The 110,681-nt window shown below is 37.6% G+C and overlaps 5 protein-coding genes and 2 long non-coding RNA genes across 9 annotated transcripts; 2 read left to right on the top strand and 5 right to left on the bottom strand.

Annotated features, from left to right (window-relative positions):
* Positions 1 to 7,065: 7,065 nt before the first annotated feature.
* LOC308690572 lies at positions 7,066 to 9,843 on the bottom strand. 2 transcript variants are annotated; one of them, XR_014030163.1, is made up of 6 exons: positions 9,710 to 9,843; positions 9,464 to 9,528; positions 9,137 to 9,192; positions 8,704 to 8,744; positions 8,160 to 8,267; positions 7,066 to 7,612 (listed from the first exon to the last, which is right to left on the bottom strand). It is a non-coding gene; the product is annotated as an uncharacterized lncRNA (long non-coding RNA). The 2 variants fall into 2 exon arrangements; XR_014030164.1 differs by having other exon boundaries at positions 7,475 to 7,612; positions 8,704 to 8,784.
* A 4,466-nt stretch (positions 9,844 to 14,309) lies between these two features.
* On the bottom strand, positions 14,310 to 14,993 carry LOC308690267. The gene is made up of 2 exons (XR_014030137.1): positions 14,875 to 14,993; positions 14,310 to 14,628 (listed from the first exon to the last, which is right to left on the bottom strand). It is a non-coding gene; the product is annotated as an uncharacterized lncRNA (long non-coding RNA).
* Positions 14,994 to 37,336: 22,343 nt separating this feature from the next.
* LOC308690397 (uncharacterized protein) lies at positions 37,337 to 47,091 on the bottom strand (the record flags this gene model as incomplete). Its single annotated transcript, XM_081364798.1, has 7 exons — positions 37,337 to 37,507; positions 42,049 to 42,290; positions 42,403 to 42,541; positions 43,651 to 43,726; positions 43,812 to 43,879; positions 43,990 to 44,570; positions 46,374 to 47,091. The coding sequence occupies 7 exons, from the start codon at positions 47,089 to 47,091 to the stop codon at positions 37,337 to 37,339; spliced, it is 1,995 nt and encodes a 664-aa protein (XP_081220924.1).
* Positions 47,092 to 52,420: 5,329 nt separating this feature from the next.
* On the bottom strand, positions 52,421 to 71,938 carry hnrnpul1l (heterogeneous nuclear ribonucleoprotein U-like 1 like). 2 transcript variants are annotated; one of them, XM_081366728.1, is made up of 17 exons: positions 71,762 to 71,938; positions 71,078 to 71,335; positions 69,634 to 70,059; positions 68,528 to 68,708; positions 68,379 to 68,452; positions 67,309 to 67,448; positions 67,082 to 67,181; positions 66,800 to 66,912; positions 66,414 to 66,680; positions 64,726 to 64,848; positions 59,499 to 59,627; positions 58,024 to 58,192; positions 57,029 to 57,301; positions 55,173 to 55,202; positions 54,828 to 55,015; positions 54,560 to 54,742; positions 52,421 to 53,448 (listed from the first exon to the last, which is right to left on the bottom strand). In XM_081366728.1, the coding sequence occupies exons 2-17, from the start codon at positions 71,292 to 71,294 to the stop codon at positions 53,320 to 53,322; spliced, it is 2,742 nt and encodes a 913-aa protein (XP_081222854.1). In that variant the 5' UTR covers positions 71,295 to 71,335; positions 71,762 to 71,938; the 3' UTR covers positions 52,421 to 53,319. The 2 variants fall into 2 exon arrangements, with proteins under 2 accessions (XP_081222854.1, XP_081222855.1); XM_081366729.1 differs by lacking the exon at positions 55,173 to 55,202.
* Positions 71,939 to 72,478: 540 nt separating this feature from the next.
* On the top strand, positions 72,479 to 79,063 carry LOC308690954 (protein FAM98B). Its single transcript, XM_081365757.1, has 8 exons — positions 72,479 to 72,679; positions 72,771 to 72,877; positions 73,139 to 73,261; positions 73,353 to 73,618; positions 75,405 to 75,485; positions 75,570 to 75,686; positions 75,770 to 75,913; positions 77,715 to 79,063. Exons 1-8 carry the CDS (start codon positions 72,636 to 72,638, stop codon positions 77,871 to 77,873), a joined length of 1,041 nt encoding a protein of 346 aa, XP_081221883.1. The 5' UTR covers positions 72,479 to 72,635; the 3' UTR covers positions 77,874 to 79,063.
* A 1,747-nt stretch (positions 79,064 to 80,810) lies between these two features.
* Positions 80,811 to 89,239, top strand: gas2l2 (growth arrest specific 2 like 2; the record flags this gene model as incomplete). The annotated part of the gene is made up of 6 exons (XM_081364797.1): positions 80,811 to 81,162; positions 82,267 to 82,496; positions 83,520 to 83,627; positions 83,859 to 83,955; positions 84,845 to 85,103; positions 87,595 to 89,239. The coding sequence occupies 6 exons, from the start codon at positions 80,811 to 80,813 to the stop codon at positions 89,237 to 89,239; spliced, it is 2,691 nt and encodes an 896-aa protein (XP_081220923.1).
* Positions 89,240 to 92,976: 3,737 nt separating this feature from the next.
* rasl10b (RAS like family 10 member B) lies at positions 92,977 to 110,344 on the bottom strand. The gene is made up of 4 exons (XM_081365716.1): positions 110,159 to 110,344; positions 108,998 to 109,376; positions 103,455 to 103,579; positions 92,977 to 93,584 (listed from the first exon to the last, which is right to left on the bottom strand). Exons 2-4 carry the CDS (start codon positions 109,283 to 109,285, stop codon positions 93,314 to 93,316), a joined length of 684 nt encoding a protein of 227 aa, XP_081221842.1. The 5' UTR covers positions 109,286 to 109,376; positions 110,159 to 110,344; the 3' UTR covers positions 92,977 to 93,313.
* Positions 110,345 to 110,681: the final 337 nt, after the last annotated feature.

The raw sequence follows: 110,681 nt of genomic DNA, 5'->3' as shown, positions 1-110,681 counted from the left end.
ACAGTTTTACATGCATGCAACGACAAAAAACACTTTTGTTGTTGTATAATATGCATTTATTTTTACCTGATTTGCTCACCGACTCCCAAATGATTCGTTCAATGACTCATTTTTCCAAACCCCTCCTTTGAATGACGCTAATCTGCGGTGATTGGTTAGATGACCCAGGCAGTGGTGCAAAAAGTGGGTATGCGCTATATGCGGCGCATAGGGGCGCGCAGCACCAGGGGGGCGCCAAAGCGATGGTCTTTTTTTTTTTTTTTTTTTTTTTTTTTTATCTATACGTAGACTGTTGTGCGTTTCTAAATAATTTCTGCATTTCCTCAATATTATATAATTTTTTAGAGGACTAACAGGCTAGAGTAGGATATTCATAAGATTCCATCATATAATTTTGACATAGAGAGGGGGGGGGGGATAATATCGCGAGCAGGCGGGGGCGCCGTGAGCGCTGAGCGAGCACGTACGAGTCGAAAAAGATGCTGTAGGGGTAAAATCTCTGCGTGGCAGGGGGAGCTGCCACTAGACCTGTCACTCAACCCGTCACCGCTAGGGGCAGCTGCCACTCGACCCGTCACCATTAAATGCGCCTGCCACACGACCCGTCACGGATATTATGCGCCGGCCACTCGACCAGTCACGGATAAATGCGCCTGCCACTGCGTTATATGCGCCGGCCACTCGACCAGTCACGGATATATGCGCCGGCCACTCGAATTTACACAATATGTAAGGTTTAAAATCGCTCGTGGCTCTATTAGCACCGCGCTGGCCATACCAGCCACACGATCTCTCACTGTTTACATCTATCAGACACTCCTAATTATACACAAAAGCACACATACAGTGCAATACATATCTTATTTACCCATTTCTCATCTTATCATGTTTTTTATTTGCTCTTTATACCTGTATATGGGAGTGCGCGCTCGTGGCTCTATAGCATCGCGCCGGCCACTACCAGCCACACGATCTCTCACTGTTTACGGCCACTACCAGCCACACGATCTCTCACTGTTTACGGCCACTACCAGCCACACGATCTCTCACTGTTTACGGCCACTACCAGCCACACGATCTCTCACTGTTTATATCTTTCAGACACTCGTAATGTTACACGAGAGCACACAGACAGCAATACAGATATTATTTACCTATTCCTCATCTAAATCTTATTTTCATTCGCTCTTTTTACCCGTATGTGGGAGCGCGCGCTCGTGGCTCTCTTAGCATCGCTCCGGCCACTACCGGCCACACAATCTCTCACTGTTTACATCTTCCAGACACTCCTAATGATACACGAGAGCACACAGACAGTGCAATACAGATATTATTTACCTATTTCTCATCTTAACTTTTTTATTATTTGCTCTTTTTGCACGTATGGGAGTGCGCGCTCGTGGCTCTATTAGAAACGCGCCGCGGCCACTACCAGCCACACGATCTCTCACTGTTTACATCTTTCAGACACTCCTAATGATACACGAGAGCGCGCAGACAGTGCAATACAGATCTTATTTACCTATTTCTCATCTAAATCTGATTTTTATTCGCTCTTTTTTACCTGTAGCCTATATGGGAGTGCGCGCTCGTGGCTCTATAGCATCGCGCCGGCCACTACCAGCCACACGATCTGTTTACATCTTTCAAGTTTCAGACACTCCTAATCATACACGAGAGCACACCGACAGTGCAATACAGATCTTATTTACCTATTTCTCACCTTATCTTGTTTTTATTCGCTCTTTTGACCTGTGCCGCGCCAGCCACATGATCTCTGACTGTTGCTGCCTGATACTCAGATAGACATTTTGAAGAATGATTTTGACCACATTACGTTTTTTATAAAGTCTTTTTTTAAAGTCTGATTAATTTTGTGTAATTGTATATTCATTTTAATCAATGTTTGACCAAACATTTCCCTTGATTTAATAAATAAGAACCATATAGAAGGCATATAGCCTATAGCAATAACATCGTGGCATATACGATAATCAGTGACAAGTTTAAAAATATGGCGTCTATAAAATGTGTAAATAACGAATTTGCATGCAAAACATGTAGCTGTATCAAAAACAGGTGTACTTACGCAAAAACAGTGGATAGAAAATCACCGTGAGCCTTGAAATGCATCGTCATCGTTTGTTGCTGTCAACCATGCCACGATGTTATTGCTATAGGCTATATGTCTTCTATATGGTTCTTATTTATTAAATCAAGGGAATTGTTTGGTCAAACATTGATTAAAATGAATATACAATTAAACAAAATTAATCAGACTTTAAAAAAAGACTATAAAAAAACTTAATGTAGTGGTCAAAATCATTCTTCAGAATGTCTATCTGAGTATCAGGCAGCAACAGTCAGAGATCGTGTGGCTGGCGCGGCACAGGTCAAAAGAGCGAATAAAAAACAAGATAAGGTGAGTAATAGGTAAATAAGATCTGTATTGCACTGTCTGTGTGCTCTCGTGTATGATTAGGAGTGTCTGAAAGATGTAAACAGTGAGAGATCGTGTGGCTGGTAGTGGCCGTAAACAGTGAGAGATCGTGTGGCTGGTAGTGGCCGGCGCGATAGAGCCACGAGCGCATACTCCCATATACAGGTAAAGAGCAAATAAAAAAAACATGATAAGATGAGAAATGGGTAAATAAGATATGTATTGCACTGTATGTGTGCTTTTGTGTATGATTAGGAGTGTCTGAAAGATGTAAACAGTGAGAGATCGTGTGGCTGGTAGTGGCCGTAAACAGTGAGAGATCGTGTGGCTGGTAGTGGCCGGCGCGATGTTATAGAGCCACGAGCGCACACTCCCATATACAGGTATAAAGAGCAAATAATAAACAAGATAAGATGAGAAATGGGTAAATAAGATATGTATTGCACTGTATGTGTGCTTTTGTGTATCATTGGGAGTGTCTGATAGATGTAAACAGTGAGAGATTGTGTGGCTGGTATGGCCGGCGCGATAACGCTAATAGAGCCACGAGCGCGCGCTCCCATATACGGGTAAAAAGAGCGAATAAAAAAAACAGATTAATTTGAGAAATAGGTATCTGTATTGCACTGTCTGTGCTCTCGTGTATGATTAGGAGTGTCTGAAAGATGTAAACAGTGAGAGATCGTGGCTGGTATAGTGGCCGTAAACAGTGAGAGATCGTGTGGCTGGTGGCCGGCGCGATGTTATAGAGCCACGAGCGCGCACTCCCATATACAGGTATAAAGAGCAAATAAAAAAACAAGATAAGATGAGAAATGGGTAAATAAGATATGTATTGCACTGTATGCGTGCTTTTGTGTATCATTAGGAGTATCTGATAGATGTAAACAGTGAGAGATTGTGTGGCTGGTATGGCCGGCGCGATATAGAGCCACGAGCGCGCGCTCCCATATACGGGTAAAAAGAGTGAATAAAAAATAAGATTAAGTTGAGAAATAGGTAAATAAGATCTGTATTGCACTGTCTGTGTGCTCTCGTGTATGATTAGGAGTGTCTGAAAGATGTAAACAGTGAGAGATCGTGTGGCTGGTAGTGGCCGTAAACAGTGAGAGATTGTGTGGCTGGTATGGCCGGCGCGATGCTAATAGAGCCACGAACGCGCGCTCCCATATACGGGTAAAAAAAGCGAATAAAAAATCAGATTAAGTTGAGAAATAGGTAAATAAGATCTGTATTGCACTGTCTGTGCTCTCGTGTATGATTAGGAGTGTCTGAAAGATGTAAACAGTGAGAGATGGTGTGGCTGGTAGTGGCCGTAAACAGTGAGAGATCGTGTGGCTGGTAGTGGCCGGCGCGATGTTATAGAGCCACGCGAGCGCACACTCCCATATACAGGTATAAAGAGCAAATAATAAACAAGATAAGATGAGAAATGGGTAAATAAGATATGTATTGCACTGTATGTGTGCTTTTGTGTATCATTGGGAGTGTCTGATAGATGTAAACATTGAGAGATTGTGTGGCTGGTATGGCCGGCGCGATGCTAATAGAGCCACGAGCGCGCGCTCCATATACGGGTAAAAAGAGCGAATAAAAAATTAGATTAAGTTGAGAAATAGGTATCTGTATTGCACTGTCTGTGCTCTCGTGTATGATTAGGAGTGTCTGAAAGATGTAAACAGTGAGAGATCGTGGCTGGTAGTGGCCGTAAACAGTGAGAGATCGTGTGGCTGGTATAGTGGCCGGCGCGATGTTATAGAGCCACGAGCGCGCACTCCCATATACAGGTATAAAGAGCAAATAAAAAAAACAAGATAAGATGAGAAATGGGTAAATAAGATATGTATTGCACTGTATGCGTGCTTTTGTGTATCATTAGGAGTGTCTGATAGATGTAAACAGTGAGAGATTGTGTGGCCGGTAGTGGCCGGCGCGATATAGAGCCACGAGCGCGCGCTCCCATATACGGGTAAAAAGAGTGAATAAAAAAATAAGATTAAGTTGAGAAATAGGTAAATAAGATCTGTATTGCACTGTCTGTGTGCTCTCGTGTATGATTAGGAGTGTCTGAAAGATGTAAACAGTGAGAGATCGTGTGGCTGGTAGTGGCCGTAAACAGTGAGAGATCGTGTGGCTGGTAGTGGCCGTAAACAGTGAGAGATCGTGTGGCTGGTATGGCCGGCGCGATGCTAATAGAGCCACGAGCGATTTTAAACCTTACATATTGTGTAAGTTCGAGTGGCCGGCTCATATATCCGTGACTGGTCGAGTGGCCGGCGCATATAACGCAGAGGCAGGCGCATTTATCCGTGACTGGTCGAGTGGCCGGCGCATATATCCGTGACTGGTCGAGTGGCCGGCGCATATATCCGTGACTGGTCGAGTGGCCGGCGCATATATCCGTGACTGGTCGAGTGGCCGGCGCATTTATCCGTGACTGGTCGAGTGGCCGGCGCATATATCCGTGACTGGTCGAGTGGCCGGCGCATTTATCCGTGACTGGTCGAGTGGCCGGCGCATATATCCGTGACTGGTCGAGTGGCCGGCGCATTTATCCGTGACTGGTCGAGTGGCCGGCGCATATATCCGTGACTGGTCGAGTGGCCGGCGCATATAACGCAGTGGCAGGCGCATAATATCCGTGACGGGTCGTGTGGCAGGCGCATTTAATGGTGACGGGTCGAGTGGCAGCTGCCCCTAGCGGTGACGGGTTGAGTGACAGGTCTAGTGGCAGCTCCCCCTGCCACGCAAAGATTTTACCCCCTCTCAAAAGATGGATAAAGCAAAAAAGCTGTCGGGACTAAAAATAGAAAAAGATAGAGGGGAAAGGAGATGGCATGTCAATTGATGCGCCAGCAGCTAAATAAGTGGATGGTCAAAGGCAACCGGTAGTGTGACGTCCACGCATGTAGGCTAGGAGATTCCCGGTGGGCCGACGTGCTTTTTGGGCTGATACATCTAATAGGCTATTTTTTTTTTGTCTTAACGGCCCACAAAACTCGTACATCGACGGCCCATTCGTTTTATTTTGTTTTGCTTAATTGGCGGCGCTGGGTTAGTGCCGTTGTAATAAATTGGTAAAAAAATAATAATAATTATTACACACGTAGATCAGCACACGTAGATCCTTTTCTTGATTGACACTGGGCTGGCCCAATTACATCTTTAATTTGAAGTATAGAAATTAGTACAAAACTAATTATGAAAGTTTCCTTTAGTTTTCAGTGCATTTGTTTAACAATATATGGCTATTACTATCATGGGACTAATATTATTACTATGTAGTAGTGAAATGTAGACAGACACTGTTACTAAAAAAGGTTTGAATTTTTTCTTTGTTTAATTTGCTCACTGAATATGGGTTGGAGCTTTTAATTTTGAACTCTCAGAGTGCACCAGATTGATGAATTAAACATTAAAAAGCACAACATTTTCTTACGGGGGAGCATGCCCCCGAACCCCCCTAGAGAGACAGAGGTCCAGTCAGCAGTGTATTCAGCACTGCAGAAGTATACTTCAATTTTAAGAATAAATTACAATTTTATACTTATTTCATCTGTTAGCTATCACTCATTCCTCTATATGTACATGGCTACATGGCGCAGTTATTTATTTATTTGTTGTTGTTGTTTTTTTGGGTGGGGTGGGGGGGCGCCAAAATTGTTGCTGCATACACCTCTGACACTGGGTAGTTCCCAGCTAACAATTTAACGTTCTGGGAACGTTCTGGGAACGTTAGTTTTTGGTTCCCAGAACGTTCCCAGAACGTTCCCAAGAACGTTCCCTATTGGTTAGCCAGGAAAGTTTTCTTTACGTTAATAGAACGTTCCCTATAGGTTAGGGGAACGTTCCCGGAACGTTCCCGAAAGGTTCCCAGAACGTTCCCGAAAGGTTCCCGCAAGGTTCTCGTAACGTTCCCGGAAGGTTAGGGGAACGTTCCCGGAACGTTGCCGAAAGGTTCCCAGAACGTTCCCGGAACGTTCTCCTAACGTCTACACATCCTGATATGCCTGTACACAAATTGTAGGTCTACAAACAACATATTCTACATTGTTTATTGTTCAAACACTTAAGAATCCTATGAATATATTATTACAATAAATTGAATTTACAGAAACTATCACTAATAAGTAAATCAATCAGTTTGTATTAAATAAATAAATCAGCACACAATCCATGTTTTTGTTTATTCATTGTTTAATTATCAACCTAAAATAAGTCATTAAAAACAGCGTTAGCAAAATGTATTCAGGAACAGTAATTTACATTTAATATTTCAAACATGAAAATATTTCAAATAAAACTGCACAAACATTTTAATTAAAACGATCTTTTTGCAAACTGTAGCCTATAACTTTGGCTATAAAGTTGAAAAAGTATTCATTTATATACAATATACATGAATGTGCCAATCTTCACTCCGCTCAAAACATTTAAACTCCCAACACCATCTGCAAATTTAACAAGAAAATTAAAAGACAACGCGTTACATGGACACACAATCCCATGCCAAAATTCAAGCCCTGTAATGGCATTAATATTCATCTGGAGCAAATGAAAAGAGTGAGGTGGGATTGTGGATCACAATTGGGATCACAAGCTGTAGGAGATATGAGCACGAGCGCTGCTGGTATCATGTATTTATTCAGATATTTCAGCATCAATGTGTATAGAAAAATTTATATATTTCAAAACACTACATTGCATTTATTTATATTGCACTATTTATTATTTCAGACTACAAATCAAAAAAGGAATGTTTTATATAGGGGTAAGGATACCCATATTAAGCCTCTCTCTCTGAAGTCAAATAAAAAACAGAGAAAATAATATTTAAGTCTAGTGAACTCTGACCTGCGAATTCGCTCTACCTTTTATGTATAAGTCTCACCTCCAATGAAGAATTTGAAAACCTGTAACTGCTGTGTTGTTTATGAGAAAGAAAGTGAAAAAAAGTTTGAAACTGCTATCAATTTTTTTTTTTTAATCTCTGTGACTTTACACCTACAAATTCCACTGTCACAGGTGCTCAGTTTTGCTATAATGAAACCCTCACAGAACATGGTAATAATCAGCCATCCATGCAAAAGCAAAGGTCGGTGTAGTTTACAGGTGCATCTGTCCAGGCCAACATCTGATGCCTTGATGCCTTCCGCTGGGATCCCAGAAAACCTGAAATAAAAAAATAGTACAGTTCAAAATCTATCATACATACATCTCATCTGGTATCACAAATTATCATTCCAGGTTCACTTTAAGATATGCTCAATATTAGTGCTGCACAATATTGAAAAATTTAGAGTTTATTTAGAGATATCAGCCGTATGGTTTAGTGCATGCGCTAACGGCTCCAGGTTTGTATCTGGTAAATTACCCCACTAATAATGCCCAGAATGGTACCAAACTACTACAGTAGTACAAATAGGTTCTGTACTCATTAAACGAGGCATTGGAAAGTTTGTAAGTACATCAGGAGTTTATTTAAATAACACTTGCCTGACGGCGAATGCTACTGCTGATGTTGACGTCACTTTATGAGTACAGAACCTATTTGTACTACTCATTTTCCCCGACATAGAGCAGACCGGCACACAACAAAAACTGCTGTTCGGATGTTCCCTTTTCTGATATTTTAGCCTTCGTGACATTTTAATTAAAACAGAAGTAAGAATTTTAGTGTAATAAGCAAAAATTAACAGTAAACTCAGAGATCACCTACCGCTGCAGATGTGTACGGAAGTGAAAAGCGGAAATGCTTAGACCTCTTTCCGGTTCAACCGCTGGGCGCTCCGCATAACCTCTATTGGGGGGATTTTGTAGAGTGAACCTGCATAGAAAATTACAATAGATAACAAGCATAGATAAATACAATAGAAGAAAAACACAGTTGAAATAAGCAGTGCATTATGTTTTTCAGTTAAATCTAACTTATCAGGTACAGAAATTGATTTATCAAAATGTAAAATAAGTCTTCAGTGTAAAAATAAAATAACTATAAAATTAATGTATCTTTGCTAAAGCTACAAGTCATTCTCTCTTTTGATGTTTGATCACCATTGGCGACACAAGCAGCTGCGGGTACGTTAGGCTGCTGTCCCTTTAAGACGAATGCGCAGAACTAATATAAATGACACGCATCCGTTTTCTTTCTGTTTAAAACACAAGACAAGAGGAAACTCGCCATTTTGACTTCATTTTGCGTGCACGTGTCTGTTTAAGCTAAAAAAAAAAAGTGAAAGAGAACTGAATTCGGCTAAACTCACCTTCTTCATCTACTGACTGTGGATGGCATCAAGGTCTTGTCCTGAAGAATACAGGGCCAAACAATAGGGATTTTATCTCATCTGGTAACAAGAGCAAAGCCATAACTTTAAGAACTCTAATGATATATTTACCCCCTGATATTGCATTGGGGATATCAATTCAAACATTTTTAAAGGCTAAGAGTATGAGCCACAGCTGCCCAAGATATCTAGGGGTTGCAAATTAGTCATGGCTATAAACCTGTATGCATGGCATCTACTTTGTATTTTTTATAAAGCAATGTTCTATGCATTTGTCCCTGTCAAATAAACATTAAATAAATAAATCTGTGAAAAATAACTGCCTAAAGTTGTCGACCCCCTGAACCGCATTTAAAAGTACAAAGAATTTCAGTATTGATCAATAAAAAAAAATAAAAAAATACATAAATACCTTTGAGTTGGACAGTATGTTGTCAGTCTCATTGGCCAACATAATTCAAAACAGACCTAAAGAAATAAAATAAAATATAGTAATCATCAGGATATCATGTTATCATAATAGTTAAATGAATTATTATAACTATGACCATTATAATATTGTATTAGTCGCCTATTATTTAGCTGATTATTTAGCTTACAGGCTTCTCAAGGACAATCTCACTGAAAAAACTTGGGGTTAATGATTTTAAAATGTGAGACTTATTTCAAAAGCATAAATCTTACAGACCCCAAACCTTTGGACAGCAGTGCACTGCATGTTTGAGGTGGTTTTGCTTACTAGTCATATGGTTCATAGAGATTTTCTTGGACAGGGAGTGCAGCAGGCCATCACAGCATGATGATCTAGGAACATAACATGCTGTTTGTCACAGAGCCAAAAATATTACATGTGATAGGTTTATTACAAGGAACCAAGCTAGAACAGAGGTGAAATGCAGAAAAGATAAATATATACAAATCTTAAGATAATATATTGTGAAATAAATGCATATGGAATTATCATCATGATTAAACAATAACTCACCCCTTGTTGTAGAGTTTTATTTTTTCTCTCGCTATTCTGAAATCACATTTTAGCAATATTGGTAAGTAACGTCACTGATTAAGTTAACAATACAGTGCATTCTTTTTGGTTAGCCTAAATAAATTAGCTTACTTCCCATTGACAAATTACCAGCAAAACTATCAAAAACTGTTATCTACACTAAATATGTGTTTAAAAACCCAAACTTTCATAAATAAGACCTCAACTTAACGTAACTTAGGCCTAACGTTGTCTTTTGAAACCGGTTAGCTAGCGTAGATGCTAACGGACTTTTTCAAAGACATAAAACCATTTCTTTAAAATAAATATTTAACAGAAGCGTGTCAATTACACGTAAGAAATGTGTCAGGGGCGTTTGTGTGTATTATTTGTGAGATTTTGTTGTCTAAACTTACCTGAAAGCAGTGAAACCAACAGCGAGAGACGGGAGTTTTGTTGTTTGTCAGTTGTCGATGACGTTTCCATCTGCTCTCGAGCAGCGCACGTGCTCCAGTGTTTGATCACGCGCATGCGCATTAAAACACTTCAAAGTCATGCAGCATTTAAATAAACATATAGAATTAAAATATAACATAATTTAAAATATCATTAATAAAAAGTTATTGCGAATAGATCTGAACGTTGTTGGTTATCTTATAACCTTAGGGGACCGTACTGACGACGTTGTCAGTTGGTAATCTGCCTGTTAATAGTAGGCTAAGTGATATTAAAATAATAACCTGCAGAGAACGTTCCCAGAACGTTCTCTTTAGGTTATACAAATAAAACCTAAAACCTGCAAGGAAACGTTCTGGGAAGGTTCTCTTTAGGTTATAAAAATTAAACCTAAAAATAACCTGCAGGGAACGTTCTGGGAAGGTTCTCTTTAGGTTATTAAATAACAACCTGCAGGGAACGTTCCCAGAACGTTCTCTTTAGGTTATAAATTTAAACCTAAAAATAACCTACAGGGAACGTTCTGGGAACGTTCCCTTAAAGTTATAAAAATAGATCCTAAAAATAACCTACAGGGAATGTTCCCAGAACGTTCTCTTTAGGTTATAAATTTAAACCTAAAACTAACCTACAGGGAACGTTCTGGGAACGTTCCCTTAAAGTTATAAAAATATATCCAAAAAATAACCTAAAGGGAATGTTCCCAGAACGTTCTCTTTAGGTTATAAATTTAAACCTAAAAATAACCTACAGGGAACGTTCTGGGAACGTTCCCTTAATGTTATAAACAAAGATCCTAAAAATAACCTACAGGGAACGTTCCCAGAACGTTCTTGTTTGGTTCCCAAAAAAATAACCAAATGGGAACCAAACGGGAACGTTAGGGGAACGTTCTGTGTTTGCTGGGTTGCGCCCCTGGACCCAGTCAGTTGTGAATACTCTGTGCAGAAAAAGTTTGCTTTTGTGTCGCATAGGGCTGTCACTTTACGTTCGAAAATCGATTGCACAATCGATTGGACCAACCAACGCAAGTTTCGAAAACGAAAATAGGGAATCGATTTTAACGGTCTTTTCTCGGAGAGCGTTCAGCTCGTCACGATACGACCGCAGCGAACGCGCGTCATACAGCAACTGCAGGCTCTGACAAACACGCATAACAGCAAATTATCTTTCTGCATAACGCGTCTTTTTTTACTACAAAACTGTGAATTCTGCCGGTATGCAGACAGTCTCATGCATTCAAATACAAATTCGGGCTACTCGTCAAAATTTGTTTGACATTTCTAATCGTAAACACAGCCATGCTGAAGACTGCAGTAATGTTTTTCATTTATGCTATGGCAGTCCACTCTGCTTATTGTTTTTCGAGAATATTGCACTCCTGTTTGTCACTGTGTACGAAACTTCACGCCAATAAATCATCAGAAATATTGCAGACTTGTGCGCGTCTCAAGCGCCCTCTTTACGTTCGTCCTAATGCCTGTTCGTTGTCCGTGGATTTGCCCATATTTTGCGTTTAAAATGGAAACGTCTTTAGACATGGAAAATCGATTTTACAATCGATTCAATGAACACTTATGTCTCAAAAATCGAACAGGATTTTTTCACAAAAGTGACAGCCCTAGTGTCGCACTTCAGAACTCGGCTTCATGCAGCTTGCGTGTTTATTCGAACACCTTTAGTTCCTCTAAAGCTCACAAATCCGTTTTTTTTTAACAGTAAACACTCTTTTCATGTAGTTGCGATGTTATATTGTGTCATGTTTATCAAATTAAAACTGATTAAAAAACGTAGACTCCACTTCATTGATAGTAGCTAATATGTTGAACTTTATTCTTGTTCAAACAGAAGCTGTATGAAGCAGTACATAAAGTATTGAATGAAAATGTCTCTGAAAACATCTGTGTATTATTAGGCAAATATTGCATTTATTTCACTTCAGCTGTGGTAAAGTATGCAAACACCACCTGAGCGGTCACTACGGGAACCAGAAAGTGTCCGACTTCACGTCTCCGTTTGCAGCTCCTCCCCGCCTGCACGCGGCTTCTCTCGCCGATCGGTTACATCCATAGACAGTATATAAACGGTTACATCCAGCCGCAGCCGATGTCGAACACACCTAGCGTCTCGTCGCCATGATGTTTTCAAGTTTTCCCTGGCCTTGGTAGTCTCGCGTAGCCAGACCTCTATGGCGTTCCGATCGGCTCTTTATTATGACTTTGCTACATGCACTCGTCTCAATGAACGTGACGTCTGCGTCTGCCGAACGTGACGTCTGCGTCTGCCGAACGTCTCGTCTGCGTCTGCCACATCCCTCGTTCGTGTGCCGAACGTGACGTCTGCGTCTGCCGAACGTGACGTCTGCGTCTGCCGAACGTCTCGTCTGCGTCTGCCACATCACTCGTTCGTGTGCCATACGTGACGTCTGCGTCTGCCATAGTCTGCTGCAAGGGCGGTTTCCAGCACATTCCACACACTCATTCTTTATTATTTTTTCCCACTGATCTTCAGTTGTATTTTATTAGCAATTAAGTGATTTTACCTTGCTTATGTATAGCTTTTATTCCAAATAGTAAATATGAATTTACACAAATGTTCATGTTAAAATATTTGTTTGCCATTGTTTCTTGTCAACATATCCACAGATAGCCTACTTATCAAGAAATCATAAAAAGCATGTATGTAGCCTACTATTCACCACTAGGAGTCTCTTGACCAACACAAAATAACGTAGTTGTAAACATTTTGGCTGATTTAACTAACATAAATAATATTTGTAATTTGTAATATTTGTAATGTTTAATTTTAGAGTTGTAATATTTAGTTTTAGAGTTTCACCAAAGTTTGGTTGACAGGCGGTCTGAGAGTTATCATCAGAATTATACTTAAAAATAGTTAGGCCTGCCTCAAGAGGAAGGTGAGCAGTTTATTATTATTATGCTATTATTATTATTATTTAGCCTAAATGTCTTTGCTTGTGCATAAAAACATTTAGATTTGTATCAACAGGTACAGAAATATTTTGGCACAATATAGTCATACAAGCTGGAAGAGAATTAACAGGCACGGGCGCGAACACTTTCCTATCAACAGTGGAAACAACTTAAAATAGCCTGTAATAGCTGTAAACTCACAATAACAAGAAAAAATTGTGCTTTTGTAAAATAAAAGAAAACAATCAGCCGCATGATCTCCGTGAACTGGAGCGCGTCTCAAAAATGAACTGAAACAGTGTATAGGCCCAACTGCCTCAAAGTCAGACTTGAGGAATATACATAGCTTGAAATGGCTACTTTTAAATGAACAAGTTCAAATCGAAAGTGTCTGATTATGTAATCCGTAAAGGTTAATTTCTCTCTAAGGCTCATCTGTAGCGGAGATGGAGATATGTTTGCAGACACGGATTTAAAAAAAAAAACAAAAAAACAAAAAAATTAAAATGCCTCTATATTTTTTCAGACACATTTATTATAATTAGCCTAAGATTTATGCGTGAGCTTGAGCTAGCCTACCATGCATGCACCCAGTATTTAATTAATATAAACGTGCGATTAGTCGACTAATTGCTTAAATAAATTACTACTAGTTGACTAAAAATCTTTAGTCTATGGCAACTCTAATACATTTATTTGACATTTTTTACTTATTATTTATTGGATAGTAATTATCCAGTTATTTTAAATTACATTAGTTGAGTTAACATATACAGCCTAATTAGTAAATGAACGAAAAAAAAAAAAGATTAAATTAATATGCTACCCATGTATTTCTGCATTGCTTGTTCCTACACGAAAAGGACTGTTTTAAAGGTGACAATCCTTTATACACTGTAAAAAGTTTAACTATTATTTACTCAATTTTATTGGTGAAACATTTTTACACTCAAAAAAATTGAGTAAATTTTAAAGCTGTGAAATCAATGAAATATACTGTATGAATTGAGTAAATGCAAGTAAAAAAATTAAGTAAATCTGAGTAACTGCATCTGGTACATTAACAAATAAAATTGAGTAGAAATAATTTAACATTTAAACATTAAAAAAACAATATTTATGAGTAATATTAACTGTTTTTATTAATGAGTAATATTAACTTTTTTATTTTCTCTAAACCTTTGTAAAAATAGTACTCCAGACAACCACCATTATACATTACATTGGCCTTTATTTTCAATGAGTACAGCAATACAGCACATTTTAGACTGTTTTTTCATGTATACAATATTGCCTGCATTTAAACTTATTTAACAAGTAAAAATGAAATATTTAAACATTCAGGTAGCCAAATTCAAGTGTAATCAACCACTCTGTTATCCAATATCCACCGAATCTGCGCTGGTCCTCGTGCCGGAGACAGACTCGCGCTCTGCGGGTGAACTTTGAACTTCATACCGCCGTCTTGCATTTCACTCACAGTCACTGTCTGAGGCACAGCCGAAATATACTGCGAGCGACTGACATAACCTGCCAATAAACAAAAAGTGATAGTTCTGAGGACATTTTATCATCCAAATGATAATAATTATATTCATTATCATTATGAAAGTCAGTCATGTGTTTATGCAAAGCGTTTCAATCACGCAAAAAGACAAACGCGGCTCTCGTCTCGTTTAGGTGTCGAATTACGCCTCTGTAGGCTATGTTGTTTTGCATTAAATATGATTTAAAGCACAGTAATGATTTTATAGATAAAATAAAACATACACCAACCTGAATTTCACAGTGAAAATGCACCAAATCTGCGACGCTGAGAAGAGAGCTGTTGTTCTTGACTGGAGAGTTCAAACAGCCACGCTCACTCCAACCGTCGAGTTTTCGTCACGTCAGAGGGTGGGGGAGGGGGGGCATTGTTTTAATTGAGTAAACTTACTCAATTTTAAGAGCGTGTTAAATATATTAATAATATTGATTTGAATTAAGTAATTTTTTTGTTTCTTGAAACAGATCAGTTTAATTAAACATTCTCAAATATTTTGATAGAAATTTCACATATATATTAAGTATATTATAAAGAAATAATTGGTTAGTCAAATACTAAATTATTTTATTGAAAAAAACTTAAATATATCTGTAAATTTTAGATAAAATTAACTGTTGGATTTTTACTCAATTATTTTGGTATGTTTAACTCAAACAATCAAGTAAACGATATACAGAGATTTTATTAAGTTAATAAAGTTAAAAATTTCTGTAATATTTACTAAGCCACAGAATAATTTTTTACAGTGTACGTGAAGATTAGGCCTATACTGTTTCTTGAAGATTGTTGTATTGTATCTTCTGTTATAAAGATGAAGATTGACATTTCGTTAATTAAAAATAATAAGCACATAATGTTGTAAAAAAAATAATACTTTTTGTATTTTGTATACCCTAATTTTATCTCTAGGTAATGAAGATATATATATATATATATATATATATATATATATATATATATATATATATATATATATATATATATATATATATATATATATATATATATATATATATAACTTTTTTAAAGGGCCTCATTTTTCCTGGACCCGCTACAAATGAGAATCAATTTAAGCATGCACGCTAAGACAATTTGAAGTATTCCACTTAATACACAATATAGCCTCCAATTTATACCCACCCCACCACATACACCACAATTCTCTATACACAACTTTAATAGTTGGGATTGCATTGCTGTACTGTTTACTACTTCTCACAATCCATAGTATATTGTTTATACAATTGTTATTTATTTCCCTGTCGACTGGTGATATAACAGATTGCACTTTATGGACTTTTTATTGCACTTATATTGTAAGATTCTCTGATGTTATTTCGTTGTTATTTATAACAATGACAAAAATCAATAAATAAATAAAAAATAAAGAACAAACAATATTAAGAAGACGCTTTTATCGAAAAAAGGAACAAAGCAATTCGCTATGTCAGTCATAATACAGGTTAGACAATAATAATACAGGGTTTTATTTGATTATCACAAATAAACACAAGATTTTGACACATATCCAATGGTTTGTGCGGAGTGGAACGCGCTCTGGCACGGAGGTGCGGGCGCGAACACTTGTATTTTCCTATCAACAGTGGAAACAACTTAACCCTCGTGTTATGTTGGAATTCTGTGCACTCCCCTTATGGTCCGGGTCAAATTGACCCGCATTGGATTCAATACAATTCCTCAAAAATCACACTATGAAAAACAACAAAGATCCAGGTTCAAACTGTAAACTTTTAATATCAACATTTGTCAAATATTCCAAAAAAATATATATCTTAAGATATGATTTAATGAAAATGTTTCTTAACCATTTTTTTTAACTATTTAAAATCTGAATATGAACGTTATATTTATATATATTTGCATATAGGCTACATGTTTTTTTTTTTTGTTTTTTTGTTTTTTGTTTTTTGCTTAGAGCATCATAACTGAACAATTAATCAATTAATCTGAGCTAATTTTTCCTGCTGTCGATGTCGAAGTCTCAATATATTTCAGATATCTTGAATATATAAATGAGAGCTTATTTTACTATCTGTGTCTGTCAAAATTTTCATTTGTAATTTGCAATTAATTCTGAACACGATTTAGCTTTTTCAAGTGTGTTTGGTTTGGGTTAGAGCAATTTTAGATACACTTACACTTTAGAACTGGAGTTGATGCCCTGACATACATAAAATAAATGTTTTTATTTTGTGTCTGTACAGTTGCTTTTGAATAGCTGCCTATGATGGTCAAATTCACCTGCGAACATCACAAACGTAATCGTAATTTTGTTTGTATATGTAAAAAAAAAAAAAAAAAAAACACCAGCATGTTGAAACTTTGCATGCATGTTCATGATGATAAATGTGAAAAAGTCACAAAATATCAAGAAAAAAAAAAAAGGTTTAATATTATTTCAGGTAGCTTGAAAAAATAAATGATAGATAATTTTTACCATTTGTGGCTGGCAAAATATTTTTCTGTATTGAAATAAGTGTGGAAAACCAATTTTTTAGCTTCATAAGGTAGTAAAAAAATAAAATAACAAAATATAACCAAGAAATGTTATTATTTTGGGTCCGTACAGTTGCCTTAGAGCGTTAAAATATGCGGGTCAAATTGACCCGCGAACATCACGAAAGGAACAGTAATTTTGTTTGTATATGTCAAAAAACACCAGCATGTTGAAACTTTGCATGCATGTTCATGATGATAAATGAGAAAAAGTCACAAAATATCAAGAAAAAAAAAAGGTTAACCAGTATTTCCAACAACTAGAAAATCTAAACGGGTCAAATTGACCCGCAACATAACACAAGGGTTAAAATGCTCATAATTTATGGTCATATAGAAAATAATAATACATAATTCGCAACTAGACTACTTTTATTTGAGTAAACTCACAATAACAAGAAAACGTTTTGATTTCGTTATAGAAAACAATCAGGCGCGCTTTCATGATCTCCGTGAACTGGAGCGCGTCTCAAAAATGAACTGAAACAAAATAAAGCTTGAAATGTCCAATTTTAAACGAACAAATTCGAATGGAAAGCAAATACTGTCTGATAATCCGCATGAACGGTGCATCTAAAGGCGCATCCGCTTTACAGCGGAGATGGAGATATGTTTGCATCCGACACTGATTTAGAAAATACTAGTTTATTAATAAAAACAATTAAAATGCCTCGTTATTTTTTCAGACACATTTATTATCATTAGCCTATAAACCACCTATAAATCAGCTCTCTGTATGGTTCCAGAGATGGCTCTTCTCATTCAGCACTGCGGGAAAATAATTTGGCCTTAGAAAACCAGTAAAATCAAAAAAAAAAAAAAAACATATTAATTTGTGAATATTTTAAATGTTTAATAAAGGGGCAAAACGTCATAAACAAAAAGTCAAATAATAGTTTACAAACTATTTAAAAAAACAAGTTTACAGTCGTTTTTTTTTCACCACAGGTGACTTGTATATAAAAAAAATAGTAGCCTATTTTTCAATTATTCTTCTATTTAAAGGATCTACAGAAACAGTAGTTGCGCGTTTTCTAGTTTACCAAAGTGCTGTAGCCTAGGCCTTTTAAAACTATAAAAAAATTAAAAACACAATAACAACTCCAACAATAAGCTATAAAAATGCACACACATAATATCATATATAAATCACAGACGCAGACGTCACGTTATAAGACAGACGCAAGTGTCACGTTCATTGAGACAAGTGCATGTTGCACAGTCATATTAAAGAACCGATCGCAACCGCTGGCACACTGCACTGAGCCAAGTTGAGTAGAGTGTTAAATACGTGTTAGAGAAAAAAATAATTAATAACTTCACTGCCACATGTGAATGACGCGTGACGTCTGACTCGACACTTCACAGTATGGAAGGCCAAAAGGGCCAAAACGTGTGAAACTGTCGTGTAAACACGTAATTACGTGTTAACACGCAAATTACGCGTAAACACGCAATTTACGTGTTAACGCGTAAATAACGTGTTAACACGTAAATTGCGTGTTAACACGTAAATTATTAGACAGCACCACCTACTGGTTTGGTGCTCTTGCTCAAACACACAGAACCTAATTAGATTAAGGTTGTAAAAAGCCGTTTTTAATGTGAAAATACATGTTGAACAATGTATTTTCAGAATATAGGATACAACTACATATAATAATTATTTTAAATGGGCCTATTTAGACAGTTAAGTTAACTATAACTAATCAAGCCCTGAAAGGCATGACCATTTTCACAATCACAATAGAAATTGTGTAAGGATAATTACACATTTCTCCAAACAGTATTTTCATGTACACTTATACCATATTTCTAAAGCATCTTTTTATAATTTAACCTCTATGCATTTGTTAGAGAGCCCCTTCTGATAACACCATTAAGCCTTATGAATCTGAGATAGTGCATTGTTTTGCTGTGTTTTTCGAAGTTAATATATATATATATATATATATATATTTATATATATATATATATATATATATTGTATATACATACATATATATTGTATATACATACGTATATATATAACAAATAACAAAGTTATTTATATTACAACACACACACTACACTTTACGCATTGTATTACATTACACACACAAACACATATATTACAAAGTTATTTATATTACAACACGCACACTACACTTTACAAATTATACTACATTACACACACCACACACGTGATTTGCGTGCTGGCACATTGGAAACCATGGAACTTTACTGGCTGGTATGGCTATCTTGCACAAGCACAAATAACAAACAAATCCTGTAAATTTGCGCAACTGCATAATCAAGGTCAGTGAGAGAGATTGTTTCTGCTTCTGTATCAAGTCTTCATGTCAGGTCCAGCCGGAGGACTTTGTCCACATCACAGACAATAGGCCTAATCTCTGCAGGCAAAGGGAAAATCCAGATCCAGCCTTGACAACATTCTCCACACCTCCGAGAGAGAGAGAGAGAGAGAGAGAGAGAGAGAGAGAGAGAGAGAGAGAGAGAGAGAGAGAGAGCCCGCCCGGCGCGCGCACTCTCACCCTCACCGCACTGTCGACCACCACAGAAGACCAATTTATTATTATTTTTCTATAGTAAAACTGTTAGCCTATATTCGTAAGGGTCTGTCTGTCATCTATCTATCTTTACTTATTTATTATTCAGTTTATAATGACGTTTATAATAACTGCATCCAATTTCTAAATTTTGTCATTTGATTAGTTGTGCCAGTTGTGCTCATATTTTTATTTTAAGGACTTAAATTATTTTTTTACATAATTGATATCGATTATTTAATTATATGCTACCAAATGTCATCTCTGAGGAAAAAAAAGAGAGAAATGGGTTAGGCTACGGACATTCACTTAGCCAACTCTTAATAGACATGGGGGGATAATTCGAAGTCGAAGATAAATAATTCATAACTCTGAAACAACATCAAATCGTATTGATTCCAAATGCAACGGTATTTTGATTGCATAATGGCAGACTGTCGCGCTAATCGCGAAGCAACTCATGACAAACTTAAATAAAGTAAAAAAATAACTATTTTCAACGTATACAACCCACCGTAATATGTTTAACAGTGTTTATTAAAACCGAAAGTAGCTATGTTTTGTGCTGTTTGTTTTCACGTCTCTGTATTTACTATACGATGCGCATCACGGGCGTGCACCAAACTGAAGATGCCAGGTGACGTAGGCTCAACGTATCCATTAGGTAAGAGCTCGTTCACAATCTCATGAATAAATACAATACAACGAAGGTGTGCATCATCACATTAATAGTCATGAGAATGATTACAAACAGTTACGACAGGCAGTGTCAACGTGACACAACACCTTTATTTTATTTGAATTATTCATGATAGAGTGACGCAAGCACAACGCTGAGCATACCTCATCAGCCATCATAAGCCAACGACACTGACGGAAGGGTATAACTTGCAGGAAACTGAATAGATAGATCACGAGTGTAATCTCCAAATCTATCCAAACATTGGCGAGAATATAGCATAATCTCTTGTTCTGTGTAGTAATATTACAGTTTATTTTAATAATTGTTGGTCTTATATTCACAGATTTCACATTTGAATGCATTGTAAAATGTCATTTTATGGCAGGAATTCTGTCTCATTTCAATTATTAATAATTCAAGCCACTCTCGTCTTAGATTATTATTATGACATACGCATGTGTGTATAATATAAATAATATAAATAAGGGGGGGGGGGGGTGTGATGTAGTATAATTTGTAAAGTGTAGTGTGCGTGTTGTAATATAAATAACTTTGTAAAATATATGTGTTTGTGTGTGTAATGTAATATAATGTGCAAAGTGTAGTGTGTGTGTTGTAATATAAATAACTTTGTTATATATATATATATATATATATATATATATATATATATATATATATATATATATATATATATATATATATATATATATATTAACTTCGAAAAACACAGCAAAACAATGCACTATCTCAGATTCATAAGGCTTAATGGTGTTATCAGAAGGGGCTCTCTAACAAATGCATAGAGGTTAAATTATAAAAAGATGCTTTAGAAATATGGTATAAGTGTACATGAAAATACTGTTTGGAGAAATGTGTAATTATCCTTACACAATTTCTATTGTGATTGTGAAAATGGTCATGCCTTTCAGGGCTTGATTAGTTATAGTTAACTTAACTGTCTAAATAGGCCCATTTAAAATAATTATGTATCCTATATTCTGAAAATGCATTGTTCAACATGTATTTTCACATTAAAAACGGCTTTTTACAACCTTAATCTAATTAGGTTCTGTGTGTTTGAGCAAGAGCACCAAACCAGTAGGTTGTGCTAATGTCTAATAATTTACGTGTTAACACGCAAATTACGCGTAAACACGTCATTTACGTGTTAACACGTTATTTACGCGTTAACACGTAAATTGCGTGTTTACGCGTAATTTGCGTGTTAACACGTAATTACGTGTTTACACGACAGTTTCACACGTTTTGGCCCTTTTGGCCTTCCATATCACTGCCACGCGTGATTTACGTGACGTCTGCGTGACGTCTGCGTCACGTCTGCATCTTAAAATGAATGGAATAAATAGCAGAAAGAAAAAAAAAATAAGACGTTGAGTGAGACGTTCATTGAGACGAGTGCATGTAGCAAGTATGAGGTGTGATTTGTGCACTTTTTGGCGATCGCGAAGCAAACTGACAGGTGAACTAACGTGTATAAGCTCGCCAGTCGTCTGGCCAAAATCCCATAGTAATCAGGCGTCAGACGTAAGATATGAGACGTTAGACGTCACGGCCACGTGTTGGAGCTGCGCTCAAAGTGCGCGGTGACGTGGCGGCGACGTAGCTGTGTAAGGATTTTTTTTACTTTGCGTGTGGATAACGTACGTGTGGATAAACGCCTGGATAACGTACGTGTGGATAAACGCCTGCAACGTACGTGTGGATAAACGTCTGGATAAAACTGGCTAAATTCTATTTTCTTTAATATTGTACCTTTTTAATTTGGGATATGATCATTCATAACACACTGTTTTCATGTTTTTATGAGTTGTACAAAAGTGTAGGCCTACACACTATTAGTAATATATCTCATGTATATTATATATTTATTTATGTGTATGTTTAAAGGTAATATTGTAAATAAAAAACAGAAGTAAGGTTAAAAAAATAAAGGTAGCCTATTAATTTATTTTTTAACTGGTCATTGACTGATTTTAATTTACCTGTTAAACGTAATGTTTTATGGGTTTCTCTGTCTGTTCTGTATGCATGTCTCCTCAATCAGAATCATCTGATTCAGATCAGCTCATTAATAGGGACTTTATACAAAAAGAACATGTTTTTCTCGTAATAACGAGATGTTATGTCATTAAAACGACATATTTTCTTGACCTTATAAGGACATATGTAGTCATGTACAAAATATGCCTTTATCCACATAAGATTGAAAGCCTATCACGCCTTTATCACACTTCTACATTCAAAAAGCTTAAGCAAATAATAGCAGCCCCCAATCAGAGGCGAACAATTAATCAAATTAAACAAATTAATCAATGAGGCCCTTTTAAAAAAAATATATTTTATATAGCCTAGGCCTATAAGTTTTTTTATATAATATATAATATATAATATGTATTTTTGTTAATAGGCTATACCTTTATTACCTAGAGATATAATTAAACAAAAAGTAGTCATCTAACATAACATAGCCTAAGTTGTTTATTTTTTACAACATTATGTTCTTATTTCGTTTAATTAACGAAATGTCAATATTCGTCTTTATAACAGAAAATACAATACAAAAATCTTCAAGATACAGCCTACAGTCTTCACATGCCGGATTGTCACCTTCTAAACAGTCCTTTGTGTGGTGGAATAAGCAATGCTATAGAAATATATTGTTAGTTTCTTAATTTAAACTTTATTTTATTAGTTCATTAACTAATTATGCTAACTCAACTAATTTAATGTAAATAGCTGGATACTAATTACCTACTAATTAAATAATGTCAAATAGTAGGCTATTGATTAGAGTTGCCATAGACTTGTCTAGACTAGTCATTCATTTAAGCAATTAGGACTAATCGCACGTTTATATTCAATCCTGGCTGCATAGGCTATAGCCTTCCGCGCTCAAGCCCATGCATAAAACTTGCCGCAAAGCACCGGCAAAAGTAGGCTAATGATAATAAATGTGTCTGAAAAAAATAACGAAGCATTTTAACTGTTTATTAATAAACTAGTCTTTTCTAAATCGATGTAGGCTGCCAGCAAACATATCTCCATACATCTCCGCTGTAGCCTAGATGCGCCTTTCATACGGACAGGATTACATAATCAGATGGTACCGTATTTTTTTCGTTGGTGGACATTTTTTATAAGCTTTATATAGATAGCTATATTTCTCATGTCTGTGAGGCTTGTCTATACACTGTTTTTCAGTTTATTTTTGAGACGCGCTCCAATTCACGGAGATCATGAAAGCGCGCCCTGTTTGTTTTATTTTATTTTACAAAAGCACAACGTTTTCTTCTTGTTGTGAGTTTACACAAATAAAAGTAGTGGCGACTGATGTATTATTCTTTTCTGTATGACCAGAAATGATGGAGTATTTTAAGTTGTTTCCACTGTTGATAGGAAAATGCGAGTGATGGCACCGGCGCCTATGTCATGCAGCGCGCGCTCCACACTCCGCACAAACACTGGATATGCGCTTTATAATAGCGAACATTTATCTAGGTTAACGTTAGAGCGAGCGGCCATGCCAGACGGATAATCCTCTTCATGTTTAACAAATCAAATTATGTTGCATTTTCTTGCGCCAGTTTGAAAAGGGCGGCTGAATCACTTAGCCTATACACAGGGCCGGCCCTGACCAATTTGCTGCCCTAGGCAAGATTTTACCTGGTGCCCCATGCATCACAGCCCACTTCACCCCGTCATTGTGTTCATGATTATTTAGCATATATATATATATATATATATATATATATATATATATATATATATATATATATATATATATATATATACACACACACACACACACACACACACACACATTACACCCTAAACACTAATAGCAAGAGCATTACATCTAGCAAGTAAGTCAAGTCTCCTTTATAGCGCTTTTTATAATACAGATTATTTCAAGGCAGCTTTACAGTGATAACAGGAAAATAACGCAAAAAAGTTTGCTTCTCCTGTACAGCAGATCTAGAAGAAAATAGTGTCATAGTCCAGCTTAAGTAAGTTCAGTGATGGTTTAATTTTGTTGTAAATAAGTTATTAATTTAGTTCATTTATATCACTCTGGATAAAACAGTGATGTCATCGTCCAAATGACATTCATGTACAAACTATTCATGGAGCACCAGCAAAAGTGTTTGTTTTCCAGTTGATTGTAGCAATCTTCCACTAAACTATGGCACGTTTCATGTTTTCACCATGAATGAAACTGAGAAATGTCTTCTTTAATGTGAATTTTGCATAAAACATTGCTATTTTAATAAACCTGAAAATAAATATCATTACTAATTTTGGCAAAAAAAAAAAAAACAACAACAACAAAAAAGCCATATATCCCCCCAAAACTGCACAAGATTAAAACATTAATTAAAAAAGTGATAGTAGGCCTAAATGCGTCTAAAAAACATGATTTGATTGTTACAAAATCACACTGTCTGCGGCCTCTGGAGAACCCAGAACAACTGCTAGCATAAAGTTTAAGGTAAAAATAACTGCCATTAAATTATAGTATCTTAATACTATGCAATTAGATAAACTGTTCATTCATTCCATCACTTTACCTCTGTCTTTATCCCCTTTTATCCTCTTCTCTTCTTTTTGACACTGTATCTATTGCAGACTATAATGCTCATTTATAATGTGTCATGTAAATTCGGCCATCCGTCACAATCAGGAAACTTTCACCGTGTCTAGAGCTGGCAGGCCCGTTTTTACAGGGGTGCTCGAGTGTGTTAAGCCCCCTTAAACAAAAGCAATGCTGTCTACATTGGATGCGGCGAGAGGCGACGCTACACAACAAATTACCAACAACTGATCGTGCGCGCTCTGTTTCTGACGCACTTCAAGCGCTCGCGGGGTGGGGGGAGATTGATGCGCCAGAGCGGAGTCGGAGGACTTAGTTAAGTTTTTGAGTTTTTTTGCTTTATTTGGTAGTATTTCGAATTAATGGTTTTAAAATAGTATTAGTAAAAAAAAAAAAAAAAAAAAAAAATCACTCGTTCACGCATTTTGGCGCCCCTATGGATGAGTGGCGCCCCTAGCATTTGCCTATTCCGCCTATGCCTAGGGCCGGCCCTGCCTATACAGATAAACGCCAAACGCTGGTGTTTTTCTTTAAACAAATTCGTTTAGGCTTTAAAATAAATATTGTTTGAGGGCTAATAAATGCCACAATAATTTGTTTATTTTATTGCCTACTTATGTTTTTCATTTTTCTTTCACATTGAATACAATTTAAAGGATTTGCTGTGCACCGGCTTCGAAAGACACGTTAAGAGACACCTTTATTTTCTTTATAATAAAGGGTTTCTATGGAAGGGAAACGCTTAACGTGTAATTAAATGCGTTGCGTTCATATTCGGGCTCATCTGCTTTTCTGGATAGTATGGTTTATTAATAAGGTGTGTGCAGAATTTGATATTTTAACATTGTCCATTGGGGGCTGCTATTGCTTCAGATTTTTGAACGTTGAAGTGATAAAAAATGATTGGCTATAAATTGTATGTGGATAAAGGCATATTTTGTACATGACTACACATGTCCTTATAAGGCCAAGAAAATATGTCGTACATAAGATCTCGTTATTACGAGAAGAGATAAAACGACATAAGATCTCGTTATTACGACATAATTGAGTGGAAAAAAATAATATTTGTTGCAGCAATGCGTCACCGTACTAACAAGCCCAATTAAAGACTGCTACCTGTTCTTTTGCCTTGTTACATTGTGGGCGTTCATCCTGTGTTTGTTTGTTCCTGGAGGTGTTCAACACACTGTCAGCTTATGAGAGTTTGTATGTAATTACATTTACTTGACTTCAGCGTGTTTCTTTTTGTGTCTTCATTGCTTGGTTTGTAAATTAAAACAATTGCAACCAATACATTTAAAAAAAAAAAAAAAAAAAAAAAAAGGTTTACTACTTCTAACTGAATGTAAATATTGTCAGTGCACTGAACTTGAAAAGTATTTGCACGACTATAATAACAACAACAACAACATATGGTTAATGCAAAATTTTAGCCAAATAATCCAACGATTTATATTTGTGTTAAATTTATTGGTCAAAACTATACTAACACAATAACATATCAATAGTTCAATATTAACACATCACTGGGTTAGTTTCTGGGTAATTTTTAACATTTTTTTTTAACCTAGGCATTTTATTTAGACATGTTTACTAAATGTTTAGTTTTATAAAATTGCTGTAGGCAATAAAATCTGTCAAATACCAACTGCAAGATTTAATTAATTGATTTACCTTTTTCTAACTGGCAGCCTTAAGTAATATAGCTAACACTTGTTGCAGTCCTACTATATTAAATCTTGGGTAAATATAATTATACTAATTATTATTATACTGATTACTAATAGTGTCTACACTGTTGCCCAACCCACAAAAACATGAAAAAGTGTGTGTTTGATCATATCCTAAATTAAAAAGGTACAATAGTAAAGATAATAGAATATAGCCTAAGTATTAATCCAGACGTTTATCCACACGTACGTTATCCAGGCGTTCATCCACACGTTTATCCACACGTACGTTATCCAGACGTTCATCCACACGCACGATATCATACGTCATTGTTCACGGCAAGGTACGCGACGATTGACACGGTGATTGCTTAGTTTGCAAAGTAAATGCACAAATCACACCTCATACAAAGTCATAAAAAAGAGCTGATCGGAACGCCATAGACCTCCAGACTGACGGCTGAAGCCAACGTTCCGTGGGCGTGACGTCTGAGTATGAAGGTAAAACAGTAGCAAAACTCGAGAGCATGTAAATGTGAATTTGAGAACTTGTACAATAAATATTCGTACTTGTACATGAACATTTACACTCACAGCTCCAATGTGAAAACCTGTAAAATAAAAATCTGAAGTTGAATGTTGAAATTTGCACTCGCAAACAATAGTCACAAACAGTGGCGGCTGGTGCTAAATTTTTTTGGGGGGGCACAACAAACTGAATTTTTAATTCAGGACTGAATGTAGGCTTATTGTTAAATAACAATTTAACAGTGATAATAATGTAGCTATCATAAGCCTAAAGTTTAGCTAAAACTTCAGCCGGTAGGGTTGGGAAATAGCCAATTGCCAAATAAATCTGAATTTTTGGGCTAAATGGCATAAATGGTATAATCTGAGTATTTAATTATTATTTTTCTATTTGAATAAAAAAAACCCTGTATTTAATTTTTTTTTAATATTTAATATCCTGATCGATATTGTCCTACAAACAATGTTTATATTGAAGGTTATAAAAACAAACATAGTGCAACCTTGCTGTCTATCTGCAGTCTATCCAAAAAAGGGGTCAAATGAATCACATTACATTCTAACATTGCAACATTACAATCTAAAAACAAAATAAATGTTTTTTAAAGAAGTAGTTAAATTTTCTAAACCAAAAAAAAAAAAAAAAAAAGCTAATATCATAAAAATACACAGGTAGGTTTGAAATTATCTAGCACATTTATGTTCACCAACAACAACAAATATTCAACAACAAATGTTTTAGATAAATATATTTATAATTTAGTGCTAATGTATATTAGTCAGAATAATTGCGCTCAGACTATTCTATTGCGCTCCGTCTGTTCGGCGCGCATGCACGCGGGGGCGCTCGTTCACGGAAGTATAGCTTGCAGAAAGCTCGCCCACTCATGACAGCAAACTGGACTTTCTAACATTTACAGATGGAGAATATGTCCGTGAAATGTAAGTTATGCACTGAGGAAATTATTGGATGTCACTTCAGCTTATGGCTAAATACTAATAGAGGTACACTTGTTTCCACCAATCGCTGCACAAGTTAAGGTTACGTATGATGACGAAATCACGTTAGTGCGAGCCCTCCCGGAACCCATAGAGAATGCATTGCAGTGCCTGCAGTTCGAAAAAAAAAATGAATGAATGTAAGTCTATGGGAAGACTCTGGGCGATTCTCAGGCAGAGTGAAATCGCCCAAAAAGAGGCGGTACTCCACAGAACGTGACTCGGCGCTGATTGGACTATATCCAGAGGCAGAACAACAATGAGTGACTGCTAACCATATTAGACATTCTCTGCTGCTAGCGTAACTCTGTGGTTGAATGAGATAGTGATAGAAAGTCCCTTTCACACTTTGGTGGTGCGTCGCCCGATCGCCCTAATGAAGAAACCGCCGCTGGTCACAAACCTGTATTCTGAATCTAGTCAGGTCCGGATCTTCAAGATTGTGTAACCCTGTAGGCATTTTTGAGGAAAAGTTGTTATACCACATTTTTAGAAAGTTCTATGTCTCCTGAATAAGGATCCACCGTATAACATTTGAAATAAGGGTCCCATTTTCTTGTAATTGTTATTGAAAGAATAGGTGCATTATTCACAGCCGAAACACTAGAGGTGGATAGGGTACATTTTTGAAGTTATAGATATTACCATAAAACCTTTCCAGTTTTTCACTTACATAGAGACAGACATTTTTTGTATTACAAGTTTTCTGAAATGTCATGTTTACATATGCAAATGAGGCATACCAGTATATATATATATATATATATATATATATATATATATATATATATATATATACAGGGCCGGTTCTAGACATTTGGAGGCCCTAGGCAAAATTCATGTTGGAGGCCCCCCACCCCCAATAAAAAACACTTGAAACAAATATGATTCCTAACCTTTTTATTTATACAACATTTAATTTTAAATTTAGTATATTTTTACTTACACAGTACATAAGTTTGGACAAATTACTATTTTTAATGTTTTTGAAAGAAGTCTCTTATGCTCATCAAGCCTGGATTTATTTGATCAAAAATACAGAAAAATAATATAGTGAAATATTATTACAATTTAAAATAATGGTTTTCTATTTTACTATACTTTAAAATATATTTCTGCGATTCAAAGCTGAATTTAGTGTCACGTGATCCTTTAGAAAACTTTATAATATTCTGATTTATTATCAAATGTTAGAAATGGTGCTTAATTTTTATTTTATAACATGTGATACTTTTTTCAGGATTTTTTGATTATTAAAAAGTTGTTTTAAAAAAGTTTTCACTATCACTTTTATATATTTAACACATCCTCGCTGAATATTCCTGTTTTTTTCTGTATTTTGATCAAATAAATGCAGGCTTGTAGAGCATAATAAGAAACTTCTTTCAAAAACATTAAAGATAGTAATGGGTCCAGACTTTTTACTGGTAGCTACTACATCAAAATTTATCTAAGGTAATCTCTTTTTTGTTTAATGAAGATGTTATTGTTCTTGTTGTTATTTTTAGCTGTTTTATTCAGTTTATTCACAGTTCCAGAATCCCACTTCAGTAGATGAACATGAACCTGCTTTTATAATTGTTTTCATAGCTGCGTTATGGGCAGGATTTTTCCCTCCCATTTAATCAATATCTGCAGATATTGTCATATTATTAATATCAGTAATATGATATTATGTATTGCATTGCTACCTTAAATATGCTATACACAAATCAAGTGGAAGAGAAAGATACGATCGCTACTGAGCAGGAAAAAAATTCTAATCTAATATTCGTATAGGCTATGATGTCAGGGTATTATCTAATCATCAGCATCAGAATATAGAAGATAGACCCATAGATATGAGATCCTTTATTTGAAACATTTAAAAATGTTGCAGTGTGTTGGTTTTTTTAACTTTGAATACAAACGTCTTGTCTTTTACTTTTGTAGCTTTTTACTAGTCAGCTCCCAACGCGATGTTATTCGTTGTACGCGCAAATTCAAAGCGTCGCGTCTGGGCACGTTAGACGCTCGCGCTCTTTTAAACTCGTAGACTAGACAAACAAAGCGGTGAATGATTTTTCCAGAAATACGCTGATCTACAGTAGCCCACACGTTTATATTTAAAATACATTGCAATCACTCCAAAATCGATGACCTGCATTTCGAGCTGTGCTTCTTTGCGTGCCTATTTAGGCTTTTGCTTCGCACTCGTAGCACCTGATGGATGCGTTCGTTGACCGCCTCTGATCGCCGCTGACGTCCCCTCGGACTAAACTGGCTGGCGCCTCTACAGTCATGGGCTGGCGTTAATGTGACGTAATGTAACAGTCTATGGTTAAGATAAACATCGTCACTATTTTTAGTTAATTAATACATTTTGAAATAAATTGTAGATAGGACATTTGTACATTTTTTTTGTTTTTTTTTGTCCCTCTGTCTGGGCCCCATCCCGCCAATCGGGCCCTAGGCACGTGCCTAGTTTGCCTTTGCGTTAATCCGGCTCTGTATATATATATATATATATAAATAATTCGAGGGGCAGGCATACCAGTACGCGGTTCTCCCTTTCGGGCTAGCCCTGTCTCCTCGCGTCTTCACGAAGGTTGTCGAGGCAGCCCTTGTTCCTCTCGACGCTTCAGCTTTGGCTACGCGATTGAGTCCCGAGGTGGGCAAGGCAACACGGCATGCTCCGAGTCCCAGTGACTTCGACCTGCCGTCAGACCTTCACCCCGTGGACGAACCTCAGTCTTCTATGGGCTGGAGTGCCTATAGAACGAGTTTCCTGGCATGTTGTTGTATCAACAGATGCCTTCACAATGAGCTGGGGCGCCATGTGCAATGGACACGATGCCGCGGGCTCCTGGACAAGCGCCTTTGGCATGTCAATTGCCTCGAGTTGCAGGCTGTACGTCTCGCCCTGCACCGCTTCTGTGCGTTGCTCAGGGGTCAGCACGTATTAGTCCGATCAGACAATACCGCCACAGTAGCGTACATCAACCGACAAGGTGGTCTGCACTCCCGCCGTATGTCGAAACTCGCCCGCCACCTCCTCATATGGAGTCAGAAGCATCTGAGGTCGCTTCGAGCCATTTATATCCCGGGAGACCTGAACCGTGCAGCTGATCTGTCTCGGTTTCGGCCTCTCGCTGGAGAATGGAGACTCCATCCCCAGTCGGTTCAGCTGATTTGGGATCAGTTCGGGGACGCACAGGTAGATCTGTTTGCCTCCCACGACTCGTCCCACTGCGACCTGTTTTATTCTCTGACCGAGGGCACGCTCGATCTTTGAAACCTCCATGTGTGGTTCCTGGACAGGACGAGGCAGGTTTGACTACCCTACCACCAGCGGTGGTGGCTACCATCACTTCCGCTAGAGCATCGTCCACGAGACATGCCTATGCGTTGAAGTGGAACCTCTTCGTCAACTGGTGTTCTTCTAAACTTCAAGAACCCACGAAAGGCCCGATCAGTGTCGTGCTTTCCTTCCTGCAAGAAGGGTTGGAGAGAAGGTTGTCTCCCTCCACCCTGAAAGTGTATGGTGCCTCCATTGCCACACATCATGATGCAGTTGATGGTAAGTCCATTGGAAAGCACGACCTGATCATCAGTTTCCTGAGAGGAGCGGGGAGACTGAATCCTCCTCGCCCTCCTCTCGTTCCCTCTTGGGACCTCTCAGTGGTTTAAACTGCCCTGCAGAGTGCTCCCTTTGAGCCTCTGCAATCAGTGGAGCTTAAGTTCCTGTCAATGAAGACAGTGCTCCTGGTTGCATTGGCCTCCATCAAGAGGGTAGGGGACATGCAGGCATTTTCGGTTGACGAAGCGTGCCTGGAATTTGGACCGGCTAACTCTTACGTCATCCTGAGACCCCGGCCTGGATATGTGCCCAAGGTTCCCACCACACCCTTTCGAGACCAGGTGGTGAACCTGCAAGCGCTGCCCTTGGAGGAGGCAGACCCAGCCTTGGCACTGCTCTGTCCAGTACGCACCCTCCATGCTTACGTAGACAGAACGCATTGTATCAGGACTTCAGACCAGCTCTTTGTCTGTCATGGTGGGAAGCTGAAGGGAAAGGCTCTCTCCAAGCAAAGGTTGTCTCACTGGATAGTGGACGCCATTGCTTTGGCTTACCAGCAGCAAGGTCGACCATGCTCCCTTGGTGTGACGGCCCACTCCACCCGGAGTGTGGCATCCTCTTGGGCTCTAGCGCATGGCGCCTCGCTAACAGACATCTGCAGAGCTGCAGGCTGGGCGACACCTAACACGGCCTCTGGGCGACCCCCACGTGTGTAGTCCACTGTAAGCCTCTCTGAGCATGTGTCTTTCCCTCGGCAAGCCACCTTGCCACCCCTGGGTTTGAAATATTCCACCTGCGGCTGGACACCCCAGTGATTCTCAATATGCAGCCCCCTGGGGTCATGTGTATTCCAAGTCCCCCCCCTTCGGGCTGGGCATAATTGCATATTTCCACTGATATATGCTTCCCAGTGTACCTTGGTACCTTGGCATAATTCCAGCAGCTATTAAAAACTGTCCCTTTCATGTTAATGTTGTTTTTTCATTGTTTACATGTTTAAATATTCTGAGAATGCATAGTTTAGTTCTAATGTTTAATGTTTAAAAAGCAATAAATGCATTAAAACGTTTTTTTTTTTTGGCAGCCATTTTGTTTTTATTGTTTATGCCAAAACAGTGATGTTTACAACTTGTTATACGGCAGAAATGGATTCAGCACCTAAAAATCATATAGAAACAACACTTGAAGTACTTTTCCTCAAAAATGCCTACTGCATCTTATCCAGGGCTATTTTTGCGTTTAATCTTACGTTCACATTCGCGGTACTTCCTCAATTAAGCACTTGCAGCTTCTCAAATCTGTCACTGCAATTTCAAATTTCGCGCCTTGACTTTTGCTACTCTTTTCGCGACATATCAGGTGCAAAACTAACTTGTGCACTTGAAACTCAGAGGCGGTGAGAGGGAAAGGGGGGCGGGAGAAGGGGGGGTCAAAGGAGCCGTTTTATTGGTTGGCACCTAGCCAATGAAATGGGAGTTCGATGATGTCACGAAACCCGCGTGCACTGAAACACTAACATGGCTTAATGCATTAGACTGATATTAAAATAAATAAACGAAATTATCAAACTCAGTAGGCACAATGCTAATGCATACTACAGAAAAGCAGATGAGCACAGAATATGACGTAAAACATATGACGTATGCCATATATATATATGCCCTATATATGGTATATATACCATATAGACTGTAAAAGAGTTTTGTGTGTCCAACAGTTAGGCTAGGGTGAATATTTAAAACATTTACATTTTTCCAAAGCGACTTACATTGCATATTAAGGTATACATTTTACATTCTTATCAGATAATTTAGGTGCATTTTCATATTGCAATGGAATTGGCACACACACACACACACACACACACACACACACACACACACACACATATATATATATATATATGTATATATATATATATATAGGCTATATATATATATATATATATATATATATATATATATATATATATATATATATATATATATATATGAAGAGTTCAGATGCAAAAGCCTCTAAATGCCATTTGAAATTTTCTTATAGAATGATCATTTTTATCAAGCTTGTATATTTAAGTTCAGTAATTTCACTTAAATGATAATTAATAGGTAATCTTCACTGCCATTTAAGTGAAATTATTGAATTTAAATATATGAGCATCTGAACTCTTCATTATATATATATATATATATATATATATATATATATATATATATATATATATATATATATATATATATATATATATATATATATATAAGCAAATGTGTGTTCAGTGCAAATAAACTTGCTGCCTAGTGTTTTATTAATAAAGTAACAAATTATGTGTTTTTTTATTGTTTTTAATTTTTATTTTATAACTGTTAGTCCATTAAGCCTCATTAAGCGTTTTCTTGGGTTTCGAGGAAAACGTACAATTAAACGCGTTGCGTTCATATTCTGTGCTCAATTTTTTTCTGTATAGGCTATGCTTTATGGTGTTTCCTGTTTGGTCTTTTAATACCACTGTCTCAATTAAACGCGTTGCGTTCATATTCTGTTCATTGGTGAGGCATCGACCAATAAAATGACTTCATTCCGACCCCAGCCCCGCCCCCGACTCTGCTCTCGCAAGTCTGCATTTACAAGTGCACGAGTGAGTTTTGCTACAGGCATATCGCAAAAAGAGTAGCAAAAGTCAAAGCGCTAGGATTTGAAGTTGTACTGCCAGATATGAGAGGTTGTGAGTGCCGACTTGTGGTTGTACAACGAAACTGAACTAAAGCACAAAGATAAATGTGTAGTACACAATTGTGCCTGTCATTTTGTTTATGTAAATGACACTTTTACACATTTGTAACTATTAATCTGCAACTTCGAATTCAAAACACAGGTGTTCTGAGTATTGTCTGTGTGTGCAAATCGATAGATGCAGCTTTTCACATCAGAGCTGCAAGTATAAATTTCAACTTACAAATACAAATATTAATTTTACAAGTTCTCACATTCAAATTAGCAAGCTCTCGAGTTTTGCTACTGTTTTACCTTCATATCTGAGGCTGAGACTATGGCCTTGGAGCGCAATAAGTGGGCGTTTCGTATTCACTTGACAAGTTGACGTCATCTAGTCAGAGAAAAAGCTTCGGTCTTCTAACGATTCATAAAAACGACTCGGAGTCGACTCTTACTTTTGAAAGACAATAACTTTATATACGGTGCACTTTCATATTTCAAACGTTGCAGGATGTTTTTGTTCACTTAGATCTATGTTACACACTACATGAAAGGTAAATTTCAAAATTCCATAATAGGTGCCCTTTAATATTTATTAGAAATTATTTAATGAATAAACCAGATTTCACAATGTCCCACAAAATAACAGGTATCAGTTGTGTTTGTTTCCATTACAAATATTAATGTAAAATATCTTAACCAAATTGCTAATAAAAACATTCTCAGCGGTTTACACAATTGTTACTTCTAACTTTATATAGCCTACATATGAATTATCAACATTTATAATTTAAAAAAATCACCAGGAATCTCTTTATATTGAAGCAAAATAGGATTTCTAAATTCACTTATACTTACAATTAATCACTCATAATAACTTACAATTATTACAGGTAACAGGTTATTGTACTGGACAAACCAATCATCACAATCTACATTACACAATAAAGGGATAGTTCACCCAAAAATTATCATCATTTACTCACCCTTAATTTGTTCCAAACCTGTATAAATTTCTTTTTTTTCTGCTGAACACAAAGGAAGATATTTCGAAGAATGTTGACAAGCAAATAGTTGCGGGGCACTACTGACTTCCTTTTTTTTTTCTTTCTCCATACTATGGAAGTCAATGTTGCCCCGCAACTGTTTAGTTACAAACATTCTCAGGTTTAGAACAACATGAGGGTGAGTAAATGATGACAGAATTTTCATTTTTGGGTGAACTATCCCTTTAAAGCAGTAGCATTACACCCCAAAATATCAGGTTCACTGATCAGTGACAATATAACAATTCTTTGACAAATGTTACAGCAGGAGTTTGAACATAAATTACTACATTTACATTCTGTTGTTCATCTCACATGCATGTGTTGCCTTAGTTGTTTTCTGGTCTCTCTTTTATGTCTTCTATAAGAATCTTTTCGTATTTGTAAAGCAATTTGTAAAATATCAGTTGTGACGAAAAACCTTGTTTTTTCATGATCTCAAAGATGCTCCTCATTTTACTTTGAGATGTTGGCATTGCCCTGATTCCACTTAACAGTTCGCTTCCAATGATGTCATCAAGGTCATCTAAAATAACATCAACATTTGACACCCTTTGGATGAGGGCACTTCTATTGCTGTTCAGAAAGGAAACACCTGTAGAATAGTCAACAATCATTAATAATGTAGTATATTAAAATGATTGTGAGATAGAATAAAGTTAATATTTTGTTTCCGCTGCGATTCAAAAACAGCTTACACTGCTTACACTCTTCGGATGACAGGTTCAGTCCGCTGTTTTCTGCTGCAAGATAAAAAGTTGGTAACGTCTTAATTTTCAAGTCTTTAGAGATTAACTGTAAATATAAAACCCTTGATTTAAATAATCAGTAAAATCATTAAACAATTCATGCAGATTTTACATTGTGCAATGCTCATATTGTCTAGCATGTATATTAAACATATAAAGAGTTTCCAATGTCTTTGATGGAAATTACTGTCAGTTATTTACTTCCTAAACATTTCTACAATTTATCATGCAAAGATTGCCAAATAAATGTACCCTAATCTACAAAGGTCAATTAAGACATCAGATTATTTAGGCAAGAATACTAGAAATTATGCAAGATTCCCTCTACTTTTACAGTACAGAAGTACACAGCAACTGGGATTATACAATATAGTTTTACACAATTCTTGAAGTATAATTGACTTCAGTATTAGCACTCTATTTAAAAAATTGACTGAAACCAATAGCAATGCCATGTCTTTAGTAATATTAGAGCATTTTAATGAGGTAATAGCATTACATTAGACAGTACACTTACAGTACTTTATTCAGCTCTAAAGGCAAAAAGAGACGTTTTTCTTGCATTTCTTGCTGGTTAAAATGTCTAAATTAAAAGTAAATCCATATTTTGTCATAACATGTCACAGTGGGCTTTTGTTTTGAAACTTGCGCTTGTGTGAAAATGAAACATGTTCAAAAACCGAATGAAAACAATATTAGGTTTCAAATGAATGACTCGCAAAAATAAAAATGTAAAAATGGCAAATGTAAATGAAACATTTGTGTTAAATGTATGTTCTTACGCTCATCGGCTGATGTCAGTCCGCTGTTTTCTGCTGTATAGTCTGTAAAATAAAAAGTTGGTAATGTCTTCATTTCAACTCTTTAGAGATAAATATAAATATAAAACCCTGGATTTAAATGTAAAATCATTAAACAATTTATGCAAATTTTACATTGTTGCAGTCTAGCATGTATATTGAACATATAAAGAGTATCCAATGGCTTTTGATGGAAATTACTACTAGTTATTTATTTCCTAAACCTTTCTAAAATTCCAGTAACACACAAACAGTAAAGGGTCTTATTTACCTGCCAGTGGTACGTCAAGACTCCATTCAACTTTAACCTCTCCATTCCAGTACTTTTTCTTTTTGAGGCATAATCGCACATTCATCACACCATTTGGTAACTTTATATCAAATGTTGGATAGAAAGGTTTCCACTGCTTAGTGCAAAGAAGTTTCTTAAGAATCTTGCAAAGGAAAGAGAGGTAAAATGAGTTTAAAGATTAAAGGCACTACTGTAACAAGACTCAATGCTAGAAAAACGGTTTGTTACTGCTAATTTTAAAAATAAAATAAAAAACAGTCCTTGTTACATTATGTTACATGTACTTACCTTAGTAATAACAGTAGAATATGCATTACATGCAACTAACCCTCAACCAAATCCTAACCCTATAGTAAGCACAAGTAGTTGATTAATATTACTCAATACTTAAATATATAATTACACTGTAATGACACCTTAAAATAAAGTGTGACCAAAAAAACATTTGTCAGATTGAGGTTTTAAAGGAGCAGGTGGTAATTTCTCAGTGACACCTTTTGATACAAAGAACCCCTTAAGTGTCACCGGCCCACCGGTGGGCCCAAAATCATTACATATTTAAAACAGTAATATCCTATAATAAACATAAACTAATCTTGACAAACTATATATCATTTGAAAGCTTTCAAACTCTAGTTTTCATATTTGGTGAATGATTTTGGTGAATGCAACAAGAATATTTTCATATTCCTAAGTAGGCATGTGCCGGTATTCGGTAATGCGATAAATCGCGGTAATGAATATGCACGATATTGTTATCGTGGGCACTTCAAAATACCGTGAAAAATAATAGATCAGAATTTATATTTATAGAACGCGTATTAGCTTATTTTCCATCAACCGCTTAAACAAACACTGCGTATGCTGCGCGAAACACGTGCGCACTCTGATGTAAACAATCCTCACATGTATAGCACTGTGTGCATGCGGCGCAGTGCGCGCTCTAGTCTAATGTAAACAACCCTCACATGGAGAAGAAGCATGACGGAAGGAGGAACGCTGCCGACGATTTATCCTTCTAAAAGCAGGGCTGTCAATACGCATTCAGCGTGAGACTCACGCAATTTACACTTTTCAAACGCTCTCGCGCCACATGCAGTTTCTCACGCAGAGAAAAATCGCGGAGCAAAGAGGACACGGAGACCGACAGACTAGACAGAGCAGGTTATTATGGTATGTAAACAATTCTCAGCTCTCATGTTCTGTCCATTTTATTACGAAATTCAGACAATAAATACTGTTTTGGTGCTTGTAATGTGACTTGACAGATCACTGTAGCGCCTCAGTTCAAGTAAACCGATCATCTGTTACTTTTTATTTAAAGATACAGTATTAGGCTACAACTTACCGAAAGGTATATATGCCTCATACATAATATCGATCATTCAGTGTTTTTCGACCACGGAAAGAGGTCAATAAAACTGCAGGTGAACAATTATGTCACAGAACGTTACATTTACCTCAGGAAAGCCATTTAATGACCAACACGTTAGTTGACTAGAAAAAAAATAGCTATAGAGAGGAGTATTTTGCTAAATATGTGCACTATATTACATTAGTATTATATTTTTACTTGTGTCATAATTGTTATTATAATGAAAACCAAATTATATTTAATTTAATTAGTTAATTTTTAACCTTTAATAATACCAGCTGACAGGGCTCTCTGTATGTTTACAGCATTATGTGAGATATATTTTTTCTTGAGAAAAATTAACGTCTATCTACTGTAGCCTACCTAATAATTATCCAAAAAGTCAATACTGAATCAAGATTGAAATCAAATCCCAAGAATTGAAAGCGTGAAAATTGTGTAAAATTCTATTTAGTTACCAAATGTTTTGACAATCACTATTGTAAAGCAAGTAGTTTTTTTTCTACATCCCCCCCACCAATCCATCCATTTCTCTTGAGCAATTAAAATATCGTGATAATACCGTATACCGTGGTAAAAGCTCAATCAATTAATCGCAGCATGAAAAGTTGATACCGGCACATGCCTATTCCTAAGGCGTGTTCAGACCTTTATTTTGAAATAGCAATGAACATGAAAAATCATGAAAGAATGGTTGAAACCTCAGTTTGTTTTCATGCCAAGAGTTCAAAAGATATCATCCATTCAATTATTTTAGAAAAAAAGATATTAAAATGTTTTTAATAACGCATATGGAAATGGAGGCGCCCTTATATGGGCAGTAATGGAGTCTGGTTGTCACCTAGTAAAAAATGTTTGGTACTGCGCCCAAACAAAATCTCACTGAAAGCTCATTTTTTTGAGATATCAACTTAAAATTTGAAACACAATTTATTCAGATTTTTGGCTTTGATTTTCTAGCAGTTTTAGAGTCGGCCAGGTTTTAAAAATATATATTTTATATAAAATATGAATAATTAAATTTTTTATATTGTACATTTTCATAAACTCAAACTTCTATAACTTTTTTTTGTTTCACTTTCTTAATTTATTTCACTTCAACAAAAATCTGCCAAATGTCTTCTTTAAAACAAGACCAATTTTACGTCTATACTCCAAAGCATTCTTTAATTACAACCATTTAAAGTCGAAATGTGCATTTTTATGTATATTTAAAAAAAAGGGGGTGACACTTAAGGCTTCAAATTAGTTTTAGACCAATATAAACTGTGTAGATATCAATTTCTACACTAAACTTGGTGGACTGGACTGGATAGGCAAGGAAAAGTGAAGGAGTGTGCAGAACTGAGATAATTATTATATGAAACACATAGTAGGCCTAACAATAAAGAATCAGTAAGTGTGGTATATATATATATATATATATATATATATATATATATATATATATATATATATATATATATATATATATATATATATATATATATAAAATAGGGTCCATCATTAACAGCAGTGCTTCTCAAACCTGTCCTGTCCTCATTTAATTTACAATATATCCCAGGAATAATTCCCATGAATAATGCACTAAGAATCTCTAATTTTTCTCCCCAAATCCTCACGTCTCTTTCCAGGTTTGTTTTCTCACGGATGCTTTAAAATGTAATTGTGTCCTCTTTTCACTTCTAATACCTATTGACTGAGATTACTGTAATGTTTCTAAAGTAGGTATACAATAAATACTATAAACCAATATTGTAAAAATATTGTACAAAAATACTGTACAAAATATAATACAAAAAAATCAAAATAATGATATAGGTCTGTTGTAGTTGTAATAATAACTATAAAGCCACATATACAGATTGAATTTAGGGTTTTATTCATATATAGACATTGATCAGCAGACATAAACAGAAGCTCAACCGAACCTGCTTGACCTCTTGCAGAAGCTCAAACGTGCTGTGCAACACGAGAATGAACCTCACTGGTTTTCGCACATCAAACGAAAATGCTTGAGCTTCTGTTGGTTTACCACAACTGATGTGTGCGTTGATGAATGTTTATATGTGAATAACAATCTGTCCATCATATAAAGTGATTGTGTCTCTTCAGAAAATTTTGGACTAAACCGCTCAATTTTTTACAACCTCTTTATAAACTTTTTGAAGCGTCAAAGTGGTAGTTGTGTAGCTGTCAATGGAGAGACAGAAATCTCTCAGATTTCATCAAAAAGATCTTCATTTGTGTTCCAAAGATGAACAAAAAAAGTCTTACGAGTCTTTCTGGAACGACATGCGGGTGAGTAATTAATGACAGAATTTTCATTTTTGGGTGAAATATCCCTTTAAGTGACACCAGTTTTCCTAAGTATTCCCAAGCACATGTGGCTGTATTTAACACAGTATGTGTGTGCATGATTGTTTCTCATGTAATGCCGTCTTGAGGGCTTGAAGGTCACACACATTCAACAGAGGTTCCCGCCTTGCCCTACATATACTGAGATTTCTCTGGATTCCCTGAAACTTTTGACAATATCAAAGACCTAAATTCTTTGTTAACTTGCATTTAGAAACTTGATTTTTGAATGTTTGACAATTCTCTCATGAAATTTGTCACAAAAGTGGTGAGCTATGACCCATCTTTGCTTGCAAAGACTGAGATTTCCTTTTATTCTCAATCATGATACCTTCACTGGATTGTTTCAAAACAGTTTAACTTGGATATTCTAATCTCTTCACTTTTATTTAGCCTCTGTCCTATCCTTTTTGGAATGTGTTGTAGCCAAAAATGTGTTTATATTTACAAAATACAATAAAGTTGGTCACTGAAAACACTGGAAATATTTTCTTTGAACAAGGTTCAAGAGAATTGACAAGTCACAGATTCTTGATTTTACTGAATTTTATAAAATCTCCCCAATTTTCGGTCAATGGTGTTGAATATAAACTATTTGATACATGATTCTCCCATGATTCATTAGAAAATGTAAAAGAGAAAAAAAAAGCTTTGAGAAATTTCACATCAGGTCATTGTCATCATTGTCATGTTCACCATGCCTTATTCTTATTCTAAATCATACTGACCGACGGTTTTATCGTTGACACTGGCCTCTCTGAAAGTTCATGTTCCTCAACAGGATCACAGGACATGCTGTATTCACAGTTATATGTGAGCATGCATTCACAAGCTGACTGGATTAGTGTATAATCTTTATTACATTTTCTCACCTGAAAAAAAAACAGAGAAAATTTCATTTGTTTATAAAGTCAGCCAAAATAAGGTGAAAAATGAACACAAAAACATACTTCTCTGGGGTCCACATTGCGTGGTTGTAGAAACACGTGCAGCCTATGTATTTTCTTTATGTAGAACAGCATCACTTGGCCACATATCTTAGACATAAACCAGTTTTGTATTTTCAAAAGTAAAAACTTTGATGTTCCTGGGATGCTCACTGTAACATGTGTGCTTGTGATATTCTGGGGTTTCAGAATGTCAATAATCTGATCAGAGTAATGTACAGCGGACGTGAAGTGGTAGGCATCCTCTGAAATAATTAAAGAAAGCATTTCACATTTTTTGCATATTTTTTTGGACTTTGCATTATTCACAGATTACATTCAGTATCTCTCATAATGTTCATAAGATTGCAAACTCACCAATGGAGGGCTCACATTGAGGTAGACTGAGTTGAGACAGCTCACCCTGAACACATTTGATATCATACAGGGGTCCTGCTTGGTAATGGTTGGCAGGGACTGGACAGTCGCTGTCCTGAAGAACAGTGTTGTACAGTAGGGGTGCACGATATATCGAATCAATATCGTTATCGCGATATCACGTTGCTCGATATCATATCGAAAGTCTCGCGATATTTATGCGATATTTTGTTTATGATGCGTCCCGCCCGACATGCACCGTTGCATTCCCCCCGACTGATTTCCTGGTTCTACTTCTCCATAAACATGAAATCAAGGAGAGGGTTAACTTTTCATGCTACAGATTTCCAACAGTGGTCAGAAAGAACAGGGGAGACACTTTGTTTCACTTCTCCCCTACCACACAGTCCCCACAACACACACACTTGCCGGCTCGACGCACACACCAGCGCGCAAGTATAAACATCAGGCCACCTGGCCACTTCATGCGTTATCACAGATCGGATAGCTATCTAATTTATCAAAACGATTCCTTTTACACCTGTTCACATAAATGTGTTTTTTGCAAAATGGATATAAATCCGATCTTCAGTTGCCGCGCTATATACAGATTTAATGGAGTTCACGTCACCGAACACAGTTATGAGCTGCATTTTATAGATCATCAGCTAAAATGTAAAAATCAAATACCGCACTAATAGAGAACGGCAACAGCCCTGGTAAGATAATTTCACTTCTTTACTTTGAATGAAGATACTTGTGTTTAAAGCGTCTGCAACTTACTTTCACTTTGATTTGCGATAGTTTGCGCGTTGGCTTGACCGGTAGATGCTCAGCTGCTCATGCGGTGATGCGTGTTGCAGACGTAGCGTCGTCATATCTGGCCATAACATGACATGTAGCCTATAACACATTCTCACACGTTTATTTTTTTTAGTGTTTTTGGGAGGAGTACATTTTACATATGTGGTTTCAACAACCAGATGGATTAACACTTCGTCCAGTTTCGTCTGGAATGCAGCCCAGATCTCCTCCTGATGTGGTTTCAGCGATCAGATTCAAATCCGTCTCGAATGCGCTCAATAAACCTTATGTTGTAAGAAAACTTGTTTTATTTGTTATGAATCTATTTTGATGCCTTTTCCCATATGTCTAAAAATTTCGAAATTAATATCGATATCGCAATATTCATTATCGATATCGCAATATCACTTTTTGTCAATATCGTGCACCCCTATTGTACAGCACCTCCCCTTCACCATTCATGTTAAAACCAAGCTTTGTAAACTCACAATGGAACCAGCCTGCATGCCTGCTCTGTAACCTATTTCAAATACATATCAAATATTATTGCAAACGGACATACTAAATGAGCTTACTTCACCTGTTTGCAGATAGAGTACAGATACCTGTATTTACTTTGCCCCTCCTGACAGATGACCTCGGGAGTGAACATATAATCTTTTACATCTAGCTTCTGTGAAAAATAAAAAGTGCTTAAGTGCATTGTAATTGTATTGTAAATTAGAAATAAGTAATTATAAAACATCACAATATCATCTTAAAAGAAATGAATCAGTGACTTACCCTCAAACTGTCTGAAGGGGACTGAGAATCTCCATCTGAAATTTTTGGTAATACCAGATGCATTGAATTATTTCTCCTGATCATCCTCTGTATCCTCTCTGAAAGCTCTCTCCTTTCTGTAATTTCTGGTTCAGAGCCACAGATGTAGGTTTTGTGTCCACATTTTTCATGAAGCCACTCCAATACGCTTCTTTGAGATCCAGTATATTCGTTTATACTACAGTCTCCCTCTATAAATACTACAAAGACGTGATTCCAAAATTTCTCTCCAAGAAACTCTAAATTTTCAAGAATCTCTTTGGTCTGGTCTGTGAATTGGCCAGCATGCAGAACAAATGTAAGCAGAATGGCATGAGGTCCAGGAGTCAGATTTTCCCATCTAAGAATCCTCTTGGCATTGCAAATATCAATATCAGCCAAGTGCACAGTCTTCCTGTTCATTGAACCTTTGAAACTCTTAAGCCTACCACTGCCAACTTCATCGTAACTTCCTCCATCAAAAATCCGGTTTAGAATGGATTTTTCTGTTTCACTGAAACTCATGAGCCAAATCCTCATCTCTGTAAAAAGACAGCTGTCACCTAAGAAAAACAACATTTGTAAAAATGACACATGACTGAGGCTTATTTAAAATGCTTTTTTATAGGAAAATGAATCTCTTAATTCCACATAGGAAATATGAACAGTGACAAATAACTACAGATGGCATCATAAAACATGACTATAATGTAAATGCCTAAATTACATTAAATTTGCATACACTGCATGCTTTCCTAAAACAGTGATAATGTTTTATTACTTTGAAAACACTTCTTTTGATTTTTTGCTTTAATGACTCCTAACATGTAATCTTCATCAGTCTTAGGTCAGTCTTATTAAACAATATATTTTACAGTCCCATCATGTTTAAAGATCTTGAAAAAAATGGATTTAGCAATAATAAATAGGCCTACTGAAAAAATGATTCAGGACAATGGCTTCTTTAAAAGAGAGTATTTTTTTTTAGGTTTGACCTGGACCAAATTTAATGGAGAAATGAGAAAACAGTTGAATTATTTTGTAAATATACGCTGTTTTTTGTCTGAAGAAATTACAACAACTAAACTTTATTAATCAAGGAACCAATAAATTCCACATTGTAAATTCCACAAAAAACGGTGTAGTCTATGAAATAATCTTTGGTCAAAAATGGATGTAACAGAAGAGTTTCTATATTGTTGAATTGCATTGTTGAATATAGTTGTCCTGTCCTGTCATTAATAGTAAAATGTTTTAATGTTCCAGGACATTCAAGAATATTTATTTAAACCGTTTATTTTTTTCAATATATATAACACTACACACTTTGAGCTTGCTATCTGATGATCTCAGTTTAGAAGCCATTCATTCAGAAAGTGTCATGATTCTGCCCTCTTGTCATTATCTTTCTCTAGTCTGAGGCAGGATCATGACAGACCCATGTTTTGTGTACAAGCACATGGCCATTTGTTTGGGCTGTGTGCATGTGTTATCTCGTTCCTTAGCCCTGCCCCCTTGTTCTCCACGTTTGTCATTATTGTTTTAGCAGTTACACCTGTTGTCCTTGTCATTTGCTTCCCTATTTTATCCCCTTGTGTTTGCTGTCCTGTGTTGGTTCATTGTTTCTGTAGCAGACCTGTGAGTACCCTGTCGAGTGTTTAGTCAAGAGAAATTTAGTCGTGTATCTATTGTTTGCTTATTGTCACGTTCTCAGTCTAGTTATTGTTTAGTTGTGTTAGTCTATTTCCCTTACTTGTGCTGTTTTGCCCCCTCGTGGGTTTTGTTTTCTATGTTTTTTCTGTCTGTAAATAAACTGTGCGTCAAGCATCCTGTCTGCGCTTGGGTTCATCCTCAAATTCATAACAGAAAGCCATCAACTAATCAAACACTTCACAGCAGGAAAAATGTGATCATGGTTGCCAAAATTTGGAAAACTCCAACACATTTCTTTAAGAAATGTAAAAATGTTTGGTTTAAAACATTCATTCAACACGGCAACATTCTTAATCAATAGTTAATGGATCATAAGAATTTTAACATAAATATTCAAGATGTCTAATATAATTTTTACTAAATCCATTAATTCATTATTAAATAGTTGAACTCCAAGATTATCTGAAATATTGACAACTAAATATTTAAAGTCAGCCTATGCCTTGCTTTTGTGTAAAGATATATATATAAGGAAGAATTTGTCAATGAGATGACGTGGTGTCTGCTGCTTATATAATACGCTCGTAATGATGATTGAGAGGACTGAATGTTTAGGCTTCTCCCAAACCTATGTTTTACGTGAAGACCACTGTATTTCAAATAATCCAACCTCTTAATAAATAAAACAGCATACAAACGTATAAAATATTTACCGAAATCAAGCCCACTTGTTAGGGCTCTCTCATAAAACTCTTCAGCCTTGAGTTTTTCATTCTTCACTTCATGAAGGAATCCTTGTATAGCACACACCTCGCTGTCATTCGGGTTTTTCACCCTTTTAATACGATGTTCAATCACCTTCTTCAGCTTCTCCTCACAAAACCTGCTTCGCTCTGAATTCGGCTGCAGCCTCAGACCTTGCATGAAATGATAGATGGCCAGTTGTTCAGATCTTTTGGTGTAGAGCTGATATTGGCCATAAAAACAATGAACTGCCTGTAGGTGTTGCTTTTCACTATTAGCCATTTTAAATGCTTCTTCAAAAAGTCTCTCAGCTTTTAAGATGCCAAGTTGTCCGTAATGCAGTGCTAAATCTGCCATGGCAATAATGAAAGAGGGCTTTAGGGAAATCGCCCTCTCCAAATGATGGATGCACAGTTTCATTTCATTTGACTCTTTAACATCAAACTGTGTTTTACCAAGTGCCCTATTCTTTTCCAGGAGATTTCTTTTATATTTGAAACACATAGCTAACTGATGGTGTATAAAGGCTGAGTTTGGGGTAGCCTGCAGGGCTTCTTTCAGTAGATAAATGGCAGCGTCCAAGTTTCCTAATTGGCGGCAGAATTTTGCTACATATCTTGTGACATGTGGGTTTTCAGGGGACATCACCAGCGCCACAATCACCTTCTTCAAAGCAGTTTCGAGCATCTTCCTATCATCTCTGTAATGCAGCATTCTCAGTGCTGGACTCTGGTGGAGTGTTATCAAATACTTTGTCTCCAGCGGTAGGGAGGAGTTGAGAACGGGGCTTGGCAACCTTAAAGGTACACTTTACCCACACAGAACGCGTTTTTCAGGTTTGAAAACGCGAGGCGCACAGCACTACCTTTTTTTGTTGACTTATCCTACAATATAACTTTGTTACAATTTGTCAATACATCATCCAAAATTATTTTTTGTTTTACCGTGATCCACTATGGCAAGCCTATCATAAGTGCTTAGAGTTTAGACCATAGACAGTATATAAACTGGACACAGCGACCCCATAGGTTTCAACAGAGAAAAGTGAAGCAAATTAGAAGCACTCACTTCCTGATGGCTGAGCGTACTGCGCAGACTCAAACTGAGCTTGACGACGTACATATGACCTACCTGTCTGACAGTTATAAGTCTTCTAGTAGCTGTGCCAAGAGAAATCTGAATCATTCCCTTCCGAATCTCGCAGAGACGGAGAGCGTGAGTAGGAGTTGTCCATGAGCTAGGAGCAGGAGCAACTTTATGACTCTCTATGGGCTTCTCCCTTGACTTTATGCCTCCACGTCCCCCCGATTGACTGCCAGCTTCCTCCTGTCTATACGGTAATTTCCAGAGAGTCGAGTGGTTATGACGCAATCGTTAGCCTATTTTTACAAAAACTGCTTCTACGGGGCCATAATGTAAGACACAAGGTAATGGAGCCTTTTATACATTGTCGTGTTTCTTTAGAAATAATGGACACATGGAGTCTTTAAACGCCTCAGATGTAAAGTGATTCGCTGTCAAAGTGACGCCAAAATGAATGGGAGTCAATGGATTGCTAACAGCAGGTGATGGCTTGTTAGCCAATGGCGGCTCCCGGGGGTGGTACGCTATTCGAGAGCTCGATTGTTTTCACGGGAAATTGCGTACATACGTCACTCTTCGTAACGTCGTATCCGTATAGAGAAAAGTTGCCCTGACGAGTATGATGTGTTATATATATATATATATAGGCATAATGTTCGTTCAAAAAGAGATGAAAACAAGTTCATGATGATGATGGGGGATAATGCCCCGTGACAAGTTATTTTCTGTACTCACACATACAAGCTAACAGCTAACGGACTTAAAGGGGTGGTTGATTATGATTTCGCTTTTCTAACTTTAGTTAGTGTGTAATGTTGCTGTTTGAGCATAAACAACATCTGCAAAGTTACAATGCTCAAAGCTCAAAGCAAAGGAAGTTATTTTCTTTTAAAGCGCCCCTTTTATGCTATTTTAAAGTTTCCTAATGTTGTTTTGGAGTCTCCTTCAACAGGTTTACATGCATCAAAGGTCAACAAACTGTTTCATTTTCTCATAATATACATTTGCACATCACCACATTAACATTTTCAATGATTCTCAATTGAATCAATCTCTCTAAATCCCTGCTTTCCGCGAGCTATCTGCTCTGATTGGCAAGGTGGGTACACATGGGTATTTTTGTTTTCGACACGCACGCTGTATGTGGTAGACCAATCACAACAGACTTCCCAGCGGGCACCTTGATATCAATTTGATGTCAACAGTTAGTCAAGACTTGATCAAGATACTGCATATCATTTTACGGTCAGTTTGAAAGGCAATGTCTTCCAGTGGTAATTAGGTGAAAAGAGAAAGTTAATACCCACACTGAAATTGGTATATGCAGGTCAATATGTTTGACACTCAGTTTACACCAAATCAGTGTCATGGATTGGTTTTGACGTCAATTTGATTTGCATATTTGACCATTTTTTTACGTTGATTTTGACATCAATTTGATGTCTGTTCAACATCAATTGCCCACTACAATATCAGCTGTCCTGAGGCTTCTTACACCATAAACTAAACACAGTAACAAAAAATTACATTGATTTTACCATATGAGCGCGAGTCCAATGATGAAACATTGGAAGAACTAGTTATTCAAACCCGAACCTCCAGCGCAAGGAAGACTCGAGCAGGACGTTTCTCAGTGATACACTACTCAGTTTGAGGTACATTATGAGATGTTGCAACTGTAATTCCTCACCATCAGCATTAACAAGTGCATGTCCATCAACAAACCAATTATTTTAGTTGTACTTGTACAGTATTTATTTACCGACTATGTTTTCTAATTTATTGTGGTGAACATGTGGAAACGGTATTAATAAAAGTGCATTAACCAAGCTCTAGAGTGAATGACTGTAACACAAACGTCAGTAAAACAAATCTTGCTTCATGCTTAATCTTTCCTCAAAGTAGTGAGAACGACAAACAATCTGCATTAATACCAACAGTTATAGGTAATAGTGTAGTAGGCAATAGTGGCCCACAACTGATTAGCAGAAGTGTTTCACTGAGACAGTAATAATGTAAGTTAACCAGTTAGTAGGAGACCTACACAATATAAAACTCCATCTTTTGAACACCATCTTTCAAGAGCAAGCTGTTTGCGAATCCTGCATTTAACTCCGAGATTTGAGAAGCAGTCGTCAGTGAAATAAAGGGAACACAGCAAAACTTTAGGATTATACTGCGGTGATATCGTGGTAAAGATTAATTTTAACCACTGACTCTTCACATGCTCGTCATTTAGCAGTGAGAGAAAAAAAAAACTGGCTTTACCTCCACATTATAGAGCACAGCGTCTTCTCGACATGGTGCTATCCAGTATCCACAGGAATCAGAGGCAGTGTTTTAGGTTCAAGGTTTCCCTTCCCTGGTGTCTGTGCGCGTAATAAGAGGGCAGACAATATGCTAATGTTTCGTCTTGACATCACAACGAAACGGCTTATGACTCGTTTGAAAAACGATTCATTTCATTGACTCAGAGAGTCGACTCTTACTTTTGAAAGACATTAACTTTTTATACGGTGCACTTTCAGATTTAAAACTTTGCAGGATGTTTTTATTCACTTAGAGCTATGTTACACACTACATAAAAGGTAATTTTCAAAAATCCATAATAGGGGCACTTTAAAGAAATTGTATTTTAAGTACTACAACAAACGGCTGGTAGGGACTACATGACATTCCTCCCTGGTTAAAAACACTAACATTTACATAAATCCTGTCCTCGGAACACGATTTATAAATTATCAAGACAGAATATGCTAATCAATGACTAGAAGATGATGATAAGCTACATAAAATGATCACCTGTCCTGCCGGCACCCCAACACTGCACGTTTTCTTTGTCTCCCTAATCAAACACACCTGATTCAACTCATCAGCTCATTATCACATGGGTTAATGAGCTGATGAGCTGAATCAGGTGTGTTTGATTAGGGAGACAAAGAAAATATGCAGTGTTGGGGTGCCGGCAGGATAGGTTTGGGAACCACTGAACTAACCATTCAGAAATGCATGTTGTCACTAGTGTTGCTTTCGTCAACGAAAATTATGACGAAATATTGTCGTCAACGAACCGTTATCACCTGACGAAAACGAGACGAGACTAGACGTAAATGCATGGTCATGTGACGATGACTAAAATACATGTATAATGCAATATCGTTGACGAATAAAAACGAGACTAAATGTGGTTTAAAAAAATAAAAACTATGCTAAAATGTCTCTTCATTTTCGTTGACCAAAACGAGACGAGACGAAATGTTATAACGTCACGACGAATGAGAGAGTTGTGCCGCTTGTGCGTGAACCCATAGCTTTAATTGTCGGCTTTAAATTCTGGATTGCGATCTGGTCACCCGATTATCAGCGAATTTAACAATATATTACTCCATTAGTTATTCTATTAAAATGTCTCATTGATGTATTTGACACATTCATAATCATTACTTTTGCCGGTTCTTTGTGACAGCTGCATGTTATTGGCAGCGTCTCTGGTTACATGAACACGTCACCGCATCAGCGCCAGAACATGGAGATTTTATTTTAGAGAATAATCGCACAACCTATTCGATATCCTATAATTAAATAAACTAATCGAATATCCAAAAATCGTGACTCATCCCTGCATGGAATCTCTTGTTTCTTTTCCCAAATCTTCACTCACGTCTCACCCATTTTCTAAAGGTATTATAAACGTTTCTTGGTTCGCTTTTAATTAGGCCTATTATATTCGTATACTTTACTGTGGTAAAGTAGAAAAACGCTGTAGGACAGATGGCCTACATTTGAACTTGCATGTCAAATTCTTTTTAACACAGTTTGTGCTTCTTATATTAGACATAGGGCGCGTCAAGTTTAGTTGTAAAGCGCGTTTCACACGCGCGGGTGATTTTTAGTTTCACTTTCTCTGTCAGCGCAATCTCAAACATAGCCTAAATATTTCGCCCTTGTGGAGGATAAAATTCGCTCTTCAAACCAATTTACATCAAGTAGAAAACACAAAGATATCATAAAGAGATCGATGGAGATCGATATCGTGTTTTCCTGCCTGTGTCCCACATCCCTCTCAAAGCGCAGAGTGTATATCACGCGTCTTTGTGTGAAAATATAAAACGAGGTTTTTTTTAAATAACCCCCCAACCACCGCCGGTAGTTGGTCCATTACCGCGGTGGTAAAAAAAAAACCTGCCACCGTCACAGCCCTAAATATAGGCCTACTAAATAGCCTATAATAAGATAGCCTTGTTTGAAATTCTATATTGACTGGGTTAAATAGAATCACATAACTAAAAAGAGACTAAAATACAATTTTCATTGACTAAAACTAGACTAAAATGTCATCAGTTTTCGTCGACTAAAACTAGACTAAAATGTCATCAGTTTTCGTCGACTAAAACTAGACTAGACTAAAAAGAGTATGAATGTGACTAAAACTAATAAAAACTAAAATGACAGCCTGACACAAAGACTAGACTAAAACTAAAATTAAAACAGGCTGCCAAAAACAACCCTAGTTGTCACTTCTTCTTGAGTCTCCCCAGCTTTCTGACTCCGGTTTGAACATAAAAGGAAGTTAATGACATTTTCAGTGCATGTCTGTGTGAGGTAAAAGGACACGTACCTGCAGCACATTTGCATTTAAAGGGACAGACACAAAAACAAAACGTTTTTGCTCACCCTCAAAAAGTGAAAACTTTAATATGCTATATAAAAATATCTGTGGGGTATTTTGAGCTAAAACTTCACATACACACTGGGGACATCAGAGATTTATTTTACATTTTGTGAAAAGGGCATTATACCACCCCTTTAATGATTTTTTTTTTTTTTTTTTTTTTTTACTATCATTCCACATTTAAAGCTGGGTTTAAGACAGATTGAGGGTTGTTTTAGCTTTCACATATTCTTGATTTATACAAAAACACAGAACACAGGATGGTTCTTCTGATTATATTCTCAAATACAAAATAATGCATTTTGATTTTACACAAAACCATATGTAGATACTGCTTTACAGACAAGACAAGGTAAAAACATATCCACACAAGGAACTATTTTGGATCATTACTAATTTGCAACATGGGAATAGATGTGCATCAGACCAATCAGTCATTTTAAAAATGCTATATAAAAAGGAAAATGATAACCTTCACAGGTTTGAGACATCAGAAAATTGTTATTCAAGATTTAGGTTATTAAAATTTCCAATATGATGCATCTAGACAAAAGTGTTACATGGTCTTACATCAATGTGTACATACAGGCATATGATCATACAGAACAATACCCATAACCATCTACTGCAAAATGTGGTTCTTTAATCATACAAGATAAAAAATAAAATAAAATCAGTGGTAAAACTATTGGAACACAGAAACACCCTGCCTCTCTCTCTCTCTCTCTCTCTCTCTCTCTATACATCAGATGTAACTCTAAGCGTGCAGAGCTTCCTCGATAAATTTCTCCTGCTCTATTCTGAAACATTCAAGCACATCATAGTGTGTGTGAGCTTTTTGGAGCGGACTAATCCACACATTACTAAATTCAAAAGTCAAATCTCTCATCTACAAGTACACAGAGAAAAAAAAAAAAAAAGATCAAGCATGTAAACAAATATTAAGTAGATAGAAGATCTAAAAAGGGATACTTGCTACCAAAACTCAGAGCAATGGAGAGCCACAGAAATGTGGCTACCTTTAAGGTTGGCATAAATAGGGAGAGAATAAACTTTTACAGAGAGCAGGGGAAAAAAAGGGGAAAGACTGGGAAGGATCAAAAAAAAGGCATGAGGAATGCTGCTTAGGGAATGGGCCGTCCGAAGCGGCTGCGATGCTACTACTGTGTTCCCTGAGCACCCTGGCTGCCTTGGGCGCCCTGCTGGTAGTTGCCGTAATTGCCGTATTGGTTGTAGTACTGGTTCCACTGGCTCTGGTTCTGGTAGTACTGCTGCCACTGCTGAGCGTACTGAGGGAAGTAATACAATGTATAAAAATGCATGCATCAACAACACAACACTAAACAGTGCCTTGCAGGACAGAAATTAACAGGGACGTCAAAAACTGCACCAAAATAAACAAAAATGCCCTAGCACAAATATACTAAATCTTTTTATGACTGTTGAGATTGAAGACAAATGTGAAAATGAATGAAAAGTGTCAACTGTGGTGTTACATTTAGATCTGCTCATGTTGCATCAGATTTCTTTTTACATGTTTTTGCAGCATTGAGCATTATAACCAATTACAAACCTTTCTGTTGAGCTATGAATGCAATTGTCAATCAGAGGCGTTTAGATTAGTCACCGCTGAAAAGGCCGCTTTGATCAGTGTGTGCACTCAACGACTGAACTCTTCAAGTAAGAGGTTCACTTTGTAGTGTAATAACTAATGTAATTACTGTAATAAGAGTTTAAACTTGCTCTAGAGTTAAGGCATGGACCACTTCAGTGATAGGGAATTTACTTTAATCACTTTCTGTATTTAATTTACTCCCTGTTTGAATAACTGTTTTGTGCTTCAAGCTAGTAAAACAACCAATATGAAGTCTTGATTTTCTAATTTCTACAAAACTAATTCATAAAAGGTTCTTAGATTTTGTCTGTAGCCTACAACAATATGACGTGCCGTTTACCCAAATGCAAAAACATCATCTATTCAATCAATCAACAATATCAATTAGAACTGACTATATTCATTTATGTAATACATTTTTTACTTTTTTATAATTTATATAGACTGTTTTATTTAGGCAATTGCAGTGTAAATACATGAACAGTATTAAACAGTCTGTGTAAATAAACATGCCATATCAGTTGCAGCTTCTGCTCCATCTTTGCTGTGTAAAGATGGCTTCTGTTGATGTTGATAAAATCTTGTTTTAGTATTCTGATTGAAGTAATTCATTAAATTACAGTATTTGACATAAGACAACACAGATGCATTTAATAAAGTAATCATAAAAATTGCTCATGCAGAGGTAAAAATGCCCTTGGAAATCAATTCCGATTGCCCCTCAATGTAAAAGTGAAGGTCTGACCCTGGTGCCTGTATGCAGTTTCTATCACTGACAGTCTCACCTGCTGGTACTGCTGATTGTAGCTCTGCTGCTGCTGGTTGTAGGTCTGTTGTGTGGGCGCTGGAGTTTGACTGTAGCTCTGAGTACTGTATCCTGGGTACTGACTGTAGTTGCCATAGTTGTACCCTTGGTTATAGTTGCTCTGGTTGTAGGGCTGGCTGTAGCTTTGATTATAAGACTGAGGCTACAGAAAAGAGAGAAAATAATAACTACAAGTCCTGCTGGATTCCTAAAATGAATCTTGGGTAATGCAAGCCCTGTCCTAGTACCTGTGATTGGCTGTAGCCTCCACTTGCTCCAGAGCTACTCTTGTTGTAGGAGCCCTGGCGGTTGTGGTTGTAACTGCTTCCAGACTGCTGGTTGCGGTTGTATCCACCGCCACCGCCACGGCCTCCTGAGCCTCCATCCCTGTAGTTCGATCCCCAGCGATTCTGGCTGTAGCCTCCACGGTTGTATCCTAATCAATAAGTTGAGTGATTATGAACATCTAGTTCTTGTAGGCAGCATCTAACCAGCAATGCAGATCAATAAGTAAGGAATAACTGTATAGTAGGCTGGTCATTAATTGCAAAATACACCCAGACCAGGATATGATCAGGATAACTTGTAATCACCTTGAAGGGGTTTCTTTGCGATAACATCATCTGAAAGCACATTATCCTGTTTGTTACACGGCTGGTCAATACGTGGGCAAGAACTATTGATTTGCATCCCTATCATTTGCATTACTATCCCTTACAATACCAGTACTATTAATACTAAAGTTCTCCATAATCATTTTAAATATAATCCACAACAGAGATCTAAAATAACCGCAGTTGCATTGTATGAAACAAGAAAGCGAGTTTATGGTGTGATTTGAGGGACATGAAAGTAGCACTGGTTTCAGTTAACCAGATGAGAGTACTGATATACACTGTTGCCACTGATGATGGCAAATAAATATTAGGAAATATCACACCTCTGGATGCCACGGCTGACCAATCAGAATCAAGTATTCCAGCGTAATAGCTGTAATAATTGAATGAACGACCACACTAAACTTTGGGGTCAGTAATATATAATGTTTTTGAAAGAGGATTCTTTTGTTCACAGTCTTTGTTTATTTGATAAAACATAAGATTAAAAGCACTAATATTTTATATTGTAATAATATTTCACAATAACAGTTTTCTAGTTTTAAGTGTAATTTATTCCTGTGATTTTCAGCATCATTACACCAGTCTTAAGTGTCACATGATCCATCAGAAATCATTCTAATATGCTGATTTTCTGCTCTAGAAACATTTCTTATCAATGTTGAAAACAGTTGTGCTGCTTAATATTTTTTTGGAAACAGTGATACATTTGTTCAGGATTCTATTGTTTCTAATAAAAGAACATTTGTTTTTCTATTTAAAAAGCATTTATTTGAAATAGATATTGTTTTAGGGGTGGGAATCTCTAGGCACCTTCGGAGGGCTGCGATGCGATGATAAAACGATTATCGATGCATCCTTTTTTGTAAACAGATTTTTTTTTTCTCACTGTCTATACTTGGTACTTTTAAAACAAAGTATTTGTAATGATCCATAATTAATTTACTTCCAATATATTTTATTAATTAAACAAATGGAAATGATTTGGCAATAAATGTTGCGATAGAGTTTGTAATTCGCTTTGCCTTTTCTGAGTTGGGTGAAAGCTTTTAAGGTTGTCCTGGTTTCCACATCAGCACTTTTTGATCTGACATGTGTGGTTTATAACAGAATTCTGCACCGAATTTAAATGCTTCCAATTAGATCTCGCTGCGATATTATTAATTCTACGGTGAATTCAAATGCTTTCACACTGGATCGCCCATCGCTGTGTAATAACTGTGTCGCGTGATTGAGATTAACCCACGAGTAAACCTGTTCGGAGCTCACGCTGCGCTAAACGGTCCGCGCGCCACAGCTCAAACGATTAGCAGTTTCATTTTGTTTGCCATTTGATGTTTCTCGTATGAAGTTGCAGCTCTTATCAGTTGGACAACGTGGTGATCACATCAGTGCGACCTTGTCGCACATTGGGTCGCAGTCTGAAGCCCTACTTGCATAAAGTGTGGCTCTTATCCAGGTCCTTTTTCCGTTCAACTTCATAAAGCCAAAGTTATGCTAGATTTTAACGCAGAGGGTGCCGGTCGAATTTCTCGCTCAACTATCACGCGTCTCTCAACCACAGACTGTCCAGCCGCCTTTTACGCTCTGTCAACATTACATTATCAATTAACATTTAGAAAATCGATTTTTGACATTTGTGATTCGATTCAGAATCGTCCACGTCCGCATCGCAATGCATCTAAGAATCGATTTTTTCCCCCCACCCCTATATTGTTTGCAACATTATAACTATTATTAATATGTGTTCTTGATGAATACAAGTATTGTTTTCTTTCATTTACTAACCCTAAACTTGAAACACAGAGAACTAACAAATTCGACACTCTTACCTCCTCGGAAGCCTCCACCTCCGGAGCCGCCTCGGTTCTGGTAGCCACCTCCTCCTCGACCACCCTGAGGTCCACTACGATTGTCATAGCGCTGGAAGTTGCTACGGCCGCGGAAACCACCCTGGCGGTTATCAAAGCGCTTCTCCGGGGGAGGGCCTGCTTTACGGCCTTCTTCGTTGTACTGCTTGATGAGGGTGTCGGCTTCTTCCCGCTGAAGCTCTATGAATCGCACCTCGTCCAGGAACTCGCCGGCGTCGGGCAGAACAAAGTTTGCTGCGGGAGCAGAGGCATGCAATGAGGGACAGAATAGCCGTGCAGGAAAAAGACAAAGAGAATCATAATCAGCACCATACAATGGTGACAGCAAAAATACAGGGGAGGGGACAGAACAAGGAGACAAAGAGAGTAAAAGAGAGAGAACTGGATCATGTGGTGATAAAGGTAACATGCTCTAGGACAAACGTTGCCTTAGCTGTGTAAGAAAACCCTTGTCCGAGAGTAGGAATATGAGGACAATGTAGGGGGCCATAGGGAATGAAATTAAACTAAAAACAGTTGCCAGAAAAAGAGTGTTATGATAAAAGGTGTCCAGGGAAAATAAGTAGGAACTAGCCAAGGGCATCTGTCCAATAATTGATTTAACATCTAATAGTACTGCCAATACAAACTGCTCAGTTGCTGAAGTGAATTGGAGAGCCTGAGCCAATTGCAGCAATTCTGTTCCTCAATCCTGATTATCTGAGCTGGTTTGCAGTGGTGACGAATGGCATGAGAGACAATGCAATAAAATGTGGTTAACAGGGCAGGAAGAGATGAAAAAAAAAGGTGAGAGGAGCTCTTTTATCTGGCAAAAAGGTTTAACAGAAGGAGGGACGGGTGGGTTCTTCCAAGTCTTAAAAAAAAAGAAACAAAAAAGAAACAAAAAAAACAAACAGCAAAAGCAGATCTGGTGTGTAGTTTTGAACATTTGTTTTGGTTATCCATGGCATTCCTACCTTTCATTTCTAACACAGCATGATCGGGAACATCCTTCCCTTCCTCATCAGTTCGCTTTAACGTTCGCTCTTTTAAATCCTCATCCGTGGGACAAATTACAATAGCCTTGCGTTGAAAACCTTCAAAAGGACGCATTTTTCGTCTCTGGGCTGATCCATATACATTTGTCTAGCAATGGTGACAAGAAAGAAGTAGAAGCTGTTCATTATTTGCTTTTGTTACGGCTTTGCGTTCCATAGGAGGGGAATTGGATTCCTGCAACGATGAAAGTGAGAGAGTTTTTTTTCATGTCTATAGTTACTGCTCTGGAATGACTAGCGGTTGTCTCTCACAACCCCAACTGACTTACCGTGAACTGAGCCGACACATGAGAGTTTATGAATGACTGACAATGTATAGGGGACCCTTTCTGCTTCCCTCACGCTAGCGCGTTTAACAGAAGCCGTTCTCTTATGAGAAGCTCGTTACAAACAACTGGTCTGTCAGTTTCTTACTGTACAATAAAAGATCCAAGTTACATGAAATGAAATTCTTATTTGACAGCTCAAGACTGCAGTCTACTGTTTTCTCTTAAACTAATAAAACACAGTCATGCATGCTCTTAATGTAATTACATCAATGATTTCTAAACATCAACGGCAGAGATTTTGACATCATCTGCTGGTACATATTGTCCTGTCTACAAGGAAATCCTCTTAAATTTCTGAGGAATGTAAATAACCCTCACTTCTGTATTTCAAACACATGCACTGCCTGGGTCCCCTCACTTACCTTTACTCATCCGTTGAAAAGACCAGAATGCCCGACACGGACAAACATTTAGTACCAACCTGTGCATACTCACAGACTCCTAAAGGACCCATTAGCATGTCCTTTGACCGTACCTACCTTACAACCTCTGGAACTGTCTACCTGTAAACTTCAAGCCGGTTAGTTTTTCCACTTACCTGCCATTCATTTTTAAAAACAACATTCAAGTAAAGTTCCAAGTTTATCTAATGAAAAGTTCTCATTTTCTTTACAGTTACCATAGCAACAGAAGGTGTTTTCTTACTCACCAGGCAGTGATTACTTGTTTTTCAACATCTTACTAATGTCATGGACTACTTGTACAGTGTGGCAAAATTTCTTTACAACAAGGCAATACATAAAGTCAAAAATAATCATTGTGACAACATACTATACTGCATTCTTTCACTGCTCGTTTTTAACGTGTAAAGCGAAACAAAACAAATCATAATTCAGCAACATGTTCAGGACAAAGAAATAAGGACTGGATAAAACAAGTCTTCAGGAGCACAATAGGCTAACCAATGCTTTGGACTAAGCTACAGAGAGATCAAAAGTGCATTAATGAACATGTGCATCAGTGAGCAGCAGTGGATGTGGGGTTGTTTTTGGGGAGGAGGGTTGAGAAGGAAGGGAAGAGCTTTAGCTGTGAGAACAACACAGAGGCAGGCAAGTATGGCAGTACCTGGTCCAGGATGTAGTTGCGCTTCTTGCGGGCAGCAATCTGGATGAGCCTGTTGAGACACTGCGTGGCCTGCTGAATAAGTACGTCCCAGCGTCCGGCATAGTTGCGCTGCCGACGGAGTCCCATGACCTGATGTAAACGACACAATAGACTTCAGGAATTGGAGGAACTACATATTTTGGTGGATGGCTTGAACAAGTTATTGTTCTTAACCAAGGTTGGGCAACTCTAGCCCTCATGGTCCTGCAGAGTTCAGCTCCAACCTTGATAAAACCATCTAGTTAAGGCATTGTGGATTACTAGAAATTTACAAGCAGGTGTGTTTGATTACATTGAAGCTAAACACTGAAGGACAACGTGTTAACTTCATGTGCGAGTGAATGTATTATCGCGAGAGTCTACAAGAATGTATTATCGCGTGAGTCGGCGAGACTTGTTGGTTCTTCGGGGGGTATTTGCGGGAGAATAGAGTGTGTGGAGTAATAAAAAAACTTTCTGTGGAACTTCGTTGTATTTTTGGCTATTTTCAATGGTAGCAGAGGATGGTTTCCAACTACAGAGTACCGCCTAAGCTTGATGAAGCTCGACCATACGAGTGCTGGAAAAATGAAGTTAGCATGTGGAGACTTGTTACGGACTTAGAAAAGAAGAAGCAGGCACTCGCGGTGGTGCTGGGGCTCGAGGGGCGAGCCAGAGAGACCGCTTTGGAAATACCCGCGAACGATCTAAACAAAGATGACGGTATGGAAACCTTGCTAGCTAAGCTGGACGCGATATTCTTGAGAGAAGAAAAAGACCGCGCTTATGAAGCATACTCTCATTTCGACTCGATTTCCAAAGACAGTGCGGTGTCCATGACGGACTACATTATAGACTTTGAGCAAAGATACAACCGGATGAAGAAATACAACATGACCCTGCCTGACGCTGTGTTAGCGTTTAAACTCCTGGACACGGCTTGTCTCGAGGAGAAGAGTAGGCAGCTAGCACTTACAGCGTGCACGGATCTGACATTCGCATCCATGAAGTCAGCGCTGAAGCGGATTTTCGGAGGAAAAACCAGTGGAGCAAGCGGCGGCAGCGAGACTCAAGATGCGGCGTTTTTCACGGAGCAAAGGCCATCGGGCAAATTCAGATGGAACAGCGGCCCGTCACAGAGCAGACAGCGGCAGCCACAGCAAGGTACAAACCCACTCGACAAATATGGTAAGAGAACAAAATGCGTCATTTGTCAGAGCACGTACCATTGGGCCAAAGACTGTCCTCATCGGAGAAATGAAGTAAAGCTAACAGAAGATGTGGAAGAGTGTAACATTACACTATTTACAAAAGTCATGACGGACTCTGAGATATTTCTAACTGAATCACTGGGATCAGCTATCATTGACACTGCATGCACACGTACAGTTTGTGGTGAGAAGTGGCTGGATAGTTACATGAAAGACCTGAGCCAAAGCCAAATAAACAAACTGCTGCAAACAGAATCTTCAAGCAGCAGACCTTTCAGATTTGGTGACGGTCAGATGGTACAATCCAACAGAAAGGTGAAGCTTCCTGCTAAGATCGGACAAACAAAATGTCACATTGAAACGGAAGTTGTTCCTGTTGATATTCCTTTACTGCTGAGCAAAATGTCTCTAAAGAGAGCAGGAACTGTTTTAGACATGGAGAATGACAGAGTTGTCATGTTCAAGCAACCAGTGCCTCTTGAGCTCACTAGCTCGGGACACTATTGTGTTGACATTAGAGATGATAATACTGAAGCGAACACCAATGAAAGTGAAATCCTTGTCGTTACAGCAGAGATGTCTGCAAAAGAGAAGCGTAAAGTTCTCCTGAAGCTCCACAAGCAGTTTGGCCACGCCTCCGCAGACCGGCTGCAGAGGCTCATCCTCAGCTCTGGAAATACTGACAAAGACTGTCCAGTTATTCTGCAAGAGATCATCCGTGACTGTGAGGTATGTCAAAGATATAGCAGGACCAAGCCCAGGCCTGCTGTTGGTTTGCCTTTAGCCTCAGAGTACAATGAGACGGTGGCAATGGATCTACATGAGCTGGAACCTGGCGTATGGTACCTCCACATCATCGACCACTTCACACGCTTCAGTGCTGGAAACATTGTGAGAACAAAGAAAGCCTCGGAGATCGTCAACTCCTTCATTCACTCGTGGATAAGTGTTCATGGTGCCCCCAAACGAATATACACAGACAACGGTGGCGAGTTCAACAACGAGGAGTTGAGAGAGATGGCAGAAAAATTCAACACTGAGATGAAGACTACAGCGGGATACAGTCCTTGGAGCAACGGGCTGCTGGAGAGACACAACATGACACTGACTGAGATCCTCCTGAAGGTGAAAAGGGAAAACGGGTGTGGCTGGCAGACTGCTCTAGACTGGGCTCTAATGGCCAAAAACAGTATGATCAATGTGCATGGTTATAGTCCACACCAGCTTGTGTTTGGTCACAGTCCTAATCTTCCCTCAGTTTTGGTTGATAAACTGCCTGCTCTAGAGAGCACTTCTATGAGTACTAGAGTAGGACAGCACCTAGCAGCATTGCATGCATCCAGAAGAGCATTCACGGAGGTGGAATGCTCAGAAAGAATAAGAAGAGCTTTACGAAAGCAGGTCAGGCCTACAGATGAAAAGTATGAGACAGGAGACAGAGTGTACTACAAACGAGCAGACAGTACAGAGTGGAAAGGCCCTGCTGTAGTTATCGGTCAGGATGGCTCTGTAGTGTTTATCAGACATGGTGGGATTCTTGTCAGAGTACACCAGTCCAGGCTGAATAAAGTCAATGCACAGGATGAGGATAAACCTGGACTACCTGATATTCCTGAAAATAGTAAAGAAAAGGAAAATGTAATACACACGGATGTGTCAGAGAATTCAGATGATGAAATGAGTGTTAATGGAAACGTGCAAATCCCTGAAAACACAGAAACAGATGAAAGAGAAGACATGAGACAAAGTAATGAGACAGAGAGTGATGCTACTAATACAGTGAGTTTCACTGGTGTCAAGCTGAGAATAGGTCAGACAGTGACGTTTACAAACAGAGATGATGGTACTAAGCACACTGCCAGAGTTTTAAGCAGAGCAGGAAAAGCAAAAGGGCAATATAAAAACTGGTACAATGTGCAGTATCTTGAACCAAATGGCAGCGAGGGCCAAAAGGAAGCTTTAGACATGTCACAAGTTGATGATCTTCTCACTGAATGTGATAACACTGATGCTGATGTACTCATTACCAAAGACATCTCTTTTGATGCTGCTAAACAGCAAGAGTTTGAAAACTGGCAAAATAATAATGTTTACGAAGAGGTCACAGACAGGGGTCAGAAATGTATTTCTACTAGATGGGTCTGTACGTTGAAGGAGACTTCTAATGGTATTGTTCCCAAAGCTCGCCTTGTGGCAAGAGGATTTGAAGAAGTCAATAATCATGAATTACAAAAAGATTCTCCCACATGTGCATCAGAGTCACTCAGGCTGCTGTTAGCTGTTATTTGTCAAAACAAGTGGAAAGTAAATTCTATGGATATTAAGTCTGCCTTTTTGCAGGGAATGGAACTCTCAAGAGACATTTACATTCGTCCTCCACCAGAAGCAGGCGTGAACAATGCATTGTGGAAACTAAAGAAATGTGTGTATGGACTTGCAGACGCTTCCCTCTACTGGTACAACAAGGTCAAAGAACTCATGCTGAACAGTGGTGGTAAAATGTCACGGGTTGATCCTGCAGTGTTTTATTGGCAGAATGAGCAGTCTGAGGTGACAGGAGTACTGGCATGCCATGTGGATGATTTTTTTTGGGCAGGTTCAGAGCACTTTGTAACTAACGTCATCCCTGTACTTAAATCTGCATTTCACGTGGGTCGTGAAGAGCATGGCAGTTTTTCATACGTGGGGATGGACATTGCAACTGTGGGTGGTGTAGTGCAGGTGCATCAGCACAGTTACATTGAAAACCTACAACCAGTTCACTTACAAGCAGCACGTGCTGTACAGAGAGAGGCTCCACTAAACGAGAAAGAAAGAGAACAACTCAGGTCCAAAATAGGACAAATTCTGTGGGTTGCTAAACAGACAAGACCAGATGTAATGTTTGACACATGTAGCTTAGCAGCCAACATTAAGAATGCTACTGTTCAGTCCATACATGAAGTGAACAAAGTGATCCGTAAACTTAAGTCAGAGAAGGTCACACTTAAGTTTCAACACTTGGGCAACAGTGATGATTTGGGTTTGGTGGTCTTCAGTGATGCTTCACTGGGCAATCTTCCAGATGGAGGTACACAGGGAGGGGCTTTAATTGCTCTCATGGCAAAAACAGGAAAATTCTCTCCCCTGTTTTGGCAGTCTAAGAAAATCAGACGTGTGGTTAGAAGTACGCTGGCAGCAGAAACCCTTGCCATGTCAGATGGTATTGACAATGCTATGTTCTTGACTATGCTCTACTCTGAGCTTACCACTGGTAAAGCTGATCTTAATGCTCTCCCCCTTATTTGTGTTACTGATAACCATTCCCTGTTTGACGCACTTAAGTCTACAAAACAGGTCACAGAGAAGAGACTAAGATTAGAAATAAGCGGTGTCAAAGAGCTCCTACATGCTAACAAAATCAAAGAAGTGCGCTGGTCAGAAGGCAAGTCACAACTTGCTGACTGTTTGACGAAGAAAGGTGCTTCCTCACTTATGCTTCTTAAAGCGCTGTATGAGGGTGTATGGAAACTGTAATATCTGGACTATTGAGCATTTATCTTGGTACAGTTTTTTTTTGTTTAAATACTCAAGCTCACTTAAATGTTACTGTGTTCTGAAAATCGTTTTGTATTTGGAGACGATGTTTAATATGTCAAAATCACCTGTTCATTTTTTTTATTTAAAGAAGAGAGGGAGATTGTTAACTTCATGTGCGAGTGAATGTATTATCGCGAGAGTCTACAAGAATGTATTATCGCGTGAGTCGGCGAGACTTGTTGGTTCTTCGGGGGGTATTTGCGGGAGAATAGAGTGTGTGGAGTAATAAAAAACTTTCTGTGGAACTTCGTTGTATTTTTGGCTATTTTCACAACGGACCTCGAGTTAATGCCCATCCTTGGTTTTTAAAACACAAGATCAACAGGCAAAGATTTCTGTCTGAACGTGTATGGCAGTAGCAGCATGGCTTTACAATGCACAGTTGCTATATTAACAGAGATTAAATCCAACAGCCATACCTTCATCTTATCCATGATAGCATTTGTGCCCAGGATGTTGTACTTCTTGTCTGGGTTTTCTCCTGCATATTTTATGGCCCAGGTGGTTTTTCCACTACCAGGCAGACCAACCATCATCAGGATCTAAGAAGAAAATGTTGAGGCAACATTTTACAAACCAGGTATCACCAACATCTTCTGTCCACTGATCACATAATAGTAGTTGTGGACAAAAGTTTTGGCAGTGGCAAATTTTGTTTTGCAAAGTTTGCTGCTTCAGTTGTTGATTCACTTTGTTTGTAGATTATTGTGCAGAGTGATCAGATGCATTTTAAATATTGCAAAAAGCTTAATTGGCCAAGAACTATAACAAAAACCCAAATTTAACAGTTTTTTGGCCCTGCCTCAAAATCCCCAGCAAACATAATTTCACTATTTATATCAACTAGGGAGTGCGCAAGTACCCGGACGTGACAGCGATGATGTGATGCAATGATGCCTGGAATCACTCTGATTATGAAAATAGTCAAGAACAAGATGTGCAGGACCAATCTGAGATATACATAACATTATAGTGAGATCGCTATTGTAGATTGTAATAATTCTTCATGCTTTGTAACAGTCTGGTGTTCATTCTTTTCAGTCTCGGCTCAAACGGCAATGCCTAACATTATTGACTATGATTGGATAATTTGAGACATATCCCTTTTATAGGTTTATTTTTTTCAAAAAACATTAATAATTCAGCAGTGTTATTTTTTTCGTTCAAAAGTAGGCCTATGTTTTAATTAAATTAATTTCTCGTTATGGCTCAGAAAAAGCGGAGGGATGTCTGGAATCACTTGATAAAGTAGATGAAAATACAGTTAAGTGAAAGATGGATAAGCAGCACCAATCCGCCATACATAACATTATAATGAGAAAACACTGAAGAATGTTGTTCTTTGTGCTTTAGTTGCCCGTGTTTCAGCGCATTGTTACGGGAAGAGCGCATCAACAGCGGGAGTGACACTTTCTGGCTAGCACGTAACTTTGTGCAGATACAAGTTATAATTTTACGTTTATGTTGTGTATCTAGGATCTCTGATTAATCTCAAATAGGTCACGTCATACAGAACGGGTTTCAGTTTATTGGTGTTCATTCACTCTTCGGCTTCACCTCATGCAGCTATTCCTTTATATTCGTTATATTCTTCTTGTCATTTTAATATTTTGAGGTTATGAAGGGTCAACACTGCAAATAATAACTCTTTGAATATATTGAATGTTTTTAGCAATAAAGGCCTTTAGAAACGTGACAAAACTTATCTACAAACACTGAAGCAGCAAACTTTGCGAAACAATGTCACTACCAATACTTCTGACCATGACTATACATGTCTTTGTACGTCTTGCAAACATAAACATTTGTTTTTCTGTTATGTATTAAGCAATGTATAAAAATGCTATCATTATATAGCTGGTGATATACTGTAGATTAGGTCTTGACCCAAGAATTAACTGTGCAGTCTTTCGACAATACAATATGTAGACATTTTGAAACATATCAGATAAATGGCATAATTTTCCAGCAAAAGTTTATGAATTTATAGTTGTATAAATTTTAGCCACAGCTGCAAATAATAATAAAAAAATGTCATTATAAAATCTTTGATAAGACTGCTATAGGTAATGAATATTTATCTCAAATATTAACTGTCAATTCAAACCTCGCATTCAGTTTTATTGGCAGGTCCCAGTGTCCCCCTGACTCGATCGTCCAGGTCAAGGTCCTGAATGAAGGTGAAGCCTTCTGGTTTGGGGAAAAAGGGCTCCTCTCTCTGTCCAAAGTTGAATTCTATGGCACAGTTCTTCACCAATACATGTGGGAAAAGAGCACGTCCGGCCAGTTGCTCTCGAGTGACACTGAAACACGGGCCCAGCGACTTGCCATTCTTGGAGAATGCCATCTCTACTTCCTCACCGCTTTCAAAGTCCTATGAAAGGCAATCCGAGTGGGAAAAAGAAAAGAAATAAGGTTAATAATACAATGTCTGAGACCTTATTAAGATGCGCTGTTTAATGTAATATAAAAAAATAAGAGAAAAACAATTACAATATAGCAGCCAATGATATCATTTTCACTGAACTTTTCCCCATAGTCTTCAAATTTACAGTTGGAGGATTTCTTGCCAGTTCCTCCATAGCCAAAAGAGAAGGGTTCTTCACCTATAATATAAATAAATAAGTTATAATTAATAAATTAGTTCAACTACAATGGTAATACAACACAAAACATAAACCTCACTCTTTCCAGGAAAATCTAGCACTGTTTGATCCATTACACTAAAGAAAAAGGCATTAGGTGTCAGAAATGCCTTGAAGTATGGTCATTTACCGAGTTGAGTGTTGCATGAGTCCAGGGACCATCCGATTCTCACCACATGAGGGTCAGGCTCAGAGCTAGGAAGGTGCTTTACTGAAATTTCTTCATTTATCTAAACAAAGGAAAGGACAGGACAGGAAAGATCAGTATCTCTACAGATATCTAAGGCAATCAAACATGGCACTGGTTTACAACACTCTATTAAATTACAACACTAAATTAAATAGCATCTCTATTACCTTCATTTCAAAGCACACACGTCCTTTGGTGACACCGTAAGTGGCTCGAGCACCTGACCACAGGAAGGCAAAACCCTCAATGGTCAGAGGGTAACCACTGTATCTGTCACGAGCCACTTTGAAATGCAGGTCACAGTTATCTGGAGACAAACAAACCAGAAGTCATTCTGTAATGTACTATACTGTGATGTTAACGAAAGGCTGGATATGAAACTATCAACCACATTTAAAATAAATCTTGTGTCCAGGAATGGAAATTAGGGATGTTCCGATACCACTTGTTTTCCAGAACGAGAATGATACCGATACTTTCATTTTTGGCCGTTGATGATACTGGTACAGCTATTTTTATTCCATTTGTAATTTTTAATAAATGTTGGGTAGAGAAACCAAAAGAATTTGAATCCTATTAGTTGGGGAAAAAAAAACATGAACCAAACCCTAATTGTAATCTTAACCCATTAGTTAGTACATATCATTCAACATTGCTCAGCTCTTAAATGTATAATTACACTGGAACAAGGACATCTTAAAATAAAGTGTAAACAATATTTCCTATAGTAATTTTCATGCTTAATTATGCCTGTTAAAATGTATCTTAGAAGCCTCTGTTACATTCAGTTTCTTTTATCATTCTATCGTATTTCATCTTTCATTAAATATCAGAGCACACATTTAGAGCTGCAGCAGTAAAGCAATCACATGACATGTTACTATAATAAATAGAGAACCTATGCTTATAGATAAATCATGTAACCGTTAATGTTTCCACTTATATACTATTATGTTCTAGTTTAAATGACACGGCTATACAGACGTAAATACTGAATTTATGTTTAATATTGCTTTAATTAGATACATTTATGTCATAGAGACAGATTTAATCTCGAATATCTCCATTCTGCTGTCTGTGTTTCTTTGTAAGGACACAAACACTGTGCACACGCTGCGAGGAGAATTTTAATGAGAATGAATAAAAGAGCTCAGTATTGGGTATCCCTAATGAAAATACAGCACTGCAAATACGAACAGCTCCGTCACAAATAAATTCTCTCCTTAATTATACTCACAGGTGTCAATAACCACAAGTTTATCATCAATGTCTTCCTCCTCTTCTTCAGCTGGGGGCTGTGGTGATCGTCCCCTACAACAACCAATGAGAACTCTTGAGAATGAGCAATACAAAATAACGAAATACATCCAAGGAGGCATAACTTACCTCCTTTCCTCACGATGCTCATAGTAACCGTATCCTCGACTGTCATCGTATGACCTCTTGCGACTGTATGACGAGTATCTATCATCCTCTGATTTAGCCTGTGCATCCCAGTCACCAGCCTGCTCAGCCTGCTGTGGTGCGTCCCCGTCGGCCTTCTCCTCGGGCTTCACCTCGTGACTCTCTAAAGATTGGAATACATTAATATATCATAAGCTACATCAAATAAAAATGCTAAGACCACATTTAATGTCAACTTCTGACTTTTAAGAATTATGTGAATTGTACAATGAACCTAATTTGCAAAGTGGCACGAATGGCAAAGACTTCATTTAAATACATTAAACTAGCACATATGACCATGATCAAGTGGGACTGTGTGTGGAAAGTTAAAGCAGTGGTTCCCAAACATTTTACTGGAGGCCTCCGAACACTGCACATTTTGCATGTCTCCTTTGTCACCCATTTCAGATCTTTGAGTCATTACTAATGAGCTGATGAACTAAAAAACAGGTGTGTTTGATTGAGGAGACAAGCAAAATGTGCAGTGTTGAGGGTCCTTCAGGAATGTGGTTGGGAACCACTGAGTTAAAGGAATAGTTCACCCCCCCCCCCCCCCAAAAAAAAAATTATTATTATTATTTACTCACCTCAAGGCCATACAACATTTGTATGACTTTCTTTCTTCAGCAGAGGAGAAATTAAGGCTTTTGAGCAAAATATTTCAGGAATTTTCTCCATCCACACAACTCCAGCCTACATCAAACGTGACCTTCCTGACGTACCAACATAACTGAATTAAATCTGCCTAAAAATGAATTTTGGACTGTTAAAAATGGACTATGGTGATCTCCATTCACTTGCATTAGATGGAGATATTTGTGGAATGCTTTCCTCAAAAACCTTAATTTCTTTACAGCTGAAGAAAGGAGTCATATACATCTTGGATGGCCTGGGGATGAGTAAATAATCAGGACATTTTCATTTTTGGGCAAACTATTTCTTTCATAATGTGCTAAAAATAAAAATCAAGGAACATTATTTTTGTAATAAAACAACTATTATTAGAGAATTCACCCCATGTGGTTTCTAAACTTGACAAGACTAACCTGACTCTTCCTGCTGGCTGCGTTGACTGGAGTCTCCCTCTGGGGTCTGCAGTGATGCTGGCTTGTCACTCTTCTGCTCCCCCTCTGGCTCTGCAGGTGAAGGAGTCTCCTCATACTCCTGCTTCATCTCCTCCTGCTGCTTAAACTGCTTCTCGGCTGCTTCTTCACGGCACGGCTTCTTGGCCTCAGGCTCCTGGTATTCATCCTGCTCAAAGGAGTACTGCTCTGTCATTTGTTCCGGCATCGCATCCGATGAATAATCACTCGTTCCCAAAGCAAGTATGGGGGCCTCGGGGCTGTCCTCGTTGCCTTCATTACTCTCATTTCCCTGATCGTCAAATCCACCCTGGTAGAGGTCTGTGCTGTTGCCATCATCAAACTGTGCCTTGGATTCTTCTCCAAAATCTTTCTCACTGGCTGCAATTTCTGTGCAGAAATTAAGCAGAATTTAAAAAAATTCTCGCATTAATGTCTTTAAACTAATTTAAGCCAATTTTAACAATATTTATAAAAAAAAAAAAAAAAATTTAGTAAAAAAAAAACAAAACCTAGTTAATTACATATTATTATAACATTCAGAAATAATGTAAAATACTGGTAAATAAATTGAAATGTTTACAAACATTCTAAACACTATAAACACATAGCTTATAGGTGATTGAATGGTATTCAGAACATGGCAAGAATGAAAAATAAAAGCAGCTACATAAACGCAGAGCCAAAACAAATTCATTTAAAGCGAAACTGAAACCGAGATGGTGTGGGTCTCACAGCCTACCTCTCCCTTTGGCACGAATCCAAATGTTTCCACATTATTTGTAAAACGAAACCCCTGTTTTTTAATGGGTCGTCTTTTTTTACTGAAAGATTTTTCCAGGCTAGGAAATAACTTTTTTTTTGTTGCATTAATGTCTTCGACAACAAGTTACCATCACTTTTGTATTCATTCAGAATTACTCAAGGAATTTAAGTATTATGAAATTATTTTAAGAGAATGTACTGACAAAAAGGAAGGTTTAAGGTGTCCTAATTACAGTGTAATTATAGTGTTAATGCTTATATATATATATATATATATATATATATATATATATATATATATATATATAACAGAGAGAGAGAGAAATTCTCATTACATTTTCAAGATTTTTTTTAAGTTCTTACTAAAAGAATTTAATCATTATTTACTACAAGATTTTTCCAGACCTGGCTGTAAAAATTCCCTGTCATTTTTCCACAAATGGAAACACTTCCCCTAACGTTAAAAAATATCAACCAGTGCTTGCTTTATTTCAGTCCTACGTCAAAAGCTTAACCCCCTATGGTGGTTATACACGCTGCCAGGCGGTCCCTTATAAATAATAATCTCTCCTAATCTCTGTGAAGCACATCTCCATTTACTGCCACAGAACATAGCCAGGTCAAAACATAAACCCAAGTTTACCTTCCTCCTGATCATCATTCTCCTCTCCAGGCTCCCTGCCAGCCTCGAAGTCCTGCTCCTGCTCGCCCGATGGAGCATCGCCCGCCGCCTCGGCCTCCAGTGCCGCCTGCAATCGGTCCGCCAGATCCGCCTTCAGCCCGCGAGTGTCCAGGCCTCGTCGCTGGAGCTCTTCTTTCAGCTCATTGACTTTGAGCTTTTTAACATTAAGCCCGCTCATTGTTCATGCACCCCTACAGCAGTTTATTCCAAACTGTGCGCCTGTAGATCAGAGTAAACAAACCCGAGTCATTGATTGGTTACTGTACGCGCTCAGCGGATCATCTTCACAATCGCTAAAATATTAGCCCGCAAGCTAACTGGCTAACAGAGGCAAAGGTCTTTGCAGCCAAAATAGAATTTCACTGAATTGTATTAAGCGTTTAGGCAATAGTACATTAAATACAACAACATGCACATATCAAATCCATTTGTTTAAGTGTCAAAACAATGTAGTAACGTGGTTTACCGCAGCCATTGACTTAACGCACACTTAGCATTAGTGGTAACTAGCGAACTATGGAGTCAAATAATTTGCGCGCAAAAACCACCAGCCTCACATGCATACTCTAAAATCACCACATTACAGTTTAAGCCACAAACAGAACATAAATACTTCCTCGTGTTTGCAGAAAAACAAATATTTACCTTTATCTGTCAGTTTCCCTCTCAAGCAAATTGTCGTTACGGTTGTATCAAAAATGGAGGGTGACCGTGTAGCCCACTTCCTCCGCCTCGCGAGAGTCTGAGTGCTCTCCGTCCCTGAAGCTGATTGGCTAAAGCTGCTGTCTGTCTGAGGCCCGTTTAGCAAATCATATTCGTCATACGCAACCATCTCCGTAAACTTCCGTTTTATGTCGACATTAATGTTCATGTCTTTCTTTCTTTCTTTGTTACAGTCTATGGTTCACACATTCATATAAAACAATGTAAACCTGTCAAATACAACAAATTCCCTTCTTATTCTGGGACTAAATCTTAGCCTTTTTATTCTGGGACTTCACTATATTTTTAAAGTAATTTTTATAATTCACAGCGAACAAAGGAATGGGAGAAATGTAACTTATGTAGATCAAATTTTGCTCATATAAAATAAAAACTTTGAGTTAAATACATTATGTTTTGTCCCAGTTACAATAACTATAAACTGGCATAAGTGCCAAAATAAATAGCACTTTAAATGTTTATAATATTTAATAAATATAATTTTAATTTATTACGAAAAGAGACGTCCCTACTTGTATTTGTTTTTATAGGTTATATTTTACGTTTTTATTTATTTATTTGCGAGCAAATAAATACAGTCAAGACGATAGATCCGCGTGTGTCTAATAAGCAAGACCAATCTTTGCTGTTTCTTATCTTGTTGATAAGTTTAGAACCAAAGGAATCTGTTCTGATTAGAACGATTGAATCAATTTCGATCCATTATTTTTGTCTAGCAATAGGTTATCTGCAGAGAGCGACTTCTACTGCCTTGTTTTACAATAACAGTCGTCAATGCTGAATAAGGAAGTACACTATGGAGAGAGATGCTGGTGCAATCGCTTTAATTAAAGCTCTTGGGTGAGTTACGCAAAAAAAATACGGCGACATAAAAAAAAACAATGTATTATTCATGTCAAGATAATAATAATTTTGCTTTTATATTGCACAGGTATAAGAGCAGAGAGTGCTTGAAGAAATGCAAATGTGACGAATTGCCTTGCCCTTTGCTCACCTGGTTGGTCTCAGAGCTAAGAGAAAGTTTTCCCGATGCTCCAGGTAACCAAACCCAGACAAGTCCTATACAAGCTTTCCATCCATTTGCGTTTTTTAGTCGTTTGTTTTGCACGCATTATATTTAAATGATTAGACCTGCACTTTTAAATCTAATAATGATGGAAATTTAGCTTTAAATCTAGGCCTGTGATTAAAAATGAAAACGTTTTCCTGCCTATAAGACAACATTTTGCGCAACTTTGTTTAACCATCCTTCTTTTTTTTTTTTGCTGATATTATGCATAAAATGTAACTGTGCTTCAGCACGGAGAGTTGGTGGTGCAGTTCTGGTCGGGGAGTTGAGGGAGATGCTGAAGGAGATGTCCTGTCCTCAAAATGCTCTTATATCAGAGAACCTTTGCCCACTTCTGTTGTTCAGAGTGACTGGTAAGGTAGGGAGGTGATGGATGTTCTCAAATTGTGCATTTTTAAGATTTTCTGTGAAGAGCTACTGTGCATTTTCTCTATCAATTCGCAGAGTATTTGGTGTCAGAGTTGATGGCAGCCCGTATGCTGACGTACAGAGAGAGTCATCCAGAAGATGCAGATCAGAATCGTGAGACAAATGGCAAAGAGCAAAGAAAACTGGAGAGTCTTACTATGGGCAATGAAGATGAGCATCAGGAAACCAGTCAAGTGGAAGAGGATAAAACTAATTGGCAAGAAGTAAATAAGGGTCTGGCAGAGCTGTTCCAGACTCTTGGCTTAGAAACATCTTCTCAGATGAGTGATGCCTGTGCAGAGGTAGGAAACAGATCACCACTGAATGTTTAGTAATTACTTGGTACACTCTTAAAAATATATGTTCCAAATGGGGGTTTTCAGAAACCTTTTAAAGGGTTAGTTCACTTAAAGGGGTGGTATCAAAAACTTTTAGCCTTTTATGTTCAAACCGGATTCAGACAATGATGGAGAGACTCAAGAAGAAGTGATAACATGTAGAATGCAACAGGACGTTTCTGAATGGTTAGTTGATGAATTTATGTAGCTTATGTGTTGTTATTTTCTAGTCATTGATTAGCATATTCTGTCATGATAATCTATAAATCGTGTTCAGGGGGCGGGGTTTATGTAAATGTTAGGGTTGTGATGTCACTAACCAGGGAGGAATGTCTTGTAGTCTCTACCAGCCGTTTGTTGTAGTCCTTAAAAAGTGATCTCTTTAAAAGCAAATAACTCCCTTTGCTTTGAACTTTGAGCATTGTAACTTTGCAGATGTTGTTTATGCTCAGACAGCAACATTACACACTAATTCAAGTTAAAAAAGTGAAATCATAATCAATCACCCCTTTAAAAAATGAAAATTCTGTCATTAATTACTCACTCTCGTGTCGTTCCAAACTCGCTAGACTTTCGTTCATCTTCGGAACACAAATGAAGATCTTTTTAATGAAATCTAAGAGCTTTCTGTCCCTCCATTGACAGCTACGCAACAACCACTTTGACGATTTATAAAGTTCATAAAGAGATTGTAAAACGAAACCATATGAATTGAGCGGTTTATTCCAAATTTTCTGAACAGACTCGATCACTTTCTTTGATGAACAGTTTATTCCCATGTAAACATTCATCAACGCACACATCAGTTGTAAACAGAAGCTCAAGCATGTTCGCTTGACGTGCGAGAACCAATGAGGTTCATTCTCGTGTTGCGCAGCACGTTTGAGCTTCTGCAAGAACCAATGAGGTTTGTTCTTGAGTGTCAAACATGTTCGGCTGAGCCTCTGTTTATGTTCGCTGATCAATGTTTAAATGTGAATAAGAGCCTAAATTAAATCTGTTCATCATATAAAGCGATTGAGTCTCTTTAGAAAATTTGGACTAAGCCGCTCAATTCATATCAAATGGATTAGTTTTACGATCTCTCAATGAACTTTTTGAAGCTTCAAAGTGGTAGTTGTGTATCTGTCAATGGAGGGACAGAAAAGATCTTCATTTGTGTTCTGAAGATCAACAAAATTCTTACTGGTTTGGAATGACATGAGGGTGAGTAATTAATGACAGAATTTTCATTTTTGGGTGAATTAGGCCTAACCCTTCAGGATCCCCAAAGAACATTTCAGTAAACCATTTCAGTTCTTTAAGTTGGCATTTATTATGGCATGTATTATTACATCTATAAGAGTGAAACGCCTTTTTCGAACGAGAAAAAAAAGTAGGGCAGGACTTGATTTTGTCCATCAGTTATTGATTGGATGGTTGTTGTTTGCTATTGGTTGATCTTATGTGAGTGACAGGTTGTCCCATCCTCGCGCCAGTAAACGCATCATCAGAGAAGAGAAGAGGGAGGGGAAGTTATTTTGATTAAAGATTATGAGGGCACATTACGATATGGATGATAAATCCTATCTAATAAATACGACAATATTTATAAAAACATTAAAATAAAAACATTTTAATAATCTAAAGAACGGTTCCATGGATTATAAAGGTTCTTTATGGCACCATAGATGCAAAAAAAGAAAAAAAACTTTCAAGAGTGCACTAGATATTTAAATTTTTTAATATAATACAAGTCTCATTCATTCAGGTGGAGTCACGGCTGACATCACTTCCAGAAGGTGAATTTCCAGAAGCGTTACTGAATACCAGTCTGAACTCTGAGCAATGGGTATGTATTACAAAGTTACATTTGACCTATTTCAGAACTCTATTCCATAACAAATATTTTCACAATAATGTTTTTCACTCTTAGAAAAAGATTGATGACATCAACAGAGCTCTCTGTAAGGATTATGAGTGTCGGCGCCAAATGATTATCAAGCGCTTTTATGTCACACTACAATCCTTTGCTTGGGGAGAGAGAGGAAAGGTACTAAGATTTAGTTTTTGCAAACCTTCAAGTATGTATTGAAATATTTGTTTCATAGAGCAAATTATCCCTTTTCTTTCAAGGAACGCAGTGCTGTGCTTTCTTCCATGGCTCCCTTTTCACCTTCTCCTGAGTCGTTCGTCTCCATTGCTATGCTGTTGGCGACCAGGGAGGACGAGTCTCGCATTAGGCCAGTTAAAGCAGGGCCTTCAACAGCTGTTCACAAGGTGCCCTTCACCAAAGTTTTGCTTCTAATAGTAACAATAATTCACTTTTCTCTCTAGCATTGAGTGCATTAAATTTAGTGAGGGAAATTGCATAATAAAATATATAAAGAGGTAATTCACCACTGGCAAAATGGGCTTTCAATAAAGTTTGGCTGCCTATGCGGTAGAAAGGCGAAAACATTTTTGAAATTGTTTTTTCATTTTTGAATTGCTGTGTGCAAGAATTCAAAGAGTAAAGGTTTAGCGAGAGTGAGTTATTTTCGGTTTCTAGTGAAGGGTCCAGCGCGTTGTAGGCAGTGGCTAATGGCAGCAAATAATGGTAAACACTGCAACGAAAAATCTAAAAAACCGCTGTGTTTGTAGTTTTTGGCCAAAGGAAGAGGAAAAAACTGACAGAAACTGCCATTTCGTCAGTTAATTAGGAAGAAAATGAACGGGGAGTACCTTCTGTCCAACAGTGATCCCTCCAATTTTTCGCGATTCCGCAATCGCTGAATACAACGCAAAATCAACAAAATGTTGCATTTTTTCGATCCTGCATAATTCCTAATTTAACCGCAAAATAATCACAAAAATGAAAAAGACCTCACAAAACATTAAATTATAATCACCCAATTGAAATATCTCTAGTCTAATTAAAGTTTCAACGCATTTTTACGTGGATACAGATGTTGCGGGAAAAGGGGAAACTCCTTTTCCTCGATTTACTGAAGCCTATAATGTAAAACGCATTTTGCAGCTGCACAGCTAGCACAGTGAGTGTCTGGCTCACTCATTGGCTGTGCTGCGGCAACTGCACATCCAATGGCGCGGGCGCCTCTGACGTGTGAGCTAGCATCACGCCATTACACGTCAGAGCCCGCCAAGGGGGCAGTCAAATCAGTCATTTTGATCACAAAAATCACACAAAAAAAAATCGTGAAATCCTGGAGGGACTGAGTGAAGCAAAACACTGTCACATACTGGTGTAACTCCCCTCATTCCCCAGTATGGTTATGTTTAGGATTAGGTGTGGGGGTGGGGTTAGAACTTGGCAATTAACCTAAACTTACTATATCTGCTTTGTTAATAACCAGGGCTTGACATTAACACCGCAAAATGCGAGTGGATTTCAGCAGTGGTGTGTAGCGCTGTCACTCCTACTAGCCACTTTGGATTAAATATATTAATTTTTCATTGATTCATTGAAATATTGTTTCTGTTACAAGGCTTGAATATTGGCATGGGATTGCGCATAATTTTACTCAATCCCGCATATTTTGTGCTCACACTCAAAGTGTGCGCACATAAAGCCGCCTCTCAGAACTACATTGAGTTATTTTTCGCTGCTTAATGCGCTTAAACAGTCAAATACACACAAAATAATGTGAAAATGCCAGTTCTGGTGAGTATTCACGTAAACACAGTCAGTTGTGTTTTAATTGAATGTAAACAGTTGAGAAAGAAAAGGCATGTGTAACAGTATAATGGGTCTGCGCGTCGGGTCTTACAGTGACAGCAGCCTTGATAGTAACCTTCTGTCAATCCGACTGTCCGTGGATACAAAAATGCAAAAGTACAATCTGTGGTTTTCACAAAAGCCCTGAAGCTGTCAAAAGTCTGAATTATGCATTTTGTGTCATCTGGCGGACTTTTGCTGACAAATAAAAATGAATGAATTCTCAGTCCAGGTCAGACGCAGAGAGAGTACACATTGTTCATTTCCAAATACCCCCTCCGACATTGTAACAATACAAAGCTGGTTGAAAGTCAGCGAACTTGCACTTTAAGAACAATTTATGCAAAACATTTGTTTCTGCAGGTACGAATGGGCAGTGTCCCAGACAGAGGGGGACGTCCAGGAGAGATTGAGCCACCGATGCCCAGCTTCACTGGCCGCAGTGAGGGAGGAGGTGGTGGTCAGTATAGAAAGAGAAGGCGAGAATATTCAGGAAAGAAGAAGAAAAATAAAGAAAATTAGTGGTTTGTTTTTTAGTGCTAGTTTTGTAACTAACACAACTCAAAGAGCTTATTTTTGAGCAATATTTCTCAGTAACATGAATGATCATGGACTATGCTTATAGATTAAAAAATTAATCCTTATTTAATGCTTCAAAGCACTTAATGCACAAATTTAATTTGATGAACAAAAATGTTATAAGTTCATTTCAATGAAATGTATAAATATGAATTGCTACAAGCTGTATTTTATTTTCACAATCAAGATATATGATATTATTAAAGGCAATCATGTTTCCTTTAAAACTAAATTTTCTCTTTAAACTCTTTTTTTCCTTATTACATTTGCATCATTAGTTTTGCATGTCATCGCTTATTTTTTCACATCTGCATTTGTCAGTGACAGTTCATTCAATGAAACCTACCAACATTCTTCTAGTTTTAAGTAATAATTAATATAATTTTTTAAGACCTAATGTGAGATTTAATTGAGTACATATGTGTGAAAATGTGTGTTGTTATGTATGGAATAGATAGTTATTTATGTTCCAAAGATTTGGAACGACATGAGGGTAAATAAATTAATATTTTTGGGTGAACTAATCCTTTAACCGATTCTACACTTAATGTTGGAAATAGGTTTATAAACTGTAAAAACTACCCTTTTGCAGTTTTATCTAACAATACTAAAGGGAGTTTATCACAAGTTGGCATGAAACAGAAGTTGTGATAGTTTTTTCTACCCTACTGGGACATATATCCAAGTGAAACGGCTTCTCGAACAAGTGGAAATGTAGGGCGGGACTTGATTTTGTCCATCAGGAATTGATTTGATGGTAATGTGGTTTGCTATTGCTGTGATGTCATGATGTGAGTGACAGGTTGTCCTGCCCTAGCGCCAGTAAAGCGTCATCAGCAGGGCTTGACATTAACTTTTTTGCTCACTAGCCAATATGGCTAGTGGTTTTCCAAAGTTACTAGCCACACAGCATTTTTACTAGCCACATTTTTGTTGTTGTGAAATTACCTGATAAAAGTTGACTATGGCGTGCTAAAATTTACTTGAACTAGATTTACAACCCTTTTAAATGTAAAACCACTGTACACACCCAAATCAAGACTACATAAATATATAACAATACAGGTCATTATCATTAGCTTTGATAAGGTTGTGTGTAAAGCTCCTTTTTTTAAATAAAACCATGTATTATGTATTATATGTCGCCACATTGCTCCACCGGCATACGACATAACTCCAGCAGGGCAGCTAGCTGTCTCTTCGATTCTTTGTTGTCGGTCACTACCGACAATTCTCATTAGGGCTGTCAAAATTGCTCAAAAATGACCTTCGAATATTCCCTCTAAAAAAAAAACACATAGCTTATATTCGATCTATTCGAACATCTGGTTACGCATTTTGTCAATGACGCGCATTACGTCAATAACAGGACAAATTAATACAAAGAGACATAACTACTTGTATAGGTAGTTTATTTAAGTTTAAACATCTTTGACAACGTATTACCTACACGAAAACAAGTAAATCAACAAATGGCCAAGACCGCAGACATCACTCACTCTCGCTCGCTCACTCGCAGGCACTCTTTCGCGAATAGAGCGTCTGGCGCGAGTGTAAAGACGCGTTTACGCGCGTCTGGAGGTCTTGCGGCGCGAATGAGGCGTCACGCGCTCTGTGCATAACAGTTTAAATGAACAACAACAAGCAATTTAAGGTCGCGACTCTTATATAGCAGGCTTCATTCAGTGATTGAAACAAATATTATTAACATTAATTGAAGTTTTACAGTATATATAACCGACATTGAACGCTCCGAGCGAGCTGTGCTGTGGTAAACATGGAACTTTTCCTTGACATGAAACGGTAAATAATCAAACCAGTGGAAGCCTGCAGTGCATGAAACTGCTGTATCTAACCTACCTTATTCATGCAATATCTATTCAGTCAGTAGGCTACAGTAGCCTACACTTCAGTAATGTTTCTGTTTAACGTTAAATAAATTGACCCCTCAGGTAGCGCGCCCACTCGCAAAGCAGACAGCCGCGCCTCTGCTACCGCGGGCGTTTTTCCACATTCGAATATTAATTTTCACCTTCGAAATTCAGTTTTTTTTTTTAAACTATTCGAATATATATTCGAATTTAGAATATTCGTTGACAGCCCTATGGGAGTTGTAGTGTCGTAGTGTCACACTTATTTCAGATGCCTTTTGAAAAGACTACAATTATTCAACCCGCCAAAGTGGCTAGTTGGAGTGACTGTGTTACCCGCCACGAGCAAAATCCACCCGCATTTGGCGGGTTGGCGGGTGTTAATGTCAAGCCCTGGTCATCAGAGAAGAGAAGAGGAAGGGGAAGTTATTTTGAAATTTTGTTATCAAGATTATGATATTATTATATATAAAAAATAAATAATGATGATGTGCACGGATAAATCATTTATTATAAATATTCCATATAAAAATAATTGTTAATTTTTGATTTCATGCTGACTTTAAACTAAGTAACACTTAGGGATAGTTTAAAAAATATTTATTTTTATCAATAAATTAATATTTATGTTTATTATTCATGTGTTTGCCGTAAGGAGTTGAACTTGTGGGCAGTAAATGGTTAACTGGAGTGTTTGGATTAAGACGCTATCTGGTAACCAAGGACGATTCCGCGCTCACACACCCTGACAACATTAAAAAAGCGCTGAAACTTTGCAACACAACACTGCACAACGTTTCATTTTATGCACTTACATTTACACTAAGTTTAGGACGGAAAATATGTGTTTGGAGTCAATGAATCGAAGAGTTTAAACTTTTATACCGTTTCGTTGTCACACTATGCTGCTAATATTCGACCGTATTTTTTATGCGAGTCTTATTTTTCCCCTTACAATCCTGGATTATTTAGATTGAGTCTATTAAATTGATTTGATTCAATCCAAGCCATGTCTGGAATTCAGCATGCATCCAATCAAAGCATCAAGCCTTTTAAATCCGGCGAGGAATATCTCTATGCCATGAAAGAAGACCTGGCAGAATGGCTGGGCGATTTATACAACGTGGATATTGACGTAAATAATATTTTGGAGGTGTTGGAAACAGGTGCGCTTCTGTGTGCTCACGCTAATAACGTGACACGAGTGGCGGATGAGTTTCTGAGGAAGAGCGGAACCACTGAGATCCAGCTACCCGCTTCTGGAGTCACTTTCGTCAGCTCTGCACATCCAACAACATTCCTGGCCCGGGATAATGTGACGAATTTCATCAACTGGTGTCGAAAAGAGATGAGCATTTCAGGTACGTTTTATAATTGTACATGTATGTGACGTTTTATATTTGCTGAATTAAGAATTATCACATTATCACATAAAAACCGCTTGATAGAAAATCACTTGTTTGCAAATCAGACTTTTACCTCTAGAGAGTGCTGTGAGCTCACTACAGTCGCGAAGCTTGTCTAGTGTTGGGCTGTTTGCTCAAATGTAGTCTTTCCCAAGGTTTTACACATATGAAAGTTAATAGTAAATTCGATAAATATCTTTAAAATCATGTATACTCACATGAGAGGATGACTCCAGTCATAACAGTCATAACAGTAGGCTTTACTATGGAGATCACATGACCAATCGAATTCTTCTTTAATTTTGGGGAAAGTAATGTACTTTTACTTTTAAATGTAATGCGTTACAATATTGTGTTACACCTAAAAAGTAACAAATTGCCTTAGTTACTTTTTATGGAAAGTAATGTTACACGTATGTTGCTTTTTCTTGGCTGGGCTGGGCTTGTTCTTTCTTATTAAAAACAAACAAACAAAAGTTATATTTTTGGAAAATGTAAAGGGCCTTTCACAGTGAAATGCAAATTATATAATATAAATATATGTTTAACAAGTCATTTTTGCTTAATGTTATCGTTTAATTGAATTATTGAAGGTCAGCAGCAAAGACATTGGTTAATAAAGTAACATTAAATACAAGTATTTCTGTGTTATTTAACATTTTATTCACACAACAACTTTTTATTCTCCTGATTTCTCTCAACATGGGGACAGGAGAGGGGACTTATTTGAGAGAGTAACTCATATATTTTATTGTAAATGTAAAAATAATGTATTACTTTTCTTGTTACTTGAAAAAAGTAATCTGATTACATAACTCATGTTACTTGTAATGCGTTACCCCCAACACTGTTCTTCTTTCTATACAATTCATCTAGTCTATACTGAATTAGTATTATTAAACTTTGTTTTTGCTTGTTGTTGCATCTTACAAGTTGTCAGTAAAAGTCCAAGACAACTGTTATATAGATCAGCGCAACATAATCAAAATGCCTTTTATTTAAAAAAAACAAAAAAAAATCTGTTTTCTGTTACCGTCTTAAACTCTACCCCTACTGCAGATGTACTGATGTTCGAGACAGACGACCTTGTCCTGCGTAAGAATGAGAAGAATTTTGTGCTGTGTCTTCTTGAGGTGGCCAGACGGGCGTCTCGTTTCGGCATGGCTTCACCGGTCCTCATTCAGCTGGAGCAGGAGATCGAGGAGGAGATTCGTGAGGAGATGGAGGACTTGCCCGCTCAGCCCAAACCACAGAGGCGCTTGATAAACATCCAGAACCTGGATGAGATGGTGCCGCATCAAAGATCAAATTCATGTTTACTGATGTGCTGAGGGCACTGGATTTTAATTAAGAACTGAATCTAAATGAAGCAATTTTTGCATAAAATGTGGATCAAAATGACATTCATTGCAGTCTTAATCTTAATAATCCCTTTAGGTGAATCTCACGAAACCTGTCAAGAACTTATTTCGTATTCCATTGCAAATTCAAATGAAATCAAAAAAGTTATTTTTACAATTTATTTTTGCATTGTAACATGTTTGACAACAATTGAGCACAGCATAAAAGTTAGAGCACAGCATAAAAACTATTTATTATATAAATTGTAAATAATTTTTTTAATAAAAAAAAAAAAAAAAGTTGTCCAGACAGAATTATTTTTACTTTTTTTAATAATTTTTCATTACATTAATGACAATTTAAAGGGGGAAATGTGTTCAATAATAAAAAATAAAAAGTCAGTGGTCCTAAAATTTTCTGTGTTAAAGATATAATGTCTTATTTTTTTCACCATTGATGTCTTATCACTAATGAACATTTTCATGTTTGTTCTTAGTAATCAGTCAATTAGCAGATACTTTAATCTAAGCGACTTGCCAATAATAAGTACACTTAATGCAGGCACAAGCAATCTGTAATTAAGTGCTTTGTAATGTTGGCGGCTCATGGCTTGCTCCTTCCAGTGATTGAACCACCAACCTTCTAGTCACCAGCTTTAGGCTTTAACCACTACAAAACCTCTAGCACGAACCCCACAGTTATCCAAGTGATGTGGCATTCAAGAGGATGCCTTGGAAACTAGGACACCCAAAGGGTCAAAGCTGAACATCCATCTGTACCTATAAGATCCATGCCTCTTTTTAGCATTTAAAATGATTTGCAGGATAGGAAAAAAGGAGAACTTTGGATTAACCTGTCATTTTGATTTGTGGGTCCTCTCCTTACTGATGTATGAAGGCTTTCAAAGTGACAGGTTACATCTGCTTAGAATACAATAACGTTTTTGTGTTTGTGTGTGTGTGTGTGTGCAGGTCCAGTTTCTGATAAGCCGGTGCACTTGTCCATCCCAGTTCCCCATGGTGAAGGTATCAGAGGGCAAATATAGGGTTGGAGACTCCAACACTCTCATATTTGTTCGGGTATATAAAAGTTTTCTAAGCACTACTCATATTACTGCCTATCTGTGCTGGAAAATGTTGATCTATCATAGTCATTATTAAAATATGTATTTTACTGTCTCAGTAGCTTTGTTAAGCAGAAATGGAAAAGTATATGTTTTGTTGATATGACAACATGAGACATGAAAACGCTCATACATTTTCATTAAGACGTGTGTGTGTGTGTGTGTGTGTATGTGCGTTTCTGTGTAGATTTTGAGGAATCATGTTATGGTGCGAGTGGGCGGAGGATGGGACACCCTGGAGCACTATCTCGACAAACATGATCCCTGCCGCTGCACTTCCCTCAGTACGCTCACAAATACACACCTACAACTACCTACAAAAATTAGCATCAGAAATTATATAAACAGTGAAAGGTTTGTGGTAGTTTCTCAACCCAAACATTTTTGTGTGAACTTTCCCTTTAAGATTGCTTTGGCATCATGAAGTACATTATGAGACATTGTAGTGGGATAATGTTTGTATAATCTTTACTAATATTTCTCAACACATGTACTGTAGTATATTAAAATAACTTATTTAAAGTGCCCCTATAATGCTATTTTAAAGACTCTTAAGTTTGTTTCAGAAGTCTTCTACAATAGGTTTACATGCAACCAAGGCCAAAAAACACTTTAATTTTCTCATAATATACATTGCAGCATCACCTCTTTTTTCACAGTATCTGAAACGGTTCGATTAAGGATTCTCTTAACCCCTTTTTTTCTGAGAGCTTCCTCTGCTCTGATTGGTCAGATGGCCCAGTCTGTTGTGATTGGTCTACTGCTTACAGTGTGTGTCGGAAACGAAACGCTATTATTTGGAAGTGAAAAAATGGAAGTGAACACAGAAAACAGCGTCTTCTCAACCCAAGCCAAACTCTTCCAGGCCTCAGCTACAGCTATCAAAGTAGATGTTGTTTGCAGGCTACCAATGAAGTCCATAGGCTGATATCATGTAAATTTGTTACAAACCTGTGCAGTTCAGAATTAGTTCTTGCTTTTATGAGACAGTGACTCTATTTGTTATGCACTTTGATCTTTGAAACTTTTCTGACCTTTTATATTCACAAACAGCGATATAGCACTCTAAATGAAAGGTAATATCCAAAAAAAGCATAATGGGGGCACTTTAAAGAATTGGATCAGTATTTCCTGGAAAACCTCTTTTATTTCTCTCTCACACAAACATATCAGTCCACAAGTTGACCGCACGTCCAGCTACTCCAGTCCATGAGATCAAAGAGCGGTTGACCACACCACGACCTGATGCCCAGTGTGCTCCTCAGACCCATCTTATGCTGAGTCGAACTCAGTCCCCTCTTCAGCCAGTTGTCTGGACCCCTTCAGCCCCACACAGAGCCCAGAGAGGACGGCCCTCTCCTCCACGCTCCTCCTGTTCCCCTGACCCTGAACATCAGCCCACCCGCCGGAGAAACAGCCCTTCTCCTAACAAGTAAGTGTTCAGTTGGCTTGCTAAGTAATACCTAAATAACTATTTAACCATTATGTTTTGATTGACTTTGAAGTTGGCATGAAATTTAAATTCACCCAACCTATTTCCTAAATGCATATTTTTGATAATATTGTGAATGATCATTAGTGCATGTTTAATTTAAACGTAAGCAGGACTTCTCCAATCATATCGTCTGTATATTATAACCCATTTCTTACCATCGACTGCAAGCTCATATTCAGATCTGCCTCTATCCAATCAACAACCGATAAATAGAACCATGTCCCCGCCCTAGATTTTTCTTTTCCCCGATTATCTGATTCACTAGTATGTACGTCACAATGCATAAGAAAAGATCTGTCGTTACTTCAGTTAAATCACGATGGATTTTTTCTTCTATATACAGTATACAGTCAGAACTTGTTGGAAGGTGATTGGTCTAATTAAAAATCTTTCTCTGAGGCAGCCAGAGAGCTGACTGACAGGAAGATAGAAATCCACTTAAACCCTTGGATTTTCACAGACACTTTACTTGTTGTCTGAGACCCAGACAATAACAGCACCCAGAGGCATAAACATGAGTTTGTGTGCAAGACATCGAGAGAGACAGAGACTGTGATATAAAAAAAAAACAAGAAAAAAAAAAAAAAAAAAACACTGAGCTTGCTATTAAATAGTCACTAAGAAACAAACTTGTTCCACTTCATCATGACATCTCATTAGTAATCTCCAAAGAGGCTATTATCTCATATTATTATTACTCTATTATATTAGAGTTATAGTCTCTATTATACACACATTTAACGATCACATGTTGGCTATTAAATCGTTGTAATAAAATGAGTTGAATAACAAAAGGAGAGAGCAATGGTAATTAACCTTCATCTTTTTTTCAAGAAATGAGTGCCTTGACTTTAGTGGGTTAATTACTTTTAATAACTTTTAAAAGGTTAGTTCACCCAAAAATGAAAATTCTGTCATTAATTACCCATCCTCATGTTGTTCCAAACCTGTAAAACATTCTTTCATCTTTGGAACACAAATTAAGATATTTTTAATAAAATCTGACCCAGTTCTGTACTCTCCATTGACAGCTTCGCAACAACCACTTTGATGCTTCAACAAGTTCATAAGAGATTGAAAAACTAATATGAATTGAGCGGTTTAGATGATAAACCTATTTAATTTAGGTGTTTAATCACATTTAAACATTGATCAGCGAGGATAAACAGAAGTTCAACTGAACCTACTTGGTGCGCACACCTCATTGGTTCTTGCGGTAGCTCAAACGAACTGCGTAACACGAGAATGAACCTCATTGGTTCTTGCAGAAGCTCAAACGAACTGCGTAACACGAGAATGAACCTCATTGGTTCTTGCAGAAGCTCAAACGAACTGCGTAACACAAGCGAACATGCTTGAGCTTCTGTTTACAACTGATGTGTGCGTTGATGAATGTTTATATGTGAATAAAAGCCTAAATTCAATCTAGAGTCTCTTCAGAAAATTTTGACTAAACCGCTCAATTCATATGTATTATAGAATACAATTCACATGTATTAGTATCATATCTCTTTATGAACTTTTTGAAGCGTTAAAGTGGCAGTTGCTTAGCTGTCAATGGAGGGACTGAAATTGTTCAGATTTTCTTAAAGATATTTTAATTTTGTGTTTCAAAGATGAATGAAAGTGTGAGCAACATATGGGTGAGTAAATTATGATAGAATTTCCATTTTTGGGAAAATAACTTATCTTTTATGAGGGTTTTAAAAGAAGTTTTTTTAATCAGTAGTTTGCAACCATAATCACTAATGACAGACTGTATCACTGTGATTATTATCTGAAATTATATTCATCCAGATTGCATTGATTTACCCGTTCATTCCAGTGTGACCATATAGATGTAATCACACTTAAGTGCAAAATGCAAATCACCACTCACTTACATATTATAGGAGTATTTGCATTCATTTACTGAATAAAAAAAAAAAAGTTGATAGATAACTCCAAAGGTTTTCTGTAATTTCTTGCATTGGTTATTGTTGAGTAAATTAGGTAAGCAAATTGCAAAACTGCAGTGTCTGGTCTCTTTTTCAGAAAAAAGCAGAAAAAGACAAAAAGACAAAAAGAAAAGGCTAATGACAATAACTGAATGCCAATAACAAAAACTCATTTGCATTTGCATCCTAATTAAATATGGTCGAAATCAGTCCCAGACCACCTCAAAATGTGAAAACGCAGATAAACACATGCCAATGCCTGGTTTAAATGAGGCCATAAGCTGAAAGTGGGTCTGCAAATAGGTTGTTTTAATGTATGTCCATGAAGTGTCCATTTGAACAAATCCCTTCTGATATGATAAAATGGAGTTTGCATTACCATATGCTTAATCATGTTTATTGGTGTCCCTAAATACTTGATACTTTTAACAGCTGTTGAGGAACTCACTGACCCTAACAAGGCTATGTGTGGGTGTTTTTCTTCTTTTTAGATCAAGGGAGAGACCGAGTACTCCATCTCGAGTGTACAATTGTGCTGACAGAAAAGATAGCTTGAAAACAAACTCCTCCAGTAGGACAGGCAGAAACGCAACACGGACGTCACCAACACCTCGCCTGACAAGCAGTCTTCCTCGGGCCACCCATCACCCAACCACACCACAACCTGAGATACAGCGTCCTCAAACACCTCTAGTCCTTCAGAGAAACACCAATCAGATCCAACGCCAGCAAGCGCCTGAGAAGAATCTGGGTCAAACCTGGACCAAATCGCAGTTTGTTTCCAAACTGAGACAAAATTCCACCGTTGGAGTAAAAGGACGAGAGAACGAGGATAGAGCGTACCTTGTCTCTGACATGAAAGAAAGTCCAGGAAGGACCTTCCAGAGTTTTCCCAGAAACACACATTCCTGTTCCAAACCTCCGAACATCACTATTCATGAGCCAGAGGGCAATGGGGGTCCCAAAAAGAGTGCACATTTCGTCCGCAACTTTTCTCCTTTTAAAGGTATAACAGGGGCCATCTCAGAAGCACAACACACCAGGCCTAGAACACCAGCTAAGATCTCTCAAGAAGAGTCACCTGGTAAACCGAAAAATATTCTGGATGTAACTGTGAAAGGCCAACTTGAACAAAGAGCAGATAGATCAGCCAGCAAGAAGGTACAGCACTGGGCTCTACACGTGCCAAACATTGTGCAGTTTCAGAAGTCTTTAGGGGTTGAAGAGGGAGGAATTGAGACAAGAAATCTCTTCACTCCTCCTCCACTCAGCCCTTCTCAAGAAGCCATCCTCTACAAGAGCCTAGAGGAGGAAATCTTGTGCAATCTACAGCAGCTAAGCATCGACACAGAAACCAGCACTAGCTCTGATGAGAAGCATCACGAGACTCCTAAGAATTCGAGAGAGATTCCATCTGACCACTGTAAAGCCTCACACAGATCAGCAAGTCTTGATCGGGCAACACCCGACAGTGGAAACAGGGCTTTTGATGCAGTCATGGCTGAACTCTCTGGTGGCCAAAGGAAGATGGAGAGGGTGTCAGTTGAGAAGTGGATGAACACTCTTCCTAAGGGTCTCAGAGGAAAGGTGGTGGAAGACCACACTACCGCACATCACCTTAAGGTCTCTAAACCTTGTATGACCAGTTCTTGGTCCTCATTGGGATCCAGTATGGATTCAAAGGAGATTGCTGAACTTGTTAAAGTGCCACTTGACAACTCAAATGTTGAGACCAAAACTCCCCCTGGCAAAGTATCAAATTTAGGAACCGAGCATGTAAAAAAGCAGAGGAGTTGTTCAATCAAACAAAGAAGATCCTTAAGGAAGCCAGAGAGAGTGCCATCCATCTTCAAGCTGAAACTAAAACCCTGTGTGCGACCAAGACGTGACCACAGGTCCGACCGAAAGCCTTCAAAGATCCCAAAACCAGTTTTCTACAAAAGAACAAACTGCAAAGATGCCAACTCTCAAAACCAGAGAGGGAATGATTCCCCAAATGGGCCTTTCGGCACAGACAACTCTCGAGGAAACACTTGGGCTAAACCAGAATCCCAGGTCCCAATACCGAGTGCAACAAAGTGCCAAAGTGCAAACAAGGAACCACTTGGAGATCAAGATCTGGAAACCTGGGTTTAATCAACCACACAGAAATTTGTAATTTTGGAGTTTACTGAAAATTTGACTGCCAATTCGAACAAGCCATTATGTTAGTCAGGAACTATTTTACTTGCTATTCAAAAGTGCATTTTTTCAGAAAGCCTTCAACATCCTTTTCAAAAAACACAGCACTTTCATCAGAGATTAAAGTCACATTAACCTAAATGAGATACTTTGGTGGTTTGTTGATTGTTTATATATATTTTTAATGTACAGTACATGCATTTACTGTATAAAAAACTAATTGACAACTATAGTTTTAATGCCATAGCAATGCCATGTGGGTTCTGTCAAATATTGTAAGGGATTTTTGTTGTTTTGCATTACTCTTTAGGGTCTAACTAATGAATTTGTAATTGTTAACTAAATGCACTAAGATGTTTACCAGTTTCAGTCTGTGTACTACGTACAAGCTTAAGTGAAAGAGATAGTTCACCCAAAAATAAAACACTTTTATAATTTACTCACGTTGTTCCAAACCTGTATGATGTTCTTATTTCTGCAGAACCCAAAATAAGATGTTTAATCTGTTTTTGTCCATGCCATGAAAGTCAATGGGGTCCAAAACAACACTGGAGCTTACTGAATTCATAGTATAGACAAAATAACCCCAAGACCTTTTTCCAAAATATCTCCTTTTTGTGTTCCACAGAAGAAAGAATGTCATACAGGTTTGGAGTGACAAAAGGGTGAGTAAATCATTTTTGGTTAAACTATGCTACATTCAGAGCACATAATTTGGGTTTGATTTATTATTAGACTTTAGATTAAGGTTTTCAGCGTAGATTGTCTGAATTTATATCCTTTTAAAATGAGCATTTCTCCTCAATGTCACGCTCGGCCAGTCATGGGCCTGTAGACGTGACGGATCAGATGTTATTCTTCCATATAATCAGGTGTTCAAGTGATGAAACTTTCCCCATTTAATAAAAACTGATACACTGACATCTGAGCCATGTGAATGTTTGTCACATCATGAATGTCTATGTACAGATTTGTATATTTTGTAACATGCTGTAAATATGTCATGACTGTACAAGAATTTGTCCCTGTTTGCTGTTTATTCATTTCAGCTCCTCCAAGCATTCCGCTTCCATTTCTTCCCTGCCGTTTCCAAGTCACCTTGTTCTTCAATGTTTTTGGCTGCAGGTTTTATAAATAACTCTTGGCATAAGTCTGGAGCTAATAATAGCTTCGTCAGAACTGCAGCCTGTCACACTACAGCAGCTGTGCTCCCTTGCAACTTTCTTCTCCTTGTTCCCTCCCTCCAAACCCCAGTCCCCTTTCATCCCCAGACTCTTGTCAGTGGAGAGGAGCGCTTTGAAGATGTCCTCTGAGGACTGTGAGAGCATGATATTCTGGGGACTCGTGATAAAAAGATTAAATTCAGCTTTTTGGAATTACACTGAATCTCATCCAATTATTGAGAATGACGTGCTTCCATTTGTCACGTTACCTGAAATTATTCCTTGATTGTTAAAGGATTAATGAACATGAGTAATCTTCACCAGCACAGGCGTTCATCAGTGAGCCGCAACATCAAGCAATGCCTCAGTGATTTCTATTGTGCATGCTACGTATCGCACCTTATTACTGAGTACATATAGTGCATTGTATAAAAAGTAGGGCAGATACACTTCTGAAGAACAGATACTGATGCAAGTATTGATTTTTGTACTCGTACATCACACAGAAGAGAATGCATTTTCTGTCTCCAGTGTCCATTTATTAAATGTGCTCTTTACACAGACATTATATTTAACATATTTTTGATCAGACTGGGATGTGTAGAAGAAGCTGGTCTGTACATGTGCCAGAGATGTGGTGGGTTAAATTATTAAAGAAGGGAATATTTTTAGTCTTTTACTTGCCTGACACAAACATCATCCAAGCCTCTGTATGACAAAGTGGGTTCCACAATGTAAGATCATACATTTATAACACATTTACATTTAAATGATATTTTCCTCTTGCCCTTGTGACTTGATTTAATGCGTCTACAGCATTTCAAAGTGGGAAAAATTCTCATACCTCGGTATAAATGACATTTTTGAGATAAGACACAGTATCAAGACATACCTTAAAGGGATAGTTCAAGATCTATCATTATTTACTCATCCTCAAGGCTTTCAAAAGAAGAACTTTTAATAATTTACTAGTCACTCTTTTTCATGCAATTACAATGAATGGAAGCTAAAGATTTCATGCATCATGCTGTAACATACGACTTCTGTACCACTTGTTATTAACTAAAAAGCAAAAAAAGAACATTTCAGAACCATATGGATCCTTTTATAATACTTTTATGGTGTTTTGCGTCCATTTTGAAGCTTGAAAGCTTCAGCTTTCAATATAACTGCATGGAAAAGAGCGACCACCACATTATTGAAAGACAGTCAGGTTTGGCACAACACAGAGGTGAGTAAATGATGCTATTTTTGGGGGAACTATCCCTTTAAATTCACAAAAGTGTCCAAAGAACAAAGACTTTTGTATAATTTGTGTTGTGTGGAATATTATAAGTGCCAGCGTACGGCACCTGAGCTGGGAAACACTTCTGCTTGCAGGTACTGGAAGATCCTTAAAGGGATAGTTCACTTTAAAATGAAAATTCTGTCATCATATACTCACCCTCATGTTGTTTGAATCCCCAGAAAGGAAGATATTTAGAAGAATGTCAGTAACCAGACAGTTTCTGGTCCCATTGACTTCCATAGTATATATTTTTTATTATGGAAGTCAATGAGACCGGAAACTGTCTGGTCACTGACATTCTTCTAAATATCTTCCTTTCTGTTCAGCAGAGGAAAGAAATTCATAAAGGATTGAAACAACATGAGGGTGAGTATATGATGACAGAATTTTCATTTTAAAGTGAACTATCCCTTTAAGCTTAGTAGGGGTTGGGAATCGAAAATCAATCCCAAATCTGGAATCGGATACTTGTTAAAAATTAAAAATTTGATTCCGCTTATCGATTCCTGTGTGCACATTTTAACGTGGTTTTAAATCATTCAAGAAGATGCGAAAGAGAACTCAATTCGGCACGTGTGCGCTGTTTTCTTTGATGCACACATCTAGATCGCACACATAAAGCCGCCTCTCATGTAGTGCACAAATATAGTTCTCTTTTGTGTCTTCTTGCGCTTGAACGAACAAATACATACAAAATTGTCAAAATATTCTCGTAAAACCGTCGGTTATGTCTTAAGTGAACGTAAACAGTTCAGAAAGAAAACGTGCGTGTAACAGTATATTGGATCCGTGCAGCTCTTAAAGTGACAGCAGCGTAATAAACCCGCTGCAGTCTGTCTCATAAATGTTAATCTATAACAAAAGAAAAAGAAAATCACTCACTGATCTTGACTGAATAACTATATTTTATTTATAAAAAATAAAACTATGCTATGTATTTATTTGAGCTATTGCTAATTTGCTTATTTGTTATAATTGTATTACTGACTGTATACTTATCTTTAACATTTAGAGAAATTTATATTAGTTAGTTGCTCTTTAGGCTGATGATTTTTGTTTATGTTATTCAGCTGAATGTTTTATACAGAATAAATATGTTTGATATCTAAATGTTTGACTGGGAATAGATAAGAACCGGAATCGATAAGCAGAATCAGAACTGAAATCGCTGAAATTCAAACAATACCTAACCCTGCTCATAAGCATAGAGGAGCGTCACATGCTCTGTCCTGGCCGGAACATAAGCAATGACAGAAAGTGTACTTATGTAACATTAAAGCTGATTTTTGTCACCTTCCACCAGCTTTATGGCAGTTTGGATTTCTAAGATAAAAGGCAGAGATGTTGATTGTGTTCTCTCAGTCCAAAAGGAGAGACATCAATTTGTAGGCTTAGGTAATTAAGCAACATGGACTTCCTGTTTTAAGACCACATCTGTCTGTCCATAGTTAAAATCCCAAATGTTAAGTTCCTTGGCAAGAGGGTTATCACAGCTCTTCCAGCTGCCCAAACAATCACCGAGCTTCCATCGCCTGACAGATCCCATAAATCGCTTTACAATGGCCATCGCAGAAGTCCTCACATTAGGACGCATCGCTCCCTTCTGAGCGCTCGCTGGAAACGGATAGTGGCATGGACGTGTTTGCAGCGGGCACAACCCATGCTGCGGAGAGCCTCTCCGAACAACAGTAAAACGTGCCAGTTGAACTTGGCAGAGCACTCCACGTATCCACACTTCCAGCTCTTTCGGACTAAGTCAGATACGCTGTGTCGGGGGACGACGCGGCCTCGCTGCAGATCACGCTTGTTGCCCACTATTAGAATGGGCGTCTCCCCAGAGCCCATGACTCTGTGGAAAGACACACAGACACAACCACTGTAAATACAGAATGCAAAAACAATTCTACACAAACAAAATGGGTCAAATCTTATTATATTCCACCATAGACAAACCATTTTTGGTTCCCCCAAAAAAACTTTCAAGTAAAAGGTGTGAAGAACATTATCCACTACAAAAATAACTCTTGGATTCTTGACTCAATAAAAAAAAAAAAAAATTGTATGCCAAAAAGGTTCTATATAAGGAGAAATGTCTTAAATGACTACATAATACTTTCATGTTAAATGAGTTCTTTAAAAAAATTCTAGTGATAAAGTATGTTTACGAGCTGTCTAATTCATAACATTGATTGAAATAAAAAATTACAACAAAATTAATTAATTAAATTAAAACTAAATCCATAAAATAAACCCTAAAAGATTCTATAAATGAAGTGACGGACCCCTTTAAAGTTATTGAATCTTTTCTTCTAAGAGTGTAAAGTGCCAAAGTTTATACTACAAGGTTTAGTCATTCCAAACAGTTTTGGTTATCACTGATTTCCTTTTTTTGGACAAAAACTTTTAGAAAAATATCTTCTTTTATGTTTCACAGTAGAAAGAAAGTCACACAGGTTTGGAATGAAATGATGGCAGAATTTCTGTGAACAATGCCTTAAAAAGTGAATTAAACATTTGAATGTCAGGTCATCCGCATTTATTCCTGCAATTGCGGTTGATTGACAGAAAATTGTCTTATAATAGCCAGTCGACTGTTTACTTGTGATGACGTTGGGAGATATCCTGATACCTTTTGTGTGGAATTTATTAAGGAGTTTGAACTAGGGATGCACAACATAACAGTACCATTTTGATTATCTGTTGATATTAGTGACAATTTTTTTTATTTATTTTTTGGTATTTGGATGATTTTGGATAACAAAAAAAGTAAACAATTATGTATATATATATATATATATATATATATATATATATATATATATATATATAAAAGCTGTGACATAGAGGTTTGTTTTTTCTTTTTTAGCTAGTAGAAGTTCTGAATGGCCGGTAACTTAAAATTTTTGTAGCCGGTGAGTGATAATGTTATCATCTAATTTTATAAATTTTTAGCAAATACCAAAATTAATATACATTTTTCACACTGTACATTATAATGTTAAAATGCTTAAATTTACTTGTAGCATTTAAAATGGTTTTAGTTCAGTTTTTATTATTCCATTTTTATTTAGACAAAATAGAATTACATTTGAATTTAAGTGGTTATCTGAATTCTTTTGGAACATAATAGTACACCCACGATAAACCTTGCATATATGCGATCTACTAAATCAGACACGGTGCCTCATGACACTTGAACCAGAATTACTAACAGATTACACCAACGCAAACATTCTTGGCGTTAAAAAACTACTCTCTAGGTTTACTAAAGACACGCAGTGGAAAACATCAGAGTATTTAACGTAGCATATAATGAACAGAACCACCCTGCTGTGATTTTATGTCTTTGTGTCAATACAATAAAGCATTTGATGAAGTGGAATGTCTTCTTCAAGAGGATCAATTTGGGCTGCATTTTCACCAGACTGATGCAACCATTTTAATCTCTACAAATGATCTTTCTGAAAGGTTTGATGTTGTCTGAAGCTCTCTGCGCATCCATCTATTCTAGATGCTTCCACGATAAAGGCCCTGTTTACACCTGGTATTGAGATGTGTTTTATTCGATCGGATCACAAGTAGACGAGGGAGACACATTCCCGTTTACACCTGGTGTTTTAATCCGTCTATTCTGTCCACTTTCAACCACTTCTGTCCTGATTTCTCAGAGAGGAGGGTCTATGGCCAGATAGATAAAAGTATGGACTTGGCTTTTTCAGATATTTCGATCTAATGGACGAAGTATGCAATTTACATATGAACACGACCGGAGACGACGGAAAAACATACGGAGAGCATCAGCTTTAGTTTCTGCTCTGACAGACGTAAGACCAGCCGAACGCTGAGTGTGTGTTCGAAATCAGGAATGGTGAGAGAACATTGTGCTTGGTATGTTTTTCATCTTCAAACCAAACTTGGGTCTCCAGCCGACAAAGTTCAAATCCCGTCTCTATACTGCGCTTCCCATAATCTTTATACATTAGGTCAGCAGGCGGAGAGTGGGTCTGACCACATGACCACATGAGCATTTACACTACGAAAGCAATCCGGTCAAATGCGTTTTCGACTACCTCTGCAAGTGGTCGAAAGTGGACAAACCCAAAAAGTTTCAGACCCCGTTTACACCTGTATTTAGTCAATAATATCTGTCTGCAGAGCCGCAGAGCCACAGTTTTACCCCAGCAGTTTCACCCCAGCAGTTTTACCCGCGCATGCGCAGTTTCAGATTTCCTGAACTTCTAATCAAACTCTTTATGACCAAACACTTTATGAACAAACTACTAATCTATAAAACACAATCGGTCTTCCGACCTTTTACTATATGCGCGACAGCGCGAGGGAGAGAGCAATACAGCGCTCGTGTTGTTTGTTGTCTATGGTTGTTTGAAGGCACTAGGCGGGCTGCGCGCGCGCGTCCGGGGCGCGATATATTTTTTTCCCCAGGATGGTAGGGGAATACTCATGATATTCATTAGGAAAGTCATCCCTGATTGGTCTTAACCCCAGTGACGGGTAGGTTTAGGGGCGGGGTTGGGGTAGGTCATCACATAGACCCCAGTGATGGGTAGGTTTAGGGGTGGGGTTAGGGGTAATGAATATTCATGAGTCTTCCCCTACCATCCTGGGAAAAAAATATCCTCTCTCTGCTTGTTCTTTTATGCGCCCTGACTTATTTGTTCCCTCGTTTTAATAAATCGTGGACACGTTCAACTAATTCCCTCCCTCATTTTGATTTAACGAATTACAACGTGGCCACAATATAGTAAAACGAGGGAACAAATTAGTATAACCTGCTGAGGTATTATTAATTCGTGGCCACGAAATTCACCAATTCACAAAAATTTAGGTCTTTTTTAATATATTTGAATATCAATATAAACCAAAACTGCGCATGAGCGGGGTAAAACTGCTGGGGTGAAACTGTGGCTCTGCGGCTCTGCAGTCAGACCCTTCTCTATTTAGTGCCGTCCACTCGTGATTTGATCAACTGAAATGCATCTTAATAGAGCTGGTAAGTCCCGCCTCTTCCGCAAAACCCCGCTGGACCTCAAAGTTGAAAAATCGTCAATGCAAGTGAATGGGAGAAAATAATTATTTTCTGGTCCCGTTTGAATTGTGCCATGAATGTGAACATATGTTGTCTGTGAATTTTTTATATAACTTTTCGTGTAAAGAATAATACAATTTAGCGGGTAGAAGTTTGATACGGTTAGACTTTGTGTGAGAGCACTTTGTGGACTACAACTCTTCACTGCTTTCGACGCGTTTGAAACGTCAACACCACTCACACACGGACACTAGCTCGAGGATCCCGCTAAACATGGCTGTGTCTTTGGTGCACTTCACCGCCTTCTTTCAGGGAGAGGACAAAATCGTTGAGGTTGGCGAAAACCACGGGTAAGTCAACTTTATGGGGTGACGTCACATACAGTAGGCGACATGTAGTCTTTCTCGTTATGTCTTTTCCACAACTGCTAGCCGAAGAATCATACCATATACTGTCAAACTCGTAACATGAAAAGTTATATAAAAAATTCACAGACAACATACGTTCACATTCATGGCACAATTCAAACGGGAACAGAAAATAATTATTTTCTCCCATTCACTTGCATTGACGGTTTTTTAACTTTGAGGTCCAGCGGGGTTTTACGGAAGGGGCGGGACTTACCAGCTCTATACCAGGTGTAAACAGCCAAAGTGGAATTTTATGCATCAACATACATATTAGTGTAAATCCATGGCAACATTCTAAACAGCGCCATTCATGTAGATAAAAGCCCTTTTTCCATCTTTGTAGAAAAAAAGCCTTGGTACCTTTATCAAACTGAAAGTCATTTTCAAATAAAATTGTATTGTTGTTACCTTGAAGATGAAACTAAACATTAAGCTTGTTTATCACACGTCTTCCTCTGCAAGATAGGCGTTAAAAAGATTAATAATATGGCAAAACTGGCATGTCATTTTTCCCTCATTCTTTCTTTCAAAATATAGTAGCCTACCTATTGGTATTCTGTGATTGTTTTTTTGTATATCACGCATGGCTTGTTTGGAGAGAAATTAGGCAAATTGTAGATTAAGAGGTCACTTCATAGATGCAGATAATGATCTCACATCACAACACTGAAATATTAAACATCTTTAATGGGTTTTGAAAGATGTGGATGATGCACAGACAAAAAAATTATTCATTTTAACATTCCTAATAATGACTTCTCATGGAATTCTATTAATCTTCAGCCGACTGAAAGTGCAGAAATCATTTAATCACGCCAGAGTAGGAAGTATTAAAAAAACTATACTTAAAGGGGTCATATAATGGTACATGCACTTTTACAAGTTGATTGTACTGAAATGTGTGTTGGCAGTGCCTGTACACAACCATCATAAAATGATAAAAATCCATCCAGTGTTTTTTTTTTAAATCTCCTTATATGTTTTCCCCCATCTCAAATCAAGCCGTTCGATTTTGTGACATCACAAAATCGACGCCCCTCCCACGATTGTTGATTGACAGCAGCGTTTCAACACAGACCCGCCCTCGCTCGTGAGCGAGCTGTCAATCATAGCCCGCGCGTCATTGTTGATAGCTGGAGCACTGTCTATGAGCAGAATGGCGTCTAAGAGATTGTGGTGTTCTTGGGTGTAATAAGGAACACAGGAGTCATTTTGATGTTCCTAAATCCGAACCGCTGAAGACGCAGTGGCTGAGTTTGTTTTCGAAGGGAATATTCCCCACGATCAACGTCAATGCTTTCATGTTTGCGCGAATCATTTCACACACCAGACTTTACAAATGAGGTCAGTATAAAGCTGTTTTTGCTAAAAGCTGCTCCTGAAAAAAGGATCGGTACCAACTATTCGTGTTCCTGCTGAACCTCCAGAAGAAGTGAGTGAGTGTAACGTTTTATTAACCTTTATATTAATCTTTGCAAATTGCTAGCACGCATCACGATGAATGCGGTTTACACTCAGGGTACATTACGGCATGTTTTCTATGTACGACGTTCTCGATATAATTCATAATCCCACGTTTATAATGAACAACGCATTATGGTTATTGTGTTATTATTAAAAACGGTGTACGCACAGAACAGAGGGGCGGGGTGAGCAAAGCTCATTATCATTTAAAGACACATGCACTTAAACAGCGTGCTGAAAACAGAAATGAGTGTTTTCTTACAATACTAATGAGAATTTTTAATTAAAGTATATTACAAACTTTTAATTTAGACCCTAAAGAATCATATTAGCTTGTACAAAAATGGCATTATATGACCCCTTTAACCCTGTAATGTTTGACATATGAAATAATAGTTAAAGAAATCTAATATTTTGAAATGTAACAGGGTACAGGGTATGATACAGGGGAATATGAAGCTAATACTTGAGTAGGAAAAAAAACCTAGCAAAACAACAGTACAATCCATTGAACGCACTACTATACGTGCTCTATCCCTCACATGCTTGTTGTTTTCATTCCTGTCAAATAAAAATAAAATGGCGCTACCCTGACTAAGGTCTATTAGTCAGAGAGAGGATTTTCGGGCTGTTGGTGTCTAGCAGCCTCTCGTATGTGTTGCGTGTGCAAACAGGTTCAGTGCGTGACAGGCTGTCAAGAGTCGGCTGTTCTATCAACCTCTCGTCCTGTCTCCAACAGAGAGCACACATCCCGGAGAGCAGCTTATATGTCTCCACACTTATCTCTGTTCAAGATGACCTGTGCCTCTGACAGCTCTGAAAAAAGACAAATAGATTTCCAATTGTTTCACCTCACAGAGGCTTTCCACAGCGCTGCACCGGACTGTACTGGGAAGGAAAGCCAAAAATAGACTTCTGCTGTGGAAAATACTGCGAATGGAAAGATGCAGTTCTGATGTGGAGTCATTTCAAAACTCAATCATTCAGAGCTGATCTCATGTCTGACGTGTGTCTGTGTACTGATAAGAAGATTGTGGCGTAAACACAATTAGCCCCAAACCTCCTCAGACCCCGTACTGTCAGTCACCGCGTAACTCTGGGTCTTGAATTGACAGAAACCACCAGCATTGTCCATCAGTCATCGTGTGTGACGGCTCTGGTCTCTGATCCCTGACACAATCATGTCATTCTCAAACACAGCAGAGACCCTCCGCAAACAGAATTCATTTATTACCGCATTCATTCATCATTCATTCACTAACTCTATCTATTCTCTGATTCATTCATTTAGTCATTAATATTTATGTGTTTTGACTGTCAGTCTGGATTGCTGAGCTAAATCCGACATGAGTTGTGCTTCAATCTCGGACATGATCGGACTGAAAGGCAGGGACTATAACATTAACTACCATTGGGGACTAACATATGGAAGCTTGTTTCCAAACGGAATAAAAGATAAAGGTAATCGGGACTTTTTTTATCTCCCAGTTCTGACTTTTTCTCGCAACTACACCCACATAAAAGAATCAAAAGAATCAAAAATCAGAATTGCGAGATTTAAAGTCACAATTGCGAGTAGGAATTGCGAATTTGCGAGATTTAAATCTCAATTGTAGGTCAGATGTTGAATGCACTGAGGAAATAAGCTCTGACTAGTACAGTGATGATGGTAAAAAAACATCTGCTCAAATTGAACCCTTCCAAGTACCAAAAGGTAACAAAATATACTTTATTTTATTGTTTTGTAATTGTTACTGAAATATCAGGAGAGTTTTATACTATTACAGTTAGAGATCCATCCGTTAGATATAGATCTGAGTCGTTGAAGACCCGAGTATGTAATTGATTCGCGAAACATTCATGCATTTAAAGGGATAGCCCCCCCCCAACATAAAAATTAGCCCATGATTTACTCACCCTCAAGTCATCCTAGGTGTATATGACATTCTTCTTTCAGACGAATACAATCGGAGTTATATTACTCTTCCAAGCCTTATAATGGGAGTCAATGGGTATATTTTCTGTAAGTCCATCTAAGCCTATCCATCCGTGATAAAAGTGATCGAAACGGCTCTGCTGGGGTTAATAAAGGCCTTCTGAAGTGCGTTCGTGTAAGAAAAATATCCATATTTAAAACTTTATCGACTAAAATAACTAGCTTCTGGCAGACGGGCATACGCAAGTCGACCTTCGCCAAATTATAAGGCTTGGAAGAGCCAGGACATTTTTTTATTTATAACTCCGATTGTATTTGTCTGAAAGGAGAATGTGATATACACCAGAAAATCAAGGGCTAATTTAAATTTTTTGGGTGAACTATCCCTTTAAGGGTTAAAAATGCTGTCTAGGTGCTGAATGTTTTGGACAGCTACTGTAAATGGACACTATTAATAATGTTAACAGATCTCCATACAAACTACATCTGAGATCAGGACAGGTGGCTATTGTTTTACCAAAGATTAATTTACTGTCTCTCTTGTAATTCGTCACCCTAACAGACTCTGTCTTATTACAGGAACGATTGACAGCGAGCCACTTCTGTTGGTTATTAGCAGATCAGATCAGTGAATCGAACTGGCTCATCCTCCTCCTATTGTGCGGTCGAGGCTGTGAGGCAGTGTCGGGCCAAGGTGACTTAATTGTGTTCTGCCTGGATCAATAAAACATGAATGTTTGACACCGGAACTGCCTGTCTCAATGCTCAGGCCTTGACGCAAGCGAAGCATGACAGCTGACGCCATTGATTACGCTAAATCTGCCTGTGAGTGACAGGCTCAGCGCTGACGCCCTCACTGACCGTTTAAGCCAATCGGTGACTGAGCTGAATTTAAATAATGATGGAGCATCACTGTTACTATGTGTATTACTTTGATACACATGGCATTTTAAATCCTATTGCGTAAGAAAAAGAAATGTATTAATATTCTCTGAAAGCAAGTCAATATATAATATAATATAATATAATATAATATAATATAATATAATATAATATAATATAATATAATATAATATAATATAATATAATATAATATAATATCAAGTCTAATTTATTTATATAGGGCTTTTCACAATACACATTGTTTCAAAGCAGCTTTACAGAAAATCATGAGATTAATGTATAATATCTTAATATCTTACAAATTTATATAAAGAGCTGGATGATAATATAGTTACATTTTGTGATCAAGATCAGTTAATTGAGATTTGCTATGTGGTATATATTGCCTTATATGAGTGTACTGTAAATAGAGCTGTGTAATAATACAGTTTTTACATTTTGAGAAAATGTAAGTTTTGACAAACTCTAATGCTCACAATAATTAATTGGTTTGAGTAGGGTAAACTTAAATTAAACAAATTAGTTCAATCAAATTAACTTTTATGAGTATTTAGAACTTCCTTTTTCTTTTGAGTTCACAGAATTGACACATTTGAAGTAATCTTGAAGTAAAGTTGTTTAATTGTTTTGAGTTTTTTAACTTGTTTCTTTTAATTCAGACATTAACTGAATAAATTTAACTGAAACTGGTCTGAGATTTCTATTTCCCAGTATGCTTTGCCATGACACTTGAAAGGGAGAGCAAATGCTAAAATTGAGTGTTACAATGTTTTTTGAGCAAAATTAATGTTTAGTGGGAGATTTTGTAGTGTTTAATGTTTTGCTATGATTATTTGGAAGAGTTTCTGATATGTGTGGTTTTTGGGGTGATGAGTGGAGCATGAGCTTGGTTTGACAACAGATGTTAAATGCGCTATATTGCCAAAATCCTTCAGAAATTGCTATCCTTTGCCAATGCAATCAAAGCATTGTGTTACCATTTAGCATTCACTGAATTAGCAAGTTAAAGCTAGCCAAGTTGAGTTCACATGATCATTTTAAGTTAAATGTATTAATTAATTTACTCAAATATTTCAAGTTACCATAATAGCAATTAAAATGTATGAGTACAAAATAAAATCTGCAAGTTCTGCTTTGAATTTCTTATCTTAAAAAAATTGGATATCATATAATATCATATATTTTTTTCCTTCCAACTTATTCGGATTCACAGAGCAATATGAACACTGTATTATTATACAAATATCTTTTTCTTGTTTTAATGATGTTTTGTGATATTTTTACTGAATAAAAATGCTGATTATGATTATTTGAACTAATTTATTAGTTCATTTTACTCCTATAAATACACCATTTGGTCTTGGATGGTTCAAGACACTGTGTGACAAATTGGTCTCACATGTCACAACATTTCATTTGCACAGAAAGTGCAAGATATCCACAGAGATTGTAGTATATTGACTATAAAACACTAAGTTATTTCATCAGAGCTAAAAAAAGCAGGGTATTCGTTCCCACAATAACACTGAATGATATCAAAGAGATATAGTATGCAGCCAAAAACAGCCACAATTAGGCCTCATCCTCAAACCTGCTCAGGGTACGAAGAAAAAAGTCTCTGAGGTTTTTGAATTGGCTTTTGAAGATGACCTTTGCAATCAGCAGATGGGAAAAGAAGGCATTTCTTTTGATTTGGATCCTAATGATGAAGAAATGACCCAGTGTGCTGGCAGCCCATGATTACAGAAGGGTCTCGGCTTTTGAGCGTAATTACAGAACACTGAAGAAACGAAGGGTTGAGAAACATGCAGGAGATAAAGCAGAGCAGAAAAAACTGGGAATGGACAAAAAAATAGAGAGAATTCAGGTGTAAGCAGATAACGGGAAGAGAGAAGGGGGCAAAGATGTAAAGGTGTGAAGGAATAAAAAGAGAATTAAGCAAATATTCCCATCACGTACCTGGTCTCTAAGATCTGCTGCCGCATGCTTTTGACATACTCAAAGCTGTCGAAACAGCAGATGTCGTAAACCAGAATGTACACATGAGCGCTCCGAATGCCTCGACAGCAAACATCTGACCATTCCTGCACAGACATACAGCACATTATCTAGCAACACAAGACCTTGATCATGTGAAACACAAAGCTCAGTTCAGCCTATAAAGCCTACTGTATCATATTTGATATGCAAATTTCTAAGGCCTCTAAATTATAAACATGATCAATCTTTTGCAAAAAAATTGATAGTTCATACTTTTTTAGCAAGTAAAAGGCCTTTTAATTCTAAAAACATGCAGGTCCTTGTACATGTATCTTTTTGCTGTGAAATCTTTACTGACTTTTATAAAGTAAATATAACATACTTTTATATTGTACGTATAAGATGAACACTTACTGAACTCAAGTAACTTAAGTTTACTTGATTATCCATACATCTTTGAGTAAACAATCAAATATGATACATCTAGCTTTTGAGGAACCTTTATCTCTCAATCATCATTGCATAATGTTTTGTACCCCGCAATAAAAACTAAAGAGCTTTTAACATAAAACTAAGCATTTAAATATCATCTTACTAAGACCTATTATTGGGAGATATAAAGAGACAACTGATATTATTGTATTGTATTATATGCATTTTATGTAAGTAGTCTGCTATACTGTTATAAAACAAACTCACTGATTTACACTTCAATCAGAAAGCCTGATGTATTAAATATGATAGAAATTAAAAAAAATTTTGGTTCACTAAACTGTTCCATTTAAATAAAATGTCTGACCTTTCATATGTAAGGCTTTAAAGAGTTAATACAAGTGCTCAACAAAAATAATAACACTACGCATAAACAAAGCATAACAATTTTACTCTTGAACCTTGAGATTCATATTACTCATGTTCAGATGATTCATTCAGAACCTTTCTGAACTGATTAATATGAGGTAGTTATAACTGAAGCAGATAGGAGTGTAACAGCTGATGCAGAAACAAGAGGGATAATGATCTCCCTATTCTTATTCTCTCCATTTCTTTGTGTATATCAGCCACGTGAAGAATGATAGAAGGCACACTGATGCCACAAAACAAATTATGTTTTATTGGAAGGTGCTTTTTCAGATAAAATCTAGTGGTTAGTCAGGATTTGGGGAGAAATGCTCGCTTTTGCAGTTTAAGAAAGAAAAACAGTTGCCTTTTACACCTGGTATTAAAGGTCCCGTATTATGCCCCTTTTCACAAGATGTAAAATAAGTCTCTGATGTCCCCAGAGTGTGTATGTGAAGTTTCAGCTCAAAATACCCAACAGATCATTTTTTACAGCATGTTTAAATTGTCATTTTTTGGGGCTCAGAAAAACACGCTGTTTTAGTGTGTGCCCTTTAAATGCAAATGAGCTGCTGCTGCCGGCACAGGGGGCGGAGCTTCATGAGCTCTCGCACAGTCTCTCAGGACAATTTCATCTCATGGAATGATGATAATATCAGAAACTCTCAGTAACGTGTTCAGTTCGAGTCGGACAATAATGCCTACAGAGTCAGAGTGCTGTATAGAGATGAAACAGGTATAGTTTAGTAGTTTAACTACGGTTATTATAACGTATTTGTCATCTGCTTGTATGTATCCATTATTTATTAATAGCCTACAAGTCTGCTGTCTGAATGATGATCAAACATATACTGCTGAGTTTAATAAAGTTTATTGTACATCACACAAAAAGCGTCAGTTTTACTTCAGAAAATCACCGTAAGAGCTGAGTAAACACAGTAAGTTATTAGAAGTGCGCAAGTACATAAACGAATTTCGGTAGAGTTGAGGGAGCATTCCTGTGGGCGGAGGTTAGTCAAAAAACTGTTCTACTGACGTCATTAAAGAAGGAAGTAGAGGGATGTAGTCCAAACGGGCCGTTCGATGTAGTCAACTTCTGTTAAATAAAATATCTCGCTTGGCATTGAACTTTGAGCTTTATAATTTTACAGATATTATTTATACTCTAACAACAACATTACACACTAACTAAAGTTTGAAACATGGGATCACGAAGAACAGGACCTTTAAGATGAGTTTTGTTAGATCGGATCGCAAGTAGACGAGGGAGACACATTCCCGTTGACACCTGGTCTCTTTTGTCCACTTTTAACCACTTCTGTCCTGATTTCTTCGAGGGGAGGATCTATGGGCTGGTAAATGTAGGGTTTTTTCAGATCTTTTGATCTAATGGACGAAATAACCTCGCCCAATTAACATATGAACACGCACAGAGACGACGGAAAAACATACGGAGAGCATCAGCTTTTGTTTCAGCTCTGACAGCCACAAGACCAGCCGAACGCTGAGAGTGTGTGTTCGAAATCAGGAATGGTGAGAGAACATTGTGCTTGTATGTTTTTCGTCTTCAAACCAAACTTGGGTTTTCAGACGACAAAGTTTAAAGGTCCCCTATTATGCCCCTTTTCACAAGATGTAAAATAAGTCTCTGATGTCCCTAGAGTGTGTATGTGAAGTTCAGCTCAAAATACCCAACAGATCATTTTTTACAGCATGTTTAAATTGTCATTTTTTGGGGCTCAGAAAAACGCGCTGTTTTAGTGTGTGCCCTTTAAATGCAAATGAGCTGCTGCTGCACGGCACAGGGGGCGGAGCTTCATGAGCTCGCGCTCAGTCTCTCAGGACAATCTCATCTCACGGAATGATGATAATATCAGAAACTCTCAGTAACGGTGTTCATTTCGAGTTGGACAATAATGCCTACAGAGTCAGAGTGTATAGAGATGAAACAGGTATAGTTTAGTAGTTTAATTACGGTTATTATAACGTATTTGTCATCTGCTCGTATGTATCCATTATTAATAGCCTACAAGTCTGCTGTCTGAATGATGATCAAACATATACTGATGAGTTTAATAAAGTTTATTGTACATCACACAATAGATGAAGCATCAGTTTTACTTCAGAAAATCACCGTAAGAGCTGAGTAAACACAGTAAGTTATAAGAAGTGCGCAAGTACATAAACGAATTTCGGTAGAGTTGAGGGAGCATTTTCTTTGAAAACAAAATAATTCCACCTCGTCTTCAGCGGCTTCCTCAGATTTTGGGAGTAAATAGAGAAAGAGCTATGTGGATTAATACATCCAGCCACACAACACCTACAACGCTTGGGAGACATTCTCGTCAGTGCAGCAGCAGTGAACTCGATCAGGGCGGGTCTATGTTAGAACGGCAGTGTCTGTCAACACTCGTGGGCGGGGCCTGTGCTTAGTGACGTCACTAAAACAGCATTCTGAAAACAGGTCGTTGAGAGACACTGCTGATGATTTATGGGGATTAATAAAAAAGGAGTGAGTGGATTTTTATCACTATTGGGTGGTTGTGTACACACACTGCCAACACACATTTATGTCCAAACAGCATGCAAAAGTGAATTTTGTATAATAGGGGACCTTTAAATCTAATGTGTTTTCTACTACCTCTGGAAGTGGTTAAAAGAGGACAAGCTCAAAACGCTTTAGACCTCGTTTACACCTGTGTTTAGTGTCGTCCGCTTGTGATCCTATCGACCAAACGCACCTTAATACCAGGTGTAAACGGCCCTAAGTAATGATAATTCAAGGTAACCTCTAGCTCTCTGACATTAAACTCCAATTGAGAATATAATTATAAATGTAAAGTTATGAAAGAATCCTCTCTTCCCATTGTCACTAATTCGAGCACTGAATCATTGTGACAGCATTGAGAAAGAACAGTGAGCTGAGACAAAAGGCCTTTTGCTGCTCAAGTGGCTCTTTTATCCTTTCAAGCTGTCTGAAATCACAAGTGTTACGCAGAACCATGAGCTCTCAGGTTACTGGTTCATTATAAACCAATCTGCAATACTAACGCTCTTACTGTGCATAAACTCAGAGCCCATCTCAAAACACTGAAAATATTCTGTTTAATTGGCCCTTCATAAACCTCAATCACCCTCGGAGACTGTTGCAGATCCGAATATCTCATAATTGTATACCATGCAACTTTTATATAATGTAAATTTTGCATGGATATTACATTAATGTATGAGTAAATTAAAGGGATAGTTCACTTTGAAATAAAATTTTGGTATGTTTTAGCTTACCTCAAGGGCAATCAAGATGTAGGTGTCTTTTTTTCCGCAGTAGTTTCAATTTTGATATTTTTAGGTCAAACCGTTCTTGTCTGTCAGTCATTTAATGCAGGTCTATGGTCACTATCTCAAAGAGCATGCACAGAGTCCAAATTAAAACAATTCCCCATCGTCCAAATTAAACAATTCCCCATCGTAAGTACACATTGATGGCCTAAGACACGAAACGAGCAGTTTGTGTGAGAAAACGAACAGTATTTATATCGTTTTTTAGCTCTTATAAACAGCCACGTCCAAATGATCTGAGGGCGCGGGCGCTTCCTGGTGTGTGACGTGTGCGCAGACTGGTGCATAGATATAAACACTAGATGTCGCCTTAAAGACATTCGTTCCAATGAACTGCCGTAGACAAGGCAACATCTAGTGTATATATCTATGCACCAGTCTGCGTACACGTCACACACCAGGATGCACGCGCGCCCTCAGATCACTTGGACGTGGCTGTGTATAAGAGCTAAAAACGATATAAATACTGTTCGTTTTCTCACACAAACCGCTCGTTTCGTGTCTTAGGCCATCAATGTGTACTTACGATGGGGAATTGTTTAATTTGGACGATGGGGAATTGTTTTAATTTGGACTCTGTGCATGCTCTTTGAGGGGGTTACCATAGACCTGCATTATACGACTGACAGACAAGAACGGTTTGACCTAAAAATATCAAAATTTAAACTACTGCGGAAAAAAAGACACCTACATCTTGGATGCCCTTGAGGTAAGCTAAAACATACCAAAATTTAATTTCAAAGTGAACTATCCCTTTAAGTGTTTCATTGCAACAAATATGTATCTCTTCATAAAACTGAGGTTAACACTCCACTGGAGTCACATGGATTACTGTAATGATGTCTTTACTACCTTTCTGGGCCTTGAAAATGGTAGTTGCGTAGACTGTCAATGGAGGGACAGAAAGCTCTCAGATTTCATTAAAAAGATCTTCATATGTGTTTCAAAGTTGAACAAAAGTCTTACGGGTTAGGAACAACACAAGGGTGAGTAATTAATGACAGAATTTTTGGGTGAACTAACGCTTTAAGTGCTTTATATATTATAGAGCATTACGTATACATTATGTACTCTGATGCTGATGAGAGATGTAGACAATGACACTATGGTCAGAGTAACCGCCTCCTTGTCGTCATTGCCTTTATTATAGTCAATATAGACTAAAAACCTTACTGTCCATGAATAAAGTTTTTTCTTTGCTGCTTTTACGTTCCCACCAGTGTCAAAATCAAACCTACGCCCTTGTTTGGGTACCTCAAATGTGCTTTTTCTAAATGTGCTAAACTTTGTCCAGACACAAGGTCAGGTCAGAGTCATATTTTGTGGTATGTTGGGTACCGTACCTGCAGAGAGCTGCCAGGAAAGCTGCTGATGGCTGGGTAATCTGTGATCTGAAGGTCATGCACATGACCATTGAGCACTGCGGCAGAGAGATGCACCCGCCGTGTCTTACTGGACACCGCCACCTCACTGTAGTCATTATGAAGAAAGCGCTTCACAATGGCCGTCTTGCCCACCCCCTGAGCTCCCAGCACTGCGATCCGAAACTGAGGGGACATCGCCCTGTTTCCGCCTCGCCCCCGGTGGGCCGCCCCACCCTCCCTGCTCTCGCAAACAGCTGGCCAGTGCATTCAGAGGGGCACATGGGCAGCGCATAGTCCTGACTGAAGCGCAGAAAGCAGTGGAGGCCACAGCACAGTCCCATTCATAGGCCAGCAGTCCCTGCAGAAAGAGAAACAGGAGAGAGATGAAAATGACAAACAAGAGCCCAACTCAACTAAAGAGAGAATACTCAATTGATATCATTCACTTCACATAAACTGACACAAAAACACATTTAAATAAGAGAATATTAATAAATGAGTAAAAAAAAAATATATATAAAAAAATATCAATATTCAAATCAAATCGGGCTCATTATTTAATTCCACATGTGCAACCTTTGACAATATGTCAATATTTTTTGTAGTAATTAAGCATCTATTGTGTTTATATATCATAATCTGATAATTCCATTAAATATAACAATGTGTTTATGATATAAAGCACTAAAATGGGGTCACGATGATTTAAATGGAGCATAGATATTAATAGAAATTGCCACACATAGGCAAAAGACACGGGCAGCAGGGGACAGGATGCATGACGCTATCCAATAGTTTACTATGAATCTTCTCAGTTTCAATCTAAGTGATAAGACTAATAATACGACACAATGCTTATGTAATGGATTCTCTGCATCCAATAGAATAAAGACACACGTGTCATTTACTTGTTCATTTACTTATTATATATATATATATATATATATATATATATATATATATATATATACATACACACATTATATATAGGCTATATATATATATATAAAAGCGCAAACCGTACTATATATATATATATATTTAGAACGCATGACAGTTTATCATTCTCATAAAGCTTTTTAGATTTGAAGCGCGCGACTGTCGGTGCAAGCGTATCGCGCGCACAACAGCGAGACTTACCTTATGTACAGGTGAGAAGTTGCATTCTTCGTGAGGTTCGGGCGGCTGAACACCTGCTCGATCGTTCTCTTCGCGTTCTTACTCTCTGGTCGCATTCAGGTGCAGAAGTAACCCTCAAACTGTCCTGGAGGAATATCCTGTTCTTCCCGCGTCATGTAGACCTCGCGCACTGCACGGCGCGCGCATGTTCGACCGTGTTGTTAACAGACAGATAAATCAACGCTTGCGCGTAAAATCAGAGTGGTGGACCGCGTTGAGCCCTCGCGCCTCACCGGGTCAGCGTCACAGGTTAATTGAATTTGGAAAAAAAGCGGAGAGCTCTGCTTTGTCTATGGCAAGCCTTTTTAACATTTATTCCTTAAAACTAGATTACTGTGTTACTAATGCTTCTCTCTTTTGCATTATGCTAGTGAGTTATCCATTAGTGACTCTATTTCAATTTCACTACTGAATTATTCATTATAGCCTACTAGAACGCAAGGGTGTAACTTTGGTTTGAAAAGTGGGGGGGACACAAAATGGG

The sequence above is a fragment of the Scardinius erythrophthalmus genome, assembly GCF_964197995.2.
Source record: "Scardinius erythrophthalmus genome assembly, chromosome: 5".
Classification (NCBI taxonomy): domain Eukaryota; kingdom Metazoa; phylum Chordata; class Actinopteri; order Cypriniformes; family Leuciscidae; genus Scardinius; species Scardinius erythrophthalmus.
Note: the sequence above shows the minus strand (reverse complement) of the source record. Positions and strands in the feature narration are given on the sequence as shown.

Coding starts and splice junctions, on each gene's coding strand:
- hnrnpul1l (XM_081366728.1), bottom strand. CDS start 71,294: ATGAGCGGGCTTAATGTTAAAAAGCTCAAAGTCAATGAGCTGAAAGAA. Junction 68,453..68,527: donor GAGCATCGTGAGGAAAGGAG/GTAAGTTATGCC, acceptor TGGTTGTTGTAG/GGGACGATCACCACAGCCCC. Junction 54,743..54,827: donor GAGGCTACAGCCAATCACAG/GTACTAGGACAG, acceptor TCTTTTCTGTAG/CCTCAGTCTTATAATCAAAG.
- rasl10b (XM_081365716.1), bottom strand. CDS start 109,285: ATGCACTGGCCAGCTGTTTGCGAGAGCAGGGAGGGTGGGGCGGCCCAC. Junction 103,580..108,997: donor TTCCTGGCAGCTCTCTGCAG/GTACGGTACCCA, acceptor ATGTCTGTGCAG/GAATGGTCAGATGTTTGCTG. Junction 93,585..103,454: donor CAGCAGATCTTAGAGACCAG/GTACGTGATGGG, acceptor GTCTTTCCACAG/AGTCATGGGCTCTGGGGAGA.
- LOC308690954 (XM_081365757.1), top strand. CDS start 72,636: ATGGAGAGAGATGCTGGTGCAATCGCTTTAATTAAAGCTCTTGG. Junction 72,878..73,138: donor AAGTTTTCCCGATGCTCCAG/GTAACCAAACCC, acceptor ACTGTGCTTCAG/CACGGAGAGTTGGTGGTGCA. Junction 75,486..75,569: donor GTCTGAACTCTGAGCAATGG/GTATGTATTACA, acceptor TTTCACTCTTAG/AAAAAGATTGATGACATCAA.